This window comes from Lampris incognitus, chromosome 8 (genome assembly GCF_029633865.1).
Source record: "Lampris incognitus isolate fLamInc1 chromosome 8, fLamInc1.hap2, whole genome shotgun sequence".
In the NCBI taxonomy this organism is placed as follows: domain Eukaryota; kingdom Metazoa; phylum Chordata; class Actinopteri; order Lampriformes; family Lampridae; genus Lampris; species Lampris incognitus.
In genome coordinates this window covers 58,014,887-58,159,065 of record NC_079218.1, presented here as the reverse complement: position 1 = coordinate 58,159,065, position 144,179 = coordinate 58,014,887, and the positions used below count along the sequence as shown (strand labels likewise).

The following is a 144,179-nucleotide window of genomic DNA, read 5'->3' as shown; positions in this document are numbered from 1 at the left end:
TGATAGTCCCAGTACGGGGGCGATAGTCACTGTACAGGGCGATAGTCACAGTACGGGGCGATAGTCACAGTACGGGGCGATAGTCACAGTACAGGCGATAGTCACAGTACGGGGCGATAGTCACAGTACAGGCGATAGTCACCGTACGGGGTGATAGTCACAGTACGGATGATAGTCACAGTACGGGGCGATAGTCACAGTACGGGGCGATAGTCACAGTACGGATGATAGTCACAGTATGGGGCGATAGTCACAGTACAGGCAATAGTCACAGTATGAGCGATAGTCACAGTACGGATAATAGTCACAGTACAGGGCGATAGTCACAGTACGGATGATAGTCACAGTACGGATGATAGTCACAGTATGGGGCGGTAGTCACAGTACAGGCAATAGTCACAGTATGAGCGATAGTCACAGTACGGATAATAGTCACAGTACAGGGCGATAGTCACAGTACGGATGATAGTCACAGTACGGATGATAGTCACAGTACGGGGCGATAGTCACAGTACGGGGCGATAGTCACCATACGGGGCGAAAGTCACAGTACAGGCGATAGTCACCATACGGGGCGAAAGTCACAGTACGGGCGATAGTCACTGTACGAGCGATAGTCACTGTACAGGGCGATAGTCACAGTACGGATGATAGTCACAGTGTGGGGTGATAGTCACAGTACGGATGATAGTCACAGTGTGGGGCGATAGTCACAGTACAGATGATAGTCACAGTATGGATGATAGTCACAGTACGGATGATAGTCACAGTACAGATGATAGTCACAGTATGGGGTGATAGTCACAGTACGGGCCGATAGACAAACACCATCACGTATCTCCTCTTCATCAGCAGGAGCTCACATCACAGTCTGCCATGTCGTATTATGTCCCGTCATAAAAATAGTCACAGATCATGTTTTGTGTGGTCACACACACACATGTTGGGGTGTTTTGTTTTGTTCTTCTGAAACTCTTCCTCATACTCAAGGCTCAGCGTTTTCAGTTTTTACCGAGTTTCACTGAAAAGTACCCAGATTTTTTAAAAGGAGCAGATCGGTTTAAACTGATTTTCACCCAGATTTTATGTTTCCACGGATCCAAACGTTGTTCCTGTTCATGTGAGGTTATGTAACAGTGTCCTCTTGTGGCGAGATTTGGCATGCCGGGTGGCTTTGAAAAATAAAAACCAGAAACGCTGAGCCTTGATGATAATTTAGTCCTTTTCCTTTTGTCTCTCTGCTACAAGCGGTGTGGCGTGTCAGGTCACATGACCGCTGGCTGTGCTGACGGCTCCCATGTGTCAGGTCACATGACTGCTGGCTGTGCTGACGGCTCCCGTGTGTCAGGTCACATGACCGCTGGCTGTGCTGACGGCTCCCAGGACACAACCACAGAGACACAGCTTGGCTGTTCAGACTAGCTGGTGCACATCTGGTTCTCCTGTCTGTCACAGCCTGCAGCAGCTCGGCGGTCTCTCTGATGTTCTGCTCCGAGAGCACGTCGGCAGCACCGGCTCCAGCGGGCTCAAACACGCGTTGAGATGAAAACGTGCTTCACTGTCCAGGCTGCTGTGCATGATGTATGACGTGAACTTGCCCCGCCCGTGTGTAACCCCGCTACACCCTCCTCATGCACTAGTTGTGTAATGTCAGGACACCTCTCCAGTATTACAAGCTGCTCTCTCTGCCTCACACCCGAGTCGCCTCCATCTGTGCTGCGTCTTCTTTGTCTTGGGTACGCCAGTGTGGCTTCAGCCCCGCTGGTAGTCTGCACTAATGGACATGTGAGGGCCTCTGCTGGCCTGGAGGAAGCTGTGCGACCGGCTGTTTGACGTGATTTTCAAACAGACGCTCACTTCAACCACCTGTCTACAGATTTGGGAATTGGTGGCTCACATTTGTCTTGTCTTCCCTGTCACACTTGTCTTGTCTTCCCTGTCACACTTGTCTTGTCTTCCCTGTCACACTTGTCTTGTCTTCCCTGTCACACTTGTCTTGTCTTCCCTCTCACATCTGTCTCGTCTTCCCTGTCACCTTGTCTTGTCTTCCCTGACACACTTGTCTTGTCTTCCCTGTCACACTTGTCTTGTCTTCCCTCTCACATCTGTCTCGTCTTCCCTGTCACCTTGTCTTGTCTTCCCTGACACACTTGTCTTGTCTTCCCTGTCACACTTGTCTTGTCTTCCCTCTCACATCTGTCTCGTCTTCCCTGTCACACTTGCCTTGTCTTCCCTGTCACACTTGCCTCGTCTTCCCTGTCACACTTGCCTTGTCTTCCCTGTCACACATCTGTCTTGTCTTCCCTGTCACACTTGCCTTGTCTTCCCTGTCACACATCTGTCTTGTCTTCCCTGTCACACTTGCCTTGTCTTCCCTGTCACATCTGTCTTGTCTTCCCTGTCACACTTGCCTTGTCTTCCCTGTCACATCTGTCTTGTCTTCCCTGTCACACTTGCCTCGTCTTCCCTGTCACACTTGCCTTGTCTTCCCTGTCACACTTGTCTTGTGTTTTCTGTCACATCTGATGAGACAGACTTAATGAAGACGTGCTCGTCCCACATCATTAATCAGCAACCATATCCGTGTGTCTTTCTGACAGCAGATGTGTGACAGGAAGTGGAGGTGTCACGTTTTATGAAGCACTCATGTTTACCCCCCCCCCCAAATAACTTCTATGACTTCAGCATCACAGACCCCTCAGACCAACACGTCAGACCCTCCCATATGTCTGCACCGCGTGGTCAGTGTTGGAAACTGTCCAGTGAGTTACAGGGCGGGTCAGTGGTCGTGTCTGTAGTGTGTAGTATTTGTTGTTAGTGTACTGCAGTCGTACATCTCATGACGTGGTTAAGCTGCGTTCAAGTAAGAAAATGTAATGATGTTCCAGCAAACACCCATAAGGTTTTGCAGCTGAGTGCACTTCCCCTTTTGTTTTTGCATCAGATGCAATGATCCATGGGGCAAAGTGTACATGGAGCTTTGCACCAGACCCCAGTAGACAGGATCAGTGTCCTCCTGGATCATCAAGTCCAACAGGACTTGTCTGACCTGCAGCCTGTATCGGTGAGTGACTTGTGTCCCACTTAAATGAGAAGGTGACGTTCTGCTGTGAAACATCTGCTCATGAGCACGCTGGCAAGGCGAGGCCTTCGCCTGGCTGAGGTCACTGCTGCCATTATGACTGGGAAGTCTGGGCGTCACTTCCCACCAGCTCTCTGAAAACACTCGTCACGTCCACTCTGAAGACACTCGTCACATCCACTCTGAAGACACCCGTCACATCCACTCTGAAGACACCCGTCACATCCACTCTGAAGACACTCGTCACATCCACTCTGAAGACACTCGTCACGTCCACTCTGAAAACACTCGTCACATCCACTCTGAAGACACTCGTCACATCCACTCTGAAGACACTCGTCACGTCCACTCTGAAGGCACTCGTCACGTCCACTCTGAAGACACTCGTCACGTCCACTCTGAAGGCATTCGTCACGTCCACTCTGAAGACGCTCGTCACGTCCACTCTGTGTGGCACTCATCACGTCCACTCTGAAGGCACTCGTCACGTCCACTCTGAAGACGCTCGTCACGTCCACTCTGTGTGGCACTCGTCACGTCCACTCTGAAGGCACTCGTCACGTCCACTCTGAAGACACTCGTCACATCCACTCTGAAGACACTTGTCACGTCCACTCTGAAGGTATTCGTCACATCCACTCTGAAGACACTCGTCACGTCCACTCTGTGTGGCACTCATCACGTCCACTGTGAAGACACTCGTCACGTCCACTCTGAAGGCACTCGTTACGTCCACTCTGAAGACACTCGTTACGTCCACTCTGAAGACACTCATCACGTCCACTCTGAAGACACTCGTCACGTCCACTCTGAAGACACTCGTCACGTCCACTCTGAAGGCACTCGTCACGTCCACTCTGAAGACACTCGTCACGTCCACTCTGAAGACACTCGTCACGTCCACTCTGAAGGCACTCATCACGTCCACTCTGAAGGCACTCGTCACGTCTACTCTGAAGACACTCATCACATCCACTCTGAAGACACTCGTCACATCCACTCTGAAGGCACTCGTCACGTCCACTCTGAAGACACTCGTCACGTCCACTCTGAAGGCATTCGTCACGTCCACTCTGAAGACACTCGTCACGTCCACTCTGTGTGGCACTCGTCACGTCCGCTCTGAAGGCACTCGTCACGTCCACTCTGAAGACACTCATCACATCCACTCTGAAGAGACTCGTCACATCCACTCTGAAGACACTCGTCACATCCACTCTGAAGGCACTCGTCACGTCCACTCTGAAGACACTCGTCGCATCCACTCTGAAGACACTCGTCACGTCCACTGAAGGCATTCGTCACGTCCACTCTGAAGACACTCGTCACATCCACTCTGAAGGCACTCGTCACGTCCACTCTGAAGACACTCGTCACGTCCACTCTGAAGACACTCGTCACATCCACTCTGAAGACACTCGTCACGTCCACTCTGAAGGCACTCGTCACGTCCACTCTGAAGACACTCGTCACGTCCACTCTGTGTGGCACTCGTCACGTCCACTCTGAAGGCACTCGTCACGTCCACTCTGAAGACACTCGTCACATCCACTCTGAAGACACTCGTCACGTCCACTCTGAAGGCACTCGTCACGTCCACTCTGAAGACACTCGTCACGTCCACTCTGAAGGCATTCGTCACGTCCACTCTGAAGACGCTCGTCACGTCCACTCTGTGTGGCACTCATCACGTCCACTCTGAAGGCACTCGTCACGTCCACTCTGAAGACGCTCGTCACGTCCACTCTGTGTGGCACTCGTCACGTCCACTCTGAAGGCACTCGTCACGTCCACTCTGAAGACACTCGTCACATCCACTCTGAAGACACTCGTCACGTCCACTCTGAAGGTATTCGTCACGTCCACTCTGAAGACACTCGTCACGTCCACTCTGTGTGGCACTCATCACGTCCACTGTGAAGACACTCGTCACGTCCACTCTGAAGGCATTCATCACGTCCACTCTGAAGAGACTCGTCACGTCCACTCTGAAGACACTCGTCACGTCCACTCTGAAGGCACTCGTCACGTCCACTCTGAAGACACTCGTCACGTCCACTCTGAAGACACTCGTCACGTCCACTCTGTGTGGCACTCATCACGTCCACTGTGAAGACACTCGTCACGTCCACTCTGAAGGCATTCATCACGTCCACTGTGAAGACACTCGTCACATCCACTCTGAAGACACTCGTCACGTCCACTGTGAAGACACTCGTCATGTCCACTCTGAAGACACTCGTCACATCCACTCTGAAGACACTCGTCACATCCACTCTGAAGGCACTCGTCACGTCCACTCTGAAGACACTCGTCACGTCCACTGTGAAGACACTCGTCACGTCCACTCTGAAGACACTCGTCACGTCCACTCTGAAGACACTCGTCACGTCCACTCTGAAGGTATTCGTCACGTCCACTCTGAAGACACTCGTCACATCCACTCTGAAGACACTCGTCACGTCCACTCTGAAGGTATTCGTCACGTCCACTCTGAAGACACTCGTCACGTCCACTCTGTGTGGCACTCATCACGTCCACTCTGAAGACACTCGTCACGTCCACTCTGAAGGTATTCGTCACGTCCACTGTGAAGACACTCGTCACATCCACTCTGAAGACACTCGTCACATCCACTCTGAAGACACTCGTCACATCCACTCTGAAGACACTCGTCACGTCCACTGTGAAGACACTCGTCACGTCCACTGTGAAGACACTCGTCACGTCCACTGTGAAGACACTCGTCACATCCACTCTGAAGACACTCGTCACGTCCACTCTGAAGACACTCGTCACGTCCACTGTGAAGACACTCGTCACGTCCACTCTGAAGACACTCGTCACGTCCACTGTGAAGACACTCGTCACATCCACTCTGAAGACACTCGTCACGTCCACTGTGAAGACACTCGTCACGTCCACTCTGAAGACACTCGTCACGTCCACTGTGAAGACACTCGTCACGTCCACTCTGAAGACACTCGTCACATCCACTCTGAAGACACTCGTCACGTCCACTCTGAAGACACTCTTCACGTCCACTCTGAAGACACTCGTCACGTCCACTGTGAAGACACTCGTCACATCCACTCTGAAGACACTCTTCACGTCCACTCTGAAGACACTCGTCACGTCCACTGTGAAGACACTCGTCACGTCCACTCTGAAGACACTCGTCACATCCACTCTGAAGACACTCGTCACGTCCACTCTGAAGACACTCTTCACGTCCACTCTGAAGACACTCGTCACGTCCACTGTGAAGACACTCGTCACATCCACTCTGAAGACACTCGTCACGTCCACTCTGAAGACACTCGTCACGTCCACTCTGTGTGGTTGTTAGCGCTGGTGTTCTGCCCTGAGGCTCGTTTGCATAGAAAGGGTCCATTCTGCACCAACCTTGTGCACATTACCTGATGTAGATGCAAGATCATCGCCCCAGAGCTAGTGTGTGCTTGGCAGCACCGCTAGGGATGCCCCCTCACCCCCTTGTGGGCGCTCTGAGAACCACACGGGTTCCTGGTGCGTTTTTGTGCGGGTTTAGCAGCTGCAAAAGCCACGCAGTGCTTCAGTCACCAGGGAGGGAGGGAGGGTTTTACCAGGGGGGTCGTTATGAAAACTGAAATGGACGCCACTTTATTTGACACCGTATTCTTACACTGAATGTGTATTTAACCCATCCTACTGTACAGGAGCAGCTGCAGCACCCGGGAACCAACTCCAGGTCTTCTTTCCATTGCCTTGCTCAGGGGCACAGGCAGGAGTATTAAGCCTAACATTCATTCATTCTCCAAACCGCCCATCCTGCTCTCAGGGTTGCAGGGATGCTGGAGCCTGTCCCAGCAGTCACTGGACGGCAGGCAGGGAGACACCCTGGACAGGCCGCCTGTCCATCACGGGGCTGACACATTCACACACCTAGGGACAATTTAGTACGGCCGAGTCCCCTGACCTACATGTCTTTGGGCTGTGGGAGGAAACCCACTCAGACACGGGGAGAACATGCAAACTCCACACAGAGGACGAGGGCTAGACCCGGGACGACTCCCAAGGTGACCTTGGGGGTCTAACCTGAACATGCATGTCTTTTCTGATTATTTGAGGAGCTGCAACTCTGCACTCGGCCGACCAATCGTGTAACTTCAGTGGTGTTTTTGGTCACCTGATCCAGAAGCCCAGTCGTGTCAAACGTGATCACCCAGTCAGTCAGTCAACACCCAGTCAGTCAGTTAGTCAGTCAGTCAACACCCAGTCAGTCAGTCAGTCAGTCAGTCAGTCAGTCAGTCAGTCAGTCAGTCAGTCAGTCAGTAAACACCCAGTCAGTCAGACAGTCAGTCAGTCAGTCAGTCAACATCCAGTCAGTCAGTCAACACCCAGTCAGTCTGTCAATACCCACTCAGTTAGTCAGTCAGTCAACATCCAGTCAGTCAGTCAGTCAGTCAGTCAGTCAGTCAGTCAGTCAGTAAACACCCAGTCAGTCAGTCAGTCAGTCAGTCAGTCAGTCAGTAAACACCCAGACAGTCAGTCAGTCAGTCAACACCCAGTCAGTCAGTCAGTCAGTCAGTCAGTCAACACCTAGTCAGTCAGTCAGTCAGTCAGTCAGTCAGTCAGTCAGTAAACACCCAGTCAGTCAGTCAGTCAGTCAGTCAACATCCAGTCAGTCAGTCAACACCCAGTCAGTCAGTCAATACCCACTCAGTCAGTCAGTCAGTCAGTCAGTCAACATCCAGTCAGTCAGTCAGTCAACACTCGGTCAGTCAGTCAGTCAACACCCAGTCAGTCAGTCAACACCCAGTCAGTCAGTCAGTCAGTCAACACCCAGTCAGTCAGACAGTCAACACCCAGTCAGTCAGTCAGTCAACACCCAGTCAGTCAGACAGTCAACACCCAGTCAGTCAGTCAGTTAATCAGTCAACACCCAGTCAGTCAGTCAGTAAACACCCAGTCAGTCAGTCAGACAGTCAACACCCAGTCAGTCAGTCAATACCCACTCAGTCAGTTAGTCAACACCCACTCAGTCAGTTAGTCAACACCCAGTCAGTCAGTCAACATCCAGTCAGTCAGTCAACACCCAGTCAGTCAGTCAGTCAACACCCAGTCAGTCAGTCAGTCAACACTCAGTCAGTCAGTCAGTCAACACTCAGTCAGTCAGTCAACACCCAGTCAGTCAGTCAGTCAACACCCAGTCAGTCAGACAGTCAACACCCAGTCAGTCAGTCAGTCAGTCAGTCAGTCAGTCAGTCAGTTAATCAGTCAACACCCAGTCAGTCAGTCAGTCAGTAAACACCCAGTCAGTCAGTCAGACAGTCAACGCCCAGTCAGTCAGCGACATTCACGGTTGTAGCTCCGGCCCGCTGATCCGGTCCAGCCAAAAAAAGAAAAAGGTGAGACCGTGTTTCGCTTCAGATTGAGGACGATATCGTGTTTAGCCGCTAGGGGGAGACAAAGTTTTGTACCCATCGATTTTCCTTCTTGGATCGTTTCGTTTACCGTCCTTGACTTCCGGTTGGTTGTTCCGTGCAGTCCACGGCGGTAGCAGAAGGTTCCACCTAAAACGCTCAAGCGACGCGTCAGGTAACTGAACTATTTTCCCACAAATCCTCCGGCATGAGGCCCGGCGGCCGGTCTGACGTAGCGCGTAGCGCGTCACGGGTCATGTTGCTGGGTGAAGCTACACGGGTTCGGGAGTTGTAGCACAGGACCGCTGCTGCTTGTGTCTGGGTTAGCCTGTTAGCATGCTAGCTGGCCGCTGTGTTCAGCCCGTCCCTCGCTGCGGACCGGGGGATCGAACCTGCAGCTGAATCACACGATGTGGTGCCGCCCGCCTGTCAGGTTTGCTGATAAACTTGTTCATATTTCAGCAGATCGGTTGCTCTCAACAAGCCAGCCCAACACCACCCAGGCTAGTTTACTGACCCAACACCACCCAGGCTATTTTACCGACCCAACACCACCCAGGCTAGTTTACTGACCAACACCACCCAGGCTAGTTTACTGACCCAACACCACCCAGGTTATTTTACTAACTCAACACCACCCAGGTTATTTACTGACCCAACACCACCCAGGCTAGTTTACTAACTCAACACCACCCAGGTTATTTTACAGACCCAACACCACCCAGGCTAGTTTACTGACCCAACACCACCCAGGTTATTTTACTGACCCAACACCACCCAGGCTAGTTTACTGACCCAACACCACCCATGCTATTTTACCGACCCAACACCACCCAGGCTAGTTTACTGACCCAACACCACCCAGGTTATTTTACTGACCCAACACCACCCAGGCTAGTTTACTAACTCAACACCACCCAGGTTATTTTACAGACCCAACACCACCCAGGCTAGTTTACTGACCCAACACCACCCAGGTTATTTTACTGACCCAACACCACCCAGGCTATTTAACCGACCCAACACCACCCAAGTTATTTTACTGACCCAACACCATCCAGGCTATTTTACTGACCCAACACCACCAGGGTTATTTTGCAGACCCAACACCACCCAGGTTATTTTACTGACCCAACACCACCCAGGCTAGTTTACTGACCCAACACCACCCAGGCTATTTTACTGACCCAACACCACCCAGGCTATTTTACACACCCAACACCACCCAGGCTAGTTTACAGACCCAACACCACCCAGGTTATTTTACTGACCCAACACCACTCAGGCTATTTTACTGACCCAACACCACCCAGGCTATTTTACTGACCCAACACCACCCGGGTTATTTTGCAGACCATCACACGACCAGCAGGACCCTGCGGGACCTGACAGGGTGGGCCTTGATCCGTGGTGTTCAGCCATCCCTCCTGGAAGTCTTTACTTGTAGAGTTCTTGTAGAGTATCACATGTGGATATGTTGATGTGAGACCAGGTGTGTTGTGGGGTTGTGCTTCTGGTGATTCGGTGATATAATTTAAATACCGTCATCCTCTGGTCTTAAAGGCTGCATTAGCAGTAAAGTGAGGCCACTTTCTGAAGTTATTCGACTGTTCTAATGAACAGTGGATGTCTGCCTGCTTGATCATCATGTCCACATCACTTAGTGACCATCTCTCAACATATCTCATGATAGCCATCCCTGAAATACTACGTTGTCAACATCAAGGTGTTCAGGCAGAAATATTGTGATGTTTGTCAGTATTGCCCTGCTCTCGTTTCTCCCCAACACTTCACCAGGTTATCTGCCCCATGGAAGATCACGTGTGTGCAGTTATTCTTTCCAGCTCAACACCACGCCAGATGATGTCACAGATTAACACACCTTGGACTGAACAGAGGGGAACTAGTTTGTGAGGTCAGGCGGTGTAGTGTTGGATTGGAAAGATACACACCTGCATACACATGGCCCTCCGTGGTACACGTTAAGGTATCTGGGAAAAGAATGTTGGTTTTTGGTGTTGCTGCGGGGTGGTAACATCTGTTTGTCCAGATGTTACCTTTCTGCTCCAGCAGCCGGCCGGGCTGCTGCCAGGTGACCGCGCATCACTCGGTGAGGAGAGAAGAGAAAGTTCAGATTTCTGTTTCACGGCTGAATTGACGGCGAAGATGCTCAGTGCCTGGTGAGCTTTGGAATCTGACCCATGTTAGAAAAGTAAGCTCCCTGCCTTGGTTTAAATAGACATTTAGACGTCGGTCTAAAATAAACAGTGCAAATTCTGTGTTGGATTCACTCCGTGAGGTTTGGATGATAAATATGTTTCCGCAGTAATATTAGTACCACACCTATCCAGAGACACCTGATGTGGCCAAGCGAGCCGCCATCAGCAGCAGTGTTGCTTCTGCATCTGAAGTAAGAGCACTGTAAGACTCTTCCCTTCTTGTGGTGGACCTGTCTCCTGTGTGGAGGTTCACCCGCTGAGCGTGTCGTCTTCTCAGGGTTTACAATCTTGTCATCACTGCTTTCTGGGCATTTCAGACTCTGCCCACAATAAGAAGTTCCCAACTGAAACACAACAGAGGTGCTGATGTTGACTCGCCGGGCTCCTTATGAATAGCTTCTTCAAGATTGAGATGAAGTGAAATGAGCAATAAATTATAAAGTTTCATACTTCCCAAGGAATACTATTGTGTTGATTTGTGTACATGTGGTACCATCGTAGGACACGGCTGTTGGTAGCGATGCTGAATAAAGACGTATTCTGGACAAAGAGGGATGTAGACTTCTTTTTTTTTAAATCTTCTACTGAGTCACATCAGGCGAAGTACTTTGGGTGTCTGAAAGCACTGCATTATCCACTGGGACCAACAAGTTAGAGTTTTGTTTCTGTTTAAGTTTCAGTGTAACGTTTGTCATTTTGTTGGAGTTTAGATTCATCGTTGTGGTATCATTACACATGTTTCACTACCACTCAGTCTAGAAACCACTCTGTCCATGTGAGACTGACGTCTGTTGCTACATGGCTGGTCAGTCTGGAAACCAGTCTGTCCATGTGAGACTGATGTCTGTTGCTACATGGCTGGTCAGTCTGGAAACCAGTCTGTCCATGTGAGACTGACGTTGTCTGTTGCTACATGGCTGGTCAGTCTGGAAACCACTCTGTCCATGTGAGACTGATGTTGTCTGTTGCTACATGGCTGGTCAGTCTAGAAACCAGTCTGTCCATGTGAGACTGACGTCTGTTGCTACATGGCTGGTCAGTCTGGAAACCAGTCTGTCCATGTGAGACTGACGTTGTCTGTTGCTACATGGCTGGTCAGTCTAGAAACCAGTCTGTCCATGTGAGACTGACGTCTGTTGCTACATGGCTGGTCAGTCTGGAAACCAGTCTGTCCATGTGAGACTGACGTTGTCTGTTGCTACATGGCTGGTCAGTCTGGAAACCAGTCTGTCCATGTGAGGCTGATGTCTGTTGCTACATAGATGGACAGTGACACCAAGTCTTTTCACGATCACTTAACTAGTGATGAGCTGTGCGCCTGCGAATTCCTTTGACTTTGTTGCACAACGGGAGCGTTGCAGCTTGATTTGAATGGGACGATACTTCCGGGATTCATGCATTGAGTTAATATCACATGTTGCTCCATCATACCAGCAGGAAACACCCAGCAAGATGAGCCTGCTTTCTTCTTCTTTGTTTTTTAAGTGCTGTTGTTTGGTGGAACTAACTTTCACTATTCTAATGTTTCATTCATTATTCTCAATTTGTTTAACTCTCCTGGCAGCGAAGCTCTTTTAAACTTTGCAATTTAAATTGCGATGCAATGAGCTACTGAAGATAGCAGCAGTCATGATGTTAGCAGCAGCAGTAGTAGTGAAACTGGTTTCTGCTCAGTTACCCTGATGAGGATTTTGAATTCACACGCTCACTGCTCCTTCTTACCTTTGCACCCAGAGTCGACTTTCAAACCTAGACTGACGCCTCCTCAACCTGGCCCCCCACCACCACCACCACCACCCCTACCACCAGCACCAGCACCCCAGACGTGCTACAGGAACATCGGGGGGTTTTTGTTCCCTCTCCTGACCTGCCAAAATGCCAGCCGCACTCGCAGATTCCAGTCAGATCATCTGTGAGGTTTGGGCGAGCAACGTGGAGGATGAGATGAGGAAAATCCGACAGATTATTCAGAGCTACAACTACATTGCCATGGTGAGACCCCACATCCCCCCAGGGGACAGAGCCAGAAGGTCCTGGACCTAAAATAATGAAATCATGAAAATAATGAAGACCTTAGCTATGTCTCCAGACTTAATAACGATGAAAAAAAATATCCAACAATTATTATTCTCACATATAAAATTAAACATACAGCTAATCAAAATTCCCCTTTTATTTTGGAAACACAGACATTCTGGCAGACAAAGTGGAACTTGTTTGTAATAGTGCTGAAATTATTAGTTGATCAAAGTAAAGCTGATTGGTTTTAACGGCGGGGATGAATGCTTTCGACGTTTATCAAGTAAAAATACTAAACGTGAAGGTTACAGCCTCACAGACGCTAAGATCTGCTCTCCTCGGTACTTGAGGGCTGTCGGCTGTTGGTCAGAAGATGTCAACAGTTTGAAGACATCATTTGTCTCTGGAAACTCGTCGTTATTTTTGCCATTGTAGTTGCAGCCCTATCAAAAACCAGCATGACAGTTTTGTTTAAGAAAAAGATCACACAATATTCATCAAATGACACGGTTACCCACCTTTTGTAAATTAAAACTGTGATGGACAGAATTCCCACATGTGAACCTCTTTCTGTGAGCAGGACACAGAGTTTCCCGGGGTGGTGGTTCGGCCCATTGGAGAGTTCCGCAGCACAGTGGACTACCAGTACCAGCTGCTGAGGTGTAATGTGGACCTCCTGAAGATCATCCAGCTGGGCCTGACATTCATGAACGAGGATGGAGACTATCCGCCCGGCACCACCACGTGGCAGTTTAACTTCAAGTTCAACCTGACGTAGGTGTCCTGTTCCTCTCCACTGCACCCACACGAAAATTCACTTACCTCTTTCACTATTCCACTAGTTGTCTGGGGGGTTTTTTTTTGTTGAGAATTTTGAATATTATTCATTATTTTCACCTCCAAAAGTCTTGCTGCAGACGCATGAGGGAAAATGTTGAACTGGAAACTCGTGTTATAAGAGCTCTGTGGCGCCTCTGATGCTCGAAAAAAAATTTTTTACTTTTAACTCACTTCTCAATCCGCCTCCTCCTCTGACCTCCACTCTGCTCACCCCTAACATGTTCGCCTCATACTTGGCTGATAAGGTTTCTGCCGTCAGTAACCAGTTCTCTGAGCCTGACCAACTCTGTATGCCACTGCCAGCTAACAGCGCCTCCCTCACCTCATTCTCTATCTTCAGACTTTTACCAAGCTTTATTGTTTATTTTTGTTGTCCCTAATGAAGAAACATTTGTAAGATGGAGTCTAGGTGTTTTGTTTATTTATTTGTGAATGAATGAATGAATGATGTTGTGGCTTGTCATGTCCCCCACCTCAACCCTTATTTTTCTAAATGCACAGATCTGTTTACTCATATGTTTAACCGTGGCTAATTAACATTTCTCCATTGGACCCTCACACAGTCTGACCATTCTTCTTGTCCTCCCTGTGGTCTCCCCAGAGAAGACATGTACTCCCAGGATTCCATAGACCTGCTCCAGAACTCTGGACTCCAGTTCAAGAAGCACGAGGAGGAGGGAATTGACACGCTGTACTTTGCAGAGCTCCTCATGACTTCTGGCTTGGTTCTGTGTGAGAACGTCAAGTGGCTCTCCTTCCACAGGTCAGCAGTCTGACCCAGCTTGTTTGTGTTGGGATGAGTCCAGATTTGTAGTAAGCTTCTTGTCATCTATAGAGAGGAGAGGGATTTCAATTGCTGCTTTTTCCTCAGCACACACCAGTTCTGAGATCTGAGTTGATCAAAATTCAAAGTTCTTCAAGGTTTTAAAGATCAATGCAGCTGGTGCAACTTTAGTGTCGTATCGAAGATTGCAATGTAAGGATACAGCAATAATGATACTGATCTCAGATATCAGGACGATACCAAGCTAAAATGGAAAATCGGTGTTGGAGACTTCACACAAGACTGAAATCATACCAAAATCCATGCATAATATGTCATAAATTAAAGCAAAATGGATTGATTTTCTGCTTTGTTGGCACATGGAAGCCTGTATTTCTTTAATGGTGGACCAAAAACTGACCCTCAATTATTTTGCCCATTGACCCCAGACTATTGATCCTAATCTGCACTGTTGAGGAAAAGTAATGGATCTGCTCGGTATTCAGTATCGGCTGATATTATTCTTAATCGGTATCGGCTGTAAGAAAGGGTTATCGATGCATCGATATTTGAAGGATGTTTTTTTGATGCAGTGTCATGCTGAAAATCAGCCTGGTCATTCTAACTGGGTCTTAAGTTTTGTTGACTGATTAGCGAGTCTGTAATGCCTGAGTTTGAACTGGTCATTGGAATGCTGTTCTCCTGGATCACCTCGATGTTTCCTTTGCTTGACAGTGGTTATGATTTTGGCTACTTGGTGAAGCTCCTCACGGATGCAAGGCTCCCTGAAGAAGAACATGACTTCTTCCAGATCCTCAACCTTTTCTTTCCAGCCATCTACGATGTTAAATATTTAATGAAGAGCTGCAAGAACCTGAAGGTAAGCAAAAAGACCCCATCTGATGGAGCCTTAACGTCCGAGAATGAGTTATACTTTATTCTGAAACACTTTTGTTTACAGCAGAATGTGTACACCCATAATGCAACACTGAATCTGATTTATTGACTTTGAGAGCTGTTAGGACTCCTAAAAAAGATTTACACACACCATATCACATGCAGACTGTACTTCTCAGATTTGAAGACAGTCTACACTTCATGCTCCTGCTAATGTAGTACTGTCAGCTTCAGAGCCAACATCAATGTGTTTTTGTCAGTTAAAATACAACTAATTAGTTGGAGGTTACATTGCCACTGAGGCCAACCATATTCAAATGATATGTGCTTATGCTACTGTCCAATGGCCATATTTTAAGACTATAGAAGTTTATCAAAATGGAGAAAAATGGCTCTTGGCATTTAATTTGTCAACTGAAGCAATCACTTAATACAAATCTAAACAGACGTCATTTTGGGCTCCAAGAACCGGTGATGGGAATTCATCATTTTTTACTTTTTTGAGTAATTGAAAAAAAAAATCAAAAGTTAATCAAATATGATATATAGAGGCACGGTGGCCCAGTGGTTAGCTCTGTTGCCTCACAGCAAGAAGATCCGGGGTTCGAACCCCAGGCCGTCCCAGGTCCTTTATGTGTGGAGCTTGTATGTTCTCCCCGTGTCTGCGTGGGTTTCCTCCCACCATCAAACAGACATGCATGTTAGGGTTAATACTCCTGTCTGTGCCCCTGAGCAAGGCAATGGAAAGAACCGGAGTTGGTCCCTGGGCGCTGCAGTTGCCCTGCTCCTATACAATAGGATGGTTACATGCAGAAGACAAATTCATTGTAAGCTGTACAGTGACAAAAGAAAGCAACTTTCTTTCTTCATATTAATGGAAAAAATAATCGCCATATTAATTGCTTGTGAAAATGATTTAGTTGTTGCCCTAAGATAAATAAATGTGTGTGTGTGTATACTCAGTTCTGTATGTGGTCAAATCAATATTTCTTATGCTTTAGTAATGCTTTACCTCGTAGCTTTGTGTTGATCTCTATATCTGTCCTTTAAATACGTCTAACTGAAGCTTGGGCCTTTGTGTGTCTGTGTCTTTGTTTCAGGGGGGACTACAGGAGGTGGCGGACCAATTGGAGCTGAAGAGGATTGGCAGGCAACATCAGGCCGGGTCAGATTCGCTACTCACAGGCATGGCTTTCTTCAGGATGAAAGAGGTATGCTCCTAGATACCGTCTAGTATATGTAGGTTTGGAAAACTTCGCCGTGTTTATGGAAATAACAGTGACCTCATCTGCCTGAAGCTTTGTTTTGTGACATTCATGTTGACTGAATAGATCTTAAACAGCTATATGTTACATTTCGTGCAGGAGAGCTTTATTCAGCCGCTAGCCTCAAAAGGCAAATTTCTCAGTTTGTTAAAGGTGATTAGCTAACTTTTTACAACAATATTGAACATTTCCAAGTTAAGGAAATCACTGGAAATATTTCCTGATTCCTACTTCACCACTGCCTGACAAGAAAAGCTGTAGATATTCTAGAGATTCTTAAAACTGTCTTCTGACTAGGGGTGTCACGAATCTCTGAAGCCGCGATTTGATTTGACTGTCAATTTTAAGGTCAGGATTTGATTTTAAAAAAGATTCAGCGCTGAAGGCTATGTCATTGTTAGAATATAGGGTCTTGATTTGTAAAGATCAACAGGTCATTGGTTTTACAGTGCCTTGCAAAAGTATTCAACCCCCTTGACAGTCATCACTAATTTCTGGATTATAAAAGATACTCGCAAATCTGCTCCTGAACAATATTATTTTGGTGAACCCATAAGCTCTAACAGCATGTTCCCCAAGCCAAAATAAGTTATGTTTCACTGACTTTTAATTAATAAATGAAAAATTAAAATATAGTGCTTGCATAAGTATTCAACCCCCACATATCAATACTTTGTAGAGTATCTTTTTGCTGTAATAACAGCCATGATTCTCTTGGGGTAAGTATGTACAAGCTTTGCACATTCTTCTGAAGCAATTTTTGCACATTCTTCTTGGCAGAATTTATACAGGTCTTGCAGGTTGGTGGACTGCTGGTGCCTCTGGACTGCGATTTCCAGCCTGTACCACAGATTTTCAATGGGTTTGAGGTCCGGACTTTGACTTTACCACTCCAAAACGGCCACCTTTTTGTTGCAGAGCCATGCCATTGTTGCTTTAGCCTTGTGCTTAGGATCATCGTCCTGCTGGAAGGTGAACCTTCTCCCGAGCTTCAGTTTTATGGCAGACTGCAACAGGTTTTCTTCCAATATTTCCTGTATTTAGCTCCATCCATTCTTCCCTCAATGTGAACATGGTTCCCAGTGCCTGCAGAAGAAAAGCAACCCCATAGCATTTTGCTGCTGCCGCCATGCTTCACTGTGGGGAGGGTGTTTTTTAGGGCATGAGCAGAGTTAGGTTAGCACCACACATAACGCTTTGAGTTTTTGCCAAAAAGCTCAACTTGCATCTCATCTGACTACAAAACCTTTACCCACATCCTAACTGGGCCTCTCAGGCTTGGTAGCAAACTCCAAGCGTGCTTTTATATGCATAGTTTTGAGCAACGGCTTCTTTCTTGCCGCCCTCCCACAGGCCAGATTTATGGAGAGCCGTGACATGGTTGACTCATGTACATTTACTGCAGTTTCAGCCACTGACCTCTGGAGCTCCTTCAGAGTGACTGCAGGATCATCTTTCCTCACCAGCCCACGTCTTGCTCGGACACTTATCTTTGAGGGACGGCCGGTCCTACAAAGCATCTGGGTGGTGTGATACAGCTTCCACTTTCTGAAAATGGATCCAACAGTGTTCCGTGGGATATCCAAACACTTGGATATGGTTTTGTGTCCTTTTCACGCCTTCTGCATTTTAATCACTTTGTCTCTTACTTCAGGATTCTGCTGCTTTGTCTTCATGTTCTGATGGAGTTCACGCCCGGCTAGTGAACTTTACACAGAGTGCTTTTATACCCATAAACCAGACCGGTACTTTAATATCTTACAGCTGCACGCTAGTTGTGTCCCGTTGTGTTAACCTGAGTTTGTTTCAGTAATAATTTGTCATTTGTGTAAACTTTCAGAGCACAAGGGGTTGAATACTTATGCAAGCACTGTAGTTTACTTTTTAATTTATTAATTAACAGTCAGTGAAACATAACTTATATTGGCTGTGGGAACATCTGTCAGATCTTATGGGTTCAAAACAATAATATTGTTCAGGAACAGATTTGTGAGTATCTTTTATAATCCAGGAATTGGTCAAATTTAAGTCATTTCGCTAAAATGTAATACCAATAACTTATTTCACCAGTCAGTTGGGATCAAAGTAGCTTCTCTGTCAAAGACGTGTTCGTTGATGACACAAGTTATGGGGAAGGCAAACCGTTGTCACACCAGTGACTTCACGGAAGCAGGAGGATTTTGAAGCTGCGTTGTTTCTCCGTCATCTCTGACTCCGGCAGTGGCCCTGGTGTCTGGAAAAGTGCACCTGCAGCCTACCAGTAAGTGTGGAGTCCGGGAGGTGACATGAATGTCATTATGGTGGCACAGTGGCCCAGTGGTTAGCACTGTTCCTCACAGCGAGAAGGTCCTAGGTTCGAACCCCAGGCCATCCCGGGTCGTCCTCTGTGTGGAGTTTGCATGTTCTCCCTGTGTGTGCGTGGGTTTCCTCTGGGTGCTCCGGTTTCTTCCCACCATCAAAAAGACATGCATGTTAGAGTTAATACTCATGCCTGTGCCCTTGAGCAAGGCAATAGAAGAACTGGAGTTGGTCCCCGAGCGCTGCAGCTGCCCACTGCTCCTATACGATAGGATGGTTACATGCAGAGAACACATTCACTGTAAGAATACGTCCATCCATTATCTGAACCGCTTGCCCTGCTCTCAGGGTGGCGGGGGTGCTGGAGCCTATTCCAGCAGTCATTGGGCGGCAGGCGGGGAGACACACATACACCACACACACATTCATACCTAGGGACAATCTAGTACGGCCGATTCACCTGACCTACATGTCTTTGGACTGTGGGAGGAAACCGGACCCCCCGGAGGAAACCCACGCAGACACGAGGAGAACATGCAAACTCCACACAGAGGATGGGACGACCCGGGATGACCCCCAAGGTTGGACTGACCCGGGGCTCGAACCCAGGACCTTGTTGCTGTGAGGCGACCGCGCTAACCACTGCGCCACCGTGCCGCCTCATTGTAAGAATACAAAATAAGGTGGCTTCCTTCTTGCCCTCTTTTTTAGAAAGCATGTGTGGTGCGAGTTAGAAAACACACTCCCACTTTATGAAAAATGCACGTCCATGTCACCTCCCGGGCTCCATATTGTGTGTGTGGGGGGGGTGGGGGGGGGTTGGGTGCACCGCAGGTAGCTGAGGAGTTGAGAGAAAACAAATGCTGGGAGAATCTCCGATCCTGCTTTTGATTTGGAGGGTGGAAATGGAAAGCTCATTTCGATCAACTGTCGATTTAGAATCGAAATCGTGACACCCCTACTCTTGACAAGAGGTCAGAGGTTTGTTCCCTCTAATACCTGCTCAGGGGAGGGGCTCCTGCTTTTAAAGTTGCAGTCCTGAGTATCGCTGAACTGTGTCTCCTAGATGTTGGTTGAGTTTTTTTTTTTTTTTTTGGTCCCCCCCTCCCTTTTTCTCCCCAATTGGACTTGGCCAATTACCCCACTCTCCCAAGCCGTCCCGGTCTCTGCTCCTCCCCCTCTGCTGATCCAGGGAGGGCTGCAGACTACCACATGCCTCCTCCCATACAAGTGCAGTCACCAGCCGCTTCTTTTCACCTGACAGTGAGGAGTTTCACCTGGGGGACGTAGCACGTGGGAGGATCATGCTATTCCCCCACTTCCCCCTTTCCCTGAACAGGCACCCCAACGTCACCCACCAGAGGAGGCGCTAGTGCAGCAACCAGGACACCTACCCACATCCGGCCTCCCACCCGCAGACACGGCCAATTGTGTCTGTAGGCCCGACCAAGCCGGAGGTAACACAGGGATTCGAACCAGCGATCCCCGTGTTGGTAGGCCACAGAATAGACTGCTACACTACCCGGACGCCCCCTGGTTGAGTATTGTTTAAGCTCCGTTCTTAATGAACAAGTCGCCAGTGCTGTTGTGTTGGGGTATGTTTGGTGAGCACCGACAAGTCACACACATTTAGAGACTGTTGACACTTCCACTGGTAGTTAATACTGAATAATATGGGGGCGTCCGGGTAGCATAGCAGTCTATTCTGTTGCCTAGCAACATGGGGATCGCCGGTTCGAATCCCCGTGTTACCTCCGGCTTGGTCAGGCGTCCCTACAGACACAATTGGCTGTGTCTGCGGGTGGGAAGCCGGATCTGGGTATGTGTCCTGGTCGCTGCAATAGCGCCTCCTCTGGTCGGCCGGGGCACCTGTTCGGGGGGGGGGACTGGGGGGAATAGCATGATCCTCCCACACGCTACATCCCCCTGGCGAAACTCTTCACTGTCAGGTGAAAAGAAGCGGCTGGTGACCCCACATGTATCAGAGGCGACGTGGTAGTCTGCAGCCCTCCCCGGAGCAGCGACCGGGATGGCTTGGAAGAGTGGGGTAATTGGCCGGGTACAGTTGGGGAGAAAAGAGGGGGGAAATCCGGAAAAAGAAAAGAGAAAAAAAATACTGAATAATATGACCTTCTGACAGCACTTTACTCTCCGCCAACCAATAAAATCTGGTGGAACCTGATGTAGTGCTTACTGATGTAGTACTGTGTGTTGGTAAAGGTCTTCTACCAGCTTGTTCTGTCATATCTGCTGGTTAGACACACCTTCACTTCTTCTAACTCTACTCTACCTGCCTTCTTCTTCCTCATCTGGCTGCTGTGATGAAGATGAAAACACTATGCACCCTGTCATGTTTCCTGGCAAAGTCCTACCAGACACCAACCGTTCACATGAATACATAACAGCGTTGGAGATGTAGATATTGAGGAATTAACTTTGTGTAGTGCGGTTCACTATGTCCATACATAAAAGTTCGTTGGAATTTTTTGGGGATTTGGAAAACTACATTTTTGAAAACTTCATAGAAAAACAAATCAGAAAATGCATGATTCCATTTTCTCAAAGCCAATATGGTGTCCATCTTGGATTTTCAAAAATGGCGACCTTCAAACACTTGTTTCTCAATATCTCACCTCCTAGATTACCTAGGATCATGATTCCAGTGGCTAAACCTACATTTTTGGGGGTAGGAAATCCAATGATGTGAACTATAAATCGGTACAGCTGATCAATGGCACAGGTTTAGGTCACCATCTTGGATTTCTAATGTGCATAACTGAAGTTTATACGCTTATCTCCTTATCCTGACATCTAAGTGACATAGGAATCTGAGCCAAGTGAATATCTTAACTCAAGATGAATATGTTTACAATAGTAAGATATATTACTTCACATAACCATGTATGCCACACATCTTCAATTTGAACTGATACTGGATGAATTCTTCAGAGAGAACCGAGAGCTGAAAAATGTTTGCTGGCAGACAACAGAACAAGTAGAAGCAGCCTGCTCTGAGGAGGACAAATCTGCAAAGGCTGAATCTGCCAAGGAAGCCAACGCTACCCTCCTTGAAGCGTTGGTTTCTGCTAAGGTGATGAAAGCATTCAAAGTGTGGGAAGCACAGAAAGCCCAACACACCATGTTCAGATCCATCATGAACTACCTGCACAGAGTGGAGACAGTCCTGTTCTTTGTGGCTGCATCTCGCAATGCTGATCTCGCACTCCATCTGCAAGCTGCGGAAGCACTCAGCAAGCTGTTCTTTGCTTTTGACCAGATCAAATACAAATGACCTTGGCCCAGATACATTGCTGATATACGTGACCTCAGAACCAATCATCCCGAGACCTGGAAGGCACTCGAAGCAGTTGTCAGTCACCAGAAATGAGATTCCATTTGTGTCCATAGGTGCAGACCATGCATGCGAACATCTCAACAAGCAGTTGAAGGTTCACTCTGGACTGATTGGAATCTCCAACAATGTCAATGCTAAGCAGAGATTCTTCATGGCTACACCTGAGCTGTCACGCCTGTCAAGAGAGTTCAAGAGTCAGTTTGGCACTGAAGCTGGCAAGAACACAGAACATCCTGGACTAGGATCTAGTGACATCAGAAGAGGTCATGAGGCAATTGACAAAATTAAGGCTGCCATACTGAGTCATGGCAACCCAGTTACTGCTGAGGGTTACAAGTTGTACCACATGATCACACATGCCTATGTCCCACAGGAGTATGTCGCACAGATCTTGAACATCATGATGCTGGGCAGAAACTGTACAAAGACTATGTATCAGAGAGAATCGATGGAGAAATCAGCCTCTGGGCACCAGTGAAGAAGGAACACAACAAAATGTTCATGTCTGGCAACAAGAGGTCCGCGGTGAAAATCAGAGACAAAACTGTAGATCTGAAGGAGACCAAAGATCTGTATGGCGGACTGCTGGTGCTTGCCCGATCTAACGGACACATTGACCGGAATCAGGTTGCTGGCAACTATGAGTTCACACAGACACCAAGAGCACTCTTTGTCCCCAATGGGGATATACTGCCATGCACTGACAAGTCAAAGTTGATCCACCTCCTAGAAAAGCTGGCAAAGGAACACACAGCAGATCAGGACCAACCACAAGCTGCAGATGAAGCTCCAGTGGACACTGAAACACTGGGCTCCAATGAAGATGGTCATCCTAGTTGCAAAATTGCACTGGTGGATGGCATGTTTGTTAATCAAAAGCTGACAAAGAAGCCAGCAACAGTAGTTACAGTCAAAAAAAAAAGTAGTCACAGTCAACAGTAGTCAGTTAAAAGTGAATGGTTCTACTGCAGACTGATGTCTGTAACTAGAGACTATGATCAGGTGATTCTGGTGTTTGATACCTACAAGGCTGATTCCTTGAAGCACATCACAAGGGAGAAAAGAAGACAAGGAAAGGATCCCGTCCAATACCAAATCAGATGACATGAACATCAAGAACATTCCAATGAGCCGATAAAACAAAGGCTAATCTGACTGAGTATCTGGCATCAAAGACCGTTGAATACAGCAAAGACTCCCCAACTCTTGTCATTGCTTCTGCTGCAGGACACACCGAGAGCAACAGTCAGTTGCACTTTGGAAGCAACAATCATGAAGAAGCAGACACCTTGTTGATCCACCATGCAGTTCTGGCTTCACGTCGCAACCGCTCCGATGCCCAGCTCATGTTCTTCTCCCCAGACACAGATGTACTGGTGCTGGTTGTAGCAAATTATGAAATCCTGCTGAAAAATACTTGTCTTTCAATGGCATCTGGGATTTTGGAAGTGAAACCAATATGGAAAGCTCTGGGTGCAGATCGTGCAAAAGCTTTGCTGGCATGTCATGCATTTACAGGAGCAGGCAACACTGGGCAGTTTTCTAGAATAGGCAAAGCTACCTGGCTGAACATGTACCTCAAAGCAGATGATCCTCAAGGCTCTGCAGATGCTTTCTCAAACCAGCGAATGGACAGAGGATCTGCTATCTACATTAGCTAGTTTTGTATGCACTGCATACTTATCAAAGGGGATCCAAATCGACATCCCTGAACCGAGATGGCATCTTTTCTGCAAGCACATGGCAGAAAGTGACAAGCTTCCACCCACACTCGGTGCTCTCAAGCAGCATGTCCTAAGAGCCCATATCCAGGCCAGAGAGTGGAGTCTGGCACACATCGCTCAGCAGGGGTTCCTTGACCCACTAAAGAATGGCTACTTCAAGGACAAGGATGGCCAGCTGAAGCCACACACAACTGAGTCCCTCCCAGCACCAGAGGCCATCATTGAGATGGTTAGATGTCAATGCAAAGGCGACTTTTCTTCGCACAGATGCTCGTGCAGTTCAGTAGCGCTACCGTGCAGAGAGCTATGTCAGTGTAGCGCTGACTGCCAAAATGACAAGGACTCTTGGAATATAACATGTGTTAGCGACAGTGATGATGACGGTGAGGATGGAGATGTGTAGACTGGTCTACAGACGTTGCTAGCTTGTGTTTGTTTTAATAGATGACACACGCGTTTTTGTAGTCAAAGAGAGAAGTCGTCTGTCTCCACGTTCCTGCTGCTTCCAAAGGTGTCAAACTCTGAAATGTGTTTTTCTGTTTTGGAAGACGGGCCCCTCAATATTATTATCTCTGAGATCATATTTACTGCAGAATAAAATATGCTATGTGTATTAAAAATGTAAGATAGTTACCCAAAAATGTGTCATTGACCATCTGTATATATTTGTAATAAACACCATTGGATTCCTTGCCCCCCAAAAATGTAGATTTGGCTACTGGAATCTTGATTCTAGGTATTCTAGGTAATCTAGGAGGCGAGATATTGAGAAATGAGTGTTTGAAGGTCGCCATTTTTTTAAATCCAAGATGGCCACCATATTGGCTTATGGGAAAATGGAATCATGCATTTTCTGATTTCTTATTCTTTGAAGTTTTCAAAAATGTTTAGTTTTCCCAATCCCCAAAAAAATCCAAGGAAATTACACAAGGACCCATACTAGTAGTAAACATGCCAGTAAGAGAAAGTAACTGAGATGTTTTTGTCTCTTTGTCGCACAGCTCTTCTTCGAAGACAACATCGATGATGCAAAGTACTGCGGAAGGCTATACGGCCTGGGATCCGGCTCCAGTCAGCCGCAGAACGGCATCTCCAGCTCCGCCCAGGAGGAGTCGAACAATAAGCACTGACCAGCTACACGGTCCCTCAAGTGGAACAGGCGCTTGTTTTAACCAAACCAGCAAACCATACTCATTCCCTGAGACCCCGCCCATACACGGTCCCAAACCATACTCAGTCCCTGAGGCCCCGCCCATACACGGTTCCAAACCATACTCAGTCCCTAAGATCCCACCCGTACACGGTCCCAAACCATACTCATTCCCTGAGACCCCGCCCGTACACGGTCCCAAACCATACTCAGTCCCTGAGACCCCGCCCGTACACTATCCCAAACCATACTCATTCCCTGAGACCCCGCCCGTACACAGTCCCAAAACAAGACAGAAGAAAGATTCAGTCCCCTCAGACTCATCTTCCACTCACTTGATTTACTGGCCTCCATAGGTCATCCAGCCGCTCCACCCTTTTATTACTTGTAAATGAATATATGGCCATGTATTCTTTGTGTTTTTCTTTTCTCCAGCATTACAGCAGTGCCCTCTGCTGACAGAGTGGGACCAGCAGCTGCAGTATACTGTGATTCCAGTAGTAAAGTCCTTCGTGAGTGCTCTGCGCCACACTGTTTTGTTGTTTTCTCTCTTTGTTCTGAGGCAGACCTGCGTTTATAACCCCCCTCCTCTCATATCTCATGTTATGTACCCGCAGTCCGTTTCCTGTCGTCGTCTTCTCGCCATCTCCACACCGTGCTTGTTACAGGGGTTGTGTTTTTAAATTCTGCTGGAAGGGTATGTAAATTAAAATGTACAATTTTGATTACAAAAGAAGTTTTAGCTTTTTTTACACGAGAATCAACTCAGAGACGAGTGTCCCATGTCTGTGCACCGAGAATGTGTTTTAAAAGAGCACACTGCTGCTGTCCATCACCTTCTCTTCTTCTGCCACCAGAACGTTTCCACTGCAGATGTCCGTGGTTGATTTCATGTCATGCATTGTGTTAAACGTTGTGTTGAACAGTTGTATATTAAATCGTTTTCTATTTTGAATGTAAAGATGAGCTGTTGGAGGGTCTTTTTTATTTCATGGCTACATGTTTGTCCAAACTGCACACAACAAAACCTTTTCAAACTGCACACAACAAAACCTTCTCAAACTCCACACAACAAAGCCTTCTCAAACTCCACACAACAAAGCCTTCTCAAACTCCACACAACAAAACCTTTTCAGGAAAAGCATCAGGACTTAGGAACACTTTGTCGTTTCACTTCATGCACTTGCGTACATGAAGTGAAACAAAATGCCATTTCCCCCAGCCCACAGCAGTACAACACAAAGACAAAAACACATCCAAAATTACAAGCACACACATACCCAAACCAACACACATATCCAAACTAAACACACAAAAAAAATCACTGTCCAGGAGAACGACCGCCAGCCACGATGACTGTCAGAACTGCCGGTCTGCATGGGTCAGCAGTTAGCTTAGCCCGCCCCGCTTCCACATCCTGTCAGACCACCCTCGGCATTTCCTCCTCGGGTGCAGCTCCAGGCAGGGGCCGTGGTCCCCGGGCCCACAAGCTGAAGCAGACCAAGCTCTCCCAGCCGATCCAGCGCCAGCTCCCCCAGCCAGACAGCCCTCGACACACATCCCCGCACTCCACATGATGACATCAAAAACACCACAGTCAACGCCAGGCAGAGGCGGAAATCCCGCGGGGACAGGGGGGACACGACCCCCCCCATCCTGGGAAAAATATGATATATCACCCCCCCCCAATATTTCGCCCCTGATGTACAGCACTACTTCTGGTGTCCCCCTCAGGAATTGCACTTGAGAAAATTTCATGTAATTGTCCCCTCCAAAGTTGATATCAGATTTTTACCCCTGACGCCAGGTGAGGTCGCCACCAGACCGCCCTCCTGCATGGACTAGCATTTAGCTTAGCCTGCCCCATTCTGCCAGCCAATCCAGCGCCAGCTCTCAGCCATCAAACGAAGGCAAAACTTAGATGCTGTTGTGGACAAACACACTGCATGGACGGGACTGGGTGAGGCCGCTGCAAATGTGAATTTGCGCCGTCATCTTCAGAAAAAATTAGGAGGGATCCCTCGTCAGGATGGATAGCTGTGCCATTGGTACTGAACAGACCGAGTAGAGAAAGAGCGAGCAGATCTAGAAATAAATCATTCAATGACTTCACTTAGAATTTGTGGGTCATTCATCATCATCTGCTCTAAGTACACTATATGTACAAAAGTATTGGGACACACCTCTTAATCATTGAATCCAGTGTTTCATTGCCACAGGTGTATAAATCCAGCAGCTAGCCATGCAGTCTGCATTTACAAACGTGTGAAAGAATGGGTCGTTCTGAAGAGCTCAGTGAATTCAAGCATGGTGCTGTCATAGGATGCCACCTTTGTAATAAGTCAGTTCGTGAAATTTCTTCCCTGCTAGATATTCCACGGTCAAGTGTAAGTGGTATTATTGAAAAGTGGAAGGAACAACAGCAACTCAGCCATGAAGTGGCAGACCACGTAAAGTCACACAGCGGGGTCAACGAGTGCCGAGGCGCATAGTGCGTGAAAGTCTCCAACTCTCTGTTGACTCAATAACTGCAGAGATCCAAACTTCCTCTGGCATTAAAATTAGCACAAAAACTGTGCGCTGGGAGCTTCATGGAATGGGTTTCCATGGCTGAGCAGCTGCATGCAAGCCTTACATCACCAAGCACAATGCCAAGCGTTGGGTGGAGTGGTGTAAAGCACACTGCCACTGGACTCTGGGGCAGTGGAAACGTGTTCTGTGGAGGACGAATCACGCTTCTCTGTCTGGCAGTCTGATGGACGAGTCTGGGTTTGGCAGATGCCAGGACAACGTTACCTGCCTGACTGCATTGTGCCAACTGTACAGTTTGGTGGAGGAGGGATAATGGTATGGGGTTGTTTTTCAGGGGTTGGGCGAGGCCCCTTAGTTCCAGTGAAGGGAAATCTTAATACTTCAGCATACCAAGACATTCTGGATAATTCTATGTTTCCAACTTTGTGGGGACAGTATGGGGAGGGCCCTTTTCTGTTCCAGCATGACTGTGCCCCAGTGCACAAAGCAAGGCCCATTAAGACATGATCTGGTGAGTTTGGTGTGGAAGAACTTGACTGGCCCGCACAGAGCCCTGACCCCAACCCCATCAAACACCTTTGGGATGAACTAGAACGGAGATTGCGAGCCAGGTCTTCTCGTCCAACATCAGTGCCTGACCTCACAAATACTCTTCTGGATGAATGGGCAAAAATTCCCACAGACACACTCCAAAATCTTGTGGAAAGCCTTCCCAGAAGAGTGGAGGCTGTTATAGCAGCAAAGGGGGGACCAACTCCATATTAATGCCTGTGGATTTAGAATGGGATGTTATAAAAGCTCCTGGAGGTGTAATGGCCAAGTGTCCCAATACTTTTGTACGTATAGTGTATGTGTTACCTAAACAACCAATAGAAAGCTTAAAGTGACATTGTGTTAGATAAGATCTGGAGTGTGTACACAACACATTGGGACTGGGGCCTGTTTCAGAAAGCAGGTTTAACAAGCTCTGAATTTAAAACTGGACTCTGGGTTGACAAACTGAGGTTTCGGTTTAAGAACAGGTGATCTGAGTGTGTTCGTTCCGAGTTTAGCGCATGACGACTATAACAAGCCATCACCAGTGGAGCTCTGATACTATGATTCACCATGGCAACCAGCAAGCAAATAAAGGTCGTTCTACTTCACCCCACTGGAGTTAGAAATATTAACAAATGTGTATGGTATGTAATGTGCACGGGTATATATTAAAAAAAAACAGGAGCAGCAGCGAGTCAGTGCATGAGTATTGGAAAAAAAGGTTTTATCTTGAGTGTTCCGCTTTTTATAAAAATGTCCCTCTCACCCTTTTCCGGGTGGTGTTTGTCTTCCTCAAGCTCAGGTCCTCTACCAGAGGCCTGGGAGTTTGAGGGTTCTGCACAGCAGCTTAGCTGTTCCTAGGACTGCACTCTTCTGGACAGAGACCTCAGATGTTGTTCCTGGAATCTGCTTGATTGGGGGTCACAGCCCCTAGGGCTCCTATTACCACTGGGACTGCTGGGGATTTCACCTTCCACATCCGATCTAGTTCTTCCCTCAGCCCTTGGTATTTCTCTAGTTTCTCGTGTTCTTTTTTCTGATGCTGCTATCACTCGGGATTGCTGCATCGGTCACTACTGCTATCTTTTTGTTCCTTGTCGACCACCACAATGTCTGGTTGGTTAGCCAGCACCTGCTTGTCAGTCTGGAACTTGAAGTCCCACAAGATCTTAGCTCTGTCATTCTCAACCACCTTTGGTGGTGTCTCATATTTGGACTTGGGAACTTCCAGTCTGTAAGAGCCTATTGACATGTGTCAAGAAAAAAAAAGGTGAGTTAAGAGTCTGCCTTGATCCCAAAGATCTGAACAAGAACATAAAAAGAGAACACTACCAAATCCCAAAAAGAGAACAGATTACCAGTGAAACGACAGGTGCGAAATATTTCAGTAAACTGGATGCTTCGCAGGGGTTTTGGCAGCTGAAGCTGGACCCAGAAAGCAGTAAGTATTGTACTTTCAACATACCATTTGAGAGGTACTGTTTTCTGAGACTCCCGTTTGGCATCATCTTAGCACCAGAAATCTTCCGCAGGGCGATGGAGTCCATAATAGAGGGTCTGGAAGGCACCAGGGTGTATATAGATGACTTGGTGGTCTGGGGGAAGTACATGTCAACAACATGATGAAAGACTGAAAAAACTCTTGCAGAGTCCAAGAGAGTGGACTCAAAACTGAACAGAAAAAATGTCAACGCCAGGAAAATACATATCCAAAGGAGGTGAATCAAGTGCAACTGGACTTGGTATATATCCGTGAAGACGTTTCGCCTCTCATCCAAGAGGCTTCCTCAGTTCCTGCCTTCCTGACTAGACCAAGCTAGTCTGACTGGCTGCTGATGACACTCAGCATTTATCCTCTAGGTGTCGTTGTCAGAGCTAGAGATGTCCATGGCTCTTTGTGTCCCGATGTTTACCAACGCCCGTCGCTAACATCGGGAAATGCGACACAATACACGGGGGTCATCTACCCGAACAACAATGTTTCAGTACCAAAGTTACACAGCACAACAGAACGACAACTACAACTACACCTCACCAAATAGTAATCACATAAACGCATAAAACCACATAAAACACTTGCAACATTTAATAACACCACTAACAATCTGCACGCAGTGCCTGATGGGTAAAACAGCACAATGGGCACAATTCTGACGTGGTAGCAACTTCGCTACATTACCCCCTCCTCCAGTGTGTCGCCTGTCCTCAGCCGACAACAAAGTCCCTATAGCGAAGGGGAAGCCGTCTCCGCCGCCGCGGGGGCACGGGTCACGGACAGTGGGGTCCGGTTGGTAGGGTCTGTGGGTGTAGGAGGGACCGTCCCGGGTGGGCTAAACTGATCTGCAGGTTCTTCAGCCAAGGGGCGGTAAGGTGCCAAACGGTCCCGGTGCAGAACCACCACCCGCCCCCGGTCACACAGTTTCACCCGGTACACAACATCCGAAAGCTGCTCCAACACCTCACAGGGCCCCACCCACTGGCTGGCGAGCTTGGGGGAGACTCCTCTCTTCTGGGTTGGGTTGAAGACCCACACCTTCGCTCCCGGGGTGAGGGAGCGGCCCTGACAACGAGCGTCATACGCCCGCTTTTGTTTTGCACCTGCCTGTTCCTGATGCTGCCGAGCAAACGCATGTGCCTCGGCCAGACGTTGTTGGAGGCCCCGCAGGTACTCGAAACCGGGTATCTTGGGAAGGTCAGTCCCTCGAGGCGTGCCAAAGGCTAAGTCCACAGGGATCCGCAGTTCTCTCCCGAACATGAGCGCGGCCGGTGTACACCCAGTACTTTCTTGTACTGCCGACCGGTACGCCCACAGGACCAGGGGTCGATGACAGTCCCAGTCTCGCTGGTGCCGTGAGGTGACAATAGCGAGTTGTGTGGTGAGCATTCGATTGAACCTCTCCACCAGTCCGTCGCTCTGGGGGTGGAGGGGCGTTGTGCTGGTCTTCTTCACCCCCATGCGTTGGCACACCTCGGCGAACACCTGTGCCTCGAAGTTCTGCCCCTGATCGCTGTGTATTTCTTCGGGCGCACCGAACCGACAGAACATCTCACACACCAGCCGCTCGGCTGTAGTGGCAGCGCTCTGGTCTGGGACCGCATACGCCTCAGGCCATTTGGTAAAGTAGTCCATGGCCACAAGGACGTACCGGTTTCCATTGTCTGTGGTGGGAAATGGGCCAAGGAGGTCCACACCAACCCGCTCCATGGGGGTCCCCACCTGATATTGTTGTAGAGGGGCATGGGAGCGTCTGGTTGGTCCTTTCTTGGCAGTGCAGGCATCACAACAGTGCACAAAAAATTCAGTGTCGTGCCTGCATCCGGCCCAGTAGAACCGTTGGCACAGTTTGTTCAGCATCTTGGCCACCCCATAGTGACCTGTCCCCACCGAGCCATGGGCCGCCCGTAGCACTCATTGGCGCCAGTCCTTGGGCACCAGTAACTGCCACACACTTCTTCCCCGGCCCGGCGGTTGCCAGACCCGGTACAACAGTCCATCACGCCGGGCCAAGGTGGCCCACTGGGAAAAGTAGGCCTTGGTCTCCACCGACATGGCAGAGACAGCTTGCTAGTGGGGGCGTGCCTTGGCGTCGACCCACTGTCCCACCCTGGCCAGGGTGGGATCACTATCCTGCGCTGCTTGCCACTCCTGCTTGTCCGTTGCCATCAGCCACGCCTCCTCTGGCTCAACCTGCCGCGTGGTGGACACTTGGAGGATTGCTCTGTCTCGCTCCTCTTGGCGCTCACAATGTCTACAATCCTTGCAGGGACGACGGGAAAGGGCATCTGCATTGCTGTGCAGGCGCCCAGCTCAGTGCTGGGTCTTGAAATCATAGCTCTGCAGCTCCTCAATCCACCTAGCCACCTGGCCTTTGGGCTCCTTAAAGCTGAGCAGCCAGATCAGGGCCGCATGATCCGTCCGCAGGAGAAAGGCCAGGCCATGGAAATAGGGGCGAAAATGATCGAACGCCGCAACCACCGCAAGGAGCTCGCGTCGTGTAACACAGTAATTGCGTTCAGGGCGGCTCAAGACACAACTGTAGTAGGCCACCACTCTCTCTCCCCCAGCAACCTCCTGAGACAGGACGGCCCCAGCCCCACATTGCTGGCGTCTGTGTCCACGATGAAGCGGCACTTAGGATCAGGAAGGGCCAGGATGGGTGCAGTGATCAAGGCGGTGCGGAGCCGGGCAAAGGCGACTGCACAGTTGTCGTCCCAGTTGAACTCCCGTCCCTTCTCGGTGAGACGTTGTAGGGAACTGGCAATGGAGGCAAAGTTGCGGACAAAACCTCGGTAGTAGGAGACGAGCCCTGTGAAGCTGCGCACCTCGCTGACGTGTCATGGAACTGGCCATTTCTCAACGCCTCCACCTTAGTAGGATCAGGGGCCACGCCCTCTGCCCCCACCACATGGCCCAAAAACTTGGTCTCATGTCGAAGGAGGTTGCATTTCTTGGGGTGCAGGCGCAGGCCCGCCCCCGAATGGCTTGGAAGATCTGACGGAGGTTCTCTATAGGGCCAGCTCAAAGTCAGCGGCATGAACCACAAGGTCATCAAGGTAAACCACGCACCGGTTGCGGGGAATGTGAGCCAGCACCCTCTCCATTAGTCTCTCGAACGTGGCGGGGGCATTGCAGAGACCAAAGGGCATCACACGAAACTGCCAGAGTCCCTGGCCGATGGTGAAGGCCGTCTTGGGTCTGGCTTCTGGTGCCAGCTCCACCTGCCAGTAACCGCTCCGCAGGTCAAGTGAGCTGAACCACTGTGACCCTGCGATGTGGTCCAGAGCGTCGTCAATGCGGGGCAAGGGATAGGAGTCCTTGCGAGTTGCATTGTTCAGCTGACGAAAGTTCACACAGAACCTCCAGGTGTCATCCTTCTTTTTGACCAGGATGGCAGGGGCGGCCCAAGGACTGTTGGATGGCTCTATCACCCCGGCCGCAGCCATCTCTAGAATCATCCGCTCTGCAGCTTCACGCTTGGCAAGCGCTAACCAGTAGGGTCGCAGTCTAATGGGCAGGGTTGTGCCAGTGTCGATTGTGTGCTGCACCAGGTTGGTCTGGGTGCACTCCTCCTCGCGTTCATTGAAAATCTCAGTGAACTGTTGGAGCAGGTCTCTCAGCTGTTGGCTCTGGTGAGGGTCCAGCCCTTCACTGCTCCGTTGATACAGATCCTGGATGGCGGCAAGTGTCCCCGTTGAGGGTGTCTGAGGAATGGTAGCCTCAATGAGGGTCGTCGTCGTGGTTGGTGGGCCGGGCAGTGCCGTCATCACCTCGGGTGGCAGTGGTGGTGACAATGGGGGTGGGGGCGGTGGCAGCGTGGTGACAGGTGGAGTTGGCTGGATGTGGATACGTCCCACCTTCCTCTCTGGGCGGCGCCGGAGGGCCAGGGTCTCTGTGCCAAGGTGAATGGCATTACTTGACACATTGACCAGAGCCCCCCAGCGAGTCAGCAAGTCCAGCCCGATGATGCAAGGGTCTTGTATTTCAGCCAACCAAAACTCGTGGGTGGCTGCGGCTTTCCCTGCCTGCACCTGCAGTGAATACAGAACTGGATCTTTGAACTATGTTGCTGACTGTCTGTCTAGACTCCCACTTCCCGAGACAGACTCTGCATGTGCAGAGAATGTGGAATCCGTTGCAACCATTCTCACTGATCTGAGTGCTGTGTCTGTGGATGACTTCCAGTCTGAGTGCTGTGCCTGCCCCGTGCTCACAAAGCTCCGTGCACTGATACTGAAGGGCTGGCCCTCATGAAAGAAAGCAACTGAGCCTGACTTACAGCCATTCTTCCTGATCCGCCATGAGCTGGCAGTCTTGGATGACTTTATTGTCAGAGGTACTCATCGGTTGCTGGTGTCTGAGTCATTGCAGAAAAGACTCATTAATGTCGCTCATGAAACCCACCAAGGCATTGTGCGCACTAAGCAACGCCTAAGAGAACTGTATTGGTTGCCCAAAATGGACTCCCAGATAGAGAAATTGATTAAGAACTGTACAACCTGCAGACAGAATGATAAGTCGACTATAACCCATGATGCTCCACTCCAAACCAATCCCCTACCAGCTGCGGCCTGGGAAAAGGTTTCCGTGGACATCATAGGTCCATTTGAGATAGCACCTGCTGATTGCAGATATGCCATAACACTGGTAGACTACTATAGTAAATGGCCTGAAGTAGCCTTTGCTCCCCGTGCTGACACAGCTACTGTCATCCAGTTCCTGACCACTGTTTTCTCTCGAGAAGGGAATCCAAAAGAACTGGTCAGTGATAATGGACCTCAATTCCTCTCCTTTGAGTTCTCTGACTTTCTCAAAAAGAGGGAAATCAAACACATGAGATCTTCAGTTTATTATCCAAGAGCCAATGGAGAAGTTGAGAAATTCAACAGAAGCTTTAAAGACTGCCTACAGACCGCATCAATCCAAAGAGAACCCTGGAAATCATTCCTGAGAAGTTACCAGATGGATTACAGAGCAACTCCTCATTCTACAACTGGAGTATCCCCTTCAGAACTGCTCCATGGTCGACTAATGAGAATAAAGCTACAGGCGATGGAGATGCCTGTACCTCCGAAAGATGGACACGCTGTGCGTGAAAGAGTGAATCAAAAACAAGTGAAGACAAAAGAATACACAGATGCTCACAGACACACTAAATCAACCGACTTCCAGTCCGGTGACAAAGTACGGATTAGGAAGCCATGGAAAGTAGAGAAAGGAGACCTGAAGTTCACAAAACCAAGGACTGTTGTGACAAGGAAAGGACTAAACACTTCTATGCTGGATGATGGAAGGATCTGGAACGCCTCACGCTTATCTGCACTGCCAGAGTTGATCCCGGATACTGACTCTGACAGAGCAATGGACTGTACTAAAGCAGAGACTGATAAACCACCTGACTCTAACTCTGATAACCGGCTCAGGTTTACCAGGATTAGAAATCCACCTAACTGGACAAAAGACTTTGTGATGGGAAAGTGGAAAAAGAAAATACTGCTGACTAATGTGGGGAGGGAAAAGACTACTACTACTACTACTACTACTACCACTACTACTACTACCACTACTACTACTACTATCACTACTACCACTACTACCACTACCACTACTAGTACTACTACCACTACTACTACTACTACTACTTTCACTGCTCGGCTGTTGTGGGCTGGATTGGCTGTTGTTTCCTGTCTATAATAGTTTCTGTAATCTATACTTCCTCATACAATACCCTCATACTCTCTCTCGCCCCTCCCCCCCCGCCCCCAATACAATACCCCTCACTTCCTCCTTGCTGATCCACCACACGTCCCTTGTTCCATCTGTTTTCCTGAAGTTGTTATAGATCTTGTTCAGTAATCTTGTTTGGATAAAGTGTGGCGTGGTCTGTGTGGGCGGTGGGCCGGTCTGAGTCAGAGATTCCAGGGGAGTCTTCAACACACCACTAAATCCAACGCAAGCTCCTAAAATGGTCTGGCGAGACCACATGGGCCGGATTGTCTCGACACGAGCCGATGAGACGCGAGCCTTTATTCACACACAGGAAGTGACGCTACGAGACAGAAGAAGGAACGTGGGATTTGGTTGGTTTGCTTTTCCTTCAGCAGTGGCTTGCCGGTGGTAGAGGCTGCAGCAAGATCTGTGTGTGGTCCCCTGCTGAAGAAAGAAAACATCTAAAATATCACATTCATTTGTATCCCACCTCAGCTTGCGTCACTTCCTGTAAGCGAAGACGCGATCGAGTCTCGCGTCAAGTTTGATTTCATAACTGCTGTGATCATTCAGGCAAAACCTTTCAATCAAACGTGAGGCAAGGGCTTCATGTCGGAGAGACAAGACGCGTATTTTCCACCTCTAACTGACTTTTTAACGATGCATGAAAATAGTGCGTGATTAATGCGCTGACGAAAATTACAGACTGGGCCTTTAAAAGGAGGTTCACGGCCTTCCGCTCTGGGAGGAAGTGGGGTTTCAGTTAATGTGGCTACGAATGAATACGACGAATACTACGAATGAGAAACAGGAGGCACATAAAGGGACACTGCACTGATTCACAACCTTCACGCACACTTACTAACCGTAGCGGCGGCATCGCTGTAATGTACACAGGACTTGTCAGTGTCGTCTGCGCCACCGCAGCCCGCTACAGCAAACTGGCTTACTTACGTCATCCACTGACGTCAGTGGATGACAGAAGAACTACAGGGCTGATCGGCTGACGTTCATTTTCTAATCTGCACCAATAAAAAACTCTCCTGCAATGCATTCTGACCCATGTAGTCGACACCTGAACCTAAGCGGTTATAGTTTTAAAAGACTAGATAGACCGCCAGAATTTACTGGATGTGCAGAATAATAATTCATTCATCATCAGCGCTTCTCCGGGGTGGGGTCGTGGTGGCAGTAAGCTAAGTAGGCCACTCCAGTCGTCCCTCTCCCCAGCAACGGCCTCCAGCTCCTCCTGGGGGATCCCAAGGCGTTCCCAGGCCAGATTGGACATGCAGTCCCTCCAGAGAGTTCTGGGTCTACCCCGGGGTCTCCTCCCAGTTGGATGTGCCCAGTAAATCTCCAAAGGAAGGCGCCCAGGAGGCATCCTGATCAGAACCACCTCAACTGGCTCCTTTCGACGCGAAGGAGCAGCGGCTCTACTCCGAGCTCCCTCCGGACGTCCGAGCTCCTCACCCTATCTCTAAGGCTGAGCCCAGACACCCTACGGAGGAAACTCATTTCAGCCGCTTGTATCCGCCACCTCACCCTTTCGGTCACCACCCAAAGCTCATGACCATAGGGGAGATTATTAGCAGATTATAAGCATTTAAAAATCCCGTTTAAAACCTGAAGAAAACCAAAGGTGGTGTGTCTCCAGTCTGAGCAGAGGATGCTGGATGAGGAGGATAAACATCACTAAGGGCTAGACTGGACTTTGCATAAATATCTTTATTAAAGCATCAGCAGTCATCCCCAAAATATTACATTACTGAGATATACAGTAAAAAATACTGTAATATTTGATTCTGTCTATCACCCAGCCCAACTTAAAAACCCTGAAGTCAGTTTGACAGCACACTATTTATTAAAGATTTGACTCAACATATGGTTGTACAGTGGAAATATGACATCCAGGCCGAGGGATTTTCAACCCTCCTCATAAAAAAAAAGAAAAGAAAAAGTTGTCAGCTGTACACAGAGACAAGTATCTACGAAAGAAGGTTTTGAACGGACGTCAGTCTGCGTTTCTCAAACAAAACGCGTCAGGGAATCTGTTCTGTGAGGAATGGCATGGACGCTTTCTGCAGCGGGCGACTCGTTCCGTATTTGCGGAGCAGCTTTTTGGCTTCTTCCTGTAGGGATTCTGAGACCGCAGCAGAACACCTGCTCAGGTACAGCAGAACTAAACAGCACTCCATCACATCCGGGCGGGGGTACATCTGAAAGAGAGAAGACACCCGTCTAAGGAAATCATGTTCCATGACAACCTGGACGTCCATGCCAGGCGTTGCTGACAGACGGTCACACGATTAAGCCAGTGGAAGTCTCATCAGTCTCTAAATGGACTGTGCGACTGAACACACCGACTAAACTTCACACACTGTCACATCTCAACACAAACATGACATGTCAACGTGATAACATGATTTTCTGACCCAACATAACTTTCCATGACTTCTCGGATATTTACTGGATCTGTATGAACTGTTAACACGAGATATTAACACGAGGTAGCTGGCAGCCATACCAACATGTACCCTGGCTCTGCCAAATGACAGAAGCTAAGCAGGTGTGGGCTCGGCTAGTACTTGGATGCGAGACCTCCTGGGAAAACTGAGTTGCTGCCGGACGTGGTGTTGGTTGGCCAGTAGGGGGCGGTTTTCCCTCTGGTCCTAATAAAAACAACAAATATCAAATCCCAATGCCCCAGTGCAGTGACGGGGACACTGTGCTGTAGGACATGCTGTCCTTCAGATGAGACGTTACACTGAGGTCCTGACTCACGGTGGTCACTAAAGATCCCATGGCACTTATCACAGAGTAGGGGGTTCCCGGTGTCCTGGCAACATTCCCAACCTGGCTCTCTCCATCTGCCCACCTCATCATCCCCCATGTAACTGGCTCAATGGTTTCTCCCTGTCCTCCTCAAGCTGATGTGTGGTGAGTGTTCTGGTGCAAAATGGCTGCCGTGCATCACCCAGGTGGTGCTACACATTGGTGGTGGTTGAAGTGAGTTACCCCCTTCAATGTGAAGCACTTTGGGTGTCTAGAAAAGCACTATACAAATATTATTATTATTATTATATGTGAGTGTGGATTTCTCTTGGTAGCAGCACAAGTGCTGAATCTTTTCTCTGAAACCAAGACTGCTCTACATCCATCCATCCATTATCCAAACCGCTTATCCTGCTCTCAGGGTTGCGGGATGCTGGACCCTATCCCAGCAGTCATTGGGCGGCAGGCGGGGAGATACCCTTGACAGGCTTCCAGTCCATCACACTTTCTCTCCACCATCTCAATTTCTTAAAATTTCCCTTCATCTTAATTGTAGTGAAGATGAACAATTCATAACGTGTTAACAAACAGGATCCTTTCCATACGACATCAACCTCATAGTCACAGAATAGTACACACCCACACACACACACACACACCCACTCACACACACACACACACACACACCACACACAAATTTCCCATCTGGATCAAATCCCCCATCAGCAGCCCACCACTGGGTATAGATAGAGACACTGGGTGTAAATAGAGACACTAAGTGTAGATGGAGACACTGGGTGTAGATGGAGACACTGGGTATAGATAGAGACACCGGGTGTAGATAGAGACACTGGGTGTAAATAGAGACACTGGGTGTAGATGGAGACACTGGGTATAGATAGAGACACTGGGTATAGATAAAGACACTGGGTGTAGACAGAGACACTAGGTGTAGATAGAGACACTAGGTGAAGAGGGAGACACTGGGTGTAGATAGAGACACTGGGTGTAGATAGTGACATGGTGTAGATAGAGACACTGGGTGTAGACGGAAACATTGGGTGTAGATAGAGACACTGGGTGTAGACGGAAACATTGGGTGTAGATAGAGACACTGGGTGTGGATAGAGACACTGGGTGTGGATAGAGACACTGGGTGTAGATGGAGACACTGGGTGTAGATGGAGACACGGTGTAGATAGAGACACTGGGTGTGGATAGAGACACTGGGTGTAGATAGAGACACTGGGTGTAGATGGAGACACTGGGTGTAGATAGAGACACTGGGTGTGGATAGAGACACTGGGTGTAGATGGAGACACTGGGTGTAGATAGAGACACTGGGTGTGGATAGAGACACTGGGTGTAGATAGAGACACTGGGTGTAAATGGAGACACTGGGTGTGGATAGAGACACTGGGTGTGGATAGAGACACTGGGTGTAGATGGAGACACTGGGTGTAGATAGAGACACTGGGTGTGGATAGAGACACTGGGTGTAGATGGAGACACTGGGTGTAGATAGAGACACTGGGTGTGGATAGAGACACTGGGTGTAGATGGAGACACTGGGTGTGGATAGAGACACTGGGTGTGGATAGAGACACTGGGTGTAGATAGAGACACTGGGTGTGGATAGAGACACTGAGTGTAGATAGAGACACTGGGTGTAGACAGAGACACTGGGTGTAGATAGAGACACTGGGTGTGGATAGAGACACTGGGTGTGGATAGAGACACTGGGTGTGGATAGAGACACTGGGTGTAGATGGAGACTGGGTGTGGATAGACACTGGGTGTGGATAGAGACACTGGGTGTAGACAGAGACACTGGGTGTAGATAGAGACACTGGGTGTAGATAGAGACACTGGGTGTGGATAGACACTGGGTGTGGATAGAGACACTGGGTGTAGATAGAGACACTGGGTGTGGATAGAGACACTGGGTGTAGATGGAGACACTGGGTGTGGATAGAGACACTGGGTGTAGACAGACACAAAGTGAAGCAGAAGCACCTGGAGTGTCTGCGGCAGGTCAGAAAGGCTCCTCTGGTACTGGGACATCTTGACAGACAGCGTCAGCAGAGTTTCTTGGTCTTCGGGTCTGAGAAAAGTAAAACATGGTGTGTGGGTATGTGTGTCTGTACAGGTCCAGGCTTTTGTAGCACATCATGGCCTACGGGTCTTGTGGTCTTATGTGGATCTTAGTCTCCGTCTCATTCAGCGTTGTGTTGTGGTCTTTACTAAGAGACACAGATGGAACACATTCGTAAAGCAGAAAGGAGGACGCTGGTCAGTGGTCGTCCAGCCGTCAGGGATGAGAGCAACAGAACAAGCAGACCGGGCGGCCGGGTAGCGTGGTGGTCTATTCCATTTCCTACCAACACCGGAATCGCCGGTTCGAATCCCCATGTTACCGCCGGCTTGGTCGGGCGTTCCTACAGACACAATTGGCCGTGTCTGCGGGTGGGAAGCCAGATGTGGATATGTGTCCTGGTCGCTGCACTAGCGCCTCCTCTGGTCAGGGGGGGGGACTGGGGGGAATAGCGTGATCCTCCTGCGCGTTACGTCCCCCTGGTGAAACTCCTCACTGTCAGGTGAAAAGAAGCGGCTGGTGACTCCACATGTATGGGAGGAGGCATGTGGTAGTCTGCAGCCCTCCCCGGATCAGCAGAGGGGCTGGAGCAGCAACCGGGACGGCTCGGAAGAGTGGGGTGATTGGCCAAGTACAATCGGGGAGAAAAATGGGAAAATCCCCCCCCCCCCCAAAAAAGGGGCAGACAGAAACAGGGGTCTAGTAATCAAAGCCCAGGTGAAATACTACTTGAAGTATTCATGTCCTCATGCCCACACAGTCTGCCTGAAACCTGGTGTCATGACGACCAGCTAACCTTTAAGGTTCACGTGGACTCGATTGCTCGGTCGTGCCGGTTTGCCCTGTACAACATCAGGAAAACTAGACCCTACCTGTCTGGGCATGCAGCACAACTCCTGGTTCAGGTTCCATCACACATGGACTACTGCGCCTCCTTACTGGCAGGGCTCCCTGCATGCACTTTCAAGCCTCTGCACATGTCACTCTGCTGTTCATATCCCTCCGCTGTTCATATCTCTCTGCTGTTCATATCCCTCCACTGTTCATATCACTCCACTGTTCATATCCCTCTGCTGTTCATATCCCTCCGCTGTTCATATCTCTCTGCTGTTCATATCCCTCCACTGTTCATATCACTCCACTGTTCATATCCCTCTGCTGTTCATATCTCTCTGCTGTTCATATCCCTCCACTGTTCATATCACTCCACTGTTCATATCCCTCCGCTGTTCATATCCCTCCCCTGTTCATATCCCTCCGCTGTTCATATCCCTCCTCTGTTCATATCCCTCTGCTGTTCAGATCTCTCTGCTGTTCATATCCCTCCGCTGTTCATATCCCTCCACTGTTCATATCCCTCTGCTGTTCAGATCTCTCCGCTGTTCATATCTCTCCGCTGTTCATATCTCTCCGCTGTTCATATCCCTCCTCTGTTCATATCCCTCCCCTGTTCATATCCCTCCCCTGTTCATATCCCTCCGCTGGCTCCCAGTTGCTGCCCACATCAAATTCAAAACCTTGATGCTCGCTTACAAAACAGCAACTAAAACGGCTCCCGCCTACCTGAACTCCCTCATTCAGGTCTACATTCAGTCCCTACCTAAACTCCCTCATTCAGGTCTACATTCAGTCCCTACCCAAACTCCCTCATTCAGGTCTACACTCAGTCCCTACCTGAACTCCCTCATTCAGGTCTACACTCAGTCCCTACCTGAACTCCCTCATTCAGGTCTACACTCAGTCCATACCCAAACTCCCTCATTCAGGTCTACACTCAGTCCCTACCTGAACTCCCTCATTCAGGTCTGCACTCAGGCCCTACCTGAACTCCCTCATTCAGGTCTACACTCAGTCCCTACCCAAACTCCCTCATTCAGGTCTACACTCAGTCCCTACCTGAACTCCCTCATTCAGGTCTGCACTCAGTCCCTACCTGAACTCCCTCATTCAGGTCTGCACTCAGTCCCTACCTGAACTCCCTCATTCAGGTCTACACTCAGTCCATACCCAAACTCCCTCATTCAGGTCTACACTCAGTCCCTACCTGAACTCCCTCATTCAGGTCTGCACTCAGTCCCTACCCAAACTCCCTCATTCAGGTCTACACTCAGTCCCTACCTGAACTCCCTCATTCAGGTCTGCACTCAGTCCCTACCTGAACTCCCTCATTCGGGTCTACACTCAGTCCATACACAAACTCCCTCATTAAGGTCTACACTCAGTCCCTACCTGAACTCCCTCATTCAGGTCTGCACTCAGGCCCTACCTGAACTCCCTCATTCAGGTCTACACTCAGTCCCTACCTGAACTCCCTCATTCAGGTCTGCACTCAGTCCCTACCCAAACTCCCTCATTCAGGTCTACACTACTCCCTCATTCAGGTCCTGCTCACCACGCTCTGCCATTGAAAGGCACCTGGCACTTCCGCCTAAATGGGGCCCTAAGTCACTAGCCAGACTCTTCTCTTCTGTAGTTGCCTGGTGGTGGAATGAGTTGCCAAACTCCATTTGATCTGCTGAGTCCCTCTCCATCTTTAAGAAGCTAAAGACCCAGCTCTTCCTCCAACACCTCCACACCTGATGGTATTGATAAAAAACAAACAAACAGACAAACAAATCGCTTCTTTGCACCCTATGTGCTGCCTGTTGACACACACAGTGCCTTGGAAAAGTACTCAACCTGCTTGACAGTCATCAGTAGTACCTGGATTATAAAAGATTTGCACACGTGTTCCTGAACAACATTATTGTTTTGAACCCATAAGATCTAACATTGTTCCCAGAGCCAAAACAAGCTTTGATTCACTGACTGTTTATTAATAAATTAAAAAGTAAACTACAGTGCTTGCTCATGCAAGCACTGTACTTTACTTTCAACCCCTTGTGCTCTGAAAGTTTACACAAATGACAAATTATTGCTGAAACAAACTCAGGTTAACACAACTGGACATAACTAGTGTGCAGCTGTAAAATATTAAAGTACCGATCTGGTTTATGGGTATAAAAGTACTCTGTGTAAAGTTTATTAGCTGGCTGTGAACTCCATCAGAACATGAAGACAAAGGAGCAGAATACTGAAGTAAGAGACAAAGTGATTAAAATGCAGAAGGCGTGAAAATGACACAAAACCATATCCAAGTGTTTGGATATCCCACGGAACACTGTTGGATCCATTGTTAGAAAGTGGAAGCTGTATCACACCACCCAGACGCTTTGTAGGGCAGGCCATCCCTCAAAGATAAGTGTCTGAGCAAGACGTGGGCTGGTGAGGAAAGATGATCCTGCAGTCACTCTGAAGGAGCTCCAGAGGTCAGTGGCTGAAACTGGAGTAAATGTACATAAGTCAACCATGTCACGGCTCTCCATAAATCTGGCCTGTATGGGAGGGTGGCAAGAAAGAAGCCGTTGCTCTAAACTATGCATATAAAAGCACCCTTGGAGTTTGCTACCAAGCCTGAGAGAGACCCGGTTAGGATGTGGGTAAAGGTTTTGTGGTCAGAGGAGATGAAAGCTGAGCTTTTTGGCAAAAACTCAAAGCGTTATGTGTGGTGCAAACCTAACTCTGCTCATGCCCTAAAAAACACCCTCCCCACAGTGAAGCATGGCGGCAGCAGCAAAATGCTATGGGGTTGCTTTTCCTCTGCAGGCACTGGGAACCTTGTTCACATTGAGGGAAGAATGGATGGAGCTAAATACAGGAAATATTGGAAGAAAACCTGTTGCAGTCTGCCATAAAACTGAAGCTCGGGAGAAGGTTCACCTTCCAGCAGGACGATGATCCTAAGCACAAGGCTAAAGCAACAATGGCATGGCTCAGCAAGAAAAAGGTGGCCGTTTTGGAGTGGTAAAGTCAAAGTCTGGACCTCAAACCCATTGAAAATCTGCATCACAGACTGAAAATCGCAGTCCAGAGGCACCAGCAGCCCAGCAACCTGCAAGACCTGTACAAATTCTGCCAAGAAGAATGTGCAAAAATTACTTCAGAAGAATGTGCAAAGCTTGTACATACTTACCCCAAGAGAATCACGGCTGTTATTACAGCAAAAGCGTACTCAAAGAAAGTATTGATATGTGGGGGTTGAATACTTATGCAAGCACTATATTTTAGTTTTTAATTTATTCACAAAAAGTCAGTGAAACATAACTTATTTTGGCTTTGGGAACATCTATTAGAGCTTATGGGTTCATCTCATCTCGTCATTAGCCGCTTCTCCGGGCTCAGGTCGCAGTGGCAGTAAGCTAAGTAAGGCACTCCAGAAGTCCCTCTCCCCAGCAGCGCCCTCCAGCTCCTCCTGGGGGATCCCAAGGCGTCCCAGATTGGACATGTAGTCCCTCCAGCGAGCTCTGGGTCTACACCGGGGTCTCCTCCCAGTTGGACATGCCCGGAAAACCTCCAAAGGAAGGCACCCAGGACGTATCCTAATTAGATATCCAAACCACCTCAACTGGCTCCTTTCAACGCGAAGGAGCAGTGGCTCTACTCTGAGTTCCCTCCGGATGTCCGAGCTCCTCACCCTATCTCTAAGGCTGAGCCCAGACACCCTACTGAGGAAACTCATTTTAGCCACTTGTATCCATGATCTCACCGAGATACTTGAACTCATTCCCTTGAAGCAACAACTCATCCCCAACCTGGAGGGAGCAATCCACCATATTCCGGTAGACAACCATGGCCTCAGACTTGGAGGTACTGACTGTCATCCTGGCTGTTTCACACTCAGCTGCAAACTGCTCCAGTGCGCGCTTGAGGTCGCGTTCTGATGAAGCCAACAAAACCACATAATCTGCAAAGAGCAGAGATGCAATTCTGAAGTTCCCAAAATGAACACACTCCTCACATTGGCTGCGTCTCAAGATCCTGTCCATGAATATCACAAACAGAACCGAAGAGACAACCTTGGCGGAATCCGACACCCACTGAAAATGTGTTGACTTTGTGCCGAGAATGCAGACACAGCTCTCAAGTTGGTAATACAAAGACCGGATGGCTTATAGCAGCTGTTCCGGTACCCCATACTCCCACAGTACCCACCCCCCAAGTGCCCCAAGGTACACAATCATAAGCCTTCTCCAAGTCCACAAAACAAAACACAGGTTTAGGTCCCAGTGGTCTGGACTTGGCATTGATATTTAAAGACATGGACTTGTCCACCTAAAGACATGGTCTGGGATTGACTGGTCTTGATTTGAGGGCTACTTGTACCTTTTCTCGGTATCGTTGGAGTCTCGGTCGTCTGTAGGTGCAGGGTCACTGGGGGTTGCCCGGTGCTCTCTGGGTTCAGCTGGCGGTCCTTGGTGCTGCACCACCATGTTGGAGATCTTCTTGTGGATCTCTGCCATCGACTTTTGCATGGCCTGATAGGCGGCATGGGGCTCGGATAGAAGGATGGAGACGTCAAGGGCGTTTTTGATGTCAGTATTGGTGCTCTCAATGCTGGATGCCATCATAGCACTGTCATTTACTGCTGACTTGGGCAAATGTCCCTCTGTCACCTTCTCCATCTCGTCACTATTCTGGGCATCAGTCGCTGAGGAGAAAGAGCTGCTGTGTCCATTCTGGGTTGATGGCTGGTTGCTGTCTGATTGACAGAGACTGTGGCTCCACCATCTCTCATACAGGAGGTGGTACTGCAGGAATGCTTGCAGGCTGTCTGCAGCAGCACTGGCCTGTTCCTCGGTGGGATTAAATCTCTTCTGAAACTTCTGCAAACAAACACCGACGTCACCTGAGGACAAAGAACAACTGTTAAAAGTTCCATTAAGTGAAAAATGTATTTTCACTCGTTACCTCTTTTGTTTGTATTTAATTTACATCATGTTCTACAAATGCACTTTTTTGTTTTTCTTTTCCTCACAAATACAGTAATATCATCCTGTACTTGCAGGTGTACGCTAACATAAATGTCCAATGAATGAATGGGAGTGAGATTGAGAGAAGACTAGTGATGTTCTACCACCATATTCAAACTAGCCAATAGCATATTGATGTCCACACTCTTCTAGAAATGCCCGGCTGTGATTGGTTGTCAGTCAAATCAATATCCCTCCTCTCACTGAATCCCACCCAATCGAGAGGGTATGTGTTATATAAACAGTTGTATAAACTGTTTGTTTATGTTGTATGTTGTATAACCACATGTTGTATAACCATATGTTGTATCAACACTTAATCCCTCAGGGAGGTTTTCTGGGATTGTGAAGATTCAGAACTATCAATGGTACCCAGCATCCTGAGTCACTTCAGAATCCGAATCCCCGAATCAGAATCATGTTTATTGGCTATGTAAGTTTGCACAACATGGAATTTGACTTCGGTTTCGTGACTCTCTCAGTGTACTTGTACTGTGCTGTTGGGTGTAAATGACGGGCGAGGACAATTCATATTGAGTAGATGGAAGTATGCACACCGAGTAACATTGCTGATGTGAGCTTCAAAAGATAATGTGCTGCACCAGAGAGAGCATCCTGACCATCTGCATCTCAGTGTGGTACGGCAGCTGCACCTCAGCAGACCAGAAAGCTCTGCAACAGGTCGTCAAGGCGGCCCAGCATATCACCGGTACCCAGCTCCCAGCCATAAAAGACATTTATCACAAACGCAGCCTTCGAAGGGGTCTGAGCAACAGCAGAGATCCCATCCACTCCAACCATGGACTGTTCTCCCCCCTGCGCTCTGGGAGGCGCTACAGGAGCCTCAGAGCCTGCACTACCAGGCTCAAAAACAGCTTCTTTCCACAAGCGGTTGCCCACCTGAACCTGGGTACCCACTGAATGTCTGTAGATATTTTTAAATATTTTGTACTCCAGCTCTTTTTTTTAACTTATTTTTAGCTTTTGGTCTTCATGTGTGTATATCTTATATTGTGTTTGCTGTGTTTGTCTTGCACTGTTTGGTGAAGCCACAGCCCTCATTTCATTTTTAACATGTGCCTGCACATTGTTTTTAATGACAATAAATTGAATTGAATTGAATTGAAGATGACACCCAGACTCTTAACCCAAGGTGAAGGAGGAACTACAGAATTGTCAATAGTCAGGTTTAGCCATAGTAGATTTAATACCTACTAGGAGGACCTCAGTTTTATCACTATTAAGTTTGAGGAAGTGATATGAAAACCAGGATTTAATTTCTAGTAAGCAGTCAGAAAGGGAAGTAGGCGGAAGAGTGGAGGTAGGCTTGGTGGATAGATAGAGTTGGGTGCCATCCGCGTAGCGGTGAAATTGAATGCCAAATTTCCTGAAAATATGGCCTAGAGGTAGTAGGTAATAATAATTAGGAGGGGTCCCAATACAGAGCCCTGGGGAACTCCGGTAGTAACAGGAAAGGAGTGAGAGCTCAAATTTTTAAGTTGGACAAACTGAGTGCGGCCAGAGAGCTATGATCTAAACCAGTCAAGGGGGGGGGGGTGCCAGTTATTCCAATGGAAGCTAATCTTTCTAGGAGGATGTTATGTGAGATGGTATCAAAGGCTGCACTTAGATCAAGGAGGACAAGTATGGTTAAGAGCCCAGAGTCAGCTGCTCTCAACAGATCATTAGTGATTTTCGCCAAGGCTGTCTCCGTACTGTGCATGGAGCGAAAACCAGACTGGAATTGTTCAAACAGATTATTGTGAGTCAAGTGAGTGTGTACCTGAGATGCGACTGTTCTTTCAAGTGTTTTAGAAAGAAATGGTAAATTTGAGATTGGGTGAAAATTATTCAAATTGTTGGGGTCTGGACCAGGTTTCTTGAGTATTGGAGTTATTGCAGCTGTTTTTAGAGATGAGGGAACAAGGCCAGAGGTAAGGGAGGAATGTATGATATCAGTTATTAAGAAGGATGGAGAAGGTAGACAGGCTTTTACTGAATGCGTGGGAAGGGGGTCTAACTGACAGGTAGATGATTTGGATTTGCGAATAAGACCAGCTATTTCTGAAACAGTTGGAAGTTTAAAACTAGATAGTGAAGAACAGAGAGGAACGTAGAAGGGTGAATAACATGAACTGTATGCAGTATTGTTCCAAGAGGTCAATTGCTGATGAATATTTTCAATTTTGGCATTGAAAAAGGTCATAAAGGCGTTACATTGAGCAACTGAATACAGGTGAGGTGCAAGAGTGTCCAGTGGCCATAATACTGTTTACCATGAAAAACAGGGGTCTAGTGTTCCCTTCGGCTGATCTAATTAAATCTGCATAATAAGACGATTTAGCTGTGGACAGAGCCTCCTTATAAAGAAGTATGTGGTCGTCATACACGTCTTTATGAACAAGGCCAGTTTTTGCGCAAAGGCATTCCAGGTGATGGCCTTTAGCTTTAAGCTGGCGTAGTGCAGGTGTAAACCAAGGGGCAGAGTGGGTAAAGGAAACAGACCGGGTTATTAAAGGAGCAAGACCATGTAAAAGACTATAAAGTCCATCGCTGTAATGACCAGTTCGTCTGGGGTGGATAAATTGTCTTTGTTGGGGAGGTTATCAATTCCACCAGAAAGAGCAGATAAATCAATATTCTTAATGTTACGGAACGAGATGGAGCATGACAAATTTGATTTGGAGACTATTAACATCGCAAGACACTAGCTTGTGGTTGGAAATGGGCAAATCAGATGCACTGCAATTAAGAGGAGTTACACAAGAGCAGTACATCAGATCATGTAGTATGTGTCCTTTGGAGTGCATAGGAAAGGAAATATATTGCTGTAATCCAAAACTGTCCAGGCATGATGTAAAATCCCTTGTGAGAGTATTGTTGACATTGTCCATGTGCATATTAAAATCACCCATCAAAGTGCGTCCGGGTGGCGTAGCAGTCTATTCTGGTGCCTACCAACACGGGGGAAGGCGGTTCGAATCCCTGTGCTACCTCTGGCTTGGTCAGGCGTCCCTACAGACACAATTGGCCGCGTCTGCGGGTGGGAAGTCGAATGTGGGTATGTATCCTGGTCACTGCACTAGCGCCTCCTCTGGTCAGTCGCGGTGCCTGTTCGGGGGGAGGGGGAACTGGGGGGGGGGTAGCGTGATCCTCCCACGCGCTACGTCCCCCTGGCGAAACTCCTCACTGTCAGGTGAAAAGAAGCGGCTGGTGACTCCACATGTATTGGAGGAGGCATGTGGTAGTCTGCAGCCCTCCCTGGCTCTCTGGATTGGCAGAGGAGGTGGAGCAGTGACTGGGGCGGCTCGGAAGAGTGGGGTAATTGGCCAAGCACAGTTAGGGAGAAAAATGGGGAACCCCCCCCCCCCAAAAAAAAGAAAGAAAAGAAAATCACCCAGCAATATTACATTAGGGGACAAAGAACATGAGAAGGTGGGAAAAACAGAAAGTTCGTTTAAGAAATCGTGGTTGGGCTTCGGTGGTTGATAAACAGTGGCTAGTATGGTAGGATTTGGCCAATTGATTTGAAGGGCAATGGACTCAAATGAAACACGCACAGGCATAGTTATGGAAGATACGTTCCACTTTTCCCTGTAAAGTATCGCGACACCATCACCCCTGCCGGTGTCACGGGATTTGCAGGTGTACACAGACCTAGGAGGAATAGTTTGATTAAACCGTGAAAAGTCATTGGGTTGTCGCCACGTCTCAGTCAAGCATAAGAAATCAAACTTACGATCATGAAGTAGGAGTCCCTTGTTGGTTAGTGAGCGAATGTTAAATAACCCGATGGTGAGATTATTTTTTCGGGTTTGATGCTAGTTGACCTGGCTAGTGCGCTGTGGTCAACAGTCCATCGGGACGAAGAACGGAAGACCAGAAGGAACGGATTGGTTTTGTGTCATCGAAGTTGAAGCTCCAGCGGGATCCACGGTGAATGTATTTCCAACGAAAATGACGAACAATATCTCGGTGAAGTTGCAGTGCTGGTGGTAGCTCACAGAGGTGGGGTCGTAATCGAAAAAGTTCCGCTGCCGTGTGTTGAAGTCATGGTGTTACTGGATGGAGTATCATAGATAGGGTAATCCAGGTAAACATAATACATATAAACAGCCCATTGATCCATATTATTGCCGGTGTTGTACCAAACGTAGGCTCCGGAGTAGGAGGAAGGTATCTGTGGGAGCACTTTTGCCTCACAGCAAGAAGGTCCTGGGTTCGAACCCAAGGCCGTCCCAGGTCTTTTCCGTGTGGAGTTTGTATGTTCTGCCTGTGTCTGCATGGGTTTTCTCCGGGTGCTCCAGTTTCCTCCCACCATCAAAAAGACATGCATGTTAGGGTTAATACTCCTGCCTGTGCCCCTGAGCAAGGCAATGGAAAGAAGAACTGGAGTTGGTCCCCGGGCGCTGCAGCTGCCCACTGCTCCCATACAATAGGATGGGTTAAATGCAGAGAACAAATTTCACTGTAACCAAACAACTGTACAATGACGAAATAAAGTGTCTTTCTTCTTCATATGGTTTGAATAAACAAACACAGAAAAAGTGCGTAGAACAGAGGTGACTGTCCAGAGTGCCATCTTGATGAGGTTATAGTTTGTGATCTCCTGCAGGTCTCTCCACACAGACACAGGATCGTTAGCTGAGAACTGTTTTCCAGCTGTTCAGTATAGTCCCTTTTGGCTACTCTGATCTCCCTTGTCAGTGTGTTTCTGGCTTGATTGTACTAAATCCTATCTCTACTCTTGTAGGCCTCCTCTTTGGCCTGACGAAGCTGCCCGAGTTTCGCTGTGAACCAGGGCTTAAATGTTATTCAAGGTGCAGAAGTTTTGGTGGGCACACACGTCCTCACAAAACCTGATGTAAGATGTGACAATGTCAAAGTTCGTCTAGGTCTGTTGATGCCTTTTTGATGTCGTCGTGAGCAGTGCGGGGAGGTGTGTTGAGGGTGTCTGGCTGGGGGAGCTGGTGCTGGATCGGCCGGGAGAGCTTGGTCTGCTTTGTTTAGTTTGGATACGTATGTTAGTTTGAACGTGTGTGCTTGTAGATCCTGAATGGGTTTTTGTGTGTATGTTGTACTGCTGTGGGCTGGGGGAAACGGCATTTTGTTTAATTTCATGTATGCAAGTGCATGAAGGGAAATGACAAATAAAGTGTTCCTGATTCCTGGTGCAGCCTCAAAAACACTCAAACCTCCAGACCCTTGTATACATTCTGTATCATACATGCGTCTCTATCTTCTCAATTCACCTTATCTGTCTATGCATATACACGCAGCCATACCACTACACACATGCGTACACAACTCCCCTCCCTGACCCCGACCCCTCCTTTTTTTTTATTTATTCATGTCTTTAACTTATACCGCCATTACAACTAACACTTCAAGCCGAAGTAAAGTTTTTTTTTAAATTATTATTTTTTTTTTCCTTTTATTTTTTTAACTCCCTTTTGTTAAATTATCTGTAAACCATATAGGTACAGCTGAAAAAATGGGGAAAAAACAGCAGGAAAACTTGTGAATTTGGTTGTATAAGTTGTGAAATTGAAATAAAAAGTAATTAGAAAAACAAAAACAAAAAACCACTCAGACCAGTGCAGTCAAAAGCAGGCCTGAAGCTCCAGCCTCGTTGGTCCACACACAATATGTGTCTGGACACAAAATACACAATATTTTGTTGTAGACACACTTTGTGTCTCGAACAATATATTGCTATTCTTACATATATAAAGTTTTTTTGTTCTTTGTTTGTTTGTGTTCTGTTGTGATTTGTGATGTACTGGAATACTTCCGTCAGCATGTCTAGATCCTATTTTCCTCTCTTTAAATGATGCTTATGCTCATGTGACACGACGGAGAGATTTCTGGTCAAATTGTGGATTCATTTGTTTGCGTCTCACCGTCGGGGAAAAGCAGTTTGCATATTCCTGCAGAGAGAGAAAGAAAACCGGCTTCTGTCGGCCAGTTTACTGTCTGCCAGAATGCCTTCATCATCCCTCCATCATCCAACACCAACCAACATAACACAGCCTCCGTCAGCTGGAGAGATGAACACATCAGGACCTGGGAGAAAGAAAAAGAAAGAGAGAAGGAAAGAGAAAGAAAAGATGAGAAAGTGAAACAAAAAACAAAAAGAGGACGGAAAGAAAAACAGAAAATACAAAGACAAAAAACAGAGAAAGAAAAGGGGGAGAAGGTAAGAAAGAGAGACAGTAAGAAAGAAAGACAGAGAACCATGAGGAAAAAAAGAACGAGACAGAAAGAAACAGAAACAAAGGAAGAAGAGAGACAGATAGAAAGAGAGGGAGAAAGACAGACAGACAGAAAGAAAGAGACAAGTGGAAAGCTGGTTAAGTTGCACCAGACTGGTGTAGATGAGCACAGAGAGGGAGTCCATCATGGCTACCTGTTTGGCTGACATGGTGGGAGCAGGCTGAGGATTCTCCACAGCCTTCAGATCCTGCAAGAGTGTCCCGACAGTGTCCGGTGTTGTCTCAGAAACACCAAACTCCTCCTCCCACACAGCTCGGATCCGCTCCTGGATGCTCCCCTGACGCTCATATGAGGAGGACCAGGCGTGAGTGGAAGCACAGGACTGCGTCAACGTGCCCGCCGGCACCAGCGCCGACGTCAGCAGCTCCGACACGCAGAAATGAAGCCGGTGAACCTGAGAGGACAGAAGGACCGCAACGCAATTTACATTCATCCACATATTATTCAAGATGGACGAGGTCTGCTTGGAGTAGTATTAGTAGTAGTAGTACAAGTAACAGTATAATAATGGTAGCAGTAAATCTAGTGGTGATATCAACAGTAATAATTGTTGTAGAACCTGAAATAGTAGAAGTAGCAGTAACAATGATAGTAGTAATAGTACAAGTAGTAGTAGAAGCAGTGTTAGAAGTGACAGTAATAACAGCAGATACGAGAAGTAGTGGAAGTTACAATAATGGTGATAGTTACATTGATGGTGTTAGTAGTACAAAGAAAAGTAGTAGCAGTTGCAGTGACAGTAGATAGTAGTAACTGCAGTGGTAACAGTTTTAGTATCACTAATATTAATGCAGTAATGGTGGTAGTAGCAGTAGTAACAATTGTAGTATCTGTATCATTAGTAATGACAGTAGTAGTAATTGTGGTAGCGGTATTAGAAGTAGTAGTTGCAGTAACAGTGATAGTAGTATTAATGTTAATGGTGGTAGTAGCAGTAGTAATAGTAATAGCTGTATCAGTAATAGTGTTAACAGTATTAATGAAAGTAGTTGCAGTAACAACAGTAGTAGAAGTAGTAGTATTTGCAATAATATTGTATCATGTTGATGTAATGATCCAGGTAATGTTCAGTACCAGCAGACTGTCCTGTGTACTCAGTACTTGCTGGGCAACTGTCCAGTTCTGAGCAGCGACCAGGTCTTTGGCACATCTCAGCGAGATTGCGTGAGCCAGAGAGTCCTCGCCGCCAATCTTCGCCACGCTGGCCGCCATCCTGAGTGTGGTCATGTCGTTCTTCTTGGCAATGACTTTTGCCGCATCAAAACTGGCACCTGTAGCCAAATAACTGAATGACAAATTAAACAAAGGACAAGTTGTGTTAAAAATACACCATCGTGTTCCGTCGACGAAGGCAGTAACGTCAGTTTTCAGTGACTTTTCAGGTTCAGCTCTGATAGGACAACTTCGTTTGTACTCATGGAATTTGTGGAAGAAATAACTGCAATAGAAAATAAAGAAAATGTAGGTGGGGTATTCCTGGATCTCAAAAAAAGCATGTAATACAGTTGACCATTACTTAGAAGAAATTACAAAGAAGAACTTACAGAGACATGGAATTAGAGGGGTAGCCCTCTACTGGTTAAGCAGTTACCTGGAGAACAGGTATCAGTATGTTCAAATATATTATTTTAATTCACAACGATTGTAGGTTACTTGTGGGGTACCCCAGGGCTCAGTGTTGGGGTTGTTGCTGTTTATTACGTATATAAATGATATATGTGAGTTTTCCAAAATATTAAAAACTATATTATTTGCAGATGATACAAATCTACTTTGTTATAGTAAGAATTTGGGAAAAAACATTTGGATACAGTGGAAAAGGAATTGAGAATGCTTAAGAGTTCGTATAATTCAAATAAACTAACACTGAATTTAAGTAAAACTAAAAGTACAATATTTGGGGATCGTTTAACTAACTCGAATAGGAAACTCATGATAAATGGTGTAGAAATCGAAAATTAAATTTCTTTGAGTAATAAAAGACACTAAATTATGCTGGGAGTGACATGTAAATTAGATCAAAGTTACAGTCAACGTTAATTGCAATACTTCATCAAGCTTCATTATACACTGTTCCTTTATAGTTCCATATATAACTTACTGTGAGGAAGTGTGGGGAAATACATACAAACACTAATCCAATATACACCATTAAGAAAAATAAAAATCCGTAAGAATTGCAAATAAAACCACTTATAGTAAACCAACAAACCTACTCTATCAAATTAAAGGAATTAAAATTTAAAGATTTGGTCGACTTCAAAATAGTTCCGGTAATGTACAGAGCAAAGAAATCAGTTTATTACCTGATAGAATCCAAAGGTTTTTCCAAATGAGAGCAAGTCAACATGACTTGAGAGGAATTTGTATGTTCAAAACACAATTACTGAGGACAAATGTAACACATCACTGCATTACTGTGAAAGGAGTTGATTTATGGAACAACCGCAGTGAGGAAATGAAAACACATAGAACATTTAGTAGGTTTACAAGAATGTTTCAGAATACCACATGGACATGGGATGGATGATGGGGCAGGCATATATACAAACAGGGACCGGGATGTGTAAGTTGTTTTTGATTCGAGTTGCTTTGTTTGTTTGTTCTGATTGTTTTATTCTTGTTTTTGTTTTGACTGTTGTTTGTTTATTGTTTTATTTCAGGCCATCACAGGGCCGGCGCGCGCGCACACACACACACACTGCATTTAAGCAAGCTCGGGTCACCCCGCCGCTCAAAAAACATACACTCAACCCAGCCCAGGTTGAAAACTACAGACCGGTTTCTCTCCTAATGTTTCTTTCAAAAATACTTGAGCGCATGGTCTTCAAGCAAGTTTCTGAATTCCTTTGTGAGAACAATCTGTATGAGCCAAATCAGTCTGGATTTAAGCAGGGTCACTACCGAGACTGTACCCCTTTCGGTAATGGAATCACTGCATTTGGCTGCGTTTCAGTCCTCGCTTCATTGCTGCTAGATGTGTTAGCTGCCTTTGACACCATTAACCACCAAATTCTCCTCTCCACACTCACTGAGCTTGACATCTCAGGATCTGCCCTCCACTGGTTCATGTCCTACCTCTCAGGGAGATCTTTTAGAGTATCTTGGAGGGGAGAAGTGTCCAAACCACACAGCTTATACACAGGGATGCCTCAAGGGTCAGTGCTTGGTCCCCTTCTCTTCTCAATATACACCACCTCACTTGGTGTAATCATCCGCTCCCATGGTTTCTCATACCATTGCTATGCTGACGATGCCCAGCTCTTCCTATCATTCCTGCCAGATGACCTCACAGTCTCGGCACGGATATCATCATGCCTTGCTGATATCTCTGCATGGATAAAAGAATGCCAACTTCAGCTTAACCTATCTAACACAGAGCTTGATAGGGAAGAAACTATCTAAGACTTGATCCTTGACATGGCTCCAACCATCGTTCCTCCCTATCAAGGATGTGAACTGACTATCCAGATGAACTGATTCAACCTTATTTGAAAGGGCAGCAGAATGTGCAAAGTCATTGTTCATCCTGTTGAGGAGAAGCAGCTCATTGGGCATGGAGCAGAGATTCGCCAGGTGAATCACTGGGAGCACAGATCGAAATCTCCGCTGTCGGAGCCTCACCAGCTTACCCCGTCTGCGTCTCCTCCATATCTCACAGAGAGCCGCTGTTCCTCTAAGATCTACAGAAAAACTTTCTGGGTTTGTGAAAACTGGTTAAAAACTATCTGGCGTGAACTGCCTGATGTAAATCAGTTCTTCGCTAATGAAAATAAAAGCATTTGAGGAACTGTGCACATAGAGAATAAACAAAAACAGAGAAAGCACTAGAGGGTGCTGTACTGAGACTGCCATCCACGGCGCCAACATGGTTTCATGAAACAGCTGAAGCCACTAATTAGAAGGGTTTTCCGCATACGTTTGGCCAGGTAGTGTACATTCACGCCTGGAAATATGAAGAGAAACTTGTCTCGATTACTGACAAATATGTGTATCATGATCCATAAATAAAACACACTGACCAAATGTGTTTAACTATCCATAAACAAACATCTCTCCATGTAAACTGACATTTAGATGAATGTACCATGAATTGTACAAGTGGATATATACTTGCAGAAACATTTACCAATTGCTTAAACAGCTCATATATACTTAATTACGAAGAAAATCTCCACTTTCCGTGTAAATTTTTGGCAATCAGACCTTCTCAGAAGTTAAACAGGCTTGTGAAGAATATTTGATTGCGAGTCAAAACACAGGCATGCATTGGACGACACACCTTTAAGACTTTACTGTTTTTCTGTTGCGATGACCCTTGGGCTGCACAAATAAAATTGACTTGACCTGATTTAAATAATGGTGTGTTCACACCAAACACGAAGCGAATTGTCACCTCGCTTTATGTGCACAAATTTGAGCACAGGATCATTTGTTCTTATTCACGTTACTCGCATGAGTTTGGCTGCAAGATCGAGTGCACGAACCCGCAAATTCTCTTCCGGAAAAGAGGAGATTGAGACGTCACTGACGTCAGGAGAATCTCAACGCTGATAGGCTTTCGGGACAGAGTGTCACGTGAATTCCTTGCTCAAGTTGAATATTTTCAACTCGCGCGAATACGCGCATGAAGTGAAATTCGCGTGTTCGTGCTATTTGCGTCGCCTGGCATGAATACATGTGAATTTGCATCTATTGGCATTGACTTTATATGTAATCTCATCGCGGGGAAAAAACTGCTTCACGTTTGGCGTGAACACAACATATATATATTTGTACAGTGACTGTTATACGTTAAGCTTTATACCATTTGGCAGCGGAGGAAAGATGTCCATCTTTCTCCAGGAGAGCAGCCCAGGAGGTGTAGAGCTCCTGCAAGACAGGATCCTCTGACGGCAGCCTGGCCTTGACCAGGGCAATGGCCTCCCTGACAGGTACCCCACAAACACACAAACAAACACACACACACACACACACACACACACACTTGTATTAGTTGGCTTGTCTCAACAAGCTGGGTGACAGAAACGGGCGGTGCAGGGCAGTGAAACGCCGTCTTCAGCTGCCCTGCATCTTGAAAAATGTGAACAAATGGAGGAGAGTGAGAGGAATGGGGGAGTGATGTGATAAAGTGAATGATCTCCAAGGTCCTCAGTGTCCATCTTGTCTGTTGGGTCTCTGCTAAAGAGACAGATGTCCATGTTCTTTATTCTGCAGGTGAAAAGTTACTCAGACGGCAGAGGACAGCATCTCATCAGTTAGCTAACACTCAACCTTTTGTCTTTAAAATGACCTGTGTGATATATATATATTTTTTTTTTAAATTTCCCCTACCCCTTTTCTCCCCAGTTGTATCTGGCAAATTACCCCACTCTTCTGAGCCGTCCCGGTCTCTGCTGCTCCACCCCCTCTGCTGATCCGGGGAGGGCTGCAGACTACCACATGTCTCCTCCCATACATGTGGAGTCACCAACCGCTTCTTTTCACCTGACAGTGAGGAATTTCACCAGGGGGATATAGCGCGTGGGAGGATCACGCTATTCCCCCCAGTTCCCCCTCCCCCCTGAACAGGCGTCCCGACCAACCAGAGGAGGCGCTAGTGCAGCGATCAGGACACATACCCACATCCGGCTTCCCACCAGACAGCCAATTGTGTCTGTAGGGACGCCCGACCAAGCCGGAGGTAACACGGGGATTCGAACCGGTGATCCCCGTGTTGGCAGGCAAATGAATAGACTGCTACGCTACCAGGACACCCCGATATCCGGATGCCCCCATGTTGAATTACTCAATTATTAGACAATGAATTGACTATAATGTTAGTAATGGTTGATCTAGTCATTGGGTGACAGGGGTCAGGTGCAGCCCTGATGACTGCTGCTAACAGTTTCCACCGACACCTTCACACACCCACACATTAACAACTCTAAACTCCCCCTTGAATATTGAATTAAACACTGGGATTTGATGTGCCCACATGAGGTCTTCTCAAGCTTGCGTGCATGGTGCAGTCGACATCTGTGAAGTGTGGACGTACAGTCGTGCACGTTGACGTGCACGCCCGTGTGAACCCACCTATAGAGCTTGTGTGAGCGCAGCAGGTCAACGGCCTCGTACACGCGGTTGATTGACAGCAGGTGGGAGGCAGCCTTCAGGTACTGCTCCTGCAGACACAGCTGTCTGACGTAGGCCTCCACCGCCCGGCACCAAACCTCATAACCAGCTGCAAGACAAGAACACGCACCCACCGGGGGTGGGGTGGAGCCATTTTTCAAACAGCCTGCTAATATCACCAGGGTATACAATAACACTGGCTTTAAAGGGAAAATAACAATAATAACAATAATAATGCAAGTTTTTAAAAATAGATGCTGGAGGAGACTAGAAGGAGCCATCTTTGCTGCACTGCCATGCAAATTTGCAAACGTGGTCACGGCCATATTGTGTTGTTTCCCGTTGTTCATTCAGTCATTCACGTGGACATCCAGTCAGACGTTTAGAAGTAGTAAAACAGTTTAGAAGCAATAAAACATGAAAACATTCCCTAATCCAAAGTACCAACAAGCCGTCCAGTCGACATAAAGGCTAACAATGTATCAACAAGCCGTCTAGTCGACACAAAGGCTAACAATGTATCAACAAGCCGTCTAGTCGACACAACGACAAACAATGTATCAACAAGCCGTCTAGTCGACACAAAGGCTAACAATGTATCAACAAGCCGTCTAGTCGACACAAAGACGAACAATGTATCAACAAGCCGTCTAGTCGACACAAAGGTTAACAATGTATCAACAAGCCGTCTAGTCGACACAAAGACGAACAATGTATCAACAAGCCGTCTAGTCCACACAAAGACTAACAATGTATCAACAAGCCGTCTAGTCGACACAAAGGCTAACAATGTATCAACAAGCCGTCTAGTCGACACAAAGGTTAACAATGTATCAACAAGCCGTCTAGTCGACACAACGACAAACAATGTATCAACAAGCCGTCTAGTCGACACAAAGGCTAACAATGTATCAACAAGCCGTCTAGTCGACACAAAGGCTAACAATGTATCAACAAGCCGTCTAGTCGACACAGACGAACAATGTATCAACAAGCCGTCTAGTCGACACAAAGACAAACAATGTATCAACAAGCCGTCTAGTCGACACAAAGACGAACAATGTATCAACAAGCCGTCTAGTCGACAAAGATGAACAATGTATCAACAAGCCGTCTAGTCTACACAAAGGCTAACAATGTATCAACAAGCCGTCTAGTCGACACAAGGACAAACAATGTATCAACAAGCCGTCTAGTCGACACAAAGGCTAACAATGTATCAACAAGCCGTCTAGTCGACACAAAGGCTAACAATGTATCAACAAGCCGTCTAGTCGACACAAAGGCTAACAATGTATCAACAAGCCGTCTAGTCGACACAAAGGCTAACAATGTATCAACAAGCCGTCTAGTCGACACAAAGACGAACAATGTATCAACAAGCCGTCTAGTCGACACAAAGGCTAACAATAAGCCGTCTAGTCGACACAAGGACAAACAATGTATCAACAAGCCGTCTAATCGACACAAAGGCTAACAATGTATCAACAAGCCGTCTAGTCGACACAAAGGTTAACAATGTATCAACAAGCCGTCTAGTCGACACAAAGGTTAACAATGTATCAACAAGCCGTCTAGTCAACACAAGGACAAACAATGTATCAACAAGCCGTCTAGTCGACACAACGACAAACAATGTATCAACAAGCCGTCTAGTCGACACAAAGGCTAACAATGTATCAACAAGCCGTCTAGTCCACACAAAGGCTAACAATGTATCAACAAGCCGTCTAGTCGACACAAGGACAAACAATGTATCAACAAGCCGTCTAGTCAACACAAGGACAAACAATGTATCAACAAGCCGTCTAGTCAACACAAGGACAAACAATGTATCAACAAGCCGTCGAGTCGACACAGACGAACAATGTATCAACAAGCCGTCTAGTCGACACAAAGATGAACAATGTATCAACAAGCCGTCTAGTCGACACAAAGATGAACAATGTATCAACAAGCCGTCTAGTCGACACAAAGATGAACAATGTATCAACAAGCCGTCTAGTCGACACAAAGATGAACAATGTATCAACAAGCCGTCTAGTCGACACAAAGACTAACAATGTATCAACAAGTCGTCTAGTCGACACAAAGACTAACAATGGCTGTGCTGGGAGGAGGAGATGATGACTTCTATGAATATTTTACCCATTGGCGCGACGGAGAGGAGGTGATCGCTGAGCTCTCCTCTCTCTGTGGCAACCTGCAGCGCCCCCTCCAGGTCTCCGCTCCACAGCCGCAGGTAAATGACAGAATCGTAGTGACCCGCCTCCACATGGCCTTGCTCTGGACAGACACATAACAGGAAGAGACAGACCATGAATGCTTCTCTCTGGTTGGTCACACGAGAGGAAGTCCCGCCTTATCCTCTCTGGTGGACCAATCGGCTCTGTGCATAACTGTAGTCCACTGACTTCCAGTTTCTACTGCAGCGGTCATACCAGTTTCCTGTTTGTTGGCGTGTGCTATTGACAGTGGCATGTTTTTCGTGGTGCCTGCAAGATTTACCATGGATAAATGTCAACGACATGTACACAACTGTTGACAAACTTTCACCTGCACCTACCAGCAAATGGGTGAAAAATTTCACGTTGTACATATCAAGTTACGTCCGTCCGCCGTTGGCCAATATCGGGCCGTCGGTGAGCATCTGTTACCCTCGTTTTTGCGGTGTATCCCACACCGTCGGCATTAGTCAGACCCTTGTCAGACCCCTGCCGGCAGCTTTTCGGCTGATTCAGCATGTTGAATCGGCAGAGCCCATTGGTGAGAGAGATCACTGATTGGCTGTTCAGCTTAGCGAATCAGTGCAGAACCTACATGCTAGTTGGCCATCGGCTGTAGTCTTTGCGGTGTATTCAAGTGCTACTTTTTAGCCCAGATGGCAGGTGACGTGAGGCAACGCAACAGTCGGCCTTCATCGCCGCTAGTCGGTTAGGTGTGTCTGGGCCCTAAGTGACCTCTTCAGTCTAAACTGACTGCAGGTATCTCCACCCTATCACTGCAGACCCATCACACCCTGGTCACAACCTGTTCCAACTCCTCCCCTCTGGTAGGCGCTACAGAGCACTGTACCCCAAAACAACCAGATATAAAAACACTTTCTTTCCGCGGGCTGTCATTCAAATGAACACTTGTTCATTGTATGTTGTATATACTGTACTGTACATGTTGTATATACTGTATTGTACATTGTACGTATACTGGTACACTCTGTCATGTCCATCTAACTCAGGCATGTATGTCAGTAAGCAGCTAACATGTGTTTCAGCATCTCTGATATATTCTCTGCACCACTGCACCTTATCACCTCTTATTTCTCCTGTATAAGTCAGTCCTGGTGTATATATGTGAAGGTTGTTGTGTTGTAGTGTTGTCATTCTATGTTAAGTACACAGAGAGCCACGAAACCAGAGTCACATTCCATGTATGTGTAAACCCACATGGCCAGTAAACCTGACTCTGATTCTGCCAACGTTTTAAAGAGGAACTGTGGAGTTTTGGCCACTTGTGGCGCTTCTGAGCAAAGAAATAAAACAAACACACACACTTCGTCTTCAAGCTGCTGTTATGAAATCCTGTTGTTAAACTGGAGTCTTCTAAATAATGGAAATCAAGATTTTCCAAACATCTCTGGTGTGGATGTATGGGGGGGGGGGTCGTATGTGCTCTGTGTCTGCATAATTTATGTAATCATTACGTTTTCACTTGTTTTGTTATTACTTATGTATCAATCATTCATTCTTTGCACTATTTGGCTATGTGTGTAGTCTATGTTTTGCCGTGTTGAGTGGTTATTGTTCATGTGTTACTGCTCATCTGCTAGGTCCACTCCACTTCCATTACACAGCTCTCCATCCTGGGGGATGAATCCCTCCAGTACCGTACTTCCTGAGGGTTCGCCCATGTGTTTCTTTGTGGAGTTTTTCCTCATCTGAATCCAGGGTTCACGTAAGTTTTTCCTCATCTGAAAAATGAGGAAAAACTAATTTTTTTCCCTGAGGGCCCAGACACACCCAACTGACTTTATTTGAACTTAGGGCCCAGGCGCACCAAAGCGACTAGCGGCAACGATGTGTAAGGGCCCACACACACCAAACCAACATCGGAGAACTAGCGGCGATGAAGGCAGACTGTTGCGTCAGGGCCAAAAAGCAGCACTTGAACACACCACAAAGACTACAGCCAATGGCCAGCTAACATGTAGGTTCTGCACCTGCATGAGATGAGAGGAGAAACACTTGAAATGTTCAGGTGAGATGAAGACGAAAAACGAGAAGATCTTCTGCGTGTGGCCTCTTGACTTCGCCGTTTGCTTGCTTTCGTAACTTCCGCTTCTCTTCTCGTCCACTGATTCGCTAAGCTGAACAGCCAATCAGAGTGCTCTCTCTCACCGACGGGCTCCGCCGCCGATTCAACATGCGGAATTGGCTGAAAAGCTGCTGGCAGGGGTCCGACTAGTGCCGGCGGTATGGGTCACACCGCAAAAACTAGGGTCACAGACGCTCACCGACGGCCCGACATTGGCTGACGGCCGACCGTCGGCCTGGTGTTTCACAGCCTTAAGGACAGACAGCGTCATACCTCATACCGGCTGAGCCTGTGATAGCAAAGCCCTCTCGACCTAAACTGTATTTTGTGCCACACAACTGAACCTGACTTGACTGTGAAGGTAAGAACTTTTGTCAGTGGGTCTAACAAGATGCTACGTCTGCATGAGTGAGATGAAGGATGTGTTTGTTTACATGGCAAACAGCTTCAATGAGCAGTACTGGAGGCTGAGGTGGAGAGGATGGCTCGCTGCTTCACATCGTGTCAGAGGGCGGCTGACTGCAGGTGACTTGCAGACATACAAAGTGTGCATGCAGATCTTCAGAAATCGGAGTGGGAATGAGCCATTGGCGGTTTGCTTCGCGCCTCTTACCTTCCTCCTGGAACATCCGGTACAGAGCCTGTCTGTCCGAGAAGAGGCCGAGGTGGATGTGGTCTCCTTGGCCGGGGACACAACCTGATGGCGGCTCTGAAGGACACAAAAAGACAAAGACTTCAGCAGGCAGCAGATTTAACAAAAACCAGGCTATTTCTTTTGCTTTGGCTGGTTATACTGGTTTAATCCATCTGACTTCTACATGACAGCTGGGTGGACACCAGCTGTCATGTAGAAGTCAGATTCTGTGTTAAAAGACATGACGGCTGGTAAAACAGTGGATGTGGCGTCTGGGTAGCGTATTTCGTTGTCTATCAACACAGGGCTCGCCAGTTCGAATCCCCGTGTTGCCTCTGGCTTGGTCGGGCGTCCCTACAGACGCAATTGGCTGTGTCTGCATGTGGGAAGCCGGACGTGGGTATGTGTCCTGACCACTGCACTAGCGCCAACTCTGGTTGGTTAGGGTACCTGTTCAGGGGGAAGGGGGGGGGAATAGCGTGATCCTCCCACGTGCTACGTCCCCCTGGTGAAACTCCTCACTGTCAGGTGAAAAGAAGCAGCTGGTGACTCCACATGTATTGGAGGAGGCATGTGGTAGTCTGCAGCCCTCCCCGGATCAGCAGAGGGGGTGGAGCAGAGACCGGGATGGCTCAGAGGAGTGGGGTAATTGGCCGGATACAATTGGGGAAAAAAAGGGGGGAGGGGGAATCCACAAAAAAAACAAAAACAAAACAGTGGACATGTCCCACCAGCTTTGGGGGCACCAGCATTCAGACATGAAGAGAGGAACATGTTTTCATGTTCCCGCAAACAGCTCGATGCTTAAAGATGCAGCAAGCTAGTTGTCCCTCAGTTTGCTGGGAACAACATAACTAAAACACAATTCCTGTTTAGCATTATGGTACCCTCGTAATTCACATTTTAGGGATTTTTGCTGATAAACTGATCTAGGGTGACTTATGGTTTCAGCAGCAAGAGCTGAAACAGAATGAAACAGCATGAAACAGAACGATACAGAATGAAAAAGAATGGAACAGAATGATACAGAATGAAACAGCATGAAAAAGAATGAAACAGTATGAAACAATGAAACAGAATGATACAAAATGAAACAAAATGAAACAGTATGAAACAGAATGATACAGAATGAAAAAGAATGAACCAGAACGATACAGAATGAAACAGTATGAAACAGAATGATACAGAATGAAAAAGAATGAACCAGAATGATACAAAATGAAACAAAATGAAAAAGAATGAAACAGTATGAAACAGAATGATGCAGAATGAAAAAAATGAAACAGCATGAAATAGAATGAAACAGAATGATACAAAATGAAACAAAATGAAAAAGAATGAAACAGTATGAAACAGAATGATACAGAATGAAACAATGATACAGAAGGAAACAGTATGAAACAGCATGAAATAGAATGAAACAGAATGACAGAAAATGAAACCGTATGACACAGAATGAATGATACAGAATGAAACAGAATGCTCCACAACAACAGCAGCTAGAGTCAGGAACCAGGGATGATCGATACTGCTACTGATAGTGACACCGCTACTGGATACCGGGCGGATACAAGGCTAAAATGGTGCATCAATGCAGGAGATTTTACCCAAAACTACAATCTGATACCCAACGCAAAGAATAAAATCTCATGAATAGAAATGAAATGGTTTCATTTACTGCATTTTCTGCATATGGAAGCATGTAATTGTTTGATGTTGTAAAAAAACTGATTCTATCAATTATTTTGCCCCTTGACCCCACAGTAATGGTCTAAGTCTGCACTGTTCAGTAAAAGTAATGGATCAGAACTTGGTATCATCCAATACTTACGCCCCTTGTCCAATACATTGTACCAACTCAACTAGACTCAACTTTTTCGTTTTCCGTTACTGGAAAGAACCGGCATTTTGGTAACTGTTACCACTTTTCTGGTGCCACCTTTGTCGAGGTTCCAAAAAACCTGAAGCGGGTACCAAAATCACTGCAGACCAGCTACACTGAGGGGGTATTGTTACGGTAATGGGAAACGACACTCTGCGAGTCGAGTCGAGATGAGCCGGTACCATGTAGTGGAAAAGGGGCATTAGATTCATACCCCGAACTGGTGCTGGCATTAAAAAGGGGATACTGATGCACCCCTACCGGGAACACAAGAGAAAAAAGTTAAAGTCCTAATCGACTGGGGAAGGATTTGGCATCACACATTCAGCAAATGACATAAGCAGACTGCAGTCATAGACAAACACAATGGTTATAACTGCAGTCATAGACACACAAACACAAACACACACACACTGGTTATAACTGCAGTCATAGACAAACACACTTGTTATAAGTGCAGTCAGCACACACAAACACACAAACAGGTTATAACTGCAGTCACAGACAAACACACTAGTTATAACTGCAGTCACAGACAAACATACTGGTTATAACTGCAGTCATAGACAAACAAACTGGCTATAACTGCAGTCATAGACACACGCACTGGTCATAACTGCAGTCATAGAGACACACACTGGTTATAACTGCAGTCATAGACAAACACACTGGTTATAACTGCAGTCATAGACACACACACTGGTTATAACTGCAGTCATAGAGACACACACTGGTTATAACTGCAGTCACAGACACACACACTGGTTATAACTGCAGTCATAGACACACACTCTGGATATAACTGCAGTCATAGACACACAAACTGGCTATGACTGCAGTCACAGACAAACACACTGGTTATAACTGCAGTCATAGACAAACACACTGGTTATAACTGCAGTCAGACACACACTGGTTATAACTGCAGTCATAGACAAACACTCTGGTTGTAACTGCAGTCATAGACACACACACTGGTTATAACTGCAGTCATAGACAAACACAATGGTTATAACTGCAGTCACAGACACACACACACACACACACACACACACACACACACAGGTTATAACTGCAGTCATAGACACACAAACTGGTTATAAATGCAGTCATAGACAAACACTGGTTATAACTGCAGTCACAGACTCACAAACTGGTTATGACTGCAGTCATAGACACACACACACACACACACACACACACACACACACACACACACACACACACACACTGGTTATAACTGCAGTCAAGGACAAACACTCTGGTTATAACTGCAGTCATAGACAAACACTGGTTATAACTGCAATCACAGACACACACACACACACACACACACACACACACACACACACACACACACACACACACACACACACAGGTCATAACTGCAGTCAGACATACAGACTGGCTATAACTGCAGTCATAGACAAACACACTGGTTCTAACTGCAGTCACAGACAAACACACTCGTTATAACTGCAGTCATAGACAAACACACTGGTTATAACTGCAGTCACAGACAAACACACTGGTTATAACTGCAGTCACAGACAAACACACTGGTTATAACTGCAGTCATAGACAAACACTCTGGTTATAACTGCAATCATAGAGACACGTGTCAATGCGTTCAGACTTGTCCAGTTGTAAAAATCAAACTTGTTTGATTTTATCGTGACTGCTCCAACTAGTCGAAGACTGGATTTGGAGGAGAGCATTTTGAATCTTAAACCCCCCAAACACTACAAGATAACATGTACCGACTGCCCACGGTAACCTCACCCATTTTACACATGATACACAGACTGGTGCAGACTATCCATCATCATGGACTAAATCACAGTCAGTATGTTTCGGGTTTTAGTTTTGAAATGGGCGGGGGGGGGGTGTTGTTGAGACACAGCACCCTGATGATACAGAAGCAACATTACTACAGCAGGAAGGTGTGAGATAGTCCTCATGGGTCCAGGATCAGAGAGGGTGTCTTACTTGGACTGTGTCGGATGGTGGCAAGCGTGACGCAGTCCTGCAGCTGCTCCTCTTTGGGCCGGTGGTCCATCGATGTGCTGAGAGGAAGCATAGAGCGAGGCTTCCTCTTCTTCACAGACAGCAACTCTGGGGGGGGGGGGGGGTCCACACACACACACACACATAATAATGAATGTACTGCTGGCAGCATGACGTGTTATTGTGTTTACAGAATAAACCAACAGACGTACACTACCTGGTTTATCTTTGCTCTTAAAGGCTGGAGTGCATTTCCTGCTCATCTCAGTGAAAGCTGAAATTAAACGCGAGAGTGTGTTTGACACAAACTTCATGGTTTCAGTACACTGACTAGTTGACTCTTCCATGGTTTTTCATGTTGTTGTGTTTGCAGCCAGCGCTAGCTAGTTACTTCTTACCTGGTGGCAGCACGGGACTGCCGCTGCTCCCATTTTCTTCCTCTTCCTCGTCTTCATCACAGGGCTCCAATCCTGAGGCAGCGGCCCGTCCTCCTGCAGCTCCTCCTTCTCCATTGACTGAAGGGGGCGGGGCCTCTCCCGCCATCACCCCTCCAGTCGACGGCGTCTTCTTCTTCTTCTTGTTCTTTTGCTGCTGTTTGGCTTTAGTGCTCTGCTTCTCCCTCAGATCCATCGACTTTTTACCTGAGAGGAAGACACCAACATCCCGCTGTTCACATGATGGTTATGTTGGGAAGACATTTCGAAGCACGAGTGTCCCTCTCTGTCTCGATCTTCTATGTGTGCAACAAACTAGAGAAAATCCCTTGTTTGTGTGGCCAATAAGTAGATTCTGATCTTTTTTACTTCTATTGTAAGCAAAACTCAAAATATTTATTCAACCATGTGACTATGTTGGGATCTTTGTGACCTTAGATCCATTTTGTTAGTTTGTTGGGTCAAAAATTACTGGCTAGAATACCAAACCTGTAACCTGTAATTCAAAAGTTGAGTGGAGGATACACCAGGCCGGCCTGGCTCGACCCGGGTCTCATGTCAACATAAACTTTACTGATGAGCACAGGATGTCAGCTCTCATTCACTTCTGTCATTTTATGTACAATAACCCTGGAAAACATGAGTAAACTCACAAAAGAGGATTTTTCTCTCAAGTCTGATGTAAGGTTGAAAAGTGAGGCTTTAGTACAGCTGCACAAGACTTAGAGACTGTCACAGCTAACAATTAACACATTTTTTAATCCTCATTTCTCTTTTAAATTTGAGCACAGAGAGAATTTGAAAAATAGGAATTTAAATGTGCTGCACAGAACTTTTGCACATGATAAATCAATTTGCAACTCAAAACTTGTTCTTTAAGGATGAATACTCAGGCGCTGGTTCAGCTGCACTCGCTCAACTACCCAGAGTGTAAACTGAGATGATGTGGAACATGAGTACTAGCTCAACTACCCAGAGTGTAAACTGAGATGATGTGGAACATGAGTACTAGCTCAACTACCCAGAGTGTAAACTGAGATGATGTGGAACACGAGTACTAGCTCAACTACCCAGAGTGTAAACTGAGATGAAGTGGAACATGAGTACTAGCTAAACTACCCAGAGTGTAAACTGAGATGAAGTGGAACATGAGTACTAGCTAAACTACCCAGAGTGTAAACTGAGATGAAGTGGAACATGAGTACTAGCTGAACTACCCAGAGTGTAAACTGAGATGAAGTGGAACATGAGTACTAGCTAAACTACCCAGAGTGTAAACTGAGATGATGTGGAACACGAGTACTAGCTCAACTACCCAGAGTGTAAACTCTAATGAGGTGGAACATGAGTACTAGCTCAACTACCCAGAGTGTAAACTGAGATGATGTGGAACATGAGTACTAGCTCAACTACCCAGAGTGTAAACTGAGATGATGTGGAACATGAGTACTAGCTCAACTACCCAGAGTGTAAACTGAGATGATGTGGAACATGAGTACTAGCTCAACTACCCAGAGTGTAAACTGAGATGATGTGGAACATGAGTACTAGCTCAACTACCCAGAGTGTAAACTGAGATGAAGTGGAACATGAGTACTAGCTAAACTACCCAGAGTGTAAACTGAGATGAAGTGGAACATGAGTACTAGCTAAACTACCCAGAGTGTAAACTGAGATGATGTGGAACACGAGTACTAGCTCAACTACCCAGAGTGTAAACTGAGATGAAGTGGAACATGAGTACTAGCTAAACTACCCAGAGTGTAAACTGAGATGAAGTGGAACATGAGTACTAGCTAAACTACCCAGAGTGTAAACTGAGATGAAGTGGAACATGAGTACTAGCTGAACTACCCAGAGTGTAAACTGAGATGAAGTGGAACATGAGTACTAGCTAAACTACCCAGAGTGTAAACTGAGATGATGTGGAACACGAGTACTAGCTCAACTACCCAGAGTGTAAACTCTAATGAGGTGGAACATGAGTACTAGCTCAACTACCCAGAGTGTAAACTGAGATGATGTGGAACATGAGTACTAGCTCAACTACCCAGAGTGTAAACTGAGATGATGTGGAACATGACTACTAGCTCAACTCCCCAGAGTGTAAACTGAGATGATGTGGAACATGAGTACTAGCTCAACTACCCAGAGTGTAAACTGAGATGATGTAGAACATGAGTACTAGCTCAACTACCCAGAGTGTAAACTGAGATGAAGTGGAACATGAGTACTAGCTAAACTACCCAGAGTGTAAACTGAGATGATGTGGAACACGAGTACTAGCTCAACTACCCAGAGTGTAAACTCTAATGAGGTGGAACATGAGTACTAGCTCAACTACCCAGAGTGTAAACTGAGATGATGTGGAACATGAGTACTAGCTCAACTACCCAGAGTGTAAACTGTGAAGAAGTGGAACATGAGTACTAGCTCAACTACCCAGAGTGTAAACTGAGAGGATGTGGAACATGAGTACTAGCTCAACTACCCAGAGTGTAAACTGAGATGATGTGGAACACGAGTACTAGCTGAACTACCCAGAGTGTAAACTGAGATGAAGTGGAACATGAGTACTAGCTAAACTACCCAGAGTGTAAACTGAGATGAAGTGGAACATGAGTACTAGCTGAACTACCCAGAGTGTAAACTGAGATGAAGTGGAACATGAGTACTAGCTAAACTACCCAGAGTGTAAACTGAGATGATGTGGAACACGAGTACTAGCTCAACTACCCAGAGTGTAAACTCTAATGAGGTGGAACATGAGTACTAGCTCAACTACCCAGAGTGTAAACAGAGATGATGTGGAACATGAGTACTAGCTCAACTACCCAGAGTGTAAACTGAGATGATGTGGAACATGAGTACTAGCTCAACTACCCAGAGTGTAAACTGAGATGAAGTGGAACATGAGTACTAGCTAAACTACCCAGAGTGTAAACTGAGATGAAGTGGAACATGAGTACTAGCTAAACTACCCAGAGTGTAAACTGAGATGAAGTGGAACATGAGTACTAGCTGAACTACCCAGAGTGTAAACTGAGATGAAGTGGAACATGAGTACTAGCTAAACTACCCAGAGTGTAAACTGAGATGATGTGGAACACGAGTACTAGCTCAACTACCCAGAGTGTAAACTCTAATGAGGTGGAACATGAGTACTAGCTCAACTACCCAGAGTGTAAACTGAGATGATGTGGAACATGAGTACTAGCTCAACTACCCAGAGTGTAAACTGTGAAGAAGTGGAACATGAGTACTAGCTCAACTACCCAGAGTGTAAACTGAGATGATGTGGAACATGAGTACTAGCTCAACTACCCAGAGTGTAAACTGAGATGATGTGGAACACGAGTACTAGCTGAACTACCCAGAGTGTAAACTGAGATGAAGTGGAACATGAGTACTAGCTGAACTACCCAGAGTGTAAACTGAGATGAAGTGGAACATGAGTACTAGCTGAACTACCCAGAGTGTAAACTGAGATGAAGTGGAACATGAGTACTAGCTAAACTACCCAGAGTGTAAACTGAGATGATGTGGAACACGAGTACTAGCTCAACTACCCAGAGTGTAAACTCTAATGAGGTGGAACATGAGTACTAGCTCAACTACCCAGAGTGTAAACTGAGATGATGTGGAACATGAGTACTAGCTCAACTACCCAGAGTGTAAACTGTGATGAAGTGGAACATGAGTACTAGCTCAACTACCCAGAGTGTAAACTGAGATGATGTGGAACACGAGTACTAGCTCAACTACCCAGAGTGTAAACTGAGATGATGTGGAACATGAGTACTAGCCCAACTACCCAGAGTGTAAACTGAGATGATGTGGAACATGAGTACTAGCCTAACTACCCAGAGTGTAAACTGAGATGATGTGGAACATGAGTACTAGCTCAACTACCCAGAGTGTAAACTGAGATGATGTGGAACATGAGTACTAGCTCAACTACCCAGAGTGTAAACTGAGATGATGTGGAACATGAGTACTAGCTCAACTACCCAGAGTGTAAACTGAGATGAAGTGGAACATGAGTACTAGCTCAACTACCCAGAGTGTAAACTGAGATGATGTGGAACATGAGTACTAGCTCAACTACCCAGAGTGTAAACTGAGATGATGTGGAACATGAGTACTAGCTCAACTACCCAGAGTGTAAACTGAGATGAAGTGGAACATGAGTACTAGCTAAACTACCCAGAGTGTAAACTGAGATGAAGTGGAACATGAGTACTAGCTGAACTACCCAGAGTGTAAACTGAGATGAAGTGGAACATGAGTACTAGCTAAACTACCCAGAGTGTAAACTGAGATGATGTGGAACATGAGTACTAGCTCAACTACCCAGAGTGTAAACTGAGATGATGTGGAACACGAGTACTAGCTGAACTACCCAGAGTGTAAACTGAGATGATGTGGAACATGAGTACTAGCTCAACTACCCAGAGTGTAAACTGTGAAGAAGTGGAACATGAGTACTAGCTCAACTACCCAGAGTGTAAACTGAGATGATGTGGAACATGAGTACTAGCTCAACTACCCAAAGTGTAAACTGAGATGATGTGGAACACGAGTACTAGCTGAACTACCCAGAGTGTAAACTGAGATGAAGTGGAACATGAGTACTAGCTAAACTACCCAGAGTGTAAACTGAGATGAAGTGGAACATGAGTACTAGCTGAACTACCCAGAGTGTAAACTGAGATGAAGTGGAACATGAGTACTAGCTAAACTACCCAGAGTGTAAACTGAGATGATGTGGAACACAAGTACTAGCTCAACTACCCAGAGTGTAAACTGAGATGAAGTGGAACATGAGTACTAGCTCAACTACTCAGAGTGTAAACTGAGATGATGTGGAACATGAGTACTAGCTGAACTACCCAGAGTGTAAACTGAGATGAAGTGGAACATGAGTACTAGCTAAACTACCCAGAGTGTAAACTGAGATGAAGTGGAACATGAGTACTAGCTGAACTACCCAGAGTGTAAACTGAGATGAAGTGGAACATGAGTACTAGCTAAACTACCCAGAGTGTAAACTGAGATGATGTGGAACACGAGTACTAGCTCAACTACCCAGAGTGTAAACTCTAATGAGGTGGAACATGAGTACTAGCTCAACTACCCAGAGTGTAAACTGAGATGATGTGGAACATGAGTACTAGCTAAACTACCCAGAGTGTAAACTGAGATGATGTGGAACATGAGTACTAGCTAAACTACCCAGAGTGTAAACTGAGATGATGTGGAACATGGGTACTAGCTCAACTACCCAGAGTGTAAACTGAGATGATGTGGAACATGAGTACTAGCTAAACTACCCAGAGAGTAAACTGAGATGAAGTGGAACATGAGTACTAGCTCAACTACCCAGAGTGTAAACTGAGATGAAGTGGAACATGAGTACTAGCTCAACTACCCAGAGTGTAAACTGAGATGAAGTGGAACATGAGTACTAGCTCAACTACCCAGAGTGTAAACTGAGATGAAGTGGAACATGAGTACTAGCTCAACTACCCAGAGTGTAAACTGAGATGATGTGGAACATGAGTACTAGCTCAACTACCCAGAGTGTAAACTGAGATGATGTGGAACACGAGTACTAGCCCAACTACCCAGAGTGTAAACTGAGATGATGTGGAACATGAGTACTAGCTCAACTACCCAGAGTGTAAACTGAGATGATGTGGAACATGAGTACTAGCTAAACTACCCAGAGTGTAAACTGAGATGATGTGGAACATGGGTACTAGCTCAACTACCCAGAGAGTAAACTGAGATGATGTGGAACAGAAACGTGACGTGTAGAGGAGGACTGCACTCTACTGCAGCTGGCAGCACCTTGTCTGTTTTGCAGCCTACCTTTCTCACAACCACTGCTGATTATAGTAAGAGACAGGATGAAAGAGAGCGCGACAGAGAGAGAGACACACAGAGAGGGGGGGGGGCGGCGAGAGGAGACAGAAAGAGAGAGGGGAGGGGACAGAGAGAGGGGGGCAGAGAGAGAGAAAGGGGGGAGACAGAGAAGGAGAGAGAGAAAGAAAGGGGGGGAGGGGGCAGAAAGAGACAGAGACAGAAAGAGACAGACAGACATCAGGACAGGCAGACAAAGAAGGGGGCTGTTTTGCAGTGATGGATGATTGCCTTTAGGTGGCAGTGTATCATTGTTCCCTTCCATATCATTATTATAGTAAGAGACAGGAAGAGAGACAGAGAGAGAGAGAGAGAGAGAGTGAGAGAGAGACAGAGAGAGAGAGACAGAGAGAGAGAGAGAGAGAGAGAGAGAGAGAGACAGAGGAAGAGAGAGAGAGAGAGAGAGAGAGAGACAGAGAAAGAGAGAGACAGAGGAAGAGAGAGAGAGAGAGAGAGAGAGACAGAGAAAGAGAGAGACAGAGGAAGAGAGAGAGAGAGACAGAGGAAGAGAGAGAGAGAGAGAGAGAGAGAGAGAGAGAGAGAGAGAGAGAGAGAGAGAGAGAGAGAGAGGGAGAGAGAGGGAGAGCAGGACAGGCAGACAGAAAGAAAGAAGGGGGGGCTGTTTTGCAGTGACAGATGGTCACCTTTAGGTGGCACTTTGAACTCCTGTTTGGAGATGCTCCACTCCTGTACGGTGAAGTCGTCCCCGCCGGTCCAGACCACGTCGGGGTCCACAGGGGACCAGTCCACACACAGCAGACGACCCCTGTGACCCCGGTAGTTGCTTAACCCTTCCTCTGTCAGCACGTCCCACACCTGGGACGAACCACACACGATGGATGGACGGATGGACGACATGACAGACAAGAAAAGATAGAAGGACGGATAAAAAGATAAATACAAAGGCCGATGAATGATTAGCCAATTGATCAGATGATCGATAATTAATCAATCATAATTTTGGTAGTTTAAGTATTTTTTAGTCATTGATCAAGTAAAACTACCAAAGATTTGCAGCTTACACCTTCATAAATGCAGACATGCTGGTCTTTCTCTGATCACATCATTATTACATGATCACATCATTATTACATGAATACTTAAGCTCTGATCACATCATTATTACATGAATACTTAAGCTCTGATCACATCATTATTACATGAATACTTAAGCTCTGATTACATCATTATTACATGATCACATCATTATTAAATGAATTCTTAAGCTCTGATCACATCATTATTACATGATCATATCATTATTACATGAATACTTAAGCTCTGATCACATCAATATTACATGATCACATCATTATTACATGAATACTTAAGCTCTGATCACATCATTATTACATGATCACATCATTATTACATGAATATTTAAGGGTTCTTCTGGCTGCCGGGGACACTATGCTTTCAGACATGTCTTTGGGCTCTAGGAACTTGTGATGGGCATATGTCATTATTTCTGACATTTCATAAATGATGAGTCAATGTAACTGACTGTGTTAATTAAAATAAATACAAAATAATCGATAAAAAAAAGAAAGAAAATTAACCGATAAAGCAGAAAAAATGTCAGTTGCGGCCCTACATACGGACGTACTATGTAGCGGGACTTCTCCATTAACTCACTCCGCAGTATTGAACCCCCCCCCCCCGGCCTTTTTCTCTCTAATTGTACCTGTCCACTTCCTCACTCTTCCGAGCAGCCCCGGTCTCTGCTCCACCCCCTCTGCTGATCCGGGGAGGGCTGCAGACTACCACATGTCTCCTCCATACATGTGGAGTCACCAGCCGCTTCTTTTCACCTGACAGTGAGGAGTTTCACCAGGGGGACGTAGCACATGGGAGGATCATGCTATTCCACCCAGTTCCCCCTCCCCCCCGAACAGGCGCCCCGACCGACCAGAGTTGGCACTAGTGCAGCAACCAGGACACATACCCACATCCGGCTTCCCACCCGCAGACACAGCCAACTGTGTCTGTAAGGACACCCGACCAAGCCGGAGGTAACACAAGGATTTGAACCGGCGATCCCCGTGTTGGTAGGCAACAGAAAAGACCACTATGCTAACTGGATGCCCATGTTGAAATCCTTTAATGTATAAATACAAACTACAAACGGCTGTGTCAGATGTAGTCTACTGTAGACTCAGATTAGAATCGGGAAAACCATATGAAGGAAGTTCATCGTAGCGTGTTTTAAACAGACACACGCTGTCTGTCGTCAGTCTGAGGGTCCTGCTGGTAAAAAGACTTTCATCTCAAGTTCACACCACGGAATACCTGAATGTTGCTAAATCATTTCCAGGTGGGCCTGCTGACAAGTTACCGACCTGGGCTGTGCTGTCATAGCAGACCGTGACCAGCCTGGCAGGCTGGTGCGGGCTCCAGGCCATGGCGGTGACTTTGGCTGTGTGACCGCTGAGCGTCCGGTACGGCTCCGTCATCACCACGGGACTATCTGGTGGGTTTTCTGAAAAACACCGAACACTGGCATTAACATTTGGACCCCCCCAGGACGACAGACAGGAAGTTCTACTATTATCTGTTTGTTGAACCTTTGACCCCAAAAGCTTTGCATGTGTTGAATGTTCTGAACTCCATCATGCAGTGCTCTGGAACACTAGATGCTCTGGAACCCTAGCTGCTCTGGAACCCTAGCTGCTCTGGAGCACTAGCTGCTCTGGAACACTAGATGCTCTGGAACACTAGATGATCTGGAACACTACAGGCTCTGGAACCCTAGCTGCTCTGAAACACTAGATGCTCTGGAGCACCAGCTGCTCTGGAACACTAGATACCCTGTAACACTAGATGCTATGGGGCACTAGCTAATCTGGAACACTAGATACTCTGGAACACTAGATGCTCTGGAACCCTAGCTGTTCTGGAACACCAGATGATCTGGAGCACTAGATGCTCTGGAGCACTAGCTGCTCTGGATCACTAGATCAGCGTTTCTCAAACCTCTCCTGGAGGACCACTTGTCCTGCATGGTTTAGATCTCTCCCTGCTCCAACACAGCTGATTTAAATGATCACTTTTGTTATTAGGCAGCTTCGGGAGCTCATAACAAGTTGATCATTTGAAACAGCTGTGTTGGAGCAGGGAGAGATCTAAAACATGCAGGACAAGTGGTCCTCCAGGAGAGGTTTGAGAAACGCTGCACTAGATGCTCTGGCACACTAGATGCTCTGGAACACTAGCTGCTCTGGAACCCTAGCTGCTCTGGAACACTAGATGATCTTGAACACTAGATGATCTTGAACACTAGCTGCTCTGGAGCACTAGCTGCTCTGGATCACTAGATCAGCGTTTCTCAAACCTCTCCTGGAGGACCACTTGTCCTGCAGGGTTTAGATCTCTCCCTGCTCCAACACAGCTGATTTAAATGATCACTTTTGTTATTAGGCAGCTTCGGGAGCTCATAACAAGTTGATCATTTGAATCAGCTGTGTTGGAGCAGGGAGAGATCTAAAACATGCAGGACAAGTGGTCCTCCAGGAGAGGTTTGAGAAACGCTGCACTAGATGCTCTGGAACACTAGATGCTCTGGAACACTAGCTGCTCTGGAACACTAGATGCTCTGGAGCACCAGATGCTCTGGAACACTAGATGCTCTGGAACACTAGATGCTCTGAAATAATAGCTGCTCTGGAACACTAGCTGGTGGTTCATGTGAAAATAAACTACTTTTATTCAGGACTCAGGAACACTTTATTTGTCATTTCACTTCATGCACTTGCGTACATGAAATGAAACGAAATGCCGTTTCCCCCAGCCCACAGCAGTACAACACAAAGACAAAAACACATCCAAACACTACAAGAACACACATATTCAAACTAACACACATATCCAAACTTAACAAAAAAATCACTGTCCAAGGGAACGAACACCAGCCAGGATGACTGTCGGAGACACTGGTCTGCATGGGCTAGCAGTTAGCTTAGCCCGCCCCGCTTCCGCATCCTGTCAGACTGCCCACAGCATTTCCTCCTCGGGCACAGTTCCAGGCAGAGTCCGTGGTCCTCGGGACCACCGGACGAAGCAGACCAAGCTCTCCCAGCCAGACACCCTCGACACACCTCCCCGCACTCCTCACGACGACATCAAAAATACCACAGTCAATGCCAGGTGGGCCGCTGCCAGACCACCCTCGGTGTTACCGGAACTGCCGGTCTACATGGGATAGCAGTTAGCTTAGCCTGCCCTGCTCTCCCAGCCAATCCAGCCCCAGCTCTCCCAGCCGTCAAACGAAGGCAAACTTAGACGCAGACGTGGACAAAGACACTGCACGGACAGTACTGGGTGAGGCCGCCGCAAATGCGAATTTGCACAGCCATCTTCCCACACCGGAAAAAGAACAAGCGGAATCAAGAAATGTTGGGCATGTTTACTACTGTGCCCATCATAAAGCACTCACTTTAATGACTGAAATATAAATGCATATGATGGCAGATGGTGCTGGGGGGTTGTCATGACGGAGATTACCGTAGCGACAAAGGTAGCCATTTTGAAAGCAACCAAAAAAGACAAAGGGAGTGGCAGAAAAGGGAAAATTAAATGATGCTCTAGATTATAAAAGTAAAAATAAAATGGACTCCAAATTAAAAGCGCATGGAGCATCTTTGAAACCACGTTGAGAAGGGAAATTAAACAGCAGTAATGAGGATGCCTTTAAGCAAGGCAAGGCCCTGTACCCAGCTTTTACAGCACGATTATTTAAACAGCCAACAACAGAACACAATGTCAACACAATGTCATGCTGAGCAGTGCCCATGTGGGAATAAAAGTATGCATGAAAGTATATTATTATTATCATATTATATTATATCAAGAAATTATTTTTTTTGTGGAGAAAACAGTATGAACATGAGGGTTGCAAAAGGCTGATGGTAATCAGGTGATAATGCAACAACCCCCAATAATGCAACGACCCCCAATGATGCAACAACCACCAATCATGCTACAACCACCAATCATGCTGCAACCCGCAATAACCCCCAATAAGACCAAACACTCAGCCATTCATTTCTATGCCCAAAAATAACATGAAATATTTCAGAAGAATACACTATTTCAAAACATAGTGGCGTATAATAGTGCTGGGTGATATGGAAAATATTATTAACACAATAATCATTGTGGACTTCACAGGATATTAATATACATTATGATAACTCCTTACATACGCAAAAATTCCACATTTAAGAATCCAGCTGAGGCGCCTCACATTGAATTGTTGGGTAATGTAAAGTATAATATCAAACCAAAACAAATAATACTCCCTCAAATATTTCACACATCATTTTGTGAGGCATTTTAGAAGTTAGCTTCTAAATTCAGACAATAAAATACCATTAAAAGATGATAAACACTGATGTTGAATCATTGTCCAGCCCTGACTATTAATCTTCCCTCTCACCTATGACTGAGCGGAGGTCGTGAATGTAGACCTTTGCATTGCTGGATCCTGAAGCCAGGAGGCCGTGGAGATCAGACGGGGAGCTGTGGTCGGGATGCCAGCGTAGCGTGTTGATGATCTTGTGGTGCTGCTGGATGCTACACAGCAGCTTCAGACTGGGAGCCTGGTACACCTCTATGGACCTGGATGCAGAGGTATGGGATACCACAAGGGTTGTGCCAGTTAGAGGTTTGCACGAGTAGTCAAACACACGGTTGACAGTGGGGGGCTAACATGAAAAGGCTAACTTAAATAATAATAATAATAATAATAATAACTTAAATAACAACACATAATAACTTAATAATACATCACAACACATTAAAGCTAATGCTGAAGTGTTAACTAAAGATCTGCTTATTGGTGATGCCATTGTAGGGGCTATGAACAGAGGATAGAAGAAGATACTGCATAACTTGAAACCATCTTGAACCCCCAATATCAGGCACAGTACAGAAAACTCCCTGAATTCCCAGGAAGTGACATGAGTATTTACACAGGAAGTTTGGCTGAGTGTACCAAATTAAAGGTTATACCTGAAACTGTTAAACCGTATTAAAGTTTCCTTTTCTTATCAAAGTTCCAGCACAAGTTGGTAAAACAGAGACTGGGAGAGTTAAGGGGCTCCCTAGCTGCTGTTATCACCTTCACTGTTGGGACATTAAGGGTCTTTTTTTCCCCTTCTTCATGGTTTCTTCATGGTTGGCGATAGCTGAAACCCAATAATCTTACTATTATTTAGTTTTTGGGATAGTTCAGATTAAGTTTATAACCTCATCCTAATATATCATCCATTATCGAATCCACTTATCCGAATTCGGGACACAGGATGCTGGCGCCTATCCCAGTAGCCATTGGGCAGCAGGCGGGGAGACACCCTGGACAGGCCGCCAGACCATCACAGAGCCTAATTCATCATGTTATAGTTATTTTGTTTCTAATGTGGGCAGGGCATCCGTTGGTGATATGAGTGTGTGTAGCCTGCTCTCTGAGTGGACTGAGTGATATGGGAGGGGACATTGCTCTTGGGAGTGAATGTAATGGGCATTTTCGGGTGGGAGACTTTGCAATTCTTATTCTGTTACTGAAATTACTTGTTTTCATTCAGTTCAGTCCAGCCGAATCCAGGCTCTGTGGACCATACTACCAAGATATGGCTGCCCTGACAAATACATCAGAAGATTAAAGCTTCTACATGACGGCATGTCAGTCACAGTGCCCAGCAACAGCAGCTCTGAGTCAGAACCCTTCACTGTGGAAACAGGGATCAAACAGGGATGCATCATCGCACCCACCTTGTTTGCCATCTTTATTGCTGCAATACTCTACCTCATTGGTGAAGAGCTGCCATGGGGGATCCCAATCCCACACAGAACTGACGGCAGGCTCTTCAACCTCAATAGGTTCAAGGCCAAGAGCAAAGTCTGCAACACCACCATCGTGGAGTGTCAGTATACAGATGACAACGCCATTGCAGCACACTCCGCAGAAGACCTCCCGGACATGCTGAATTCCTTTGCCGAGGCATACAGAGCCCTGGGTCTAGCATTAAACATCAAGAAGACCCAGGTCCTATATCAACCTCCACCCAACCAGCCATTTATCCAGTCCACCATAAAAGTGGACAACAAAATTATTGAAAATGTTGATCACTTCTCCTACTTCGGCAGTCTTCTCTCTTCAAAAGCTGATATCAACTCTGAGGTCACCCATCACCTGAGTTGTACCAGCGGTGCTTATGCCAGACTCAGGAAGAATCTTTGAAGACCGAGACCTAAAGACCCAAACAAAACTCCTGGTCTACAGAACTGTTGTTCTCCCCACCCTGCTGTATAGAGCAGAGTCACGGACCACCTACAGCAGGCACCTGAGAGCCCTGGAACAATACCACCAAAGATCCTTTCGAAAGATCCTGAGGGTCAGCTGAAAGGACAGATGCACATCAGCGTTCTGGAAGAAGGCAACATGACTAGCATCACCACCACAATTAATGCAGCACCAACTCCGATGGACAGGCCATGTCATCTGCATGCCCAACACACGTCTCCCCAAACAGATCCTGTACCCCCAGCTGTTGGGAAGATCAGCAAACTCCCGGCGGGCAAAAGAAACGTTTCAAGGACAATATCAAGACCAGTCTGAAGAAATTCAACATCACATTGAGCATCTGGGAACACACTGCACTGGATAGGTGCTCCTGGAAGAAATCCATGCAGGAAGTAGCTGCACATCGTGACATGGAACTCCACTGTGCTGCAGAGAGAAAGCCACAGCACTGCAAGGAGAGAGAAAGACTCAACCACCACCACTTTCCCCTGCCCACACTGCACCAAAGTACATGTGGATCACGGATCGGCCTTTACACCCATCTGAAGACCCACAAGTAGACAACTAAACGGAGAGGACAGTCCTACCCTCTTCGAGTTACCACCGATGATGATGACCATGTTCACCTACAGCCACGCTCTTAAATGATTTCCAGTTATCATATCCGGGGAAACATGTCTTGTTATTAGCAAGCGTGAGCACAGCTAAGAAAATGCTGGCTCTTCGCTGGCAACCTCCTTGCACACTTATATGTGCGACACCTTTCTTGATGTGATTATTGTAGTGCTGTCAGTGGCTAGAGTACATGGTGCAAGTGAGAGAACTGCTACACCATGGGCTGGGGCATATGATAAGGTAAAGGAGCTACTGAAATGAGGGTGTTGTCAGTCTTCTGTTTCTGTTTGATGCAAGTATGATGCTGTAACATGTCAAGTGGAGTAAAATGTTTGCAAATGTTTTATATTCTCAGTGTTGTATGTGTATTGGATGTGATTCCCTTGCTTTCTTTTGAGAAAATAATAAACATTTGATCACAAAAACAAAAAAAAGACAGTCCCACCTAGTTTTACTTAGGTGCAGTATTCCTACGCTCATGAGGGGACGTCCAGACTGACAATAAAAAAGCTGCCAAGCAGTATACACAAATCAGCATAGTGTCAAAGAAGAACAGTCAAGTCTGGTAATATTTTGATCCGGAACATGCTACTGCTGTTGTTTGCAAGATCTGTAATAGGAGACTTTTCCACCACAGTTCAAACAGCGTAACACTGAAACACACGTGACTGACGCATCCTGAAAAGACGACCTAATGGGTGGGCCCTGTGACGGCCTGGTGGCCTGTCCAGGGTGTCTCCCTGCCTGCCGCCCAACGACTGCTGGGATAGGCTCCAGCATCCCGCGACCCTGAGAGCAGGATAAGTGGGTTGGATGATGGATGGATGGATGGATAATAAGGTTATGTCATTGTTGACAGTCAGTATAGCCTTTCACTGATTTACAGTGCATTTTATATTGTTTTATTTTTTATATTTATATTATTATATTTATATGCACTATTTATATTATATTCATATCATATATTATTAATCCAGTGGGTCGAGTAAATCCTTTATGAGACAGTACAAGCCTGTTTCCTGCTAGAAGCATCATCAGCTGTCAGTAAAGCTACGGGGAAAGAACATACCATGTGCTGCCCCGTCACCCACATCACGTGCACAGCGTCCAATGGGGAAGGGAGAGGTGCAACATTCAAAAATGTTTGAATGTTGCACCTCTCCCTCACCAGAAGTGACCGATTCACCCCAAACACATTTCCCCTGTCAAAACCCTCCATGACCTGACAGCCTGAAGACTAAAGCCCGTCAGCGGACATCTGGTCCCTCCGTGGACATCTGGTCCCTCCACAGACATTGAGGGCTTACGGTCCATTATGGGATGGGTCAGGTACCAGCAACTCACTCACCCATCCTCATTGCCGATGGCAACAACTCTCCCATCCGGCTTCCAGCTGAGGTCTGTGTGCGGGGACAGCTTGTGCTGTGGGGAGGAGAGCTCACTGTTAGGACTTATTCAGATCTCCTGCATCAGCTTCAGAAGCAGAAACAAGGCACCCTGGTCACAGCACGTCTGAAGCCAACTGAGCCGCCCGGCGCTCAGGAAGACGCCTGGGTGCTGATCTGTCAGGCATTACCGTGACCGGCAGGCCGTTTCCTCCACACGTTTTCATGTTGGTCATAGTTAGTAAAAAGGTTTTGCAGGTTGAGAGCACATCAAATGACATAAACTGAAGTCATCTCACAAAACATGAGCTCCATCTGAAGGAGAGCTGCTGACGCTGCTTATAACCCTTTATAATGATCTACATGTGAAGGAGAGCTGCTGACGCTGCTTATAACCCTTTATAATGATCTACAAGTGAAGGAGAGCTGCTGACGCTGCTTATAACCCTTTATAATGAGCTCCATCTGAAGGAGAGCTGCTGACGCTGCTTATAACCCTTTATAATGATCTACATGTGAAGGAGAGCTGCTGACGCTGCTTATAACCCTTTATAATGATCTACAAGTGAAGGAGAGCTGCTGACGCTGCTTATAACCCTTTATAATGATCTACAAGTGAAGGAGAGCTGCTGACGCTGCTTATAACCCTTTATAATGATCTACATGTGAAGGAGAGCTGCTGACGCTGCTTATAACCCTTTATAATGATCTACAAGTGAAGGAGAGCTGCTGACGCTGCTTATAACCCTTTATAATGATCTACAAGTGAAGGGGGGCTGCTGACGCTGCTTATAACCCTTTATAATGATCTACAAGTGAAGGAGAGCTGCTGACGCTGCTTATAACCCTTTATAATGATCTACAAGTGAAGGAGAGCTGCTGACGCTGCTTATAACCCTTTATAATGGAGTCTGCCGAGCATCACACGGTTCTGCTTGTTGGCTGCAGCCCCCAGAGCACTTCCACTTTGTTTGCACTTGATGTCAGACCTGATTACCTTCAGCGTAGGAATCATCTGTCAAGCTGTCTGAAGACTAAACCCCAGCAGAAAGACAAACCAAGGGATGACAGCGCTGCTTACCCTGACATGTTGTTTTATTACAAACTCACACCGGGTGGAAAATCAAACCAGCGTTGTGAAAACCTCAACAACACAGTGTGCTGTCATCCTGTTTGATAAATGCCTGAATGTATTGGGAGGGCACTGTCATACTGGGGGGGGGGGGCACGGTGGCCCAGTGGTTAACGCTGTTGCCTCACGGCAAGAAGGTCCTGGGTTCGAACCCTAGGCCACCCCAGGTCCTTTCTGTGTGGAGTCTGCATGTTCTCCCCGTGTCTGCATGGGTTTCCTCCCACCATTAAAAAGACATGCATGGCGTGTCCAGGTGGCATAGCCGTCTATTCCGTTGCCTACCAACACAGGGCTCGCCGGTTTGAATCCCCGTGTTGCCTCCAGCTTGGTTGGGCGTTCTTACAGACACAATTGGCCGTGTCTGCGGGCGGGAAGCCGCATGTGGGTATGTGTCCTGGTCGCTGCACTAGCACCTCCTCTGGTTGGTCGGGGCGCCTGTTCAGGGGGGAGGGGGAACTGGGGGGAATAGCGGGATCCTCCCACGCGCTACGTCTCCCTGGTGAAACTCCTCACTGTCAGGTGAAAAGAAGCGGCTGGTGACTCCACATGTATGGGAGGAGGCATGTGGTAGTCTGCAGCCCTCCCCGGGTCAGCAGAGGGGGTGGAGCAGAGACCGGGACGGCTCGGGAGAGTGGGGTAATTGGCCGGATACAATTGGGGGGAAAAGGGGGAAAAAAAGACATGCATGTTAGGGTTAATACTCCTGCCTGTGCCCCTGAGCAAGACAGTGGAAAGAAGACTTGGAGCTGCTGCTACACAACAGGATGGTTACATGAGAGACACACTCACTGTACTGTACCATGACAAAATAAAGTGTCTTTCTTCTTTCTGTCTTGCCCATGAATACTTTGGTAGTGAGACCAGTGAAAACATGAGGTTTCCCCTCGTTCAAGTGTTTACGTGTCCTTGAACTCTGACCTTCAAGTCTACATGAATTAAACTTATCATTATTATTAATGATACGTCCCCACATCGTGGTTCAGAAATGACTGTACTTCATCAAACTGACGTCTCTGCTGAACTTTAAGTATTTCCCAACCCAGTCCTCCAGCAGCGCCTCCTGCAGGTTTTCACAGTAGCCCTGAATCAGCAGAGCTGCTCGTTCTTATTCAACCAGTCCACACCTGAGCCGAGTCCGAAATCCCGTCCTTCATAGTATTTAGTACTGCCAAATACTACGCCAGGGTTTTTAGCATACCTGGGGGGCCATATCATGCACCACATAGTAGGTCAAATGTACCAGGGTGTAATACTACATCCAGTTAACACTGGACACTACGCTGGCATGGCGATACTTCATGACAACATCAACACTGGTGAAGGGCGCTACACAACGCCACCGGCACAACGCCACCGGCACAACGCCACCGGCACAACGCCCAACGCTTTACATTTCATTACTACTTTTAACTGTGCGAAGCAGAAACTGGTGCAAACCTCGTTTATTTTTACTTTTTCTTTTTTGGATTTTTCCCTTTTCCTCCCCAAGTGTACCCGTCCAATCACCCCACTCTTCTGAGCCGTCCCGGTCTCTGCCCCCCCCCCCCCCCACTCTGCCGATCCAGGAGGGCTGCAGACTACCGCATGCCTCCTCCCATACATGTGGAGTCACCAGCCGCCTCTTTTCACCTGACAGTGAGGAGTTTCACCAGGGGGATGTAGCGCGTGGGAGGATCACACTATTCCCCCCAGTCCCCCCCCGAACAGGCACCCCGACCGACCAGAGGAGGCGCTGGTGCAGCGACCAGGACACATACCCACATCCGCATCCCACCCACAGACACGGCCAATTGTGTCTGTAGGGACGCCCGGCCAGCCAGAGGTAACACGGGGATTCGAACAGGCGACCCCTGTGTTGGTAGGCAACAGAATAGGCCGCTCCACTACCCGGAGAGCCAGAGGTAACACGGGGATTCGAACAGGCGACCCTTGTGTTGGTAGGCAACAGAATAGGCCGCTCCACTACCCGGACGCCTGTTTATTTGTACGTCTTAATAAAAGCTGCGGGTCACCACACCAGTGGAGGTTTGTGCTCCGCATGGTATCGCTGACCTGCAGAGCTGACAGGAAGTGGCGGGGAAGTGGTTTTCTGGAGCAGCCCTTGTACTTTTTAGTCACATACTAACGGTGTGCTGGAAGACAGTACATACATGTAGCATGTAGTAATTAGCATGTGATTTTGGATGCAACCTTAATCTTGTCCCATTTGGCACACCAGGCGATATGAAGTGCTGTGATGATCAGCTGAGTGACTAAAAACAGGCCTACTGATTCCGGGTTACCATGAAAACCTGCAAGATGGGGGTACTTGAGGACTGGGACGACAAACACTGAACTATACAAATTTAATATAAACGATTACTAATCTCAGTTGTAACATCCGTGTGATGAACAGCATTCGTGTCCGGCGTCAGTGTGTGTCCCACCTTGATGTCGTTGGTGTCTCTGATGACCTGGTCGATACTGGAGGCTTCTCCATTCAGCTGCCAGGGGTCATGCTGCAGGATGAGGCCTTCACCTGCACAGCTGTACAAGGTGTAGGATGGCCTGTCTCCTGCATCGCCTGGGGGTTACACACACACACACACACACACACACACACACACACACACACACACACACACAAGGCTGTTTCAGGTAGGTCTGGCGGTCAGAGGTTGGCTCCTCACAGCCTTGTGTTGCAACAAATTAAGTAAGACAATAATGAATCCGGGCGGCACGGTGGCACAGCGAGAAGGTTCTGGGTTCGAGCCCTGGGGTCGTCCCAGGTCGTCCTCTGTGTGGAGTTTGTATGTTCTCCCTGTGTGTCTGCGTGGGTTTCCTCCGGGTGCTCCGGTTTCTTCCCACAGTCCAAAGACATGTAGGACAGGTGACTCGGCCGTACTAAATTGTCCCTAGGTGTGAATGTGTGTTTGTGTGTGCATGTGTGTGTGTTTGTCCACCCTGTGATGGCCTGTCCAGGGTATCTCCCCACCTGCCACCCAATGACTGCTGGGGATAGGCTCCAGCATCCCTGCAACTCTGAGAGCTGGATAAGCAGTTTGGATAATGGATGGACGGATAATGGATGGCTGGATAATGGATGGCTGGATAATGGATGGCTGGATAATGGATGGACGGATAATGGATGGATGGATAATGGATGGCTGGATAATGGATGGACGGATAATGGATGGATGGATAATGGATGGATGGATGGAATAACGAATCCATCCATCTATAATCTCAAAGCCTAAATCATCTTTATGAGTTGAACCAATGAGATCACACACACACCACTCGAGAACCAGCCGTCTCAAATGGACAGAGCCAAGACTACTGAGATGAGCTGGACAGAGACAAACCAAAATGAGATAAGCTGGACAGAGACAAACTAGAATGAGACGGGCTGGACAGAGACAAACTAGAATGAGACGAGCTGGACAGAGACAAAGTAAAATGAGACGAGCTGGACAGAGACAAACTAGAATAAGACGAGCTGGACAGAGACAAACTAAAATGAGACGAGCTGGACAGAGACAAACTAAAATGAGACGAGCTGGACACAGACAAACTAGAATGAGACGAGCTGGACAGAGACAAAGTAAAATGAGATGAGCTGGACACAGACAAACTAAAATGAGAGGAGCTGAACACAGACAAACTAGAATGAGATGAGCTGGACACAGACAAAGTAAAATGAGACGAGCTGGACAGAGACAAACTAAAATGAGAGGAGCTGAACACAGACAAACTAGAATGAGACGAGCTGGACAGAGACAAACTAAAATGAGACGAGCTGGACAGAGACAAACTAAAATGAGACGAGCTGGACAGAGACAAACTAGAATGAGACGAGCTGGACAGAGACAAACTAAAATGAGACGAGCTGGACAGAGACAAACTAAAATGAGATGAGCTGGACAGAGACAAACTAAAATGAGAGGAGCTGGACACAGACAAACTAAAATGAGAGGAGCTGGACAGACACAAACTAAAATGAGACGAGCTGGACACAGACAAACTAAAATGAGACGAGCTGGACACAGACAAACTAAAATGAGATGAGCTGGACAGAGACAAACTAAAATGAGATGAGCTGGACAGAGACAAACTAGAATGAGACGAGCTGGACAGAGACAAACTAGAACGAGACGAGCTGGACACAGACAAACTAGAATGAGACGAGCTGGACACAGACAAACTAGAACGAGACGAGCTGGACACAGACAAACTAGAATGAGACGAGCTGGACAGAGACAAACTAGAACGAGACGAGCTGGACACAGACAAACTAGAATGAGACGGGCTGGACAGAGACCAACTAGACTGAGACGGACAGGACACAGACAAACTAGAATGAGACGAGATGGACAGAGACAAAGTAAAATGAGACGAGCTGGACAGAGACAAAGTAAAATGAGACGAGCTGGACAGAGACAAAGTAAAATGAGACGAGCTGGACAGAGACAAACTAGAATGAGACGAGCTGGACTGAAGAGAGATGAACAGGGTGGAAGTCATGTGCAAACAAATTGGACATGCTTGTGTGAGTTGGGGACCGAGCAGCGGCTCTTTCCACCGCGGTGTTCATGTTCCCGTCCACAATAGCGGTGTGACTGATCAGCTAATCAAAATGTCATTTGGCAACAGCTGGCAAAATTAACTTTCCCTGTTCTGATTTCCCTACGAGCAGCCGAGGGAAGAGAAGGTAAGCGTTTTTCGGGGCTCGTTCGATTACAGAGTTGATTACGGTGCCGCCGAGGGAGCTCGGCGTGTTGTGCTGACTCGCGAGCTTCGGCACGTTCTGCTTAGTCGAGGTATTCGGCACATAGCAGCGGTTGCTGGGAATTCATTAGGAACTTACCAAATGACATGGGGGGGACGGGGGGTCCCCAGGCCAACGTGTACACAGTTTTTCTATGATAGGAGGCAGACACCTGGGGAGGCCTAGGAGGGGACAAAGCAGAAAAGTCTGGTTATAAATTGATTCTAAGTGGTTAGCAAAATGAGGTTTGGGGAGTTCAGGAGGTCCCCATTAAAAACAGTTGTACTTTCAATTCACGTTTATTTCATTTATTACAAGTGGGAGTAATAACGGTGTTGTTCACCACACGACAGAGTCTGTCTCTCCCTCTGAGGACGCCTCCCTCCCCGACACCATTACACATAAAACACGAACTCAACTCAAGTTTAAATTGTTCAAAAATTGCTTACAATAAGAATCAAATATGCAATAAATCAACAGGAAACACTTCTGCAGCGGTTTCCACTGAACAAGTCAGCGCTGCGCCAAGGATTTCACCACACCACCGCGCCCCGCTTCTTCCGACACCGCTACACGAGTAGTCTGCAAACGTCAGAGGGGAAGATGTAAACACTGCAAACACAACTTTAAGTCTGTCTTAACTTTAACTTTTGCAAAACAAAAAAAATAAAATAAATAACGCAAAGCAACACAATGTAGAAACGGTACCTTTACTGCAAAACGGATCTCAAGGTGGAGCAGTATGGCGAGGCCGAACCTGTCGCGGGTTCTCCTACAGTAAACGCCTAGATGCTGTAACGTGCATGGATAAGTAGACACGTTGGTCCTCGACTAACGGGTCGGACCCTTTAGTCTACTGGTTAACGTTGTCGCTTGCGGAGCGGGAGAGACGGGTTCGCGTCCCGGCTGTGGCGGTTCCCGGGCTGCCCCCCCCCCCCCCCGAATTCGCTACAATACGTTGCACGCTAGCGGGCCCGGAAGTTACGAGGCGTGGCACGATACTGGACCGAATTCTGAATCGTTCAATACGGTCTTCAGGCTCGAGACGCTCCCCATTTCGCCAGATCCGGGATTTCACTCCTACCTAAAACGACCATGGGCGGTCAAAATGGCGGCCGGTTTTTAAACTCTATATTCTGTCAAGATAAACAGCCAAATGAGATATTAACGCATTACATATGTTAGTATGTCTGTTAGGAAACGACTGACACCAAAATCAACATTTGAACAACTATAATAACGTAGAGAAAGAAAGAAAATACGGCACACAATGTTGTTAGAACTAATACGTGCCTTGATAATGTCAACATGTTGCACCTGATTCTTCAAATAAATGAAAAATAGAGAACTGCACTGTCGTCTCCTGCTCATCAAGGCGTCCACTGTATCGTACTGAATCCAAATCGGGAGCCCTGAATCATGAGACGAATCGAACCGAGAATCCCCCCCCCCCCCAGAAGTTACAGGACAATTTAGGTGACCATGTCTCTAGGCTGATGGTTCTTCCACAAATAAATATGAAATGGTTTGTTCAAAGATACATTTATTGTGAATAAAGGGTTAGAAGTTTGACTGTTTAATCAAAATTATTGTGTCAACGTTTCTTTCTTTTTTTTTGGACCCCCTTTTTTCTCCCCAATTGTACTTGGCCAATTACCCTATATTCCAAGTCGTCCCAGTCACTGCTCCACCCCCTCTGCCAATCCAGGGAGGGGTGCAGACTCCCACACACCTCCTCAGATACATGTGGAGTCACCAGCCGCTTCTTTTAACCTGACAGTGAGGTGTCATACTCTTTCTGCTCTTTGCACAGCACGGACGCAGGCAGGAAATTTGCATGAAGGCAATACAAACAAACATGGAGGGCAGTGAACTTAACGCAGAACGGGGTAATTCCGAACAGAAGGACTCGGACAACCCAGGACAAAACGAGGAGCTTGTACCTAAAAGAAGGAAGGACTCCGGCCACCCAGGACAAAACGAGGAGCTTGTACCTAAAAGAAGGGGTACTTCAATCGTATGGACATGGTTTGGGTATGAAAAGTCTGATATGGACCAGAAAACTGTACTTTGCAAAATATGCTGCACACCGGTCCCCACAAAAGACTCAAGCATCATGAGCCTCTTTTACCACCTACACAAGAAGAAACAGTATGGAGAGAGTCTACACATGAGAGACATGTCAAACAGTATGGAGAGAGTCTACACATGAGAGACATGTCAAACAGTATGGAGAGAGTCTACACATGAGAGTCATGTCAAACAGTATGGAGAGAGTCTATATGAGAGACATGTCAAACAGTATGGAGAGAGTCTACACATGAGAGTCATGTCAAACTGTAAGGAGAGAGTCTACACATGAGAGTCATGTCAAACAGTACGGAGAGAGTCTACACATGAGAGTCATGTCAAACTGTAAGGAGAGAGTCTACACATGAGAGACATGTCAAACTGTAAGGAGAGAGTCTACACATGAGAGTCATGTCAAACAGTACGGAGAGAGTCTACACATGAGAGTCATGTCAAACTGTAAGGAGAGAGTCTACACATGAGAGACATGTCAAAGAGTATGGAGAGAGTCTACACATGAGAGTCATGTCAAACAGTACGGAGAGAGTCTACACATGAGAGTCATGTCAAACAGTATGGAGAGAGTCTACACATGAGTGTCATGTCAAACAGTATGGAGAGAGTCTACAGATGAGAGACATGTCAAACAGTATGGAGAGAGTCTACACATGAGAGTCATGTCAAACAGTACGGAGAGAGTCTACACATGAGAGTCATGTCAAACAGTACGGAGAGAGTCTACACATGAGAGACATGTCAAACTGTAAGGAGAGAGTCTACACATGAGAGACATGTCAAACAGTATGGAGAGAGTCTACACATGAGAGTCATGTCAAACAGTACGGAGAGAGTCTACACATGAGAGACATGTCAAACTGTAAGGAGAGAGTCTACACATGAGAGTCATGTCAAACAGTATGGAGAGAGTCTACACATGAGAGACATGTCAAACAGTATGGAGAGAGTCTACACATGAGAGTCATGTCAAACAGTATGGAGAGAGTCTACACATGAGAGTCATGTCAAACAGTATGGAGAGAGTCTACACATGAGGGTCATGTCAAACAGTATGGAGAGTCTACACATGAGAGTCATGTCAAACAGTATGGAGAGAGTCTACACATGAGAGTCATGTCAAACAGTATGGAGAGAGCCTACAGATGAGGGTCATGTCAAACAGTACAGAGAGAGTCTACACATGAGAGTCATGTCAAACAGTATGGAGAGAGTCTACACATGAGAGTCATGTCAAACAGTATGGAGAGAGTCTACACATGAGAGTCATGTCAAACAGTACGGAGAGAGTCTACACATGAGAGACATGTCAAACAGTATGGAGAGAGTCTACACATGAGGGTCATGTCAAACAGTATGGAGAGAGTCTACACATGAGAGTCATGTCAAACAGTATGGAGAGAGTCTACACATGAGAGTCATGTCAAACAGTATGGAGAGAGTCTACACATGAGAGTCATGTCAAACTGTAAGGAGAGAGCCTACAGATGAGGGTCATGTCAAACAGTATGGAGAGAGTCTACACATGAGAGTCATGTCAAACTGTAAGGAGAGAGTCTACACATGAGAGTCATGTCAAACAGTATGGAGAGAGTCTACACATGAGGGTCATGTCAAACAGTATGGAGAGTCTACACATGAGAGTCATGTCAAACAGTATGGAGAGAGTCTACACATGAGAGTCATGTCAAACAGTATGGAGAGAGCCTACAGATGAGGGTCATGTCAAACAGTACAGAGAGAGTCTACACATGAGAGTCATGTCAAACAGTATGGAGAGAGTCTACACATGAGAGTCATGTCAAACAGTATGGAGAGAGTCTACACATGAGAGTCATGTCAAACAGTACGGAGAGAGTCTACACATGAGAGTCATGTCAAACAGTACAGAGAGAGTCTATACATGAGAGTCATGTCAAACAGTATGGAGAGAGTCTACACATGAGAGTCATGTCAAACAGTATGGAGAGAGTCTACACATGAGAGTCATGTCAAACAGTTTGGAGAGAGTCTACACATGAGAGTCATGTCAAACAGTATGGAGAGAGCCTACAGATGAGGGTCATGTCAAACAGTACAGAGAGAGTCTACACATGAGAGTCATGTCAAACTGTAAGGAGAGAGTCTACACATGAGAGCCACAACAGCACAGCCGAGTGCTCAAAACAAATCCCAGACGCAAACGTTGCAAGAGGCTTTTGCCCGTAGCACATTATATGTCAAAGAATCACGAAGATAGAATGAGCTAAAGACTGACGTTTTCTATTTACCTTTTTATATTTTATACATTAATATTTAATTTTTTGTTACATGCTTAATTGAAAACTTGCACAAAGGTTCTAAATAAAAGGAGAAAAATAATCAAATATGAGTAAGTTCCTTTTATTTGTCGAGTATATAATTCAAAATGTAATAAGAAATAGGCCTTTCCATGTGGTCATTTTATATAAACTATTCATTGAATTTACAGAAAATGTGCTATATCGTGATGTGCATCGTTATCGTGGTATGAATGACCTATAGCATGATATGTATCATTATCTTGATATGACCTATATCATGATATGTATCGCTATTGTGATATGAATAACCTATATCATGATATGTATATCATGATATGTATCATAATCTTGATATGACCTATATCATGATATGTATCGCTTTCGTGATATGAATGACCTATATCATGATATTATCGTTATCTTGATATGACCTATATCATGATATGTATCGCTATCATGATATGAATGACCTATATCATGATATTATCATTATCTTGATATGACCTATATCATGATATGTATCGTTACTGTGATATGGATGACCTATATCATGGTATGTATCGTTATCGTGATATGAATGACCTATATCATGATATTATCGTTATCTTGATATGACCTATATCATGATATGTATCGTTATTGTGATATGGATGACCTATATCATGGTATGTATCGTTATCGTGATATGAATGACCTATATCATGATATTATCGTTATCTTGATATGACCTATATCATGATATGTATCGTTATTGTGATATGGATGACCTATATCGTGATATGTATTGTTATATGAATGACTTTTATTGTGACATGTATCGTTATCGCGATATAGAACGACATATATCGTGAAATTTATCATTATCATGATATGAATGACCTATATTGTGATATGCATCGTTATCGTGATATGAATGACATATATTGTGATATGTATCGTTATCATGATATGAATGACCTACATCGTGATATGTATCGCTAGCGTGATATGAACTACCTATATCATAATATGAGATTTTGGTCACATCACACAGCCCTAGTCACAACCTCTTCAAACTCCCCTCTGGTAGGCGCTACAGAGCACTGGACACCAGAGCAACCAGATATAAAAACACTTTCTTTCCGCGGGCTGTCATTCAAACGAACACTTAGCACTGTCAATATATCAAAACCATGTTGTATATACTGTACTGTACATGTTGTATATACTTTACTGTGCATGCTGTATATACTGTACTGTACATATTATACGTATACTGGTACACTCTGTCACGTCCATCTACCTCAGGCATGTAAGTAACCTGCTAACATCTATTTTAGCATCTCCGGTGCTGAAATGTCTCTTCACCATTGCACGTTATCACCTCTTATTTCACCTGTATCAGTCAGTCCTTGTGTATATATGTGAAGATTGTTGTGTTGTAATGTTGTTATTCTATGTGATGTACACTGAGAGAGCCACGAAACCAGAGTCACAGTCCATGTATGTGCAAAACCTTCATGGCCAATAAACACGATTCTGATCATGGAAAAATGTCAGGTTCAACATCAATTATACAGATGAGTTATATCAAAAACGGTGATGTTAATACACCATGAATTTTACCAAGTTCACAACAAAATTGATCTTCTGTTTGGCGGTGATTTCTGAACAATGTTTTCTTTAAGTTTTAATTCTGCTTAAATACACTGACAGCTGGAAAATGATGTTCTCCTCTAAATTGTGCCTTTAATAGTTGATTCTCAACCTTCCATATCTGAATACAAAATTTGAATTCTTTACCATCTATTTCTTGGTAAATGACAGAGATAACAATATCATACTGTTCAAATGAACCAAATATCCTTACTTGTTAGAGAAGGCGTTGTAGATACCAACTTTACCATCATCCGTTCCAAAAGCCAAGGATCCTTCTTTTTGTGGGTGCCAAGAAAGCTGCAATGACCAAAGATTGACAACATATAAGTTAAAATCTAAAGTGTAATACACACACACACACACATTCAGCAGTTGTACATCCAAATCTCGACAAAACATTTCACAGTGCACGAACCGTGCATTGCAGGTTTGCGGCATTATGTTGTAAGTGCTCTGCTCTCCAACAGGCTTCACTATTGGTTTACCCCATCGAGGCTCCACCTCGGCACCTGAGAAAGATTTTTGTACTTGCCGCCCAATCGGGTGGTAGGAGCCATATAGCGCCCACCCCCTATGAAGCCCCTGCATCTCCACTGCTCATCTCCATATTTCACTCAGCCACCTGAGCTACGGCTCTTGTCTGCGAGTTTGTCACCCTACGATGTCGCCACATTATTATGATGGCTTATGCCATTAAGACCTCCTCTTGTACTGCTACATTATGTTGCCTTTAGTCAGCCACCAGTCCTGCTTTGTTTGCCTCAGCTGGCAGCACCAGGAAGCATTTGAGACCTGCCCTGCCTGCCTTGCTCTCCCCCAGGAGGAGGGCGAAGAGCCAGCAGAGGTTGCGGAGTCCATCCGCCTCTCCCACACCAGCCATGTGCCGGTGCACGGAGGGGCGGCAGCCTGCTCCTAACTCTGGGACGAGTATTATGAGGAGGAGGACCACTTCACAACCTGCCAGCCTGTTCACCTCAGCTGCTGAGACGATGGGAACGCCACTCCCGCCAGCTCCACCCTCACCTGTTGCCCTGGACAACTTCACCATCGCCTCCATGCTCAGCCTCATAGTAGGCCTTGAACATGTCTTGTGTGTCCCAAGATGGAGCCCCCAAACTATTATAAAGGGTGTCGGTCCCCCACCCTTTACACCCCCCTCCCAAAAAAAAGAGCATCCCAAGCATTACACACTCTCATACTTATAGCCACCAGGGTCGCACCACCTGAGTAGGAGGGGATGTCTCCCCTTCCTCCCCAGATGAGGCAAATAAAGGGCAGGCGGTGCATGATGCACACTCTCCCCCAGCCTCTTTTCCACATTCATCTTGAATGGAGCTTGTGTTCACCAACCAGAGGCCAGAATGCTGCACTCATTTTATAATTAGCACTCTTTTCACTGTGACAAAACAATGGGCTGAATTTTAGTTGGAGTGATGCATGTTTTTATCTCAGGTGTTATAGCAGAGACTAATCGTCTCTGAAAGTTTTCCAAGCTTATCCTTAAAATTTTCACCACAAATTTACTTAAAAAAAAGGACCACAAATGGCTCAGTAATGTCCAAAGGAGTTGAATCAAGTGCAACTGGACTTGGTATATATCCGTGAAGACGTTTCGCCTCTCATCCAAGAGGCTTCCTCAGTTCCTGCCTTCCTGACTAGACCAAGCTAGTCTGACTGGCTGGTGATGAGACTCAGAATTTATCCTCTAGGAGTCGCTGTCAGAGCTACTGATATGCGTGGCTCTTTGTGATCCGATGTTTACCAACGCCTGTCGCTAACAGAGCCATAGATATGAGTGGCTCTTTTGTGTACCGATGTTTGGCCGTGCCTGTCGCCATCGGAGCTATTGATTTGCATTTGTTTAGCAGCGACGGTCGTTGGGGGTGTTGATTTCGACTTCATTGTTCAGTGGTCATGAGAGTGGTTGGAGTGAAGGACCAAAAGTCCATCAAGGCTTGATTTCAGAAGAAGTCCTGGAAGATTCTAGAGTGGCCATCACAGTCGCCTGACTTGAACCCCATAGAAAATCTCTGGTGGTATTTGAAGAAAGTGGTTGCAGCACGCAAACCCAAGAATATTAGTGAACTGGATGCCATTGCCCATGACGAATGGGCTGAGATTCCTCAGGAACACTGCCAGAAGCTGGTGTCTGGCTATGCATCACGTAGTCATTAAAAGTGGTATTTTTGTGTTGAATTTGGAGAAACTACTTGTAATATTAGTTGTGTTGAGCTATTGAAATTGTTCTTGTTTGATTTGTTTATTGCAAACAGCTGACAGTTTGTCAATTTTGCCAATAAACCTAATTTGCAGTGGGGGTTGAATAATTTTGATTGCAAACGTATGTTCGAGGAGAAAAGGTGAGGCATTCAACCCCAAAAACACTACATCCACTGTCAAGCATGGTGCTGGTAGTATCAGGCTCTGGTGCAGTTTTGCTGTCAGCAGAACTGGTGCATTGCAGAAAGTGGATTGAGCAACGACGAAGGAAGATTACCTCAGAATTCTTCAGCACAACCTCAAACCATGAGCCAGAAGGTTGAAGCTTGGATGCAGTTGGGTGTTTCAACAGGACAATGACCCAAAACACATCAGAAATTGTTTTGGAATAGCTAAATCAAGCTAAAATTAAGGTTTTAGAACAGCCCTCCCAAAGTCCTCACCTCAACACTATTGAGAATATGTGGAATACACTGAAACGATAAGTCCGTGCCAGCCAGCCAACGAATTCGGTTGACTTACACCAGTTCTGCCACCAAGAGTGGTCAAATATTCAACCAGAGCTTTGCCAGAAGCTTTTTGATGGTTATAAAGCTTCTGATCGAGGTGAAAAGGGCTGACATGCAACCGAATGTTAGGTTTGCAATAGGTTTATTTTTGACTCAGCAGATTTTGCCCCATTTTCAGAAAACCTACAATACAACATTTATAAAATAACTACATTTGTGAATGTTTTTTGGGACAAAGAAGTGTGTGTTCCAATCATGCTACCAAAGAAAAAGAACAGTTGTAGAAATCAATGAAACCCCAAGACTGATGACAAACATGTCCTGTGCAGGTGGATGTAAACCTTTGACTTCAACTGTAGATTGGAAAGGCAAGTTCATGGAGAGGAGAAAGTTAGCATTAGCGTTAGCCCCCTGGCAGCATCAGACAAATTACTGAGGATTTATTTATTTATCTATTATCAGGGATCCCCCCTTTTTTATCCCCAGTTGTACTTGGCCAATTACCCCACTCTTCCGAGCCGTCCCGGTCGCTGCTCCACCCCCTCTGCCGATCCAGGGAGGGCTGCAGACTACCACATGCCTCCTCCGATACATGTGGAGTCGCCAGCTGCTTCTTTTCACCTGACAGTGAGGAGTTTCACCAGGGGGACGTAGCGCATGGGAGGATCATGCAATTCCCCCCAGTTCCCCCTCCCCCCTGAACAGGTGCCCGTACCGACCAGAGGAGGTGCTAGTGCAGCGACCAGAACACATACCCACATCCTGCTACCCACCCGCGGACACAGCCAACTGTGTCTGTAGGGATGCCTGACCAAGCCGGAGGTAACACGGGGATTTGAACCGGCGATCCCCGTGTTGGTAGGGAACGGAATAGACCTTTATGCTACACTACCCGGATGCCCTCCATCTAGGATTTATTTAGAACGTCTCTAATTATAGACAGTTTTTCTTAAAAAAATGCATGAATTAAATAGAAATAAGTCAATCAGCAGGTGTTTTTAATACATTTTCAATGGAATGGGACTCTCTGAGGCTATTATTTGTCTCACTTAGCAACGGTAACCAAGGAGGGAGGGAAAAGGGTAGTGCTTGACAAAGAGTCATTTGGGGTCATCTGCCAAACTGAAGGTAATGCATGTGGATGACAAAACAGGTTTGTGACGAATGAAACTGGAAAGAGGCTCACAATTCATGATAAATGAGAGGAAGTCGGGAACTTTATCCAGAGCGCGGCTGAGGCTGGGAGTACCTAAGCCCTTACCGCTGTGACCTTGGACTTGATTCCCTGCCAGAAGGTTCTGGTGTCGTACTGATTCTGGATGGAGAGGGTGCTCCACACCCGGATCATGTTGTCACCGATACCCAAAGCCAGGCAACCAGTGCCGATGGGGGAGAAGGTCAGAGAGTAGACAAAGCCGCCCAGCGTCGGTAAGGTCCAACAGCAGTCCAGTGAAGATAAGTCCCAGCATTTTATCTGGACAACAATAAATCTGTTAAACAATCAGTCAAAAGTACAGAAGCCCCGAGAGGCAAGTGAAGAGAAATTTTTGTCAGGATAATTTTTCTAAGTGTTTGTTGTTGTAATACTAATTTCGGCCACAAGAGGCTGAAGTGCGCCGCCACCATGTGTTCTAAATAGCCCTGTGAGCACCAGCTGGGATTTCAGCATTGATTTCTAGTTTAAATTACACTTGTGTCAGAGGTGGGATGGTGAGACCGTGAGGCCATCGGAAGCGCGAGCACCCAGAGGTGTGAGGGTGCTGATGCTGAAGCGTGGGGACGCGCTTCCTGAAGGAGGGGGGTAGTGTAACGCCCACGGATGGCTTGACTCGCTAGCCCTTGGCTAAGGGGTTGGATCCTTCAGTTGACTGGTTAGCGCAGTTCACGTCCCGGCTGCCCCCTGAATTCACTACATTGGTTTTCTGGTGACATCTCGTTTTCTGGCCCGGGAACGCCTTCGGATCCCCCAGGAGGAGCTGGAGGGTGTAGCTCGGGAGAGGGACGTCTGGTGGGCCCTACTTAGCTTCCTGCCACCGTGACCCGACCCCAGAGAAGCGGCTGATGAGGGGATGAGATTTCTAGTTGAAAACTGGGTGACACCCGGTCTGAACTTCTAAGACTTCTTTTCAACCAGCTAAAAGGCAATTAAAACGGGGTCCGCGGTGGTGTAGCGGTCTAAGCATCGGCTTTGTGTCGATGCAGTTGCCCACCGGGGACCGGGGTTCACGCCCCGGTCTCGTCAGATCCGACTATGGCCGGACTCGATGAAGCAGCAATAATTGGCAACGCTGTCTTCGGGAGGGGGTCGGAGTCGGCTTGTGTTCGTCACGTGAATGCGTCTCTGTGTGTGTCGGAAAAAGCAGGGGTTCGGCCTGGAGTCGCCTGGTCACGAAAGTGGGGAGGCGTCTCCTTCGAGACTGCCGGCCGGAGAGATGCAGTTGGCGAACGCATGCAGTACGAGGGTGGGTGTTTGAATTAAAATAGGGAGCGATTGGCCACTAAATTGGGAGAAAAAAGGGAAAAATCAGAAATAAATTTAAAATGCAATTAAAATATCAGCGTGTCACAAAACACAGATTTGTTTGATCATTTTGATAAATTGATCAGTTGTAGGTTGAAAGAGACGATATTGATCAGTGTCAAGGTATTTCTCCAAAGTCATCTTGTTAAAAAAAAATTCACCTGCCAAAACATTTTTTTTTACCTGTTTTCAAAGATGAAGAAAATCCTGTCCCTGACATGAGTATTACAACAACAACACTGAGACAAATGATCCTGCAGAAAATAAAATCAAATAAAACTTCACCTCCCTCAGGCTTTCATACAAAAGACAAAGATATTCAGAAAAATATAAACAAGGTACCGACAGTATTTTTTTATTTGACCCCCCCCCCTTTTTCTCCCCAATTGTATCTGGCCAATTACCCCACTCTTCCAAGCCATCCCGGTCTCTGCTCCCCCCCCTCTGCTGATCCGGGGAGGGCTGCAGACTACCACATGCCTCCTCCATACATGTGGAGTCACCAGCTGCTTCTTTTCACCTGGGAGGATCACGCTTTTCCCCCCAGTTCCCCCTCCTACCCCTGAACAGGCGCCCCGACCGACCAGAGGAGGCGCTGGTGCAGCGACCAGGACACACACCCACATCCGGCTTCCCACCCGCAGACACGGCCAATTGTGTCTGCAGGGACACCCGACTAAGCCGGAGGCAACACAGGGATTTGAACCGGCGATCCCCGTGTTGGCAGGCAACGGAATAGACCGCTACACTACCTGGGCGTGTACTGATAGTAATTTGAAACTATCGAACAAGCATTTCACCTCCTGTCACTGCACTGTAGGAAAACAAAATGTTCTCCTTCATGGACTCGGTTAAAGGAGAAATATAATCATTTATGGAAAAATAATAAGTGCTCTATATCACATTACACGTACTACATTTGTTTCTGTGTCGTACTCATGTTTAAAAGCCACGTTGGGTTTTTAGTACTTCATGGTAACGAACTACATATATCCACCATCATGTAGTGCAAGACAACATGTGTAGGCACATGTTTCTGACCATAGCCAAGTACACCAAGAAGCAAGGCTTTACTGGAGATGAATTTACATTGTGTTTTCTCATAGTCTTAAAAGTATAATTGGATACAAAATAATTTCATATGAAGACTTCAGCCAACCTCTCTGTCCATGGAGGTGCTGATCAGCAGCTCTGTGCCGTCACCCAGCATCACAGAGGTCACGTTGAAGATGATCCTGCTGTGGTTCTGGCCTTCTGACGAAGCACCCAGCAAACTCCACTTCTGCTTCCCCGTCTTGGTCAAATCCCACAACAACAGCTCGCCACTGGACGCAGATACACACACGCAACAGAACATGGAAAAACAGAAAGACAAACAATTAACAATGATCATCACATGCAGGCCGGGTCTACTTTCTCTCTCCTACATCACACCGAGTTAAATCATTAGTCATCACCGTTGTCCCCTTAGGATAAAGCTGTCAACCACATCCAACCGCAGGGATATGATGTGATGAGGTCCAGATCACAATCTGTTTTATTTGCTTTGTTATGTATGAAAACAAGGTAAGCCATCCCTGAAAATATCTCATAAAACCTTTATTTTTATCTAGTTAACCTTTATTTAGTCATGAAGATCTCCTTCAGACAAGGAGCCTCATTTTCAAGACAGCCCTGACCAAGTCAGCGGCTTGCATAGACGTTTAGGTTGCACAAAATACAAGAAACATGAAATAAACATAAATGAATGAACAAGTCAGCGCAGTTAAAACAATATCGAAGGCTTAAATGGGCACATGCAAGTGCTAGCAGAGTCCACCACTAGCGAGTTAATGAGTTTCCTAAAGTCCCCCAGTGGGGTCCGCGGTGGTGTAGCGGCCTAAGTATCGGCTTTGTGTCGATGCAGTTGCCCACTGGGGACCGGGGTTTGAACCCCGTCTCATCAGATCCGACTATGGCCGGACTTGATGAAGCAGCAATAATTGGCGGCGCTGTCTTCGGGAGGGGGGCGGAGTCGGCTTGTGTTCGTCACATGAATGTGTCTGTGTGTGTGTGGGGAAAAAGCAGTGGTTCGGCCTGGAGTCGCCTTGTCACAAAAGTGGGGAGGCGTCTCCTTCGAGACTGCCGGCCGGAGAGATGCGGTTGGCGAACACATGCAGTACGAGGGTGGTTGTTTGAATTAAAATAGGGATCGATTGGCCACTAAATTGGGAGAAAAAAGGGAAAAATCAGAAATACATTTATATGTATATATATGTATATATATGTATATATATATATATATACACTACCGTTCAAAAGTTTGGGATCACCCAAACAATTTCGTGTTTTCCATGAAAAGTCACACTTATTCACCACCATATGTTGTGAAATGAATAGAAAATAGAGTCAAGACATTGACAAGGTTAGAAATAATGATTTGTATTTGAAATAAGATTTTTTTTACATCAAACTTTGCTTTCGTCAAAGAATCCTCCATTTGCAGCAATTACAGCATTGCAGACCTTTGGCATTCTAGCTGTTAATTTGTTGAGGTAATCTGGAGAAATTGCACCCCACGCTTCCAGAAGCAGCTCCCACAAGTTGGATTGGTTGGATGGGCACTTCTTTGAGCAGATTGAGTTTCTGGAGCATCACATTTGTGGGGTCAATTAAACGCTCAAAATGGCCAGAAAAAGAGAACTTTCATCTGAAACTCGACAGTCTATTCTTGTTCTTAGAAATGAAGGCTATTCCATGCGAGAAATTGCTAAGAAATTGAAGATTTCCTACACCGGTGTGTACTACTCCCTTCAGAGGACAGCACAAACAGGCTCTAACAGGTACTATTTAATGAAGATGCCAGTTGGGGACCTGTGAGGCGTCTGTTTCTCAAACTAGAGACTCTAATGTACTTATCTTCTTGCTCAGTTGTGCAACGCGGCCTCCCACTTCTTTTTCTACTCTGGTTAGAGCCTGTTTGTGCTGTCCTCTGAAGGGAGTAGTACACACCGGTGTAGGAAATCTTCAATTTCTTAGCAATTTCTCGCATGGAATAGCCTTCATTTCTAAGAACAAGAATTGACCCCACAAATGTGATGCTCCAGAAACTCAATCTGCTCAAAGAAGTGCCCATCCAACCAATCCAACTTGTGGGAGCTGCTTCTGGAAGCGTGGGGTGCAATTTCTCCAGATTACCTCAACAAATTAACAGCTAGAATGCCAAAGGTCTGCAATGCTGTAATTGCTGCAAATGGAGGATTCTTTGACGAAAGCAAAGTTTGATGTAAAAAAAATCTTATTTCAAATACAAATCATTATTTCTAACCTTGTCAATGTCTTGACTCTATTTTCTATTCATTTCACAACATATGGTGGTGAATAAGTGTGACTTTTCATGGAAAACACAAAATTGTTTGGGTGATCCCAAACTTTTGAACGGTAGTGTATATATATATATATATATATATATATATATATATATATATATATATATATTAAAAAAAAAGTCCCCCAGTGGAACCACATTAGGTATTTCAGGTCCTTCTGCAGTGAGTTCCAGGCAGAAGGTGCAGAGTAAGAAAATGCCTTTTTGCCAAGCTTAGTATGGACCGTTCAGACCGACAGTGTCGAGTAATTCCGGTGTGGGGAGATGGCGGCATGGATTCACGTTTGCAGCAGCCTCACACAGTACCATCCATGCAGTGTCTTCATTTGATGGCTGGGAGAGCTGGTGCTGGATCGGAAGCGAGGCAGGCAAAGCTAACTGCTAGCCTATGCAGACTGACAGTTCCAATGACACTGAGGGCGGTCTGGCGGCAGCCTCGACTGGTGTTGACTGTGGTGTTTTTGGTGTCATCGTGTGGACTGCAGGGAGGTGTGTCGAGGATGTCTGGCTGGGAGAGCTGGCACTGGATCGGCTGGAGGAGCCTGGTCTGCTGCATCTGGTGGGCCCAAGGACCACGGCCCTTGTCTGGAGCTGCGCCAAAGAGGAAAAACCGAGGGTGGTCTGACAGGGCGCGGAAGCAGGGCAGGCTAAGCTAACTGCTAGCTCATGCAGACCAGCAGCAAGGAGCTGCAAATCCACCTACAAGATGAGACTAACGTCTCAAAGTACCTTAGTGAGGAAGGATGCACATGGCTGTTTAACCCACCCCACTCTTCCTATATGGGGGGAGTGTGGGAAAGAATGATCGGGGTTTCAAGACGGATCCTTGACTCCATGCTTTCTCAGGTTAGCCCTTTGCATCTCACTCATGAAGTGCTTTCAATCCTTATGGCCGAGGTTACTGCAATAACAAAGGCAAGACCTCTCGCACCCATCTCGACTGATGCAGACTCACTTCTTCTGACTCCAGCGATGATCCTGACACAGAAGGTCTGATTGCTCTTCCTCCTCCAGCATCCTTTGAGAATGCAGATCTGTATCATCAGCAACGGATACGAGTCCAGCACTTGGCAAATGCTTTTTGGGAGAGATGGAGGCGATAATATCTCTCTACTCTTCAAAGCCAAACAAATGGTAAGATAGTCAGCCCAATGTCAAGGAAAGAGACTTGGTACTGCTCAGAGAAACTCAGGTGAAAAGAAACCAGTGGCCCATGGCTCTCATCACCAAGGCTCACACTGACAGCAATGGGTATAGGTCAGGAGGCTTGAGCTAAAGGTCACCAAAGGGGGGACTGTTAAGACCTTCCTCAGGCCAGTAACTGAAGTAGTAGTAGTTATGTCTCTCTAAGCCTCTACCATTGACAGTTCCTTGCCTTATTGTCTTCAGCCCATTGGACTTTACTAAGAAATTGATAGTTGCATTGTGTTCAATATCAGGCGGGAAGTTGAGCCTTGGAGAAGCTTTGTTTGTAAGTTCATATTACATGTTTCATCTTCATGGATAGGGATTGATGCATATTTTGTTTTATTTCATATTTCTGGAGATTTATAGATAATTAACTAAAACCCTTTTTGCCACGTGTAGTGCAGTCATCTGTGTAATGATGTAGTACCAAGCAAGTACTTATATTTCTACATTATTTTTACTTGCATTAAGAACAATTGCTTGTGTATTTACTTTCAGTTTCACAGTTTCTAGAAAAGCACTGTAAGAAAGCAAGTTGACAAAGATAAACAAGTAAACAGCCCTCAACTTTACTTCCACATCTGAGTCATCATTTAACCCTTTCAGTGCCTAGCACATCTGTTTTGCTATCTATCACTTTGTGTAGTTTGTCTACATGGTGATGCTGGTCATGTGGCTCGGTTCCTGGGCTGTTCTGGTGGCGTCTGGACACTGCTTGGCGTCCTCCTCATCATATTCTTCATATATTTTATAGTTCCATTATAATTCTGTTATCCTCTTTCAATGTTGTGTTGTGTAAATTGTGTAAACACAACATCATTGTATGTTGTCCGTCTTGGGAGAGAGCTCCTCCTCTGTTGCTCTCCCTGAGGTTTCTCCCAATGTTTTCTCCCTGTTAAAGGTTTTTTTTTGGGAGTTGTTGGTTATCCGATACGAGGATCTAAGGACAGGATGTTGTGTTGCTGTAAAGCCCACTGAGGCAAATTTGTAATTTATGATATTGGGCTATACAAAGAAAACTGACTTGACTCTAGGGCTCGAGTTACCATACTGGCACGGCGATATTCAACTGTGTCATCGGCATGTAAATGCAGAGACGCATTAGGTTAATCCAGGTCCAGGTCATTTATAAAAATGGTGAATAGTGTCGGCCCCAAAACTGAATCCTGAGGCACACCCTTGTGGACACCAAACATATTTGACCTGAAACCTTAATACTCATGTAAAATTAGTCTAGATTCAAGTTCTACTACTCAGACATGTTTAAAATAATAATAATAATGCTCTTTACTGGATCTGATGGCAAGAGATTAAACCCCCCCCCCCACACACACACACACACACACACAGCTTCAACTATGGCAACTATTTGTCAGAGTCAATCTCTCTCAATCAGCCGATTGACAAAGAAAATCAATCATAAATACACATCTACCTGAAGCAGCTTGACACAAGCTGCATGGACCTTCCTCTGGGCCAGTGGACGGTTAGCCACAGTCTGTCTTTGACGGTGGGGTCAACCCCGGCTCCTCTTCTCTTTAGGTAAGGAAGCTTCAGGGTCATCACACCTGATGGATTAGAGGACAGGAATCAACACAAAGACTCGTCTACCATTTTGACACTACTTTTTTGCTTTTGGACCAAAGACACACACACACACACACACACCTTATGATTCGTAATGACCCTACGTAACTAATGCTGTTGCCAGTACTGTGGCTATGTTTATTTCTAGCAGCGCTACCAATAAAAAAGAAGAAAAAACAATGAAACACCAGTTAAAAGGGTGGTTAAAATGGTGGGATTGTGGTTAAAACGGGGTCTTGGTAAGAATGGCTGTGGTTGTGATGAAATAAACTGGATGTGATGACAGTCGGCTGACGTCTCACCTTTGCCCGTTGTTGTGGTCCATATCCTCATGGTCTGGTCTTTGCTCCCGGATGCCAGATAGCAGCCCTTCTTTTCCTCCCGCTCCTCTCCTTCACTGACTCCATTCTCGGCTGAAGTATTAGCCAAGATGGAAAAAAAACAAAACAAAATCAACCAGACCATTTAAAATAACACCACCATTTTGTCCTCACATTTGTCTTCTAGACATTCAGATCAGGTTCGATCGGTCAGCATGGTGTGACGCAAACTGGTGAGCAAGAAACTTTAACCACAGAAAATATCCATCCTGCTGAAGTGTCCATGAGCAAGACACTGTTGGAAAACGTTCTACAGTTTGTCCAAATTATTTTGACTTGGTCAGCAGTTGAAAAAATCTTTCTAAGGCACTGTTCAATATAAACCATGTAGGTGACTTCCCCTCTGGCATATGGAACAGGTGTATGGTGAGTTGTATGACAGGTTGGACACTAGGGAAGGAGGAAAGGACTTGTACCGATTGGCTAGACAGAGGGACCGAGCTGGGAAGGATGTGCAGCAGGTTAGGGTGATGAAGGATAGAGATGGAAATGTGCTGACAAGCGAGGAGAGTGTGCTGAGAAGGTGGAAGGAGTAGTTTGAAGGGCTGATGAATGAAGAAAATGAGAGAGAGAGAAGGTTGGATGATGTGGGGATAGTGAATCAGGAAGTGCAGTGGATTAGCAAGGAGGAAGTGAGGGCAGCTATGAAGAGGATGAAGAGTGGAAAGGCAGTTGGTCTTGTATCACACACTCGCGCATCATGCAGTGCAATCACATTTTCACTTCCACTTCAGCACCTTTCTCTAGTAGAAGTATCAGTAGCCCAGCAGCAGCACTCACATCGTGGACCAACAATGCCATCTGATACGGCCAAACATTTAATTAAGCTAATTAAACATTGGATAATATCTAGGTTTGTATTTTAGAGCCTATCGCTTGCTCTGCCACATCCAACACGTTACTTCCTTCTTCCTTCCTTTCTGTGGCAGACTCAACCCATCTCCCACGTGGCTGTCTTTATATCTGAACACCTGGCGGGCACGGCTGACCCCACAGACGCCAATCAAAAATGGATGGTGCTGTACTGGGTGGACTGTGTTGTACTGGGTGGATGGTGCTGTACTAGGTGGACTGTGTTGTAATGGGAGGACTGTGTTGTAATGGGAGGACTGTGTTGTACTGGGTGGATGGTGCTGTACTGGGTGGACTGTGTTGTACTGGGTGGATGGTGCTGTACTGGGTGGACTGTGTTGTACTGGGTGAACTGTGTTGTAATGGGTGGACTGTGTTGTACTGGGTGGATGGTGCTGTACTGGGTGGACTGTGTTGTACTGGGTGGATGGTGTTCTTGGCTATTTTGCTTTGTTCTCTCTGTTTTTGTGTGTTTTCGGTGGTGTTGTTTTTGGACATTTCTTTAGGTTTTGGATGTGCGTTTTTGTTTTTGTGTTGCACTGCTGTGGGGTACGGGAAACTGGATCTTGTTTCTTTTGTGTACATACTAGTACATAAGATGAAATGACAAATCAATTGTTCCCAGTTCTTGATCCCTAAACGTGTAAAATACAACATTTACAGCAGAACCAGCAGTGCCGGCATGTCAGAGCGGGGCAGAAGACCCACCCTTGCTGTCAGAAGACCCACCCTTGCTGTCAGAAGACCCACCCTTGCTGGCAGAAGACCCACCCTTGCTGGCAGAAGACCCACCCTTGCTGGCAGAAGACCCACCCTTGCTGTCAGAAGATCCACCCTTGCTGTCAGAAGACCCACCCTTGCTGTCAGAAGATCCACCCTTGCTGGCAGAAGACCCACCCTTGCTGTCAGAAGATCCACCCTTGCTGTCAGAAGATCCACCCTTGCTGTCAGAAGACCCACCCTTGCTGTCAGAAGATCCACCCTTGCTGTCAGAAGATCCACCCTTGCTGTCAGAAGACCCACCCTTGCTGTCAGAAGACCCACCCTTGCTGGCAGAAGACCCACCCTTGCTGGCAGAAGACCCACCCTTGCTGGCAGAAGACCCACCCTTGCTGTCAGAAGATCCACCCTTGCTGTCAGAAGACCCACCCTTGCTGTCAGAAGATCCACCCTTGCTGGCAGAAGACCCACCCTTGCTGTCAGAAGATCCACCCTTGCTGTCAGAAGATCCACCCTTGCTGTCAGAAGACCCACCCTTGCTGTCAGAAGATCCACCCTTGCTGTCAGAAGATCCACCCTTGCTGTCAGAAGACCCACCCTTGCTGTCAGAAGATCCACCCTTGCTGTCAGAAGACCCACCCTTGCTGTCAGAAGATCCACCCTTGCTGGCAGAAGACCCACCCTTGCTGTCAGAAGATCCACCCTTGCTGTCAGAAGACCCACCCTTGCTGTCAGAAGATCCACCCTTGCTGGCAGAAGACCCACCCTTGCTGTCAGAAGATCCACCCTTGCTGTCAGAAGACCCACCCTTGCCGTCAGAAGACCTACCCTTGCTGTCAGAAGACCCACCCTTGCTGTCAGAAGACCTACCCTTGCTGCCAGAAGACCCACCCTTGCTGTGAGAAGACCCACCCTTGCTGTCAGAAGACCCACCCTTGCTGTCAGAAGACCCACCCTTGCTGTCAGAAGACCTACCCTTGCTGTCAGAAGACCCACCCTTGCTGTCAGAAGACCCACCCTTGCTGTCAGAAGACCCACCCTTGCTGTCAGAAGACCCACCCTTGCTGTGAGAAGACCCACCCTTGCTGTCAGAAGACCTATCCTTGCTGTCAGAAGATCCACCCTTGCTGGCAGAAGACCCACCCTTGCTGTTAGAAGACCCACCCTTGCTGTCAGAAGACCCACCCTTGCTGTCAGAAGACCCACCCTTGCTGTGAGAAGACCCACCCTTGCTGTGAGAAGACCTACCCTTGCTGTCAGAAGACCCACCCTTGCTGTCAGAAGACCCACCCTTGCTGTCAGAAGACCCACCGTTGCTGTCAGAAGACCCACCCTTGCTGTCAGAAGACCCACCCTTGCTGTCAGAAGACCCACCCTTGCTGTCAGAAGACCCACCCTTGCTGTCAGAAGACCCACCCTTGCTGTGAGAAGACCCACCCTTGCTGTCAGAAGACCCACCCTTGCTGTCAGAAGATCCACCCTTGCTGGCAGAAGACCCACCCTTGCTGTCAGAAGACCTACCCTTGCTGTCAGAAGACCCACCCTTGCTGTCAGAAGACCCACCCTTGCTGTCAGAAGACCCACCCTTGCTGGCAGAAGACCCACCCTTGCTGGCAGAAGACCCACCCTTGCTGTGAGAAGACCCACTCTTGCTGTGAGAAGACCTACCCTTGCTGTCAGAAGACCCACCCTTGCTGTTAGAAGACCCACCCTTGCTGTCAGAAGACCCACCCTTGCTGTCAGAAGATCCACCCTTGCTGTCAGAAGACCTACCCTTGCTGTCAGAAGACCCACCCTTGCTGTCAGAAGACCCACCCTTGCTGTCAGAAGACCTACCCTTGCTGTCATCAGGTCTGCTGTAGAGCCCGTCCTCACCGGCTGTGGGAGCCCAGGTCAGCGAGTGGATCTCATCATCATGACCCCGGAGCCGATGCACCACCTCTCCTTTCTTGCTCACATCAATCAGCACGATCATCCCATCTTTGTACCTTGGAGAGACGAGGGTTACCGTCAGCTGGGAGAGGAGCAGCGACACTCAGAGCACAGTACTGCTGAGAGTCTGTGTCAGCCATGTTTCCACCAAACCACTTGTATGCACGTTATGAAGTATCGCAGCAGAAAAGTGGGATGGAAACAGAAGTATTTTATAACGTTTCCTCCATTCTGAAATAACATGCAGTAAACGTTAACAAACGGCGGTGGAAACACAAACACACGGTCACCGCCTTGAGTTTCCGTCAGTGCCGGAGCTGAAATAACGACGTCCCACAGAAAAACTACAATGACTACAACAAAGGACGCCATGATGCAACGGCGTCCGTCTACGTGATGCACATGCAACGTGTGTCCTCCGCTGACCGCCACATGAACGCATACATTTTAGTTTTTCAACGCCGTATCAGATGTGACTGTAAAACTGATCATTTAATACCGAGGTCACGAAGCCCCTCCTCCGACCAGCGTAATCTGGCCGTGTTCAGCACGGCCATTAAAACGGTACCGGAAATCCAGAAACGAGCATGGCTTCCACCGCACGGCAAACTGTGTGCTAACAGGAACGTCTTTGGAATGGCTCCTTTTTTCTTTTTTTAAGGATTCCCCCCTTTTCTCCCCAGTTGAACTTGGCCAATTACCCCACTCTTCAGAGCTGTGCCGGACTCTGCTCCACCCCCTCTGCTGATCCGGGGAGGGCTGCAGACTACCACATGCCTCCTCCCATACATGCGGAGTCACCAGCCGCTTCTTTTCACCTGACAGTGAGGAGTTTCACCAGGGGGACGTAGCGCGTGGGAGGATCACGCTATCCCCCCCGCCCCGAACAGGTGCCCCTGACCGACCAGAGGAGGCGCTAGTGCAGTGACCCGGACACATACTCACATCCGACTTCCCACCCACAGACACGGCCAATTGTGTCTGTAGGGACGCCCGACCAAGCCGGAGGTAACACGGGGATTTGAACCGGCGATCCCTATGTTGGTAGGCAACGGAATAGACCACCACGCTACCGACACGCCCTTTGGAACGGTTTCTACCCACACTAGAACCGCTGCACTGCTGTGGCAAAAAACAAAAACAAAAAACAAACAAACAAAAGAAAACATTTAGTTTGAACCAGTTCCATTCATCAGCTGCTGTCGACATTTCCCATCTGCACCTCTGACAAGTCAAAGAGAGACGACGGGCTGGGAAGCCCTGGTTCAGATGAAGACAGAGAAGACGGGCTGGGAAGCCCTGGTTCAGATGAAGAAAGAGAAGACGGGCTGGGAAGCCCTGGTTCTGGTGAAAAGAGAGAAGACGGGCTGGGAAGCCCTGGTTCTGGTGAAGACAGAGAAGACGGGCTAGGAAGCCCTGGTTCTGGTGAAAACAGAAGAGATGGGCTTGGAAGCCCTGGTTCAGATGAAAACAGAGAAGACGGGCTGGGAAGCCCTGGTTCAGATGAAGACAGAAAAGACGGGCTGGGAAGTCCTGGTTCTGGTGAAAACAGTGAAGATGGGCTGGGAAGCCCTGGTTCAGATGAAGACAGAGAAGACGGGCTGGGAAACTGGTTCAGATGATGACAGAGAAGACGGGCTGGGAAACTGGTTCAGATGATGACAGAGAAGACGGGCTTGGAAGCCCTGGTTCTGGTGAAGACAGAGAAGACGGGCTGGGAAGCCCTGGTTCAGATGAAGACAGAGAAGACGTGCTGGGAAGCCCTGGTTCAGACGAAGACAGAGAAGACGGGCTGGGAAGCCCTGGTTCAGATGATGACAGAGAGGACGTGCTGGGAAGCCCTGGTTCAGATGAAGACAGAGAAGACGGGCTGGGAAGCCCTGGTTCAGATGAAGACAGAGAAGACGGGCTGGGAAGTCCTGGTTCTGGTGAAGACAGAGAAGACGGGCTGGGAAGCCCTGGTTCAGATGGAGATAGGCTGGGAAGCCCTGGTTATGATGAAAACAGAGGAGACGGGCTGGGAATCCCTGGTTCTGATGAAGAAAGAGAAGACGGGCTGGGAAGCCCTGGTTCAGAGAAAAACAGAGAAGACGGGCTGGGAAGCCCTGGTTCTGGTGAAAACAGAGAAGACGGGCTAGGAAGCCCTGGTTCTGGTGAAAACAGAAGAGATGGGCTTGGAAGCCCTGGTTCAGATGAAAACAGAGAAGACAGGCTGGGAAGGCCTGGTTCAGATGAAGACAGAGAAGACGGGCTGGAAAGCCCTGGTTCAGATGAAGACAGGGAAGACGGGCTGGGAAGCCCTGGTTCAGATGAAGACAAAGAAGACGTGCTGGGAAGCCCTGGTTCTGGTGAAGACAGAGAAGACGGGCTGGGAAGCCCTGGTTCAGATGAAGACAGGGATGACGGGCTAGGAAGCCCTGGTTCAGATGAAGACAGAGAAGACGAGCTGGGAAGCCCTGGTTCTGGTGAAAAAAGAGATGACGGGCTGGGAAGCCCTGGTTCTGGTGAAGACAGAGAAGACGGGCTAGGAAGCCCTGGTTCAGATGAAAACAGAGAAGACAGGCTGGGAAGGCCTGGTTCAGATGAAGACAGAGAAGACGGGCTGGGAAGCCCTGGTTCTGGTGAAGACAGAGAAGACGGGCTGGGAAGCCCTGGTTCAGATGGAGATAGGCTGGGAAGCCCTGGTTATGATGAAAACAGAGGAGACGGGCTGGGAATCCCTGGTTCTGATGAAGAAAGAGAAGACGGGCTGGGAAGCCCTGGTTCTGGTGAAAAGAGAGAAGACGGGCTGGGAAGCCCTGGTTCTGGTGAAGACAGAGAAGACGGGCTAGGAAGCCCTGGTTCTGGTGAAAACAGAAGAGATGGGCTTGGAAGCCCTGGTTCAGATGAAAACAGAGAAGACAGGCTGGGAAGGCCTGGTTCAGATGAAGACAAAGAAGACGTGCTGGGAAGCCCTGGTTCTGGTGAAGACAGAGAAGACGGGCTGGGAAGCCCTGGTTCAGATGAAGACAGGGATGACGGGCTAGGAAGCCCTGGTTCAGATAAAGACAGAGAAGACGGGCTGGGAAGCCCTGGTTCTGATGAAGACAGAGAACACGGGCTGGGAAGCCCTAGTTCTGATGCAAACAGAGAAGACGGGCTGGAAAGCCCTGGTTCTGGTGAAGACATAGAAGACGGCCGGGTAAGCCCTGGTTCTGGTGAAAACAGTGAAGACGGGCTGGGAAGCCCTGGTTCTGATGAAGACAGAGGAGACGGGCTGGGAAGCCCTGGTTCAGATGAAGACAGGGAAGACGGGCTGGGAAGCCCTGGTTCAGATGAAGACAGAGAAGACGGGCTGGGAAGCCCTGGTTCAGATGAAGACAGAGAAGACGGGCTGGGAAGCCCTGGTTCTGATGAAGACAGAGGAGACGGGCTGGGAAGCCCTGGTTCTGGTGAAGACAACGAAGACGGAGGGGGAAGCCCTGGTTTAGGTGAAGACAGAGAAGACGGACTGGGAAGCCCTGGTTCTGTTGAAGACAGAGAAGACGCAGGGGGAAGCCCTGGTTTAGGTGAAAACAGAGGAGATGGGCTGGGAAGCCCTGGTTCTGGTGAAGACAGAGAAGATGGGCTGGGAAGCCCTGGTTTAGGTGAAAACAGAGGAGATGGGCTGGGAAGCCCTGGTTCTGGTGAAGACAGAGGAGATGGGCTGGGAAGCCCTGGTTCTGGTGAAGACAGAGGAGACGGGCTGGGGAGCCCTGGTTCAGGTGAAGACAGATGAGACGGGCTGGGGAGCCCTGGTTCAGGTGAAAACAGAGGAGATGGGCTGGGAAGCCCTGGTTCTGGTGAAGACAGAGGAGATGGGCTGGGAAGCCCTGGTTCTGATGAAGAAAGAGAAGACGGGCTGGGAAGCCCTGGTTCTGGTGAAGACAGAGGAGACGGGCTGGGAAGCCCTGGTTCTGGTGAGTGAGTGTTTCTGTCCATGTGTTCTTACCCCACAGCCACCAAGCTCCAGATGTGTGGCGAGCAGGACAGGGAGAAGATGGTCCTGGGCTCTGGGAAGAAGCTGGCCGTGTCCCCCGTGTGGTACCAGTGACAGACCACGACGCCCTTCTCGTCCCCGGACACCACCAGGCCTTTATCTACCGGGGACCAGTGCACCGCTGTGATGGTGTTCTGTTGAATGAACCAGTAAAACACAAGGTCCTCCAGTTAACACTGATGGAACCTTCATACCAGTCTACTTCAGGATCAGTATGCAAGGCCGAGGGCCCTTCTGGCCCAGTCAGGCAGCCTCCTCTGTTTCAGCATTAACTCTGAGGTACCGTCCAGAAACAGAGACTGCCATTCAACATGTGCAGGCCCTGCCTGAGGCCCCCGGGGGCCTGATCATAATAACCCCGTCTTTTCAGGACCCCTGGGCCATGTGTCAAATACTACAAAGGTAGAACGAGTAGGATTTCCCTAAACATCAGTGCATAGACTCATACAAAACCAATAACACAACAACAACAACAATAATAATTATTAGTATTATTATAAATGGCATTTATATAGCGCTTTTCTAGCTGCAACAGTCACTCAAAGCACTTTACAATCAATGACTGCCTCACACACACACACACACACCCACACACACACACACACACACACACCCACACCCACACACACACACACACACACTAGTATCAACCACACAAGGTAGCGCCCAGCTCATAGCAGGCAGTTAGGGGTTAGGTGTTTTGCTCAAAGACACCGCGACAGCAAGAAGGTCCCGGGTTCAAACCCCGGGGTCGTCCAACCTTGCGGGCTGTCCCCTGCATGAAGCTTGCACGACCTCTCAATCATCAGTTCTGAGCCAGCAGACGTGTGTGGCGGTGTGTTGTGCGGCGGTGTGTTTTGTTGTGCGGCGGTGTGTTGTGCGGCGGTGTGTTGTGTTGTCCGGCGGTGTGTTGTGTGGCAGTATGTTGTCCGGCGGTGTGTTGTGTGGCGGTGCGTTGTGAGGCAGTGTGTTGTGCGGCGGTGTGTTGTGTGGCGCTGTGTTGTGTGGCGGTGCGTTGTGAGGCGGTGTGTTGTGCGGCGGTGTGTTGTGCGGCGGTGTGTTGTGTGGCGCTGTGTTGTGTGGCGGTGTGTTGTCCGGCGGTGTGTTGTGCGGCGGTGTGTTGTGAGACGGTGTGTTGTCCGGCGGTGTGTTGTGCGGCGGTGTGTTGTCCGGCGGTGTGTTGTCCGGCGGTGTGTTGTGCGGCGGTGTGTTGTGCGGCGGTGTGTTGTGCGGCGGTGTGTTGTGCGGCGGTGTGTTGTGTGGAGGTGTGTTGTGCGGCGGTGTGTTGTGCGGCGGTGTGTTGTGAGGCGGTGTGTTGTGTGGCGGTGTGTTGTGCGGCGGTGTGTTGTGAGGCGGTGTGTTGTGTGGCGGTGTGTTGTGTGGCGGTGTGTTGTGCGGCGGTGTGTTGTGCGGCAGTGTGTTGTGAGGCGGTGTGTTGTGCGGCGGTGTGTTGTGAGGCGGTGTGTTGTGTGGCGGTGTGTGTCTCTGCAGAGACCCCGTCCTCCGCCTGGTCTTATGTGTCTTACTTTGCTGTGTACGGGACGTTTGTGGGCGTTAACCTTTGGGCGGCGGGACTCTATGAAAGCGTAGCGACCAGGGACCAGATCAAGATCACATAGGCCCGCATGCAAGAGGAAGCTAGTAGGACAATGGCGGACACAGCAGCACAAAGACCCCATAGCGAGGTGAGCCGCCAGGCGGACCCGGCTCGTGATCTGGGCTGGCTTCACCCGCCAGCCAGCACCGAAGCAGACGAAGGGGATGAGGAGCGACGAGGACTCGGCCCATACTCTGGAATGTGCTCTGGCAACGACGGCCAGGGGGCGTGTCCTTGAGCCGGGGAGGAGGGGCCAACTCTGAATGTTGTGTTTACACACCGCAACCGCCAAATCCTACTCGTTCCACCTTAAATATGACAATCACTAGGAACGTTCCACCTTAAATATAACGACAATCACTAGGAACGTTCCACCTTAAATATAATGACAATCACTAGGAACGTTCCACCTTAAATATAATGACAATCACTAGGAACGTTCCACCTTAAATATAATGACAATCACTAGGAACTGTACACAACTTTTCCTAGTGATTATCATTATATTTAAGTTGTGTAAAGTTCTTAGTGATGGTCACTGTACACAAATATAATGACAATCGCTAGGAACTGTACACAACTGCTAATATAATGACAATCGCTAGGAACTGTACACAACTGCTAATATATATGTCAACATCAGATCGGCTTGCCTATGCAAAAATACAAAAGCACAGAATCAAACCAAAACTAGTTTACAAACAATGCGGTATCAAACCTATCAGACCTAATTTTAACTAAAGGATTCTTGTTATTATTAAGTTAGACAACAAAACTGGATCACAATATTACAATTTCTGAATTCCATCCTGATTCAGTACCCATGACAGACAATAAATGGTGTTAATTACTGGCCCGCCCTACTTCTCAACAAAGAATTCAAAGTGAAGATGCCACTTGCCTGGTGAAACGTATGCTCCTTTAAAACCACCTTTTCATCAGAGTCCCAGAACTTAACTGTGCCATCATCAGAGGAACTGACACACATGTGACTCTGGCCCTCATGATGGCAGAAGGAAAAACCCGACACCCGTCCTCTGTGACCCACCAGCTCACCTGAGACAACAGGAATACAATCGTTATGCCAGTGCATTGTTTATAAGGGTGGGGTACCTGCAGTCACTGTATTGTTTATAAGGGTGGGGGTACCTGCAGTCACTGTATTGTTTATAAGGGTGGGGTACCTGCAGTCACTGTATTGTTTATAAGGGTGGGGTACCTGCAGTCACTGTATTGTTTATAAGGGTGGGGTACCTGCAGTCACTGTATTGTTTATAAGGGTGGGGTACCTGCAGCCACTGTATTGTTTATAAGGGTGGGGTACCTGCAGTCACTGTATTGTTTATAAGGGTGGGGACACCTGCAGTCACTGTATTGTTTATAAAGGTGGGGGTACCTGCAGTCACTGTATTGTTTATAAAGGTGGGGGTACCTGCAGTCACTGTATTGTTTATAAGGGTGGGGACACCTGCAGTCACTGTATTGTTTATAAGGGTGGGGTACCTGCAGTCACTGTATTGTTTATAAGGGTGGGGGTACCTGCAGTCACTGTATTGTTTATAAGGGTGGGGTACCTGCAGTCACTGTATTGTTTATAAGGGTGGGGTACCTGCAGTCACTGTATTGTTTATAAGGGTGGGGTACCTGCAGTCACTGTATTGTTTATAAGGGTGGGGTACCTGCAGCCACTGTATTGTTTATAAGGGTGGGGTACCTGCAGTCACTGTATTGTTTATAAGGGTGGGGACACCTGCAGTCACTGTATTGTTTATAAAGGTGGGGGTACCTGCAGTCACTGTATTGTTTATAAAGGTGGGGGTACCTGCAGTCACTGTATTGTTTATAAGGGTGGGGACACCTGCAGTCACTGTATTGTTTATAAGGGTGGGGACACCTGCAGTCACTGTATTGTTTATAAGGGTGGGGACACCGGCAGTCACTGTATTGTTTATAAGGGTGGGGACACCTGCAGTCACTGTATTGCTTATAAGGGTGGGGATACCTGCAGTCACTCTATTTTTTATAAGGGTGGGGGTACCTGCAGTCACTGTATTGTTTATAAGGGTGGGACACCTGCAGTCACTGTATTGTTTATAAGGGTGGGGGTACCTGCAGTCACTGTATTGTTTATAAGGGTGGGGTACCTGCAGTCACTGTATTGTTTATAAGGGTGGGACACCTGCAGTCACTGTATTGCTTATAAGGGTGGGGACACCTGCAGTCACTGTATTGTTTATAAGGGTGGGGTACCTGCAGTCACTGTATTGTTTATAAGGGTGGGGACACCTGCAGTCACTGTATTGCTTATAAGGGTGGGGTACCTGCAGTCACTGTATTGTTTATAAGGGTGGGGACACCTGCAGTCACTGTATTGCTTATAAGGGTGGGGACACCTGCAGTCACTGCATTGTTTATAAGGGTGGGGACACCTGCAGTCACTGTATGGTTTATAAGGGTGGGGACACCTGCAGTCACTGCATTGTTTATAAGGGTGGGGACACCTGCAGTCACTGCATTGTTTATAAGGGTGGGGACACCTGCAGTCACTGTATTGTTTATAAGGGTGGGGGTACCTGCAGTCACTGCATTGTTTATAAGGGTGGGGACTACTGCAGTCACTGTATTGTTTATAAGGGTGGGGTACCTGCAGTCACTGTATTGTTTATAAGGGTGGGGACACCTGCAGTCACTGTATTGCTTATAAGGGTGGGGGTACCTGCAGTCACTGTATTGTTTATAAGGGTGGGGACACCTGCAGTCACTGTATTGCTTATAAGGGTGGGGACACCTGCAGTCACTGTATTGTTTATAAGGGTGGGGGTACCTGCAGTCACTGTATTGTTTATAAGGGTGGGGGTACCTGCAGTCACTGTATTGTTTATAAGGGTGGGGACACCTGCAGTCACTGTATTGTTTATAAGGGTGGGGTACCTGCAGTCACTGTATTGTTTATAAGGGTGGGGACACCTGCAGTCACTGTATTGTTTATAAGGGTGGGGATACCTGCAGTCACTGTATTGTTTATAAGGGTGGGGGTACCTGCAGCCACTGTATTGTTTATAAGGGTGGGGGTATCTGCAGCCACTGTATTGTTTATAAGGGTGGGGGTACCTGCAGCCACTGTATTGTTTATAAGGGTGGGGGTACCTGCAGCCACTGTATTGTTTATAAGGGTGGGGGTACCTGCAGTCACTGTATTGCTTATCAGGGTGGGGGTACCTGCAGTCACTGTATTGTTTATAAGGGTGGGGACACCTGCAGTCACTGTATTGTTTATAAGGGTGGGGGTACCTGCAGCCACTGTATTGTTTATAAGGGTGGGGGTACCTGCAGCCACTGTATTGTTTATAAGGGTGGGGGTACCTGCAGCCACTGTATTGTTTATAAGGGTGGGGGTACCTGCAGTCACTGTATTGCTTATCAGGGTGGGGGTACCTGCAGTCACTGTATTGTTTATAAGGGTGGGGACACCTGCAGTCACTGTATTGTTTATAAGGGTGGGGACACCTGCAGTCACTGTATTGCTTATAAGGGTGGGGGTACCTGCAGTCACTGTATTGTTTATAAGGGTGGGGACACCTGCAGTCACTGTATTGCTTATAAGGGTGGGGACACCTGCAGTCACTGTATTGTTTATAAGGGTGGGGGTACCTGCAGTCACTGTATTGTTTATAAGGGTGGAGGTACCTGCAGTCACTGTATTGTTTATAAGGGTGGGGACACCTGCAGTCACTGTATTGTTTATAAGGGTGGGGTACCTGCAGTCACTGTATTGTTTATAAGGGTGGGGACACCTGCAGTCACTGTATTGCTTATAAGGGTGGGGGTACCTGCAGTCACTGTATTGCTTAGAAGGGTGGGGGTACCTGCAGTCACTGTATTGTTTATAAGGGTGGGGACACCTGCAGTCACTGTATTGCTTAGAAGGGTGGGGGTACCTGCAGTCACTGTATTGTTTATAAGGGTGGGGACACCTGCAGTCACTGTATTGTTTATAAGGGTGGGGTACCTGCAGTCACTGTATTGTTTATAAGGGTGGGGACACCTGCAGTCACTGTATTGCTTATAAGGGTGGGGGACACCTGCAGTCACTGCATTGTTTATAAGGGTGGGGACACCTGCAGTCACTGTATTGCTTAGAAGGGTGGGGACACCTGCAGTCACTGTATTGTTTATAAGGGTGGGGACACCTGCAGTCACTGTATTGTTTATAAGGGTGGGGGTACCTGCAGTCACTGTATTGTTTATAAGGGTGGGGACACCTGCAGTCACTGTATTGTTTATAAGGGTGGGGATACCTGCAGTCACTGTATTGTTTATAAGGGTGGGGACACCTGCAGTCACTGTATTGTTTATAAGGGTGGGGGTACCTGCAGTCACTGTATTGTTTATAAGGGTGGGGGTACCTGCAGTCACTGTATTGTTTATAAGGGTGGGACACCTGCAGTCACTGTATTGTTTATAAGGGTGGGGACACCTGCAGTCACTGTATTGTTTATAAGGGTGGGGGTACCTGCAGTCACTGTATTGCTTATAAGGGTGGGGACACCTGCAGTCACTGTATTGCTTATAAGGGTGGGGGTACCTGCAGTCACTGTATTGCTTATAAGGGTGGGGACACCTGCAGTCACTGTATTGCTTATAAGGGTGGGGGTACCTGCAGTCACTGTATTGCTTATAAGGGTGGGGACACCTGCAGTCACTGTATTGTTTATAAGGGTGGGACACCTGCAGTCACTGTATTGTTTATAAGGGTGGGGACACCTGCAGTCACTGTATTGTTTATAAGGGTGGGGTACCTGCAGTCACTGTATTGTTTATAAGGGTGGGGTACCTGCAGTCACTGTATTGTTTATAGGGGTGGGGACACCTGCAGTCCCTGTATTGTTTATAAGGGTGGGGTACCTGCAGTCACTGTATTGTTTATAAGGGTGGGGTCACCTGCAGTCACTGTATTGTTTATAAAGGTGGGGACACCTGCAGTCACTGTATTGTTTATAAAGGTGGGGCACCTGCAGTCACTGTATTGTTTATAAGGGTGGGGTACCTGCAGTCACTGTATTGTTTATAAGGGTGGGGACACCTGCAGTCACTGTATTGTTTATAAGGGTGGGGTACCTGCAGTCACTGTATTAATTATAAGGGTGGGGACACCTGCAGTCACTGTATTGCTTATAAGGGTGGGGACACCTGCACTCACTGTATTGCTTATAAGGGTGGGGACACCTGCAGTCACTGTATTGTTTATAAGGGTGGGGACACCTGCACTCACTGTATTGCTTATAAGGGTGGGGACACCTGCAGTCACTGTATTGTTTGTAAGGGTGGGGACACCTGCAGTCACTGTATTGTTTATAAGGGTGGGGACACCTGCAGTCACTGTATTGTTTATAAGGGTGGGGACACCTGCAGCCACTGTATTGTTTATAAGGGTGGGGACACCTGCAGTCACTGTATTGTTTGTAAGGGTGGGGACACCTGCAGTCAGGTGAGTCTGAAGAGGTCACTTAGATGATGATGAAATGTCTCTTTCAATAAACGTTGTGTCCAGACGAACTGATTCAACTTCCTTTGATAAATATAAGTTTAGTTTAAACAGTAAGGAATACACTGCAAAGAAAGACAAGCTTCTCAAGATATGTTGTCCTGTCTTAAACGTCATAATGCTGATTTCAAGATCTTGCTGGTAAAACGTTCTGACCTCACTGGCAGGTAATACTGCGTGTCTAAAGAAAGTGCCACTATTTCATAATATTAGGACGTTTACTCTTAAAAAAGAAAGTGTCTCTTACAGCAGGTGTCTTGTTTTAAGATTACTGTGCCTGTCTGTGCATGTTCTCATTCAGCCAGGTCATGGTTATCAACTCCTCTGGATTACTTTTCCTGTTGAGTGAACATTCCTCATAACATCTCTTATAGTCGTGAAAGAAGAACAGTTTCTTGGAACAAGAACATAATCTTTGCCAGCGGGGTCAGAAATGTTACTAGCATGATCTTGGAGTAAGAATGAAGATGCTGAAACAAGACCCAATACATGATAAGCTTGTCCTTTTGTCCTTCTTGGTCTTTAGCACTACAGCAGTACGAGGGCAGACGCAAGCAGGACGTCCGGGTGTTCCAGGTTTGGTGCTTTGGCGAGTATCAGCAGTTTCAGGTGAAGTGCGAGGTAGCTGGACTGACTCACCCACGACCCTGCAAGATGATGCAGAAACGTCGACCAGATAAACCAGATCTCTGGCTCCGAAGCCCAGGACGCCTCTTTCACTCAGGTCGCTACACCGGGAGCAGTACCAGTTGGGAGAAGCCGGCAGGACTCGTTCGTGCATGGTGCCTGGAACAGACGGGGGTTCAGTTTTTGTAGTTAAATCTAGAAGAATCACACAACGCCAGAGTTATCACATGTCAGACGCACCGTCCATGCCGCTTGATAAACACCGGGACACAGTCGTGCCGTAAGTGAGTGTCGCAAAACAGAGTATCACGAATACGGAAGACTATGTGGGTCAAAAATAGTTAATCCTCTAAGTGTTCAGCCTGTTATCTTCTCTACCATATTCCGTATCCCTCTATATCCTGTTTTAATTTCTATTATTCTCTTCCAAGTGCAACATACAGTTCAAATGCAAGTTCTACGGTTTCCAAATTTCTGGTCTCTACCGTAAAGTAGTACGACCAAGCGTCGTAAAAAAAGCGTCATGGCGGCTGCCGTCATAGGACACGGTAAAACGATTGCATTATTTTTCGATAATATACTTTACATTTGATTAATGCCTCAGCTCCCTCGTCAAGCTTAAGTAGTTGACTATATTAATTTTCTTTTTTAGGGATGGGACTTCTTAGGAATGTTACTGGGCAGATCCAGTCAAGGTAAGAAAGCGTCCATAGGCAGCGTTGCTGGGGTTTCGACCTGCAGGAGGACAAATTAAACCGAGCCAGAAACCAGGGGCACAAAACATCTGATTCACCAAAACCCCGGTTATTATGAGATGCACAGGCGTGTATCGGACTTCTGTTGTGTCCGTGATTTTTTGATTTTGAGGTACTAGAGCAGTATAAGCGGTTTGGATAACGGATGGATGGATATTGATCCCCGTGGGAAAGTTCCCATGCTAGCTGTGTAGCTAGGAGCAGTGGGCAGCCGCCGTGCAGCACCCGGGGACCAACTCCACTTCGTCTGGCCATGCCTCGGTCCGGGGCACAGACAGGAGTATAAACCCTAACATGCATCCATCCATTATCCAAACCGCTTATCCTGCTATCCCAGTGGCGGGGATGCTGGAGCCTATCCCAGCAATCATTGGGCGGCAGGCGGGGAGACACCCTGCACAGGCCGCCAGGCCATCACAGGGCCGACACACATTCACACCTAGGGACGTTTGAGTACGGCCGATTCAGCTTACCTGCATGTCTTTGGACTGTGGGAGGAAACCCGCGCAGACACGGGGAGAACATGCAGACTCCGCACAGCGGACAACCCCCCAAGGTTGGACTACCCTGGGGCTCGAACCCGGGACCTTCTTGCTGTGAGGCGACTGCGCCACCGTGCAGCCTATGACCCCAACCACCACAAAAAATCTGTTTTCCGGTAAGGTGAGGAAATGCAAAAATCCTGGAACCCTAACATGCATGTCTTTTAAGATGGTGGGGGAAACCGGAGCAAGTGGCACGGTGGCGCAGTGGTTAGTTCGGTCGCCTCACAGCAAGAAGGTCCTGGGTTCAAGCCCCGGGAGTTTGCATGTTCTCCCCGTGTCTGCGTGGGTTTCCTCCGGGTGCTCCGGTTTCCTCTCACAGTCCAAAGACATGTAGGTCAGGTGAATCGGCCGTACTAGATTGTCCCTGGGTATGAATGTGTGTGTGTGTGTGTGTGTGTGTGTGTGTGTGTGTGTGTGTGTTGGCCCTGTGTGATGGTCTGGCGGCCTGTGCAGGGTGTCTCCCCGCCTGCCGCCCAGTGACTGCTGGGATAGACTCCAGCATCCCCTGTGACCCTGAAAGCAGGATAAGCGGTTCGGATAATGGATGGAAACCGGAGCACCCGGTGAAAACCCACCACAGACACGGGGAGAACATGCAAACTCCACACAGAGGACGACCTGGGATGACCCCCGAGGTTGGACAACCTCAGGATTTGAACCCAGGACATTCTTGCTGTGAGGCGACAGAGCTAACCACTGCGCCACCGTGCCTCAATGATGCTGTGGAAGTGCCAACCTTGCACAACGTACACACAATTTTACATACGGAGCATATATTAAAACATATTAAAACACACGTCATCATTGGCGGTCACTCGGGGTCGAGTATGACCGTCCTCCCTCTGGGTCTTCAGGTGGGTGTAGAGGCTGATCCTGGAGCCACATAATGGGAGGATGCCTGTGCATGACACTTTTTTACGTGGAGTGGCTGATGTGCCTACAGCCACCACACAGTCCTTGGCAGGGGGTGGCCAAAGTCCAATGGTATGGAGAACCAAGATGATTGGGGACCACCCTCTGTTGCAGCCTTCATCCGCCCTCACTGCCGTGGTGACCTGGAGACATCTTCCACCAGTTCCACCGTGGAGGTCTTTGTTGGATCGCACTTTGTCTGGAACCTCCCTCTTGAGCTCTCAGCCTTGGGTAACCCTACCAGGAGCCAAGCTTTGGATGGCATAGCTCTTGGATCATTGATACACACAAGATTCTCCACCCCAGCAAGGTGGAGATCCAGGAGAAGAAAACACACATGTACACATACACACACACAGCTTACGTACAGATGGCACAAAGAGAGGTAGGACCCTACAGGATGCAAAAAGCATACAGATCGTGCTAGACAGAAGAAAGACATATGTTAAAGATAGAAAGTGCAGAGAATAGTTGGTGGTGTGGTTATGCATTCAGTGCAGGTAATGCATATTGCACATAAATGATGCTGCACACGTGGGTGCTAGTGTTGCAAAAGTAAATAAGATGCAGGATGTGTTCCGTGTCACTTTAATTACTAAACCATGGTATTGCCTTACTGTTTTGCAGATCTTTGTATCGCAGTTAGGTATGAAAGTGCAAGCAGATTATATACTGCTGCCGTAAAGAAAAGACTGATCCTGATCGAGATGGGATCCAAGTGCTCTTGTGTCCCCAGTCGTTCTGTTCCATCCTGGATCACGGCATACTGTTTCAGTAATAAACTGTTTGTTGTGTGTCTTTACAGGTTGTTAGGTTTTGGTGGTGGCTCTCTGCAGGTATCATTCTTTCACATCAGCTCCGCATTCGATGCCCGGTCGAATTGGGACAGACGGAACTTTGTGGTTTACCCGCCTCAGCTGCCCGACGAGCCCCGCAGACCAGCGGTGAGTTGGCCTAGCGAGATGGAGTGATTAAAGTTGGATTCACCGATTGGAAATCACTTCACTGTTGAAGGCTGAGATGAGACTTTTAAATTCGAAGTATGCCTAAAAAATGGACAGGACTTTTTTTGAGGCAGTTTGTCACAGAAAAGCATTGCTTCAGTGTAGATAGGATTTTGGTTATAGGACAAAAATATCGTGTGTAACATAGTGGGCTGGAAGAGATTGTATATTTACACCTTCAATCTATCATCAAAGGCAGTTGCTGATAGAATCAGTGGTCAGTGTTTAAACAGATGACATATGTGTTGTCGTCCTAGTTTTAAATAACTGTTTCATGGTTAGTTGTGTTGCTCATCATCATTTCTTATATAAACTGTCAAGATTTGTTTTGGATGGATGAATGTTTCTTTCCAACAGGAGGTCCATCACTGTAGGAGGCACATTAAGTACAGCAAAGACAACATGTGGTATCTGGCTAAAATGGTAAGCTCCCAAGTCTAGCTGCTAACAAAAGATGTCACCATTTTCTGAAAACTGTGTGGTGGTCCACGGTGTATGTGTGGTGGTCCACGGAGTTAATATTCTGATGTATCAGCTGTTCTTCACGTCCTAACAGTGTTTCATTTCTTGCCTTCTTGTCGGCACGCTCGGCACGAGAGACACTGATTTGACTGGGGAGAAGGTAGTCGTACACGGACAGGAGCTGAGTGCAAAACTCAAAAACAAAGTTTAATGAAGGGTGCAGGGTGAGGGCCAGAAATATTAACCGAGGTTCTTGCTGGGCTGGAGTACATTATGTGAGGGACGGTGCTCTGGGGCTTGTGGCCTTAGGAGACAGACTGGAGGCTGGAGTAAGATTCGCAATGGGGGGGGGGGGAGCCTTGTTTACTCATTTGAGATTCAGTCTTTGGTCTTTTTTCCTCTCCCTACGTGGTCCAGTATGCTCTGCAGTGTCTTCCCTTAATCAGGTCTCAACACAAGCATCGGTTAGTTCACAAATTAGACAAAACAGTCTGGTTTTCCTCAGTGCCAGTCTTCCTGCCTGGTTCAACTCAGCTTCTCCCCTAAAGCCTCCTGCAGACCGTGCGATGTGGGCCGTCTCAGAGGAAAGATGACTACACGCGGCGATATCTTTGGTCATGGCTCCAAAACGGTGGTCCTACCGTGGCACTGTGAGACAGGTTCACTGTGAGACAGGTTCAAACACGCCTGTTATCACGGCTTTGTGACCAAAGACAACCTGGGGCAAAAGTCTGACAGTGTCAGAAATGTAAGACAACCATCTCACAATGTGACTGCTGCGACAACCTACGTCTACTAACCAACCAATAGAAATGCAGCAGGAAATGACGCACTGATCAACGCCACGCAGAATCTCTGCTGGCGCTAAACACAAACAAACACTGTTGGCATCTGTGACCCAAATGCCATGGATTCAACACAACGAGCAACAGCACGAGCAGAACGAGCTGCGGCGACTATTGAAAGGACTCGAGTGCTGCTTGGCGTCATGTTGCTCTACCAGCGGCGTAGACGTGTGCTGATAATGTTGTTATGGACTTGTGTTGTAGCGTGTGATTCAATTGTGTTATCACCGTACAGTCTACATACATCACACTTGATGTCGTACCCAGTTTATTAGATCCACATCACACAGTGTGGCCTGCAGTAAACTTACAGGACTGCTAAACTCTCACAGTCCGTAGGAGGACTTGACCGTAACCGCCTTCCTCTGCCCTGACTGCTGGCCTTGGTCTGGTTCAGGGACGGGTAACATGATCTAGAAAGGACCACTGTGGGTGCAGGTCTTTGTTCCAGCCAGGCAGGTACACACCTGAGGCTAGTAGTCAACCAGTAGTCTTTGCTAAAGACCTTGATTTGTACACAGGTGTGTAGCTGCTTGGTTGTAACAAAACCTGCACCCACACCAGCCCGTTCTGCATCATGTCGCCCATCCCTGGCTGTCTAACCTGACCTGATAACACCACCCTGTTATCTCCAGCGCTGCCAGTAGAGGGCAGGAACGTGATTACCCTCTTCCCGGTAGAGTTGGGCCGTCTCTGGCCCCTTTCCATTGGAGCACCACGTTGTGAGCTCGTGTTATGTTTGATGTTGTGTGTCGGTCCTTTATGGCATCGCTGTCTTGTAGTGTCGGTCTTTGCTGTTTGTAAATACCAGCTGTCCTGCTTGTTGTGTGGCATGTGTCCATTCCAGCCTGCTACCGGCAGCCGGCGGGAAGCATTCAGGTCACACTAAGTGATGGATGGATGGATGGTGGTCAGTCTCCAGGCTCCATACATTGTGTACCATATGTTGTGCTCTTATGCCAGATTACACACTTGCATCAGCTGAAACACACAGGTGGGATGTGTGAGAGCGGTGTTGGTCAGTGAGTATGAGGGTTAGTGTGGCTGACCTTGTCATTGTAGAGAAGTCTGTATGTAGTTTTATTTCTCTGTTGTTGATGAATCTTTTCAGCCCTGTGATGGCCTGGTGGCCTGTCCAGGGTGTCTCCCCGCCTGCCGCCCAGTGACTGCTGGGATAGGCTCCAGCACCCCCACCACCTGAGAACAGGATAAGCGGTTTGGATAATGAATGGATGGATGATGAATCTTTCTTCCCCCCCCCCCCTTTTTTTCTCTCTAATTGTACTTGGCCAATTACCCCACTCTTCCGAGCCGTCCCAGTCTCTGCTGCACCCCCTCTGCTGATCCGGGGAGGGCTGCAGACTACCACATGCCTCCTCCATCCAATACATGTGGAGTCACCAGCCGCTTCTTTTCACCTCACAGGGAGGAGTTTGACCAGGGGGACGTAGCGTGTGGGAGGATCACACTATTCCCCCCAGTTCCCTCCCCCCAAACAGGCGCCCCGACCGACCAGAGGAGGCGCTAGTGCAGTGAATGACACATCCACATCTGGCTTCCCACCTGCAGACACGGCCAGTTGTGTCTGTAGGGCTGCCCGACCAAGCCGGACGTAACATGGGGACACAAACCGGTGGTCCCCGTGTTGGTAGGCAACTGAATAGACTGCTATGCTACCCGGACGCCCCAATGAATCGGTCCTCTGTCTGGTATATGGTACATTGTACTTGTCTGGTATATGGTACATTGTATATGTCTGGTATATGGTACATTGTACATGTCTGGTATATGGTACATTGTATATGTCTGGTATATGGTATATGCTACATTGTATGGTATATGGTATATGCTACATTGTATGGTATATGGTATATGTCTGGTAAAGGGTACATTGAGTTTTTGAAACACTGATGATGGCTTAGGCTGAAATGTGTTTGTTTTTCTTGCGGAGTTAAGTTAAATACATGTTGACGGTGCAGGTTTGTCCTCCCTACACAGGATGTTAACATCACATCCTGTGTGTCTGTAACTGTCTTACATGTTGGAGGTGAGGAGCTCATTCATTCAGTCACCATAAAAAACTGTTCTTTCACGCTGCCCAACAGATCCGAGGGATGAGCATTGACCAGGCCATCGCCCAGCTGGAGTTTAATGACAAAAAGGGGGCCAAGATCATGAAGGAGGTACGTTTTTAAATCTGGCCTGGGCTTCAGCTCCACAGTGTTGGCCAGGATATGTGCGTATTTGGTCCAGCAGAGCCTCCATAGTAAACTGGAAGTCCATGTGGATTATTTGACATACTGAGCTCTGTCCCTGCAAATGTTAACACTTTATTTGTCCAAGAAAGATGAGACAGGCATGTTCTTCCAGCACCGCTGTGGCTTCAAACCTACCACACTCCTGTACCGTTGACTAATGATGTCTGTGTCGTGATGTGATGAGTGCCTTGCTCAAGAGCATGTGGAGATTGTGGTTTTGTTTATGTTTTGTTCTTGTTCACCTTCTTGTCACATCTGTGTGCAGGTCCTGTTAGAAGCCCAGGAGATGGCAGTCAGAAGTCACAACGTGGAGTACAAGTCCAACCTGTATGTAGGTAAGGGTCTGTAGATAAGAGTCTGTAGGTAGGAGTCTGTAGGTAAGGGTCTGTAGGTAAGAGTCTGTAGGTAAGGGTCTGTAGGTAGGAGTCTGTAGGTAGGAGTCTGTAGGTAAGCGTCTGTAGGTAGGAGTCTGTAGGTAAGGGTCTGTAGGTAAGCGTCTGTAGGTAAGAGTCTGTAGGTAGGAGTCTGTAGGTAAGGGTCTGTAGGTAAGGGTCTGTAGGTAGGAGTCTGTAGGTAGGAGTCTGTAGGTAAGGGTCTGTAGGTAGGAGTCTGTAGGTAAGCGTCTGTAGGTAAGGGTCTGTAGGTAAGAGTCTGTAGGTAGGAGTCTGTAGGTAAGGGTCTGTAGGTAGGAGTCTGTAGGTAAGCGTCTGTAGGTAGGAGTCTGTAGGTAAGGGTCTGTAGGTAAGCGTCTGTAGGTAAGAGTCTGTAGGTAGGAGTCTGTAGGTAAGGGTCTGTAGGTAAGAGTCTGTAGGTAGGAGTCTGTAGGTAAGGGTCTGTAGGTAGGAGTCTGTAGGTAGGAGTCTGTAGGTAGGAGTCTGTAGGTAAGGGTCTGTAGGTAGGAGTCTGTAGGTAAGCGTCTGTAGGTAGGAGTCTGTAGGTAAGGGTCTGTAGGTAAGCGTCTGTAGGTAAGAGTCTGTAGGTAGGAGTCTGTAGGTAAGGGTCTGTAGGTAAGAGTCTGTAGGTAGGAGTCTGTAGGTAGGAGTCTGTAGGTAAGGGTCTGTAGGTAAGCGTCTGTAGGTAGGAGTCTGTAGGTAGGAGTCTGTAGGTAAGGGTCTGTAGGTAAGAGTCTGTAAGTAAGGGTCTGTAGGTAGGAGTCTGTAGGTAAGGGTCTGTAGGTAAGAGTCTGTAAGTAAGGGTCTGTAGGTAGGAGTCTGTAGGTAAGGGTCTGTAGGTACGAGTCTGTAGGTAAGAGTCAGCTGAACTGTGGAAGCTGCTGCAAGGCGACATGGCTGCCCTTCAGCTGCAGCTTACATGTCTCATATGGACATTTAATCAGGAGATATAAGATGACCTCACGGTTAAAGGAGAGATATAAGAAGACCTCACGGTTAAAGGAGAGATATAAGATGACCTCACGGTTAAAGGAGAGATATAAGAAGACCTCACGGTTAAAGGAGAGATATAAGATGATAAGATTTTCTCCCCAAATTGGATCCAGCCAATTACCCCACTCTTCCAAGCCGCCCCGGTCTCTGCTCCACCCCCTCAGCTGATCCGGGGAGGGCTGCAGACTACCACATGTCTCCTCCATACATGTGGAGTCACCAGCCGCTTCTTTTCACCTGACAGTGAGGAGTTTCACCAGGGGGACGTAGCACATGGGAGGATCACGCTATTCCCCCCAGTTCCCCCTCCCCCCTTAGCATGCGCACCGATCGACCAGAGGAGGCACTAGTGCAGCGACCAGGTCTCGTACCTACATCCGGCTTCCCATCCGCAGACACGGCAAATTGTGTCTGTGGGGACGCCCAACCAAGCCGGAGGTAACACGGGGATTCGAACCACCGATCCCAGTGTTGGTAGGCAATGGAATAGACCGCTACGCCACCCGGACTCACATTTTTGCGTACATTTTTGACTCATGAGTTAACTTTTGAACGTTTTTTATTTGCTTTTGAACTTATTGTAACTTAAGAAGCAACAGTGCAAAATTCAGAGGTCAAAAATTGCCGTGCAAGCACACACGAGTCCACAGACTGTTGAATCAGGTCATCTGGACACAACGCTGACTGACAGAAACTTTTCATCATCCTCTAAGTGACCTCTTCATCTGACCTGACGGCAGGTGTCCCCACCCTTATAAACAATACAGTGACTGCAGGTACCTCCACCCTTATAAACAATACAGTGACTGCAGGTGTCCCCACCCTTATAAACAATACAGTGACTGCAGGTGTCCCCACCCTTATAAACAATACAGTGACTGCAGGTGTCCCACCCTTATAAACGATACAGTGACTGCAGGTATCCCCACCCTTATAAACAATACAGTGACTGCAGGTGTCCCACCCTTATAAACAATACAGTGACTGCAGGTGTCCCACCCTTATAAACGATACAGTGGCTGCAGGTACCCCCACCCTTATAAACAATACAGTGACTGCAGGTGTCCCCACCCTTATAAACGATACAGTGGCATAACGACCCAAACCAACGACCAATTTCATATGCAAATATGGGTGTGTCCATTAACTAGAGTTACAATAGTTAGGTGTACTATTCATGGAGGATTTGGTAATGGTCGCAATCACAGCATTGTAAGCTGGTGACAGATGTACTCTTAGCTCCCCCCCGGTTCAGGGATGGTTTTTCCCTCTTGACATAGATGGCCTCTTTTGCCCCTTTTCCACTACATGGTACCGACTCCACTCGACTCACCCTTTTTTCATGTTCCATTACTGGAAAGTACCGGCATTTTGGTACCTGTTACCACTTCTCCGGTACCACCTTTGTCGAGGTTCCAAAAAAACTGGAGCGGGTACCAAAATCACTGCAGACTTCTGATTGGTCACGGTAGCGGAAAACAACACAGAAGTGAGTCGAGTCCAGTTGAGCCGGTGCCATGTAGTGGAAAAGGGGCATTAGACGAGTGATAATACCTAGCTATCTGTCAGCGTTGTGTCCAGATGAACTCATTCAACCTTCTGTGACCTGGACTGTTGGGCATGCATCAGGACAGGTGAGTAGGAGGCATTGCGTCCATTAGGGGGCGTCATGCCTAATTTCAGATACCCTTTCAATGTTCCGAGGAAGAAGCAAGCACGTTAAGTAAAGGAATAACGGTCGTTGTCATTATTCTTCAGGTGTGCTGTTTTGCACACCGTCCTCCACCTTTCAAGTTCAGAAATTAAATAATGTAGCTCGACATCGGGAGCAGGCCGTTATTCAGGGCTTGTGCAGCATTCCTGATTCATGCAGGAGTGGTGCAGCGTTGTCAGTGTTATTATAGATAAACCTGGACTCGTCTCCATCAGTCATTATTCTGATCTGCTTGACATTCAGGGGCTTCTGTCCAAATTAAATGGTTTGTCTTATCCACCTTCCCTCTCTCTTTATCTCTGTTTGCCTCTCTCGCCCCTCCTCCAGCCGAGTCTTTCTCCAACAAAGGGAGGTACCTGAAGCGCATCCGTTATCATGGCCGGGGCATGTTTGGGATCATGGACAAGGTCTACTGTCATTACTTTGTGAAGCTGGTGGAAGGACCTCCACCCAAAGTGGTGCAGAAGACCAGCTTCGACCAGGCCCAGGAGTACGTCCAGCTGCTGAAGAACCGCACCATCATACACAGCCTGTAGGCCAACGGACTGCTGTCTGCTTCTGTTTTTGTTGTTTTTTAATGTGTAAATAAATAAAATGAATGAGCACATGGGAGCTGCAGGAGGAAGCCGTTGCTCTGCAGCTCTTTGTGTTCATTCGATTCACTTGACTTTGAACTGGATGCTGTATTGATGATCTTGAACACTATACTGTGTCCAAAACAAAAAGAGCAGCACGGTGGCCCAGTGGTTAGCACTGTTGCCCCACAGTACAAAGGTCCTGGGTTCGAACCCCAGGCTGTCCCAGGTGCTTTCTGTGTGGAGTTTCCGTGTTCTTCCCATAACTGGAGCCATATGCATGAGCTTGGTTCCAGTCATGGGAAGCGTATTCTGCAGGATGTTCCTCTTACTGTGCCGATAAGACGACCATCCTGCAGCCCGCCTTGCCACACCTGTGTCGGCTCGTACAGGATCAGAGGGCCAGGCCGACAGGTGAAACACCCTTACTGTTGGTAGGTACGGGGGCTAATTGTACTAGGGGGCGCAGACCTAGATCTGGCGTTCATCCGGGGCAGGCCGAAACTAATTACACCCCTACATAGTGGGGTCACATAACTGACGGGTCGCAGATTCTGGTGTAACACCTATCCTGTCCAGTGTCGTCGTGAATCACTGATGTGAGCTGGCCAGAGATGGACACAAGAAAGCTGGTATTTCTGATGGAGTAGAGATAACAGTCCCACAATTCAGTTCAATTCAATTCAGTTTATTGTCATTAAAAACAATGTGCAGGCACATGTTAGAAATGAAATGAGGGCTGCGGCTTCACCAAACAGTGCAAGACAGACACACACAAACACAGCAAACCCAATATAAGATATACACACATGAAGACCAAAAGCTAAAATAAGTTAAAAGAGAGCTGGAGTACAAAATATTTAAAATATCTACAGACATTCAGTGGGTGGCCAGGTTCAGGTGGGTAACAGCTTGTGGAAAGAAGCTGTTTTTGAGCCTGGTAGTGCGGGCTCTGAGGCTCCTGTAGCACCTCCCAGAGCACAGGGGGGAGAACAGTCCATGTTTGGGGTGGGTGGGATCTCTGCTGATGCTCAGACCCCTTCGAAGGCAGCGTTTGTGATAAATGTCTTTTATGGCTGGGAGCTGGGTACCGGTGATATGCTGGGCCGCCTTGACGACCCGCTGCAGAGCTTTCTGGTCTACTGAGGTGCAGTTGCCGTACCACACTGAGATGCAGATGGTCAGGATGCTCTCTATGGTGCAGTGGTAGAAGTTGGTGAGAATTTTGGGGGATAGACAGGCGCTCGTCAGCCTCCTCAGGAAATGCAGGCGTTGTTGGACCTTTTTCACAAGGGCCTGGGTGTTTGATGTCCAGGAAAGGTCCTCGCTGATGTGGACTCCAAGGAGTTTAAAGCTGGAAACACGCTCCACTTCCACCCCATTGATGTGTATGGGGGAGTGGCTGCAGCTTCTAGACCTCCTGAAGCCCACAATCAGCTCCTTTGTCTTCTGCACATTGAGGACAAGATTGTTGGTAGACGGTAGTACACCATAATGTGAGGTGCTGAATCTTGTCCCTGTAGGCCGTCTCGTCATTATTGGTGATACGGCCAATGACTGTGGTGTCTCTGCAAACTTAACTATAACATTTGAAGGGTGAGTTGGCAGGCAGTCGTGGGTAAAGAGGGAGAAAAGGAGGGGGCTCAGAACACAGCCTTGAGGGGCACCTGTGCTGAGGGTCAGGGTGGAGGAGGTGTGGTCACCTAACCTAACAGACTGAGGTCTGTTGGTCAGGAAGTCCAGGGTCCAGTTACAGAGGGAGGGGTTGAGGCCAAGGGAGAGGAGTTTGGTGGTTAGTTTGGCGGGGATGATAGTGTTGAAGGCAGAGCTACAATCTATAAACAGCATCCGGATGTATGTGTTGTTAAATTCAAGGTGGGTCAGAGCCAAGTGCAGGGCAGTGGCAATGGCATCCTCAGTAGACCTTCTGGGATGGTAGGCAAACCGATGTGGGTCGAATGTGGGGGGGATAATGTTTTTGATGTGAGCCAGAAGCAGTCTCTCAAAGCACTTCATGGCAATGGGGGTGAGTGCTATGGGTTGGTAGTCATTCAGACATGTGGATGTTGGTTTCTTGGGGACAGGAATGATAGAGGTGGTCTTAAAGCATACCGGGAGTATGGATTGGGACAGTGAGAAGTTAAATATAGTTGTGAAGAACTCAGCCAGCTGGTCGGCACATTCCCGGAGGACCCGACCCGGTATGCCGTCTGGTCCGGCAGCCTTCTGGTCTGCGCAGTGATTCTCTGACCTCTGCCATTGATAGAGTGAGCACCTGGTTTTCTGGGTGGCTGGGGATTTTTGTGGCTGGGTCAGTATTGTCCTTGTCGAAGCGGGCATAGAAATGATTTAGCTTGTTTGGAAAGGAGGCATCATGGACAGTGGGACCGCTATCGGAGCTTTTGTAGTCTGTGATAGACTGAATGCCTTGCCACATTTGCCGGGGATCAGAGTTATTGTGAAAGTGGTCCTCCATTCGTAGGGAATATTTACGTTTGGCTGTTCTGATGCCCTTTTTGAAGTTGGGTCTGGCTGCGCTGTAGGCCTCACAGTTACCTGACTTGAACGCTCCATCCCGGACTTTCAGCAGCTGCCAGACCTCACTAGTCATCCAGGGTTTCTGGTTTGGAGAGGCGCAGATTGATTTTTTTGTTGTGACACTCTCAGTGCAAAAGTTAATGTAGGCTAGTATGGCAGATGTCTGTTCATTAATGTCTATATGGGAGCCATGAGTAGTTGAATGTGCAAAAATACTCCAGTCTGTGTTGTCAAACCAGTCCTGGAGTTCAGAGACTGCTCCTTCTGGCCAGACAGTGATTGCCTTTACTGCTGGCTTGACCCGTTTTATTAGGGTTTGTAGGCTGGTACCAGGAACAGGCAGAGATGGTCAGAATGCCCCAGGTGGGGACATGGAGTAGCTTTGTATGAGTCCTTAATGTTTGTATAGAGATGGTCCAGGGTGTTTTGTCCCCTAGTGGTGCAGGAGACATGCTGATGGAATTTGGCCAATACAACCCTGAGGTTAGCCTGATTAAAGTCACCACCTATGATAAAGGCATTGTCCGGCTGTTTGGTCTGTTGTCTGCTGATGGCACATTGTAGCTGCTTAAGTGCTACCTTAGCATTAGCATGTGGGGGGATGTATACAGCAGTGATGGTAATGGCCGTCAGCTCCCTGGGCAGGTAGAAAGGCCTGCACTGAATCACAAGGAGCTCCAGATCAGCAGAGCAATGCCTTTCAACCATCTTTATATTGTTGCACCAAGAGTTACTGACATAAATACTCAAACCTCCTCCGCGGGTCTTGCCGGAGTCCGCTGTCCTGTCGGCACGAAAGGCTGTGCGGCCCGCTAGCTCGACTGCCGAGTCGCCATGTTGCTGTTGAGCCAAGTCTCCGTAAACATCAGCAGACAGCAGTTCTGCAGCCTTTTCTGAGAGGACAGCCTGAGTCTTATCTCCTCCATTTTGTTAGCTAACGACCGGACATTACCCATGAAGATGCTGGGGAGGGACACTGTGAAGGGAGCGCCACTTAGCTTAGCATGTAGCCCACCTCGCTTCCCGCTCTTCTGTTCACGTTGCCGACAGGGGGCAGCGTTTCCACTGCGAGGCCGGTGAGCGGCTAATATGGATGGGGGAGTTGTCCGTGATGGTGGAGGGAAGTGAGTAATCCATTCTGAGGTTTAACACTTCCTGACGGTTGTAGAAGAGCGCAGGACCTACACTTGTAAGTAAACTTAAAACTAACGTATAAATAACAAAGGACACACAACACTGAACAGGGAGCCGCAGTAGCCGCTGCGTCCAGCGCGCCGCCACAAGGGCTTTAACCTTACACCTCCTGTTCACCAGAGTCAGTAGGAAACGGTCTCTTCGCGTTTGCACATCAAAAAACACCAAGATGTCAAGGGAAAATACCTCCAGGGAGGTTGTGTATTTTCAGACCAGTGGGCTTTTGTTTTCTCCATTTTCATTTCTGCTGTCCTCCATCTTATGGGTAAACACCTGCCACAAGGAGTCAGAATCATGCACAGAACCGACGGACAACTCCTGAACATCAATAGATGCAGGGCTAAAAGCAGAACCACCACCATATCCATCGTGGAGCTGCAGTATGCCGATGACAACGCCCTCGTGGCCCATTCAGAAGAGGACCTACAGTGCATTCTGGATGCTTTTGCCAAGGCATACAAGCAGCTTGGTCTGGCCCTTAACATAAAAAAGACCCAGATCCTCTACCAGCCTCCACCCAACACAAATAACCCTGCTCCACCCCCAACTATCTCTGTTGACAAAACCAGACTGGAAAATGTGGACCACTTTACATACCTCGGAAGCCTCCTATCTCCAAAGTTAATATTGATGAGGAAATACACCACTGCCTCTGTTGTGGCAGTGGGATTTTCTCAAGGCTGAGGAAAAGGGTCTTTGAAAACCGCGACCTCAAGGCTAGAACGAAAATTCTGGTCTACAAAGCGGTACTGTTGCCCACCCTACTGTATGGATCAGAATCCTGGACCACATACAGCAGGCACCTGAAGGCACTAGAGGCACATCATCAGAGGTGTCTCCGAAAGATCCTCAAGATCACCTGGGAAGATAGACGCACCAACACCAGCGTCCTGGAGGAGGCTAACATTCCCGCTATCACTGCCACCATCGCCCAACAGCAGCTCACATGGACTGGCCATGTCATCCGTATGCCTGACTCTCGCCTTCCAAAACCAGTCCTATACTCCCAGCTTCTCACAGGACAACGTGCCCCGGGAGGTCAAAAGAAAAGGTATAAGGATAACATCCAAACGAACATCAAAAAGTGCCACATAGACCCCAAGACCTGGGAGAACACAGCAACCAACAGGGCGACCAGGAGAATACTTGTCCGGGAAGGAGCTGCACTTTATAATAATGATCTCCGAGGTATTGCAGAAGACAAGCGCAAACTAAGAAAGGAGGGAGTGTCCGCCAAAAAGGTCCAAACCAATCCCACCCCTGCACACACTGCACAAACATATGGGGCTCCAGTATCAGCCTCTTGACCCACCTGAAGACCCACAAGGACCAACAAGGAGGACAGTCATACTCAGCCCCGAGTGACCGCCGATGATGATGATGTTTTCGGGGTAACAGGCTGTCGGACAAAAGGGCTTTCGGTCCAATATGATATTTTTCAGATTATTTGGGTTTCCGAATAATGGGCCATCAGTACAATGGGCTCTGACTGAATCAGGTTCAGTGTGCTAACGTTGACCTGTAACGTTGACCTCTAGCGTTAACCTCTAATGTTGGCATTTAACGTTGACTGTAACGTTGACCTCTAACAATAACCTCTAATGTTGACCTCTAGTGTTGACTTCTAACATTGATCTCTAACATTAACCTCTAACGTTGACGTCTGAGGTTGACCTCTAACATTAACCTCTAACGTTAACCTCTAACCTTAACCTCTAACGTTGACATGTAACGTTAACCTGTAAAGTTAACCCCTAACGTTGACATCTAACATTAACCCCTAAAGGTAACCTCTAACCTTAACCTCTAATGTTAACCTGTAACATTAACCTCTAACATTGACCTCTAACATTAACCTCTAACGGTAACCTCTAACGTTGAGCTGTAACGGTAACCTGTAACGTTGGCCTCTAACATTAACCTCTAATGTTAACCTCTAACGTTGACCTCTAACGTTGACCTCTAATGTTGATCTCTAACATTGACCTTTAACGTTAACCTCTAATGTTGACCTCTAACGTTGATCTCTAACATTAAACTCTAACGTTGACCTCTAATGATAAACTCTAATGTTGACCTCTAAAATTAACCTCTACCGTTGACCTGTAACATTAACCTCTAACGTTGACCTCTAACATTAACCTCTAACGTTGACCTCTAACATTAACCTCTAATGTTAACCTCTAACATTGACCTCTAACATTAACCTCTAACATTAACCTTTAATGTTAACCTCTAATGTTAACCTCTAATGTTGACCTGTAACATTAACCTCTAAAGTTAACCTCTAACACTGACCTGTAACTTTAAACTCTAATGTTAACCTCTAACGTTGACCTCTAACATTAACCTCTAACGTTAACCTCTAACATGAACCTCTAATGTTGACCTGTAACATTAACCTCTAACATTAACCTCTAACTTTGCCCTCTAATGTTAACCTCTAACGTTGACCTGTAACTTTAACCTCTAATGTTGAGCTCTAACATTAACCTCTAATGTTGACCTCTAACATTAACCTTTAACGTTAACCTCTAACTTTGACCTGTAACATTAACCTCTAACGTTAACCTCTAACATTGACCTCTAACATTGACCTCTAACATTAACCTTTAACATTAACCTCTAACTTTGACCTGTAACGTTAACCTCTAACTTTGACCTGTAACATTAACCTCTAACATTAACCTCTAACGTTAACCTCTAATGTTGACCTCTAACATTAACCTCTAACATTAACCTCTAATGTTGACCTCTAACATTGACCTGTAACGTTAACCTCTAACGTTGACCTGTTTCGGTAACCTCTAACGTTAACCTCTAACGTTGACCTGTAACTTTAACCTCTAACGTTGACCTCTAACGGTAACCTCTAATGTTAACTTATAACGTTGACCTCTAACATTAACCTCTACCGTTAACCTCTAACGTTGACCTGTAACTTTAGCCTCTAACGTTGACCTGTAACTTTAACTTCTAATGTTGACCTCTAACATTAACCTCTAACGTTAACCTCTAACATTGACCTCTAACATTAACCTCTAATGTTAACCTCTAATGTTGACCTGTAACATTAACCTCTAACTTTGACCTGTAACATTAACCTCTAACATTAACCTCTAACGTTAACCTCTAATGTTGACCTCTAACATTAACCTCTAACGTTGACCTGTAACTTTAACCTCTAATGTTGACCTCTAACATTAACCTCTAACGTTGACCTCTAACATTAACCTTTAACGTTGACCTGTAACTTTAACCTCTAACGTTGACCTCTAATATTGACCTCTAACACTAACCTCTAACATTAACCTCTAATGTTAACCTCTAATGTTGACCTCTAACATTAACCTCTAACATTGACCTCTAACGTTAACCTCGGACATTAACCTGTAACGTTGACCTCTAATATTGACCTGTAACTTTAACCTCTAACGTTAACCTCTAACATTGACCTCTAACATTGACCTCTAACATTAACCTTTAACATTAACCTCTAACTTTGACCTGTAACATTAACCTCTAACTTTGACCTGTAACATTAACCTCTAACATTAACCTCTAACGTTAACCTCTAATGTTGACCTCTAACATTAACCTCTAACGTTGACCTGTAACTTTAACCTCTAATGTTGACCTCTAACATAAACCTCTAACGTTGACCTCTAACATTAACCTTTAACGTTGACCTGTAACTTTAACCTCTAACGTTGACCTCTAACACTGACCTCTAACGTTGACCTCTAACATTAACCTCTAACGTTAACCTCTAACGTTGACCTGTAACTTTAACCTCTAACATTAACCTGTAACGTTGACCTGTAACGTTGACCTCTAATGTTGACCTGTAACGTTGACCTGTAACGTTGACCTCTAATATTGATCTCTAATGTTGACCTGTAACGTTGACCTCTAATGTTGACCTCTAATGTTGACCTGTAACGTTAACCTCTACCGCTAACCTCTAACGTTGACCTGTAACATTAACCTCTAACGTTAACCTCTAATGTTGACCTGTAACATTAACCTCTAACTTTGACCTGTAACATTAACCTAACATTAACCTCTAACGTTAACCTCTAATGTTGACCTGTAACTTTAACCTCTAACGTTGACCTCTAACGTTAACCTCTAATGTTGACCTCTAACATTAACCTCTAACGTTGACCTCTATCACTTCAGTTAAAATCACATGTCAGAATATACGCTTCGTCTTCATCATCAGGACCTTTTTGGGGGGGGGGGGGCAACACCGAAAAACAAAAAGGTTTAAGAAGTCCAACTTAACACGTGTTCAATGAAACCAAACAACAGTTACCTTATTAACAAACAAGCTCATGGTCACTGACATGAGACACTGACTGACATATGACGCTGACTGACATATGACACTGACTGACATATGACGCTGACTGACATATGACGCTGACTGACATATGATGCTGACTGACATATGATACTGACTGATATATCCACCACCTGGCAATCCAGCCACTGAATTAAGTTTCAGTATACTGCAAATACAAAGCAGGGTCCCCACTCATTTTCATGACCTCCCTGTGGAAATATCTTTCAGCCCAGTACCCAAACTATATATATATATATATATATATATATTTTTTGCTGATAAGAAACAGGCGTGCAGTGGTTAGTGCAGTCGCCTCACAGCAAGAAGGTTCTGGGTTCGAGCCCCGGGTAGTCCAACCTTGGGGGTCGTTCCAGGCCGTCCTCCGTGTGGAGTTTGCATGTTCTCCCCGTGTCTGTGTGGGTTTCCTCCGGGGGCTCCGGTTTCCTCCCACAGTCCAAAGACATGTAGGTCAGGTGACTCAAAGACATGTAGGTCAGGTGACTCAAAGACATGTAGGTCAGGTGACTCAAAGACATGTAGGTCAGGTGACTCAGACACATGTAGGTCAGGTGACTCAAACACATGTAGGTCAGGTGACTTAAAGACATGTAGGTCAGGTGACTCAAAGACATGTAGGTCAGGTGACTTAAACACATGTAGGTCAGGTGACTCAAACACATGTAGGTCAGGTGACTTAAAGACATGTAGGTTAGGTGACTCAAAGACATGTAGGTCAGGTGACTTAAAGACATGTAGGTCAGGTGACTCAAACACATGAAGGTCAGGTGACTTAAACACATGTAGGTCAGGTGACTCAACACATGTAGGTCAGGTGACTCAAACACATGTAGGTCAGGTGACTCAAACACATGTAGGTCAGGTGACTTAAAGACATGTAGGTCAGGTGACTCAAAGACATGTAGGTCAGGTGACTTAAACACATGTAGGTCAGGTGACTTAAACACATGTAGGTCAGGTGACTCAAACACATGTAGGTCAGGTGACTTAAACACATGTAGGTCAGGTGACTCTAAACACATGTAGGTCAGGTGACTTAAAGACATGTAGGTCAGGTGACTCAAAGACATGTAGGTCAGGTGACTCAAACACATGTAGGTCAGGTGACTTAAAGACATGTAGGTCAGGTGACTCAAACACATGTAGGTCAGGTGACTTAAAGACATGTAGGTCAGGTGACTTAAAGACATGTAGGTCAGGTGACTTAAAGACATGTAGGTCAGGTGACTTAAAGACATGTAGGTCAGGTGACTTAAAGACATGCAGGTCAGGTGACTCAAAGACATGTAGGTCAGGTGACTCAAAGACATGTAGGTCAGATGACTTAAAGACATGTAGGTCAGGTGACTTAAAGACATGTAGGTCAGGTGACTCGGCCGTACTAAATTGTCCCTAGGTGTAAATGTGTGTGTGTGTGTGTGTGTGTGTGTGGGCCCTGTGATGGTCTGGCGGCCTGTCCAGGGTGTCTCCCCGCCTGCAGCCCAGTGGCTGCTGGGATAGACTCCAGCATCCCTGTGACCCTGAGAGCAGGATAGGCAAGTCAGATACTGGATGGATGGATGGAATAAGAAACAGTAGAAGGACCGAGATTTCACTCCTAACTAGAACCACCATGGACGGTCAAAATGACGGCCGGCTTTTAAACTCTGTATTCTGTCAAGATAAATACCCAATTATTATGTATTGCATATGTTAGTATGTCTGTTAGCAAACGACTGACACCAACAATTAACATTTCAACAACTATAATTATATATTCTATAATCATGTAATTATATAATAGTTATTACATAATTCTAGTTATAGATCCGTAGACTAGAACAGTGCTATATAAATACAGTCCATTTACCATTTGGTGGTAAGGGTGGGCGGGGTTTAATATGTTGATGACTTGATCTGATTGGCTCTATGTAAATGAGTAGGATGACATCACGAGTATCAGAGTAAAAATAAGCAGAGGAGCTGAAGAAGGGGGAGCTCGTTTAAAAAGAGAAAAATAGAAAAGCTGAATTCTTCCTTTAGAGCGTTATTGTTATTAGAGAGCGGCAGCACATAATACATTATAGTTAAAGTGGTAAGTGACGACGAGACAGTAGTGCGTCACTTCAGTCCAGCTCTCACCCTCTGTGTTCTGTTCACTGATTAGCTACCCTCACGAGGGTAGGATGGAGCGGGAGATTGACAGGTGGGTTGGTGCAGCATCAGCAGTAATGTGGACGTTGTACCGGACCGTTGTGGTGAAGAGGGAGCTGAGCCGGAAGGCAAAGCTCTCAATGTACCAGTCAGTCTTCCTTCCAACCCTGACCTGTGGTCATGAGCTTTGGGTGGAGACCGAAAGGGTGAGATGGTGGATACAAGCGGCTGAAAGGAGTGTCCTCTGTAGGGTGTCTGGGCTCAGCCTTAGAGATAGGGTGAGGAGCTCGGACATCCGGAGGGAGCTCGGAGTAGAGCCGCTGCTCCTTCACGTCGAAAGGAGCCAGTTGAGGTGGTTCGGGCATCTGATCAGGATGCCTCCTGGGCTCCTTCCTTTGGAGGTTTACTGGGCACATCCAACTGGGAGGAGACCCCGGGGTAGACCCAGAACTCACTGGAGGGACTACACATCCAATCTGGCCTGGGAACACCTTGGGATCCTCCAGGAGGAGCTGGAGGGCGTTGCTGGGGAGAGGGATGTCCGGAGTGTCCTACTTAGCTTGCCGCCACCACGACCCGACCCCGGAGAAGCGCTGATGATGGATGGATGGATGGATGGATGGATGGGTGGGTGGATGGGTGGATGGATGGATGGATGGATGGGTGGATGTAGCTAGTGCTTGTCAGCCAGGTTGGCCCAGGTTTTGTTTGAGATGTGTCATTTTGTCCCCAACAGAGCGCAGCAGGATCCAAAAGAAGAAAGACCAGATGGGTTGGCGGTGGTTTCATGCGTGGCTTGGTTGTTCTCCACACGGTATCAGATGTACTCTCCTCCTGGGCTTTACTGAAAACTATCATCAATACAACAGGATGGGAAAAGGAGAGAAAGACTCTGTGGGGAGGTCAGACGCAGGCTGGCTCGGGATCTCCTCAGAGACTCCTGCTAAAGCCAGCGCTTAGCAACACTCAGTTATTTACCGTCCCTTCTGGAGCAGAAGCTCGTCCAGCCACCAGAGGGACCAGGGGAGGTGTGAGGAGAGAGGGGCTGGCCCCACTTTACAGTACCAGCCCGTTACTCACCTGCTGAAGACCTGCCGTCCTGTCGTCAGGACACGCAATCCGGCACACAAACCAGCACACAAACTAGCACACAAACCAGCACACAATCCAGTACACAAACCAGCACACAATCCAGCATACAATCCAGCACACAATCCAACACACAATCCAGACCACAAACCAGTACACAAACCAGCACACAATCCAACACACAATCCAGACCACAAACCAGTACACAGTCCAGCACACAAACCAGCATACAATCCAGCACACAATCCAGTACACAATCCAGCACACAATCCAGTACACAATCCAGCACACAAACCAACACACAATCCAGTACACAATCCAGCACACAAACCAGCATACAATCCAGCACACAAACCAGCACACAATCCAGACCACAAACCAGTACACAAACCAGCACACAATCCAGCACACAAACCAGCACACAATCCAGCACACAAACCAGCATACAATCCAGTAAAAAAACCAGCAAACAAACCAGCACACAAACCAGTACACAAACCAACACACAAACCAACACACAATCCAGTACACAATCCAGTACACAAACCAGCATACAATCCAGCAC

At 47.1% G+C, this 144,179-nt stretch overlaps 3 protein-coding genes across 3 annotated transcripts; 2 read left to right on the top strand and 1 right to left on the bottom strand.

The window, feature by feature from the left end:
• Positions 1 to 8,613: 8,613 nt before the first annotated feature.
• cnot8 (CCR4-NOT transcription complex, subunit 8) lies at positions 8,614 to 25,978 on the top strand. Its single transcript, XM_056284996.1, has 7 exons — positions 8,614 to 8,662; positions 12,441 to 12,698; positions 13,306 to 13,499; positions 14,167 to 14,328; positions 15,064 to 15,208; positions 16,326 to 16,436; positions 24,869 to 25,978. Exons 2-7 carry the CDS (start codon positions 12,582 to 12,584, stop codon positions 24,995 to 24,997), a joined length of 858 nt encoding a protein of 285 aa, XP_056140971.1. The 5' UTR covers positions 8,614 to 8,662; positions 12,441 to 12,581; the 3' UTR covers positions 24,998 to 25,978.
• An 11,063-nt stretch (positions 25,979 to 37,041) lies between these two features.
• On the bottom strand, positions 37,042 to 122,079 carry gemin5 (gem (nuclear organelle) associated protein 5). The gene is made up of 28 exons (XM_056284489.1): positions 121,852 to 122,079; positions 116,569 to 116,723; positions 114,023 to 114,204; positions 109,957 to 110,108; positions 106,471 to 106,581; positions 106,017 to 106,149; positions 101,186 to 101,351; positions 98,767 to 98,979; positions 94,988 to 95,073; positions 88,871 to 88,953; positions 86,451 to 86,587; positions 82,856 to 82,929; positions 79,027 to 79,208; positions 75,932 to 76,071; positions 74,237 to 74,408; positions 67,632 to 67,874; positions 67,451 to 67,507; positions 67,216 to 67,341; positions 63,324 to 63,419; positions 60,548 to 60,685; positions 58,361 to 58,508; positions 57,093 to 57,212; positions 53,360 to 53,570; positions 52,419 to 52,679; positions 51,913 to 52,075; positions 45,363 to 45,885; positions 40,082 to 40,169; positions 37,042 to 37,509 (listed from the first exon to the last, which is right to left on the bottom strand). The coding sequence occupies exons 1-28, from the start codon at positions 121,991 to 121,993 to the stop codon at positions 37,333 to 37,335; spliced, it is 4,479 nt and encodes a 1,492-aa protein (XP_056140464.1). The 5' UTR covers positions 121,994 to 122,079; the 3' UTR covers positions 37,042 to 37,332.
• A 253-nt stretch (positions 122,080 to 122,332) lies between these two features.
• Positions 122,333 to 132,377, top strand: mrpl22 (mitochondrial ribosomal protein L22). Its single transcript, XM_056284490.1, has 7 exons — positions 122,333 to 122,387; positions 122,492 to 122,534; positions 124,857 to 124,995; positions 125,413 to 125,478; positions 128,468 to 128,545; positions 128,886 to 128,955; positions 132,047 to 132,377. The coding sequence occupies exons 1-7, from the start codon at positions 122,363 to 122,365 to the stop codon at positions 132,253 to 132,255; spliced, it is 630 nt and encodes a 209-aa protein (XP_056140465.1). The 5' UTR covers positions 122,333 to 122,362; the 3' UTR covers positions 132,256 to 132,377.
• The last annotated feature ends 11,802 nt before the right edge of the window (positions 132,378 to 144,179 follow it).

Excerpts from the sequence above, each read along its gene's own strand:
- cnot8 (XM_056284996.1), top strand. The coding sequence starts at position 12,582 with ATGCCAGCCGCACTCGCAGATTCCAGTCAGATCATCTGTGAGGTTTGG. Across the intron at positions 15,209-16,325 it reads AGAGCTGCAAGAACCTGAAG|GGGGGACTACAGGAGGTGGC; the intron begins GTAAGCAAAAAG and ends TCTTTGTTTCAG. Across the intron at positions 16,437-24,868 it reads CTTTCTTCAGGATGAAAGAG|CTCTTCTTCGAAGACAACAT; the intron begins GTATGCTCCTAG and ends TTTGTCGCACAG.
- gemin5 (XM_056284489.1), bottom strand. The coding sequence starts at position 121,993 with ATGCACGAACGAGTCCTGCCGGCTTCTCCCAACTGGTACTGCTCCCGG. Across the intron at positions 114,205-116,568 it reads AGGAGCATACGTTTCACCAG|AACACCATCACAGCGGTGCA; the intron begins GCAAGTGGCATC and ends TTCATTCAACAG. Across the intron at positions 110,109-114,022 it reads TGGAGCTTGGTGGCTGTGGG|GTACAAAGATGGGATGATCG; the intron begins GTAAGAACACAT and ends CGTCTCTCCAAG.
- mrpl22 (XM_056284490.1), top strand. The coding sequence starts at position 122,363 with ATGGCGGCTGCCGTCATAGGACACG. Across the intron at positions 128,546-128,885 it reads GGGCCAAGATCATGAAGGAG|GTCCTGTTAGAAGCCCAGGA; the intron begins GTACGTTTTTAA and ends ATCTGTGTGCAG. Across the intron at positions 128,956-132,046 it reads CAAGTCCAACCTGTATGTAG|CCGAGTCTTTCTCCAACAAA; the intron begins GTAAGGGTCTGT and ends CCCCTCCTCCAG.